At 50.5% G+C, this 142208-nt stretch overlaps 3 protein-coding genes across 3 annotated transcripts; 1 reads left to right on the forward strand and 2 right to left on the reverse strand.

Moving 5' to 3' along the window:
- The first annotated feature begins 4893 nt into the window (after positions 1-4893).
- Positions 4894-10979, forward strand: STK25 (serine/threonine kinase 25). Its single transcript, XM_079710294.1, has 10 exons — positions 4894-5153; positions 5795-5851; positions 6354-6462; positions 7103-7260; positions 7347-7532; positions 7985-8130; positions 8295-8409; positions 8597-8668; positions 10112-10248; positions 10461-10979. Exons 2-10 carry the CDS (start codon positions 5816-5818, stop codon positions 10498-10500), a joined length of 999 nt encoding a protein of 332 aa, XP_079566420.1. The 5' UTR covers positions 4894-5153; positions 5795-5815; the 3' UTR covers positions 10501-10979.
- Positions 10980-11114: 135 nt separating this feature from the next.
- Positions 11115-100514, reverse strand: FARP2 (FERM, ARH/RhoGEF and pleckstrin domain protein 2). The gene is made up of 27 exons (XM_079710007.1): positions 100449-100514; positions 90324-90540; positions 63756-63860; positions 62883-62925; positions 61652-61730; positions 59563-59660; positions 57932-58046; positions 52760-52907; positions 44762-44857; positions 42527-42690; positions 42116-42184; positions 41522-41579; positions 39090-39321; positions 28800-28960; positions 24783-24872; positions 24274-24407; positions 23807-23888; positions 22777-23026; positions 21812-21942; positions 18664-18732; positions 18003-18092; positions 14742-14824; positions 13778-13896; positions 13393-13553; positions 12289-12396; positions 11952-12103; positions 11115-11638 (listed from the first exon to the last, which is right to left on the reverse strand). The coding sequence occupies exons 2-27, from the start codon at positions 90510-90512 to the stop codon at positions 11569-11571; spliced, it is 3096 nt and encodes a 1031-aa protein (XP_079566133.1). The 5' UTR covers positions 90513-90540; positions 100449-100514; the 3' UTR covers positions 11115-11568.
- Positions 100515-104611: 4097 nt separating this feature from the next.
- SEPTIN2 (septin 2) lies at positions 104612-116871 on the reverse strand. The gene is made up of 8 exons (XM_079710483.1): positions 116839-116871; positions 116550-116667; positions 114362-114463; positions 113815-113960; positions 112359-112442; positions 111442-111499; positions 107180-107282; positions 104612-104705 (listed from the first exon to the last, which is right to left on the reverse strand). The coding sequence occupies exons 2-7, from the start codon at positions 116640-116642 to the stop codon at positions 107181-107183; spliced, it is 585 nt and encodes a 194-aa protein (XP_079566609.1). The 5' UTR covers positions 116643-116667; positions 116839-116871; the 3' UTR covers positions 104612-104705; position 107180.
- Positions 116872-142208: the final 25337 nt, after the last annotated feature.

Below are 142208 nucleotides of genomic sequence, written 5' to 3' on the forward strand. Positions count from 1 at the left end.
GAGTCCCAGCGAGCTCCGCGGCGCGCCTGCAGGCCGCGACACTGCTCCGCCGCGTGGCCTGCCGGGACTTGTAGTCCAGCGCCTGCGGGCGCCCCGGCGCAGGGCGAGAGAGGGACTCGGTGTCCCAGAGAGCCCCGCGCTGGGCCACGACGCCGCGCGCCCTCGCCGTTGCCGTCGCCGCCGCCGCCGGGCTTTCTCCGGCCGCCGCCGCCACTGCCGCTGCTTCGCGGACTGGAGGGCCCAGGCATCTCCGGGCGAGCGGAGGCTGCGGGTGGGAGCCTTCGTGGGCACTGCGGAGCGGGCCGGGGGAGGCCGGGATGGAGCCCCCCGGAGGTGGGCGCGCTGCCGGGCGGGCCCGCGCCTGGGGCGGTTGGGGAGGGGGCCGGGCGGCTGGGGGAGTGGGGCGGGGGGAGGGCTCCGGGGGCGGGGTCGGCAGTGGGGGTGGGGCGCGGAGAGGGCACTGGGGGAGGGGTTAGGGGCGGGGGTCCAGTCGGGGGTCCGGGGTCTGAAGGAAGGGCGGGGGCCGGGGGCGGAGGTGTGAGGGGCTTCGAGGAGTGCCCGGTGTTGGGTAGCTCCTCCGGGGAGGCATTGGGCTGGGCCGGGCGAAGAGGAGAGCGCGGCAGTGGGGATCCTTCGGAGGAATGGCCCTTCCTTCTGACTCCAGCCCGCCCCCAACCCCAGCTGGTCCCCAGATGGTTGGAGGAGGGGGCGGCCGCCGGGTCCCGGGGGAGCGGGGAGCCCCGTGTACCCGGAACAGGGCACCAAGCAGGCCTGCTCTCCCTGCAGTTGACTGAAGCGGGTGAGCCGGGTTCCAGAGCCTCCAGGCGGGATTTCGGGGCCTCCCGGCGGTGCAGCGGATGGTCTGAGGGCCGCGCAGACATGGCTCACCTCAGGGGATTTGCCAACCAGGTAAGGGGGGCGTCTGGACCGCGGGCGTGTGTGTCGTCGGTGCACGTGCGCCTGGCACAGAGCGCTGGCTGCAGGATCTGAGAAAGGGCGCTTCACCAAGGACTGTCTGTTGAAAGTCGTCCTGGTGTTTCCGAAGAGCAGCCTCTCCTAAGGCGTACGTGGGTTCGAAGGGAGGAGCTCGTGGGGAGTCCTGTGATGCACAGCCGTGGGCAAAGCGGGGAGCAGTCTTGCGGTGCTCAGTCTTGGTGGGCGCAGGGCCGACTCCGGTTGGCTGGCTTGCAGCGTCCTGCGGGGCAGGAGTCTCCAAGCCTGTCAGCGTAGAGCCACAGTGCAGGGTCAGCGGAGGGCATGCAGAGACGTATCTTGGGAACAGGGCCGGCCCGCAGGAACCTGGGTCTGCGCATCTGGAGGCACGTGGAAGGTCGGGGTCCACATGGAGCTTCGGCCTGGTCAGGGGCGCTGGCTGTGTCCGGCTGGGGCAGGGGCTTGGGGGGGGGACGAGAGGAGCTGGGAATGGGATTTAGCAGCTGTTAGGAGAGTCGGTGTGCAGGGAAAGCCGAGGACACGTGTGTGCGTGTTTTCTCGAGGGGTCTGGAAAGGGCTGCACCTGGGCTGGAGGTGCCTGCCTGGAAAGCGCCCACTTTCTTTTTTGGCTGATTGGTTCTCATAATTCCCGACACACAGCCACCTTGAGGCGTCTGGCTTTGCATGTTAACTGCCTGACTCCTGGGGACCCCCCACAGTGTGCCCTGAGGCTGTGTGGCTCTGGATAAGAGCGTCGGGGCAGCCAGCGTCGGGGCAGCCAGCGTCTGGGCTTCTGGGCCATACGTTTCCCCCTCTTTTGTTAGTTCAAATGAGTGTGACCCGAAGCTGGTGTGAGGTGAACCACCCTGGCAGTCGGGTGTTCCTGAGTCCTAGCTGTTGAGTCTTGTTTTCCTTATCTTGTCGGCTCCAGCGTGGTTTAGGCCGCTGTAACGTGTTGGGAGCTCCTCTTAAAGAGAACAGCGCTCAGGCTCACTTCCGTGGGCTGAGTCTGAGGATGGGTGCCCAGGAGGAACAGGAAGTGTGTGTCTGTGTGTGGGCGGCGGGGCTGGAGTCAGGGTCAGCTCCAGACCCAGCTGGGCTCCTTGGAGAAACCTGGAGCCCCTCGCACAGTTGCTGGGCAGGGCATCCTGGACCAGCTGTGGCTGCAGATGGGCCTCAGGGCTTGCTCACTGACGCTGACGTGAGCTGGTGGGTTTTCGTTCATCAGTGACATCTTGTGTCTTAAATTACATGACTAAGATGCTGGGAGGGAAGTCTGGCTCGAGTTTATTTTTATAAAGAGCTATAGGAGTGGCTCCCGTGGGTCCCAGAATAAGAAATTGGAGCTCTGAGCCACCCCTATACCTGTGTGCTGATGGCACTCGGAGTGTGGCCTGGGCCTCCAGATCAGATGCCCGGGGAAGGGAGCGCAGGCCCAGAGGAGCTGAGGAAGAGACCCCAAAGGAAGGAAGCCCCTTTTGTCCTTTTAGGGGTGGAGAGACTTGGTCTTTGTTGGTGGCAGGAAGCCTGACAGGACGTTGTTTTCTCTTGAGATGGTTGTCACTGTGGCCCTTTGAGGTGGCCCCTGCATGGGGCAGTGGGTGTGCTCCTCCATAGCCCATGGGGGAGCCCTGCATGTCAGGCCCCTGCCTAGCTGGTTCCTGCTCTGCCTACAGGCTCTGGATGGCTGCAGGGAGCACCGCGTGCACATTGGCTGCCACCCATCGTGGGGTGGATGGGGGCCGTTGGGCACCCCTCATCTTGGAGGGTGACGCTAATGGCAGACGTATCGCTAAATGGATGGACATACGGACACACTGCTAAGTGGTGGACATACAGACACACTGCCAAGTGGTGGCCGCAGACCTGGCAGCCCCAGGGCTGATTCAGAGAACCAGGGTCTGGGCCCAGAGAGCAGCCTGAGCAGTTGTCCGGACCACGCGTGTTGTCAGGAACGGCAGCCTGAGACGCAGGCCCCGGAGCGCTTGTCTCTCCTTCCCCTGGCAGGGCTGTGAGCAGGTTGTGTCTGTGATGTGCCTGTAGGGTTGGGATCACGGCCAGGAGCCTTCCTGTCACGCTGTCTGCTCAGGGGACTGGCCTGTAGCGGTGGGGACCCAAAGAGTGTCAGAGTTGGGGCCAGGGCTCCCCGCTTCCCTGCCGAGCCTGGAATCTGGTTAGGGGTCTGCCCTGTCTCCCACTTCAGGGCCGTGGAGGGCTGGGCGCCCTGCCTGGGGTATCCCTGGTCAGGCCGCTGCGGGGGACCAGACCCAGCCCTGCCCCGCGTGGAGAAGGGAGGGAGCGTGTGTCGCTGGCAGAGGCCCGAGAGCGGGAGGGGCAGCGGCGCCCATTAGTGCTGCCGGGCCTCGGCCCACCTCCCCTGGGTCTTCTGTGAGACCACCGCAGAAGGAGCACCGGCTGGACCGGAGGCGTCCCCGGGGCCGTGCCAGCACTGGCTCGGGCTGGGGCTGGGGCTGGCTTGCGGGTGAGTGGTTTGCTGGCCCAGCCCTCCCCGAGGCCCCATCACCTGCCGCCCTCTCCTGGGAAGGCAGTTTGCTGGCCACTTGGGGTTGACACGTCATCTCAGTCTGGAGCCAGCTGGGCCGCAAACGGAGCTCTGCCTGGGCGTGAACCCGAGGGGTGCACGTGGGCTCTGTGCTCCCCAGGGCTGTCTCCTCCGGACCTGGTGAGCGCAGCTGCCCTGGGATGGGCCCGCCCTCAGCACCAGCACGGACAGCGCTTAGCAGCCGAGCAAGTGGTGACCATGCCTTTTAACGCCACCGCTTTGGGTGGGCGCCCCCCGAGACGCCCTCTGGGTGATGGTGCTTGGGGTTTGGAGGGACGTGAGTCCTGGTGGATTTGAGGCCCGGTGGGGCTTGGAAAACCCTTTCCACCTCTGTCTGGACTAAACGCCAGGCTCCCTGCCAGCCTTTCCACGCGTCCCACCCAGGGCTGCTGACCCCCACGTGGGTCCTGGGGCTCCAGCGCCTGTGCGGCCGCTCCGGGCTCTAAGAACGTGGTCGGTGGCGGGAGTAACGTGATCTCAGGAGCCCAGGGAACCGCGGGGCGGGGGTGGGGGGGATGCCAGGGGTGCCCCACCCGCTCTCTGGTGCTGCTGCCTCCACGCAGCCCCACGTGGAGCTGTCTCAGCCTTGGATGCACTGAGGGTCAGGGTCAAAAGCAGGGTTGTCACCACGGATGCCCCTCTGCCACTGCGTCCAGGGTCTGGGACAAGGAGTGCCGAGCACCTCCTGCCCCAGCGGCTCAGCGCCTGTTAGGGCGGTTTTGTGCTTCTGCCTTGAGCACTGGGTGGGTCGGCGTTCCGTATATTTGAACCTCAAGCACCCAAGAAAGTGTCGGTTTTCAGCTCTGCGCTGGTGTGAGGACTGATCTGTGGGCTCGAATGGGACTCTCTCTAAGGGGTGTGGCTTCCAGGTGCGCAGGGAGAACTCTGTTAACGCGTGCTGGGTTTGTTTTTTGTTTTAATTAACGGGCTTTATTTTTTAGAGCAGTTTTAGGTTTACAGGAAGATCGGTGAGAGTTCCGTACATCCCTCGTCCCTTCCCCGGGGAGTCTGTTACGGTCACTGACCCAGCGTGGACAGGCTGTTTCTTGCGAAGCCGGCAGGGCGCGTGAGGCTGGCTCCTGGGTGGTTACAGCGTCGCCCAGGGTCGTCTCACCGGCCCCGCCTCCCTGTGCTCCACAGACTCGTCCCTCCTAACCCGTTACTGTGCCTCGCTGGGCCCTCCCCAGGCATGGGGTGTGGGCAGGTCGGGGTGACCTGCGTCGCCCCTCTGCCTGCCCACGGCCCTGGTTTCTTGGCGAGAGCCCAGGCCTCGCCATGCTCTCTGGGGCGTTTTCCCTTGTGTGGAGGGTAACTTTATCTTCTGAACGAAAAGGGATAAAGGAAGCGAGGAAAGCATCTGGGGGCGCTCCCTGGCTCTTCTCGGCTCTCGGGGTCACTGGCTGCCCGGCCCGCCCTCTGTCCCCAGCACTCTCGCGTGGACCCCGAGGAGCTCTTCACCAAGCTCGACCGCATCGGCAAGGGCTCGTTTGGGGAGGTGTACAAAGGCATCGACAACCGCACCAAGGAGGTGGTGGCCATCAAGATCATCGACCTGGAGGAGGCTGAGGACGAGATCGAGGACATCCAGCAGGAGATCACGGTGCTCAGCCAGTGCGACAGCCCCTACATCACGCGCTACTTCGGCTCCTACCTGAAGGTGCCTGCGGGCTGGGGGCTTGCTCTGCGCCCGTCGCGCCAGTGCCCGCCCCTCCGGGGAGCCGTCCAGGTTCCCTGTGGCCAGCACGGAGACGGCCCCGGCGGTCCCCGTGTCTGCTTGGGAGGCCGAGGCTGGGTGTGCCCCAACGTGGGCCTGGTTTGAAGGGCGGGGGTCCCGACAGGTGAACACAGACCCAGCTTCACAGTGGAGAGGGCCCCCAAGAAGCGACAGCCTCCAGGGCCAAGCGTGCGTGCAGAGAGGGGCCTGGCCTCGTCCTGAGGGGGAGCCCTTGGGATGGCAGGGCGTGAGCAGAGTCTCCGGGGTCGGCCGGCTCTGGAGTGGCCTGGCTGCGCCTGCTCCCTGGGCAAGGGTGCGTCTGCTGGGAGCGCTCTGGGCCCCCCGCAGCCTGAGCCTGGAGCCCTTCCCAGGAGGGCTTTGAGGGAGGGGGCTCGGCTGCCGACCAGGCACTTGGTCTGTCTGCAGAGTGTCTGCAGCGGGGGCGTGGTGGGAGGGGAGCCAGACTGGGCTGCCGCAGCCTGTCCCCGGTGGGCGTCCTGGCTGAGTCACCCCTGCTGGGGGCGTGTGTCGGGGTCCCATGCTTGTCGGCTGCCCCGTGCTGATGCGTGCTTCTCTGGTACCAGAGCACGAAGCTGTGGATCATCATGGAGTACCTGGGCGGCGGCTCCGCCTTGGACCTGGTGAGGTGTGGGCCGCGCGGTGGGTGGCCCGCAGGGCAGGGCCAGACTGAAGTTGTCTGGGGGTTGTCCTTGGGCCCTGGGTTCCCGTGACCTCCCTCCCTTTGCCGTCTTGGCGCATCGGATGTTCCTCGGGACCCAGCCGGTGCTGAGGGGTCCCGGGCCTCTGCGGGCCTCTGGGGGGTGGGGCGGTTAGCTCCCCCAGGCAGACAGCTCAGGGGTGTGGCTGGGACCCCGTCCTCAGCTGTTACGTTTACAGCGAAAGTGAAGGTAGCGTGTGTCTGTCCTCAGAAGAGGGCCTCCCCCACACCCACGTGACGTGGCATCTGGAACTTCTCTCTTGAGAGTGGGTAAAGAAGTAGGAAGCCCCCGCCATCTGGAGGGTCACCCCGCGCCCAGTAGAGAGGAGGTCGAGCTCAGGCCTTGGCGCTGGCTCTGGGTGGCAGGGAAGGGAGGGTGGGTCGGCGTTGCAGGGGAGGCCCGAGTGTCTCCTCCGTGTCTGCAGCTTAAGCCGGGCCCCCTGGAGGAGACCTACATCGCCACCATCCTGCGGGAGATCCTGAAGGGCCTGGATTATCTGCACTCGGAGCGCAAGATCCACCGAGACATCAAAGGTCCCTCGGGGCTGTGAGGTGGCAGGTGGCTCTGGGGCACGGGGCTGGTGGTGCTCAGTGCGCCCAGCCTGCGCTCCCCGTGGCCTCGGAAACCCAGCAGTTCCATCTTGCTCTGTCTTCCAGAAGACACTGCCAGTAACGGACAGAGCTTTCTGAGTACCGTGTCCCTGCGTGCTGGCAGAGCAACTCTGCACATAGCGTAGGAGGGACCCTATTTAGGCCAAAAACATGGAGCCTCGCTCAGGTCTTACATCTGAGAGTGAGGTGTAGTTAGGGCAACCGTGCTGGTGTACACGAGTGGCCAGGCCACCAGGGAGGGACCTGGCTGAGGGGCTGACGGGAGGTGACTGGCAGTGAGGGAACGGTCAGGGTCACCTCCGCCTGTTGCGTGATTTGGGAGGAAGGGCCGTCGCTGTCTGTGGGATTTTTCATAAGAGGTGACCACCAGGAGGGCCCTGGAGCCTGGCCTGGGGGGAGCACGTGGCTGGGCCCCTCGCGCGGGTGCCCACCGGCAGTGCCCTGGGGCCCTGGTCAGGTCGTAGGGCGGACGCGGGGAGGGAGGCGCTTCCTCGGGCAGCTGCGTGCGGGCGGGAGCCCTCGTGGCACTGAGGGTGATGCCCCGCTGTCGTGTGTCGAGCAGCTGCCAACGTGCTGCTCTCAGAGCAGGGTGACGTGAAGCTGGCAGACTTCGGGGTGGCGGGGCAGCTCACGGACACGCAGATCAAGAGGAACACGTTTGTGGGCACCCCCTTCTGGATGGCGCCCGAGGTCATCAAGCAGTCGGCCTATGACTTTAAGGTGGGCGCGGTGGGGGGGGGCGGGGGCGCGGGCGGGGGCGCTCAAGGTGCCCCGGCTGCAGTGGCCCCGTGTGGCTCTCTGTCCAGGCCGACATCTGGTCGCTGGGGATCACAGCCATCGAGCTGGCCAAGGGCGAGCCCCCCAACTCCGACCTCCACCCCATGCGCGTCCTGTTCCTGATCCCCAAGAACAGCCCACCCACGCTGGAGGGCCACCACAGCAAGCCCTTCAAGGAGTTTGTGGAGGCCTGCCTCAACAAGGACCCCCGATTCGTAAGCACCTCTGGGCCCCCTGCTCCAGGAGGTGCCGGCCTGCGTGGCTGGGGGGGTTCTGGCCACGCTGTAACCAGGCCCCAGGGGACAGCCGTGTGTGTGGGGGGGCGGGGGGGCCTGTGCTGGGAGCTGGGAGGTGATGGGGCCTGAGGCCCCTCCCCTGTGCCAGGTGCCATCTCGCCCCAGCCTCTTCTAGTCCAGGGTGGGCTCCGCTGCAACCCCCGGCCGGGTCTGGGGAAGCTCCAGAGGGCTTCCCCCTGGCAAGGACGGCGTGCAGCCCACCCCAGCCTCCCTGTTGCCTCCTCCCACCTGGAGGCCCCTCACTGAGACCCCGGGAGCAGCGAAGCTGAGGCCCAGGTCTCAGCCCAGGCTGCTTCGCCTCTGAGCCCCAGGAGCTCGAAGGGCGGAGCTTGGCCGCCGGGTGCCTGGTGACCCGTGTCCATCCCCGGCAGCGGCCCACCGCCAAGGAGCTCCTGAAGCACAAGTTCATCACGCGCTACACCAAGAAGACCTCCTTCCTCACCGAGCTCATCGACCGCTACAAGCGCTGGAAGTCAGAGGGCCATGGCGAGGAGTCCAGCTCTGAGGACTCCGACATGTAGGGGCCCTGCTCGTCCTGTGGGGCTTCGGTGGGCACAGGGGCGGGGTCCCTGCTCGGGGGTAGGGATTGGGTGCCTGTTGCTGGTGTCGCGGGCCCAGCGTTCAGGGCCGTGAGGCCAAGTGCACTTCGCGGCCCTCGTGACTCTTCCCCTCCCCCTTCAGCGACGGAGACCCTGAGGACGGAGAGCAGGGCCCCGTCTGGACGTTCCCCCCCACCATCCGGCCGAGCCCGCACGGCAAGCTGCACAAGGGGACGGCCCTGCATGGCCCCCAGAAGGTCTGGCTGGCCCTAGCCCTGCGCCTGTGCCAGGAGGGTGGAAGCCTGTTCAGAGCTGACTGAGGGGAGGGCCGTGGGGGGCACGCCTCCTGGGCACATGTGCTCCCCAGGGCGGGTTTCCAGGAGACTGGAAACGGGGCGCCTGAGTCCGCTGCCCTGCTCACCCCTCCGTGCTGTGCGTTTGCAGCCAGCGGAGCCTGTCAAGAGGCAGCCGAGGTCCCAGTGCCTGTCCACGCTGGTCCGGCCCGTCTTTGGAGAGGTGAGGGCCGGGCCGGGGGTCCTGGGGGGCAGGGGCTGTATTGCTGTTCTTTAGAGATGCTGCCCCCGCAGGGCCACAGCAAGGTGCGCTGGCCAGCCCGCCGGTGCGCAGGCTTTCTGTGTCCCGTAAAGCCCACAAGGGTGGACCCGTGGACCCGGCCTTCTGAGTGGAAGGGCCAGGGATGGCTGGGGCAAGCTGGCCTAAGGTGACCCTTAAGTTCCCAAGCCTGCCAGGGTTCTCTGGGGTCCCAGGGCAGCTTTGATCGTGAATTACTGTCTTAGGACCTTTTGTCTTGAACCAGAAACACAGGGTGACTCTCTTGTCTAGAGAGAGGCTGGGAGATTTAGATCTTGGTGTTGGGTGTCAGGCCCTGGGCAGGGAGCCCTTAAGGGCAACTCCCCAGTGGTCACGTGACCCAGTGTCTGTGTCACCTGCTCGTGGGCAGTCGGTAGCATCCCCAGGAGCATGAGCCAGCCGGCAGTGGGTTGTGGTCAGGTTCACACCCAGGGTGTCGCTGGCACCTGGAGCCCGGGGGCGGGGGATGGGATGTTGAGCGTGGCAGCAGCAGAGCCTTTCCACGGAGGGTGGGGTGCGGGCGTGGGGCAGGGGTGTCAGGATGCAGGCAGGTATGCTGCCACCTCCAGGGGCCTGGAATGTCTGGGCTGGGGGGAACAGGACGGGGGGGACTGCCCCTGGTTGTGCGGGCACCTGGGGCTGTGCGGCAGGAGCTCGTGGGGCTCAGCGTGGACAGCTGGATCAGAAGCCTGAGCACACGGGGCGGGGCCGGCAGCTCTGGGGCTGCGTGGTGTGTATGCGTGTGGGGCGTGTGGGGCGTGTGTGCACATCCCAGCTGCGAGGGGTGGGCCGTGGGCTGGTGTGTCTGGGTAGGGAGGTGGGTGGGGAGGTGTAGCCCCACCTAGGCTGGCTGGGGCCCCCTTAGGGTCCTGATGCTGTGGGCTGGACCTGAAGTCAGGCCGCTGGGTGGGTGTCCTGGAAGGTGTGCACCCGTGTCTGTAGTGTCGGGCATGGTGGGGATGCGCTGACCAGTCTCCAGCCCCTCCCTGCCAGGCCAGTTGCAGGGAGGGCATCTCTCTCCTTTGGGTCCTCACAGCCCGGCGGTGCTGGTGGCCGCCTAGTCCTGAAGGTCGGGCTGGCGGGGTCTGGCTGTGTCCTCTCACTTGGCAGACCTGAGCTGTGGGCTTCCAGGACCCTGGTCAGGAGGAAGCCACGTGATGAGAGAGCCAAGACCCGAGGACTCCCGTGGTGCAGGGGCAGGCGAGGGGGGCGGTGGCCACTGCCTCTCCTGGGAGCCCCTCCCGCAGGCGTTCCGGGGACCTGCTGTCCCAGCTCTGCGTGGAGGGACCCCGCTGCGAGTCACAGGCGAGGGTGTGGGGCAGGCCGCCAGCCTGAGCCTCTGACGAGGCGCACGGGGCCTCCCTGCAGCTCAAAGAGAAGCACAAGCAGAGCGGCGGGGGCCTGGGGGCGCTGGAGGAGCTGGAGAACGCCTTCAGCCTGGCTGAGGAGTCCTGCCCCGGCATCTCGGACAAGCTGATGGCTCAGCTGGTGGAGCGCGTGCAGAGGTGAGGGGGCTGGGGCTGGGGGGGGGTGCCCAGGACGCGCTTCGGGTGCTCGCTCGCTCTCGGGACAGGGCAGGCAGCGGGACAGGGCCGCACCGGCTTCGCTTAGTGTCCCGGAGCCCCCACCCCGGCCGGCACTCCCACCCCGGCCGGCACTCCCACCCCGGCCGGCACTCCCGGGCGGCGGCAGCAGTGACGGGGCCTCCGGTCTGCAGGTTTTCACACAGCAGAAACCACCTGACGTCAGCCCGCTGAAGCCGCTGCGGTTCGCACACAGGGGAGAGGGGTCTTCGTCTGGAGCTGCCTTGTCGAGGACCGCGCTGACTGGAAACCCCGTGTGCTGTCGGGGCCGCGGGCCTCCCTGCCGGGCCACGCCCCCAGCCCCGAGCAGAGGGCCGCCCCTTTGCCACGCCCCCTTGTGGCCAGGCCACCGCCACACTCGGCAGCAGAGCGGCGCTGGGCCCGTCCCCTCTGTGGGCTCCCGGGCAGCGCGGCCACCCAGACTGAGGGGCAGGTATGCCTCCTCCCCACCCGGCCCGATGGCCCTCGGAGGTCATAGATTTGCCTTGTGGTGTTGGATCAGGTACCGTGTCTTCTCATAAGTACTTGTGTCAGCCAGAATGTTGTTTTTTAAGAAAAACCGAACTTCCTTGCTTCCCTAAATAGCCTGAGGGTAAGGAGTTGGTTTTTCATAAAACGTTGAGAGGTTCCTGCCACTTTCAATAAAGACCTGACTTGGAGACATGCTGGTGCTGGCCGGGCGGGGTCCACAGCCTGCGCTCCAGGCTTCCAAGTCCTCATCACAGCACGCAGGGACCACGTGTGGCCCACTGGAAGGAGGGGGCAGCACACAGGCGATGCCCTTTATTTTTAACCACATGCACATTAGCACAGCACACTTCCTGGGGGCTGATAAATTACGGGGACTTTGCTTTCCACTTTGCAGAGGTATGTGGGGTGGGCGGCAGGGTGGGTTCTGCTGGACTTCCATGCAGCTGTGGCCCGGGGGCCCTGTCCCCACCCCCCGTTTCACCCAGCCTGAAGGGCAGGGTCCTGCTCTGGAGGCGGAGAGGGCAGGTGAGCACCAGCCTCGTCAGTGCATGGAGCCTGGCCCGTTTCCACGCACATGCGTGTCTGTCCTGCTGCCCCACGGGGCCGAGGGAGTGACTGGGTCTTGAGGGGGACTATGCCCCTCCCAGGTGTCCCTGGGAATGAGGCCCACCCACTACCAGTCTCGAGGGGGGACACGGGACAAGCAGTCGTGGGCACGTGCTGGCCCTGCTCTGCTTGCTCGACTCCGTCTTCAGCCGGGCAGGGTGGGCTTCACGCCTCCTCCTCGGGGGTCCCGGCCCTCCCTGGTGAGGTGCTGGCGCTCTCGATCACCTCCATCCACCTGAGAAGAGGTTTCGGAACGTCAGAACCGCCCTCCCCCTCCACCCCCCCACTCCCCGCCCGCCCCGCAGATGCTTGTTTGGGAAGCAGGGGGTGTGCTGTGGCCATGAGGCCAGTGGGCTTGTGCTCAACTGTCTTCCCAAGGGTGACCCCAAATAAGGAGGGAATAGGACTGAGCGTGGGCCAGTTAAAAGCCTGGAAGCAGTGCTCGGTCCTTCCTTTCCAGGACCCAGGAAACTCGCCTCGGGTGTCCTCAGTGGAAGCAGGAGAGCCAAGGAGATACGGGGGGCCCTGGCAGCCCCCCGCGAAATTACCTCCCTAATGTGTATTTGCTCTCAGCCCGGAAGAAGTAGACATGGGACTTGAACTGGAGCTTGAAGACGTGCTCCTTGTGGATGCCGTCGGCCTCGCCGGGGAGGCTCACGCTGTAGCCCAGCAGCGGGAGGCTGGCCAGGGGGCAGTTGTCCTGGGAGGCAGCAGGGCACGCGCTCGCCAGGCGCCCAGCCCCCCCGCCCTCTCCCCACACGGCAGCGGCGGCGGGGCCGGGCTCGTTCGGAACCGAGGGGGTTCCGTGAGGGTGCAGTGGGCGGGCATGGCGGTCCTGCAGTGCCAAGGGCGGAGCCCCCCTCGGGCTCGGTTAAGCACCCCTACCTGGTGAGTTTTGTAGAAGAACAAACAGAAATTGGTGAAGACCACCCAGAGCTTCTGCCAGCCATTACTGTTCTTGAACTTCCTCAGCAGGTATCCCGAGAGCTGGTTCTGAAAGGAAAAGAAAAGCCTGTGGGCGTGAGTGTCCAAGGACCGCCAGCCCCTAGACAGCCACTCTGCGGGCTCCGTCATCCCAGGGGCCTCCTGGGAGCAGGTGTCTCCCCAGGGTCACCCCCAACAGGCTTCCCTGGCTCCGCACTGACAGGAACGCAGTGCCCTTCCCCGTGCTCTGACGCTCTGCTCGTCGGCAGCTAACAATCTGAAGGGTGGTAAAAAGTCTGGAGAACGAAGTAGAATGGCGCTCAGTTTCTTTCCCGTCATCACAAATCCCCTGTAACAGACACGGAGCCCAGACGGGAAGGTTCTCAGACGGTGGGGGGCAGGGGTGCCCCGTAAACAGAGGCCCACGCAGCCAGTGGCCTGGCCCCGGCCCGCAGCGTGGCGCCCCTCTGGAAGGGCGGGGAGGAGCCGCCCTGCTCAGCCCCGAGGCCTGGTGCCGCTCTGCGCTGGCCCTTCTGCCCTCCAGCTGGCGCCACCACTTCCATCCTCGCACCTTGCTCTGGGGCGAGGCACACGGGGCCAAGTACACCCGCAGACGGTAGGGCCCTCCCCACGACGCAGGCCTCTGTCCCCGTCGGGGCTGCTGCTCACGAGTGCCCCGCGCCTCTGATACGTGAGGGGGCGGCACAGACGGTGGACGTGGTGTCCAGGGCCAGTCCGCCGTCTTGCAGGCCCCAGCAAGCTGGCCACGCTCCCCACTCCCCCCACCAACCGTTGTCAGGACCCACCTGCGCTCCTCGCCTGCTCTGCTGGTCCCTCCCCTGGCTTCAGCGGAAGCTCAGGACAAGTGAAGGCAGAGATGGCCCGGGCGCAGAGGCCGCTCCCAGTGAGGGAGGCAGCCATCCCGGGATCCCGGGGCGACAGGCCCTTCAGAGAGAGCTCCTGATGGAGCCCTCCCGGCCCCGCCCACCCGGGCTGCTCTCCCCTGCCACCGTGGACCCCGGGTGCCCCATCAGCCCACACAAGCAGGGTCTCCAGTGGCCGCACCTCGACGGCCGCGCTGCAGTCGGCCCTGGAGATGCTGGTGGTGCGGTCCCAGCACACGTGCATGGCGGTGCTGGCCCGGTGCTGGCCCGGCCGCCCTGAGGAGCAGCGGGCCCCATGGGTGTCGTCTTCCGACTCCTCCAGAGAGACCTCGTCGGAGGGCCCTGGGGGAGAAGTCAGCCCCTGCTCAGAGGAGATGGGACCCCCCTGGCCCCCGGCCAGCAGCAGGCAGGGAGCGAGACCACGCGATGCTCCTGCCAGAAGAGCTCCCGCCCACCTGAAATGTCCCTCGTGGATGGAGAGCACGTGGGCCCAGCGGGCTGCCCGTGACCAGGGTGACACCCACGGGAAAGTTTCCTTGTCTCCTGGGGGCCCGGCCAGCACTCACCACGGGGAAGGGGGCACAGTATGCTGCCTGGCGGTGCCAGGGCCGTGTCGGCGCTGCTCTTGGCTGCATCAATGGCAGTGTTCAGGTCCCTCATCCACTTTTCTTTCTCCAGCTGGGTGCTGCGGGGCAGGGCCGAAGCTCAGCCGCTGGGCAGGGCCCGCAGCCGGGGCTCCCCACCGCGCCCCCTCCCACTGGAGGGCAGAAGGTCAGGGTGCCTGCTTCCCCCTCCTGTGCCCTGTCCTTCGGGTCCAGAGGGCTTGTCAGGACGCTGCTGGAGGCCCACCCTGCATCTGTCACGCTGGCACGGGGGTGCTCTATGTGGTACTTTGTTCCTGGAACGGGTTTTTAAGTCTCTGGGGCTGTGAAACTGAAATATGAGATTGGGTCCTGGATCATAATTAAGCTGCCAGGGTTTCCTGGTGGGAGTACAGTGCCCTGTGCTCTGACATCAGCCAGGACCCCGCAGGACGGGAGCTGAGAGCCAGGCGCCGCCCGCCCGGACACAGGACGACACCTCCTTTGGAAGAAGCTGGGGACGCAGGCTCCCACAGGGGAGGGACCGGGCACAGCGTCCAGGCCGCCAGGAGCTCGGGTCGTCTTGCTGTTGACAGGGCGCGGGGAGTGGGGAAAGCGTCCGTCTGCTCCTGTGCTACGGGCCCAGTCAGCCTCCTGCTGCCCAGCTCCAGGGCGGGAGGCACGTGATGCTAGGCCTCGGTGTGGCTGCCTCGTCGGGCTCCCCCCGCTAGCCTGCCAGCCCTTCCCTTGCGCAGCCAGCAGTGTCACAGCCAGTCTCTGCGGATGGTCTCAACGGTCACAAGCTCCCACGGACAGTGAAGTTGCTCCTGTGGTCGCGTAGCTTTGAAGCAGCACTCAAGGGGCTGTGTGTCCCCGTGACTGCGACACTCTCACAACTCAGAGGGGACCAGGGCAGCTGGGATGCAGAACGTGGGCGGAAGGCCCTTACCTGGCTGCCACCACGACTGTCTTCTGAGCGGCGTAGATGGTGAAACAGTGCGGGACAGGCCACTCATTCTCACGTTCTTCCACCTGCGGGCGGGAGAGGAGGCGGAGTGTGACCAGGAGCGGGGCTGGCGGAACCCGAGCTTCCGGCAGGACACAGGTGCTGACCAAGCCCACGCCGACTCTACGAGGGGTTACAGGAGACACAAGGGATCCCCGCACCATGGCGCCTGCTGCCCGGGTGGGCAAGCTGAGGGCCATGGGCACCCAACTACTCACCGGTGGGTCCAGCACTATTAGCTGAAAATCAAGCATGGGAAAAAACGTTGAGCATTTTAGTTGAAAAGGGAGTTGGACAATTCATATCTATAAAGTGGTACCAAAAGCTAACAGAGTTAGGTTCAGGCTAATCTCAGTTATAAGAGATTAAGAGAAATAACTGCAGAACAAAGTATTCCTTAATCAGACCTAAAAGCCTAGAGGAGAAACTGTCCTCTGGCCAAGTGAGCTTGTTCTAGGAATGAGGAAGGTGACTGATGGAACCCACCCTGTCACAAAGGCTAAGGGAGAAGAGTGACCATCCCCCTCCACGTGCTGAAACACGTTTGCCCAAATCCCACAGGTTATTTCTGACCATATCTCTTATATACAAACAGAAGGAAACCGTGTCTTTCACAAGCCAAGAGTCACCATCCTTCCCTCCGCAGTCAGGAGCGAGGGCTGGCTGTCTGTCCCCAGGACCAGCCAGTTACAGGGAATCTGTCCAAATGACTCCAAAGTTTATTTAGAAGAATTAAATACTTGAGAAGAGCAAAGAACTGTTCAAAAAGAAGGACAAATAAAGGAAGGAACTTACCCACACAGTGACTAAGCCTTACACCACCACCAATTAGAAGAGTGTAGACTGATGTTGGGACAGACAGAAATGGAACAGAACCTTCAGAAAGAATCCAAGTGTAAAGACAAGAATTTTTTATATGATAAAGGCAGACTTTGGGATCAGTAAGAAAATGGAGGATGTAACAAATAATGGGAAAATTGACTATACACGAGGAGAAAATGTTACATCCCAATCTAAAAACATCAAAACCAACGAATTTTAGGCAGATTAGGTAAAAGAGAAAAAACTGTAAGCGTATCAGTAAAGAAAGTCCCACACCAACATAATCTTGGTGTGGGAAAGACTTTCTGAGCCCGTGCCAAGGAAAGAAACCGTAAATTAGGAAAAGATGGACAGACTGACTACAGAAAAACGTCTAAGTTCACCCCTTCCACACGTATCTGTCGGGCCTCTGTGCCCGTGGCCATTCCAGGAACAAGACAAACGCAATCCCCGTCTGGAGGGAGTTTATAAACTCAGAGGTGACACTGAACTGCAGGCAAAGTGACGGGAATTACGTACCTGGAAAGCACCCGAGACCTGGAAGGGTTTAGGAACGCTTCACAAACACTAGCAAGCCAGAGTGACAGACGCGCCTGGTGCCTCCTGGGGAAGAGCAGAGGGCGCAGGAAGCGGCCTTGCTGGCCATCCCCGGGGCGCGGAGGACGGGGTGGATGGCCAGGGCCGCCCAAGGCTGGGACGGCACAGGCGCAGACGGGCCTGGAGGGAAGGCCACCCAGTCAGCCGCTCCCACAGCCACTCAGCAGGAATAGGGAGCCTCAGGCTCACATACACGTGTGGCGGTTTATCTCAAGGCCATAACTAAGGACGCATAGGAAGATCCAATGGTGCTGTTTCCAATTCTGAAAAACTGGACGTAGCCAAAACGTCCAGTGCAGGAAGCTGGTTAAATAAACAGGGGCTCGGCGCACCAATCCACTACTCACGGCTCCTGAGCCGGTGGTAGAAGCAGAGGACACAAGAGGATGTTTGAGATGAGCTGCCGAGCAAAACCAGTGCGGGTTACAAAGCAGCTTGTGGAGGGTGTTCCCCAGGTGATGGCGAAATGCTGACAGCACTTACTACTGGGCAGTACAGTAATGAGTGCTTTTCACTGTACATCTTCAGTTTTTCTCTATACTGAAGGTATAACTTTTAAAAGTATACTTTAAAACAGATGGGGTCTACTTCCAGGGATGGCAGGTGAGGTCATTCAAACTGACCCCTTTTTGCCGAGTTAGAAAAGCTGAACAAATGTTACAGAGACACCTGCGGAGGCTCTGACGCTCTCTGGAAGGCGGTGCAGTGCCCAGGGTGAGGATGGCGGGGAGAAGGGCCAGACGCCACGAAGGAGAAAGGGGCGAGGACGGCGCTGACGCTTTGGGAACTGGACAGGGGTCGGACCCCACCTGTCCTACACCTGGATGGGGCCTGGCAGGGCTGCAGGGAGAGGTGCTCACTGCGTAAGGTGTTCTGGACAAACAGCACATCTTTATAGCAAAAACCTGAACTTGGCCTCCTATCTCTGCTGTTCCCAAAGATGGGTTCCAGGCTGAGTCTAGGTTTACACTCAAGGGGGAGTCTCTCCATGACCTTTAAGGCCACAGAAGGCACCACGGAGGAGAAGACAGACCGCATCACATTAAGACGAAGAGTTCCTGCTCATCAGAAACAACGTTAACGCGCCACGCGGCACTGAGACGGTGGGGATGCGGACACGCCCTGGCGGCATGTGGTGTGGCCAGAGCATGAGGTGCGGCCCAGGCCCTCCAGGGCTCTGAAGACAGAGCTTGTGCCTCTTCACGGGGTGGAGGTCAAGGGGCAAACGAGGCCACACAGCACGACTCAGTGGAGGTCACCGGGAGCTTCCCTGAGGCCAGTCCTGACCTGCAGCCCACCCTCTCTTTAGCGGTAGTGGTATCTGTTTTACCATTTTAAAGCTGTGTGTGTGTGTGAAATAACTAATTATGATGCCAAAAGAAACCAAAATCGTCAGCATAAAAGAGAGAAGTATAAAATCAAGGAAGTGAAAACTCTACAGTCTTAAGGATTAGGGGTCCAGCTTTCTCTTTTCAAAGCTGTGTCAGCACCCAACCCCTCCAGCAGCACGGTGGCCCCGGCGCCCGACCCGGGTTTTTCATGGAGCCTCCCACCAAAGGACAGGGCTCCCTGGGAGGACTAGGTGGGTTCCTGGCGGAGCTGGGCCTTGTCCTGCAGGGGCTGATGGCCTTGGTCAAGAGGCCCTGGAGGGGCTGCAGGTGGGGCTGTCTGAGCACCAAGAACAGTAGCCATAACAGGGTGAAAAGGCATGAACAGCCCAGCAGGTGCTGCTATGTGGCGCGGCCCCAACCATCGGTCCGGACCCGCCCGGCGCCGGGCACTCACCAGCATGCCGCGCAGCGGAAGGAGTCCCCGGATCCGGAAGTGGCTGGTCCCCGAGGCACCTCTGCTTGTGTACAGCAGCATGTCTGAGAACTGAAGGACCAGAAGCTTTAGATAAATGAATTCTAAAAACAGGCAACAAGGATTCAACATCTTATCAGACCAACTTCAACTCCAAGGGCCCTGTGTGCTTACGCAGTTTGCTGGAGGTTTCTGGCAGAAAAGGGATTTTTGTTCCATTCATACAGTCATTGTGACCAGGGGTGACCAGTAACCATATGGGCCAGCAGACCTCTTGGCCAGCGGGAGGCGGTGGGGGGCAGGTCCTGAGAGTCACCCCCACCCAGGAAGGCTGGGGTTTGAATCCACTAGCTGGGCGCGAGGAAGGGAGCTGACAAAAGGGGACCTGCTGGCAGCAGGAACTCGCTGGGAGAACCTCTGGGCTCATGAGTAAGGAAGGCCCTGCGAGCTGACGCTGGCACGAGCAGAGCGGTCCTGCAGCCGCAGGAGTGTGGATTTTTCTACCTTCTGGCTTTTGCTCATCCTGCAGATAGGTGCCCAGAACCCAGAATAAGGAAGGTGGCAGGCCCAGGAGTGTTTCTGCAACCCTCTCCTGGCTCCTGACAATGAGGCCGCCCGCCTGGACCGTGCCCATCGCACCTACCAGAAAGAACATCCTCTGCTGCAGGCCCTTCCTGGTGAGCTTGTGGAGGCAGCCCTCGCGGATAAACTCCTGCAAGACACCATCGGGGTCCCTGTGTGCTGGCCGAGGGCACCTCAGCAGATGGCACATCACCCTCCACGCTCCCCCGAGCCCCTCACAGGCCCCTTCGGGCCCTTCCGCGGTGCCCTCCTGCCCGGATAGATGCCTGAGGACCCGCTGTGCCGCTCCAGCCTCCCTCCCATCCGCTCCCCTCGGTCACCCGCACCCTGTTTGGTGTCTGTTAACTCGGTGCCCGGTCTCTGAGCTCCCACAGGCTGGCTGTGCTGAGAGCCGGCACACAAGGCAAAGGGCATTGTTGAGGGGCAGCTTCTGGAAGGTTCCACCATGGAGATGACGTGAGTTCAGCTTTGAGAAAAGCTGGGCGGGGCAGCTTGAGAACGGGAGGGAGGAGGACAGGACACCTGGTTCCCACGAAATGTCACAGGGGACTTGTCAGCGGCCGCCCTGGCGCTTGAGCAGAGGATTCCGAAGGCCAGGAAGGTGCTACGGCCCAGAGTGAGACCCTCCAGTGGGCTGAGGCTCAGTGGGAGCCCCCCGGGTCCCGGGCAGCCCTCTTCCGCCGGGACTCGGGGCTCCCCTCACTGCCGGGCCATGCCCCGCACCTGCCTCCGGGGCACAGATGTCCGACATCCCTAACCGCCTGCGCCCTGGCTGAAGCACCGTCCTGGGGGCCCCGAACAGTCCGCTTTGGACTATTTCTGGGGACTCTTCTACCGTCTGCTGTTCTATCAGACAAACAGCACGGCTGGTGCCCCGAGAACACCCCAGCCTTACAGCCCTCAGGTGACCTGAGCAAGGGCCCCGGGAGGAGAGCTCACCCAGTAACCCTCACGGACACAGCGAGATGAGGAACCAGCCCCAACCCAAGGGACAGCCCTGCAGGAGGAGGAGGGCGGCCCCCAGCCCTCTCTGGGCCGCAGCTGGCAGGCCTTCCTGCATCGCCGCAGGGCCAGCTCCGCCACTCCCCAGAGACCCCAGCCCTTGGGGGTGTGCTCCCCGAGGTCCCGCCTCCTCGATGCTTGGCAGTGCTCACCCTCGGGGCCTCGTCACCCACCTTCAGTTCACAGCCCTGTTCTTTGACCCTGCGCTCAGATAACTGGGGTGGGCTCGTCTCTGACTGATGCACGCATTTCACTCGGGGAGGCCAGGAACCCCGGGGGTTAAGGCAGGACTCGGAGACCCTGACTAATAGCAGCGGTGACGGCAGCGAGGCCGCCCCGGGTAGCCCGCCCCTGCCCCTGCTCTATGTGGCTGCTCTTGTTTATCTGCCCCTCTGGTGACAGCTTCCTGGGGCCACCATCTGTAAGTCACTGCGTGGGGCATTCAGAGAAACAACGACGTAACAAGAGCCCTCCCACCTCCCAGGAACTCCCAGCCAGCAGCACCCCTGGGAGCCGTCAAGGAGGGAGAGGAAACGGGGCTCTCCTGGCTCCCAGCCAAGGCCTTGCTCCAGGAGGGCAAAACCTTCCTGGCTGTTTTAGTCTTGTTTCTTTGAGCTCATGGTCCCAGTACCTTTCTTCTAACAAGGCTAACGCAAAACAGGATTTATACACCCACGCTCCAATACTCTTACGTTTGTGCTGAGACAGGAACATCCCTGTGCAACCCTTTTAGTTCCCTGACCAGGGATCGAACCTGCGCCCCCTGCATTGGAAGCACGGATTCTTAACCACTGGACCTGTGCAACCCTTAAAACAATTTTCTTTTGTTGACAGTACTGAGTCCAAAGCAAAAGGAATTAGTGACAGAAAGTAAGTAGCCCGGGAGACATACAGACCCATGGAATACAACTGAAGGTTCAAACATGAACTCACACTCCATGGCCCACTGATTTTTGACAAAGGAGTGAAGACAGTTCAGCAAAGGTGTTGGGACAAGTATATATCCACTTGGAAAAGAGCAAAGTTGGACCCATACCTCACACCATACACAAAACTCAAAACGATCAGCTCTAAATGTAAGAGCTAAAACATAAACAACTTTTAGATGAAAACACGGGTAAATCTTCATACCTTGGATTAGGCAATAGTTTCTTAGCTATGACACCTAAAGCACAAACAACCAAAGAAAAAACAGACAAATTAGACATCAGCTAAATTAAAAACTTTAATGTTGTAAATGATACCATCAAGAAAGTGAAAAGATAACCCACAAAATGGGAGAACATATTTGCAAGTCATATTCTGGTAAGGGTCTGGTATCCAGAGTAGATAAGGAATCTCGCAACAGTAAAAACACAAACAACCCAATTAAAAGGTGGGCAAAAGACTTGAATAGGCATTTCTCCAAAGAAGGCACAGAAATGGCCAATAAACATATGAAAAGATGCTTGATGTTAGTCACTAGGGAAATGCAAATCACAACCACGAAGAGATGCCACTATGTACCACCAGGGTGGCTAAAATCAAAGACAAGATATGGAGAAGTCGGAACCATTCTATACCCCTAGTGGGAACGTAAAGTGGTGCAGCCACCGTGGACAACTCTGGCGATTCCTCAAAATGTTAAACACAGAGTAGCCCCATGACCTGGCAATTCCACTCCTAGGTATGTACGTTTGTGCCCAGGAGAAATGAAAACACATGTTCACACAAGCACTCGTACATGACGTTCACAGAAGCACTATTCACAATGGCCGAAAAGTGGAAACAACCCAAGTGTTTATCAGCAGATGAACAGGCAACCAAAATATGGTGTCTCCAGAGAATGAACACTATTCAGGCACAAGAAGGAATGAAGCCCCAACATAACACACAACACAAATGAAGCTTGAAGACACTGTGCTGAGTGAAAGAAGTGAGACACAAAAGGCCACACACCGTGAGAGTCCATGTGTATGAAATGTCCGGAGAGAAGCCCAGAGACAGAAAGCCGAGCAGAAGCTGCCAGGGACCAGGGAGCGGGGCTGAGGGGGGCTTTTGAGAGGGATGGGGTTTCTTTTGGGGGAATGAAAATGTTCTGGAATTAGTGGTGACGGTTGCATAACCTCATGAATATACTGAGAGCCACCAAGTCACACATTTTGAATTATATCTCAATTAAAAACAGTGAAGTAACCAGTTCACAGAACTTTCTCAAAGTCACTCACCCTGCCGGGAGCAATGAGGTTCTCTATGCCGACCAAGTCCCGCTGCAGCTCCATCAGCTTCTGGAGGTTCTCCAGCCGGACGAGGCTGTGCTGGAGTGTGGAGGTCACCTCCGTGATGGCCTTGAGGGCTTCTGCGTGGAGAGGTCCCTCAGTACAGGTGCCCGGGCAGGTGAGCTGGGGGTGGCATGGATGAAACCCTCCCACCCACCAGTTTGTGACAGGAACTGACAATTTAAAGGTGGTTTTAATTCCAGGAACATTGTACTCAAACTCCTCACAGGACTGCTAGGGACAGCAAGTGTGGGTCCCTGGAGATGACCTGAAACTTGGACTCGTTCAGCCCAAACTGCTGACTAGCCAACACTCACGCTCGGTAAAGAGAAAGGGCAGTCTTCATAAACAACTATTTAACGTTACGGGCAAAGCAGCGTCGCCCGCCCTCATTTTACCTGTGCTCCCCCTTTTTCACATTTCCCTTAAAATGCATGGAAACATTTTGGGCAATTTTGTCCCCTCCTTTTTGGCAAACACAAAACACTTGCTTTTAGGATGCAGAGGAAGGGCGCTGTCCACATCATACGGTCCGTTTTGCTCCCTGTACGTCAGAAAGTATCTGATCTATTCTCAGGACACCGGGAGACCCGCTGGAAGGAAGGGCTACCTACTCCTTCAGCTTGAACGTTCAGAGACAGACAGTGGTGACCGGGCCTGAGAGGCAGTGACTTCCTGCTCTACGTTTCTGCTGCAACTGGAAGTCAGTCCTATCTGAGGTCACAAGGATCAGGGTTTATTCCTTCGTCCCTCTCACCAAAGTCAGGAATGACAACGCCCACGGACATAGAAGCTTCCCTCAGGCCACGTGGCCTCCCAGGGGTGCGGCTCAGCAGACCACCGCCCCCCTCCCCTGGGCGCCGCGGGCGGAGGACGGGGTGTCCGCGGGGGCGGGGTGTTGGGCGCGCACTCACCGCGGCGGTCGGCGCGGTCCTGGTCCCCGCGGTCGGGGTCCTGGCGGTCGGGGGCGCACAGGCGGTGCAGCAGCAGCCGGTAGTGGCGCAGGCGCTGCAGCGGCTTTAGCAGGAAGGCGTTGAGCGGCAGGTAGCAGACCTTCTGCAGCTCGAAGTCCCGGCGCAGCGCCTCCAGCCTCCGCAGGCGCCTGCTGGCCGCTTCCAGCTCCGTCAGGACCTCGTGGAGCCTCTGGAAGTGGCGGGTGAGCGTCTGCGGGGCGGGGGGCGGCTGAGCGGCGGCCCCCGGGCCCCGCCCGCACCTGTCTGGTCTCCCCCTACAGCGGTCTGCCTCGGTGGGCATCACAGCGGACCCGCCGGGCTGGAGGAACGCCGCCCCGCGGCCGCGCGTGCATGTGGGCCGTAAGTTCACGCCGCGCGCCTCCGCCTCCGGGACGCGGTCACCCACCACCCGCCCCCAAAACCGGGGGCCTGGAGGCACGGTGGGGCCTCGGGGGGCGGGGCCTCGGCGGGAAGCTTGGGGACGAGCTGGCGGCGCCCACCCCATCGGTCCCGGTCCCGCGAGAGCGCCGCCGCCCAGAGCGCTGAGGCCCCAGGAGAGGCCGGGAGCGGGAGGGAGCCCAGAAGCCCCCTCTCGGGGCGCGGGCTCAGCAGGAGCAGCTGCACCGGCCCGCGGCTCTGAGGGGAGCCTGGCCCGGCGGGACGCAGCCCTGGGGGAGCGCTCTTCATCCTGAGGAGAGCGTGTCGGGACGAGTGCCGGCCGGCGGCGGCGGCGGCGGCGCTGCGCGGAAGGCGGCTCCCAGAGGCCCTGCCCTGAGGGGGGCGTGTCCCGAGGAAGCGCTGCCCCCGTGGAAATAACGCTCGGAGGGGAGCGCGGGCTGACCTGTATGCCGTCCTCTCGGGACGCTGAGCTTCCTGAGGGGAAAGCTGCCCTGCCTTGTGCATCATTCTCGGGGAAACACTGTCCTGACCAGGAGGCTGGCGTCCACACGGCCAGCTGCTAGGTCGAGAGCCGTGCGCACACCCGCGCTACCTTTAACTGAAGCATGTTGCTGAGCAGGACGTCCCCGATTCGTCGGTGGTCGCCTGTGGCCTGGGCACTGGAAGACCCCTCCCTGGAGTGGAGACGGACAGACACGGTCAAAACCTCGCGACAGCGTGTGAGATACGCTTCGCTTGCTGCCAGTGCCATGGTGGGTCCCGGGCTCAGCAAGAATAGCACCGAGAGGCTCTGAGGGCGAGGCCACACTTGACAGAGGCAGTTGTCCCATCTCAGCCACCCTCGAACTGGTGCTGACCAGGCAAAAAGGGTCTCCTTTTAACCTGCATCTGTCCTCTCCTCTGGAATAGGGTGAACGCAAGTGATGTTACCTATGGACTAACGCTGTCTCGGTGAAACAGTGGCCCTTGCGAATTAGCTAGCAAGCTGGGGAGCCCCCGCGCACAGGGGTGGTAACGTGGGCGGGGCTGCCTGCGGGGCGCCGGGACGCAGGGCGTTACCAGAGCGCCAGCCTCTGCTCCACCTCGCGCAGGAAGCCCCTGTGGAACTCATAGATGGGGTCGATGTTGGAGAAGAGCAGGGTCGTCAGGTCCGCAGGCATGGCGTCCGCCTTGACCACAGCGCTCCGGAACCACTGCCGGGAGAGCTCAGGGTGACCAAGGGACCGGGCCCCTGACGACATACAGCACCGAGCCCGGAGCCCCCACGAGGACAGCTCAAATCAGTGCCACAGCTGACCAGCCAGTTTTCACAACAGAAGAAAGCAATTCTGGGTGAAAAGCTTCAAAGGATATATTCCCAGGTTCACAAAAAATCGGACCCAATATTCTGACCTGACGTAGACATGTTTTAAGGCAGATATATTTCACAGAACATGTACACATACACACACACGCAGGTCTCACGATGGCCAAGAGCGGTTTCTCGGGGTGGGGGGGATCCTGTGTCTCTGGCCCAGATTTAAGAAGTATTAAGAAAATCAAAGCAACAAAGGACTTAGGTTTCATACCACGGTAATAACTTCTAAATCCTTCAGGTATGTTCGCTCTGTAGCAAGAATCTCCTTTGCTATGAAATAGGCCTCGTCCGCGGGCGCACACTGCAAGAAGTGCAGACAGTGTGAGTGTGTGTCAGCCAGCCACGTCGCCGATGGTCCTAACGCTCCATCTCTTCTGCTTAAGTTAATGCTGTCACGTGATCTTCACGTGCACGTCCTGAGAGGGTCACTTCTAAGTAAAGATATAAGCCCCGCTGTATCTCCCCCAGATGTTTTTCTCATTTTATATTATTCTTTTTGAGAAAAGAATTGCTGTTTAAACAGCAACATATAGTGAAGCTAATTACTCGTTTTGTGATGAAATTACTGTTCAGATATCACTTACAGGACTGTAGCTGCTTAACACACAGATACAGGCACACCTCAGAGATATAGCGGGTTGGGTTCCAGACCACCACAATAAAGCAAATATTGCAACGAAGTGAGTCACATGAATTTTTTTGGTTTCCCAGTGCATACAAAATTACATTTCCCCCATACTGTAGTCTATTAAGGGTACAACGGCCTTGTGTCTTCCCCCCACCACCCTTTTTTTTTTTTTGGCCATGCTGCACAGCTTGCGGGATTTTAGTTCTCTGACCAGGGGTTGAACCTGGGGCCATGGCAGTGAAAGCACCAAGTCCTAACCACTGGACCGCCAGGGAACTCCCACATTATGTCTAAAAAAAACAATGTACTTACCTTAATTAAAAACTTCTTAATTGGGACTTCCCTGGTGGCGCAGTGGTTAAGAATCTGCCTGCCAATGCAGGCAACGCGGGTTCGAGCCCTGGTCCAGGAAGATCCCACATGCCACGGAGCAACAAAGCCCATGCGTCACAACTACTGAGCCTGAGCTCTAGAGCCCACGAGCCACAACTACTGAGCCTGCACTCTAGAGCCTGCGAGCCACGACTACTGAAGCCCGCGCGCCTAGAACCTGTGCTCCGCAACAAGAGAAGCCACTGCGATGAGAAGCCCACGCACCCAAACAAAGAGGAGCCCCTTCTCCCCACAACTAGAGAAAGCCCACGGGCAGCAACGAAGACTCAATGCAGCCAAGACAAAACAAACAAAAAAAACTAACTGCTAAAAATACTAACCATCATCTGAGCCCTCAGTGAGTGGCAGTAGTAACATCAAAGCTCACTGACCACAGATACCACAACAATCATAATAATAATGGAAAAGTTTGAGGTATTGTGAGAATTATCAAAATGTGACACAGAGACACAAAGTGAGCAAATACTACTGGAAAAAATGGTGCTGGCAGACTTGACACAGGGTCACCACAAACCTTCCATTTGTAGGAAAAAAAAAAAAAGGCAGTATCTGCAGAGCGCAATAATACGAGGTCTGCCCATGCATGAATGTATGTGATTATAAACAGTTAAGCCTAACTCACAGGAAAGTCATTAAAATTGCCAAGCGATGTACGTTTTATCTGTGCCTGCAGTTAGAGCCCGAGGCTGGCTGACGTGGCCCAGCCCCGGGGCTCTTAAACCTGCGACAGGGCCGCTGACCATCCGCAGGGGCCACAGGCAGGTCAGCGGTGGCAAGACCCTCAGGAGCGGGAAGGGCAGTGAAGCACAGGCCTCGTGCCCGCCTGGGCCGGGGGCTGTGTCGTATCCCCGCAGGCCCCACCCCACCCTGAGCACACCTCAGATAGCTGCCTCCGCCTCGGTCAAGGTCCCGGTGCATGGCCTCTCCTCCACTCTCTCCTACCTGGCGGACACCTGGTCCTGCTCCGTCCCCGCACGCTTGCCCCGCTGCTCTTCCCGGGTGGAGGATTTAGGGCCGACCCTCCCACGTCCACCGTGCCAACAGGCACCTGGGACGTGCCCAGGAACAGAGGTCCCTGCCCTCGAGCTGACGGCCTCCCAGGCAAGAAAGCAACAGGCAGGAAGCAACTCCAGCTCCCGGGGAAGTGACCCAGCCGGGCAGCAAAGCGCACAGAAGGACAAAGGGAGCAGGTGGGGTGGAGGCTGGCAGGACAGACGGCTGCCTCCTAGAGAGGGCGGGGCCGGGCAGCTGGGCGGTGGGGGCCAGTCCAGAGGTCAAGGATGGGGGGCTACAAGGTAGCCAAGTGGTCACCGGCAGGGTGGGAAGGCAGGGTGTTTGGGGCCTGTCTGAGCACATCGTGGTGCGCGGGGCCCAGGATGTGTCTGGGGGCCGGGGCTGGTCAGGAGGCGCAGGGAAGGGCGAGCCAGGCTGAGGGGTGGTGACCCTGACGGTCAGGGTCCGGGTGGGTGGAGGTGGCGAGTCGGCCGAGGGAAGGAGTGCGGCAGGGCGAGGGTCCGAGTCTGCAGGTGACCCGTTTGGGGAGGAAGGTGGGGCCGGGTTTGCACCGTGGGGTCTGAGACTTCTCCTCGGGGCCCTGGGGAGTTTAGGGAGGTCGCAGCAGCAGAGGCCACTCCTCCTGTGTGTCCCGGAGGCCACTGCTACAGCAGCCGCCCCCTCAGCCGTGGGGACACCAAGAGGTTCCACCTGACCCTTCACAGCCTGTCCTGCTGTCCTCCCTCTGGGACTTGTGTGTGGAGCGTCCGCGGGCTGCTTCTCACGCCAGCTTTTCCCACACCACTGGCCGCCACACGGTCCCGTGGCATGTCCTGGTGTCCCGCCCCGGACACCTGCAGGCCGCCTTTCCAAACTTCATGCTCGTCAATTCTTTCTTTCTGGGCTTTGTGCTATTAAAAAATGACTTCTTCAAATCCACTGAAAAATCACTGAGTTTGTGTGCTCAGTGAGCTCTCTGGGGTCAGAGCTGCCCCAAGAGGCCCACGGTCCTGGTCTGGGAGGCTTCGGCCCTCCCTGCCCTGATCTCCCTGTGGCCAAGCGTCCTGGCTCTGGTCCGGATTGTGGACACATTGCATGCATGCTGCCAGTGAGCGTTTCCTGCCTGGGTCCCCACTGAGGCCCGAGACCAGCTCCTCTTCCCGTGGCGGGTGAAGGTGCCCAGAGAGACGCTCGGAAACAACCATGGCAACATCACTGCTGAGGGCACAGCAGGGTGCCAAGGGGACGCCAGCAGCAGAGCGGGCAGCAGCAGCTCATGGGTGGCCAGCCTGGGTAGCCAGGGCCAACCCCTGATTTCCAGAGCAAAGAGCACCTCTTAGGAAACTCAGTGGAGAGAAAGCAAAACAGCTGCTGCTCTGCCAGCCATACCAGCAAGCAGACCTGTCCGCAGGCCCCAGGTCAGGGCAGAGGGAGAGGCCCTGCTTTGTCCCCACAGAGCCCCAAGCCTGGTGCCCACACACAGGCAGGGAAGCAACCCCACCTTCCCTTTCAGGCCTTCCCAATACTGTACATCCCCACCAATTTCTATTAAAAAGGAGAAACAGCACAGTAAGTGGGAGACACAGGAAGGAGGAGGGATTCCAAGAAGCAAGCTGGTGCACGGGCTCCGAGGGAGGGCTGGGCAGGGCAGCCCCCCACCAGGGCAGTCCCCCCGCCGCGCCCCACCAAGCTGGGCAGTCAGATGCCGACGCGGGAGTCCAAGGCCTGGCCAGCTGACGCCAAGGCTCCCAGGACCTGCCAGGGGAGTCATCAGGAAACCTGCAGGTCTCCCAGCGTGCATCTGGGGGGCCGGGGCCTCGCTGGCGATGCTTCAGGCTGTGGCCTCACCAGCGAGTGGGCACGTTTCTCTGCCTGGTCCGTGGCGCTCTGCCTACCGACCTCGCTCTTTCCCCGCAAGTCCACACGCCCAGCCCGTGGGACGCACCTCCAGAACGCCTCAGCCCCCAGCCCCACGGCCTCGCCTGACCCCCAGGCCTCCTCCCAGCAAAGCGGGAGGCTGAGGCCCCCAGGTCCCCGGGATCCAGCCCCGCACTTGGAACCTACGGGCGCCAGGAACGTGAAAGGAATGAGGAGGCCCGTCTTGGCACAGAGGGACCCCGAGCGCCCCGGAGGTGGTGGGAGGGTCTCAGGACTGGGGAACCCCCAGCCCCTGCTGCCCAGGCCCCCAGCAGCAAGCCCCCCAGGGGCGCCCACCTTGTGTCTCAGCTCCTCCTGGTCGTCCATCCTGGCTCCGCCAGCGTCGCTGAGGACGGGGCTCAGCAGGGGAGAGGAGCCCTGCTCGGCTGGGCCCAGTGGGCTCAGGCTCGGTGGGGTCTTCCGGGTGGAGGGAAGCTGAGGACTCTCCACGGAAAGGCCTGGAAGTGAACGGGCGATGGAGCGAGAGATGAAGAAGGGCAGACCCGAGGGACAGCACCTGCCACCAGGCCCTTCCGGGGACGTGCAGGCCTCAGTGTGACATAACGCAACGGTGAGCACAGGTGCCAAGTGAGAGCCCGCTTCCCCAGAGAACCTCCAGGGCAGCTTGGCCCAGGGCTCTGGGTTCCCGGGGAAGATGCGGCCACGAGAGAGCCAACGGGGAGGAGGGTGCACACGTAAGAGGCCAAACTGAAGCTGACTTATCTGGAAAAGAACGTGTATTCTGAGGCCAAACTCATTAACCATTCACTTAAATAACTGGATCACGCTCGTCATACTGTTTTCTACTTCCTTGAATTGTTTGTTAGCAAGGATTTTATTCTGATTTCTAGAATCATACGACAAAAGTAACTCATACTTAATTTTTTCCCCTTCCGAAAATAATGTTTGCTTTTGACCAGACTGAAGCCAAAATTCTGGCCTCGTTCTATTTCATCCAACGTTTTGTGATCAAGAAATTCTCTTTTCTATTTAAAAAAATCCTCAAAGGTTTATTTCTAATGTTTTTCTATGAGAGATTAGTAACTATTAAATGCCACATTTGAAAGTTACTTTAAAGCAGAGTTTTAGAGAAGACGTTTAACTGTTCAAAAGCAATTTAAGATAGAAATTTACCTTGAGTTTATAAATGTATAGCATTTTAACACCCAAACTACCATTATCTCTGAGTATGATTATTAAGTCGGTTTACAAAACGCTAGAAGTAACACAACGGGTTTCAAAACGAGATCCTTTCACACCGTGATTGGGGACCAAATGCAGTTGCCCACGGTGACCAGTTTATAGACTCAAAACTTGGTTTATTCAGCCTAAAGCATGAAGTGTGTAGGAGGCAGGCTGGTGCAGAGAGCTTCCTGCTGGCCGGGCTGCCACACACAAGCCCCTGCAGCCCTCCACCGTGGCCTGAGGGCGGGAGGGAGCCCTTATTTTCACATTGACAAGTTCAGAGCTCTGGGAAGCCGGGACCCCACCCAGGGCTTCTGGGGATGGGCTACCAATGCCGGATAGCAGAGCTCTCCTCTGGGATTCTCACAACCACACAGATTTAAGACACAGAGAAATGTTCACTGACATTAGAAAACCTGGACAACGTAAAAACGTGAAATTATCGGAACCAGTTTTATTAAAATCTGCTTTTATTACACATTTAAAATAAGCTAAGCCACCTTAAAATAGCGTGCCTTGCCTACGTCCCCTCCCCCGACAGGCCTGCACTGTCACTTCTGCGGGGACCAAACCGACCGACCGAGGGCTCTGGGCTGTGCCCGAGGCACGGCTCCTTTGACTGCAGTCCTTTGACTGCAGAAGAGGCTCGTTTCCAGGCTGAGCTGTTTAGGATCACACTCCAAGGTCCGCTGTGTCCTTAAGTAGCCCGGAATTGCGTAATGAGACACCTTTACACAGTGAAAATTCAGAAAAGATGTAGAAGCTACTAATAAGCTGTCTACTTATTCTTCCCAGGCATGTTGCTCAGGGTATGAGAACCAAGACGCTCACCCTCGCTGGTTCTGAGAACAGGTCCACAGGGTGACCCTCGCATCCTCCCGCCCGACAGAAAGCTACTAGTGCACAGTTTACCACAGAGTTCTTGCAAAACCTGACTTTATTTTTACATAGCAGAAGGTGACAGGTGAGGAGGTGGCGTTAGCTCTGAAGCCTCCTGTGACAAGGCTGCAGACAGGCCTAGCCAGGGTGGGCTCGGGGGCTGACAAATGGGCTGACGAACGGGAGACCAAAGCCCAGCAAGTGACCCCCTCGGGACAAACAGCTTGTCTGGAATAAACTGTTTTGGTTCTAGGGAGGTTAAAGGCCATCATTTGATATTATCATTGTAGACAAGGCTGCCCTCACATCTGCAGGTTCCACATTTGAAGACTCAATCAATGAGGACAGAATATATCGGGGGTGGGGGGAAACGTTCCAGAAAGGCCCCAAAAGCAATACTTGAATTTGCCGCTCTGGCAGCTATTTATACAGCATCTTACACTGTATTTACAACTATTCACAGAGCATTTACACTGGATTAGGTGTTGTACCTAATGCAGAGATGATTTAAAGTATCCGGGAGCATGTGGGTGGGTTGTATGCAAATACGACGCCATCTCACATAAGACTTTCCTGTCAGGGGTTCTGCTATCTGTGGGGTCCTGGAACCAATCCCCCGTGAATACCAAGGGACAACTGTACTTATTATTTCACAAAAATTGTCAACTCACAATTTAGTGACTTGATTAAAAAGCACCACAAACAGACATTAAACATTTGTTTTTATTAAATCTGTCAGCCGCATCAAAACATAATACATCATACCTACATCAAATTCTTTCCACACAGACGCTCCTAGATGAAGTGAATAAATCTGCGAGGAGCTGTTTTCAAGCAAGTGGCAGTAAACGAGGCTGCTGGAGTGTGCGGGCCGCTGCCTCTCTGTTGTGATGCCAGTGACGCGCGGGCCCTACGCCCAGAGCGCGCCCGTGGGGCCGTGGCTCTGCCGGCCACTTCCAGGAGCGGCTGGGGCGCGTGAAGGCTGCTCTGGACCATGTGGTGGCGTGACAGGCTCTGACCTTAGAAAGCCCTGTCCACGTGCACAACCTGTATTAAAATACACACCAACAGGCAGATCGCTGAAGCATTTTTAAGATGCTAAATGTCAAGTTTTAGGTGCCACAGAGTATGTGTAGCCTTAACTGACATGGTGAAGAATCTTAAATGTTTGTAAACCCAGACCTCTGCGTCCAGGGTCCTCTACTGTCACACAGCCAGGAGGAGTCCATGTTGCTCTGAGTCACAGGACCCGCTCACACGTGGGTGGTACTCTACTGCCCCACCATGGCACCGAGAACCACCGAATCCTTGCAGACGAGACAGGTTTGGAAACGCTTCCAAAAGGAAATGCTTTGGGATGCGTGGACAGCTCTCCGTTTCTGCCGTCTACCCAGAGTTCACAGGCAGCCTCTGCTCTCAAAGGTGAGAAGTTTGACCGTCTTCAAAAAAACACTGAAAAGGTAAAACTTTCGCTTCAGTCAGTCAGCAGTGAGCCACCCTGGGAGATGATTTTCTTTGTGGCATTCTTTATTTCCAAACATTTCTAAATATCCATCTTATAATTTTTGACATCGTTTTGAGAAGCACAGTACTGTGCTTTGTGTAACCTCCTTATCGTCTGACCAGGTGATGAAAGAGAAACATCACTTTTAGACAGGAAGCTCAGCTACTTTTATTTCATACCTTTAAATTCTCTTCTTCAAAACTCTGTAATAAAATAAACAATTTTGAAACTTTTTGCCTTATAGAGGAGCAAGAGTCAGCTCCAGTTTGGAAAATTCAAAGTCAAGTGTGAAGGTTAACATGATGGAGAGAGTGTAAGATCTAGAAGCTCCCTCTACGGCTGGAACAGTGATCACTAATCCCGTAAGAAAAGGGGAAAGCTGATTTTTCCAAAGAACCCAGGTAAGCGTGACCCTGATGAGTTGCAGGAAACCACATCTGGCTCCACTTCTGAACTAGGATGTCACGAGTCTCTCTTATAGGAAATATGGTTCATAAAAGTAGGAGGTAAAAAAGTGGCTACTCCGAGGGGTCCAAGGTCCAGCTCACCCCTTCTTCCTGCTGTGTGTTCGTCTGTCTCCCAGGGCTGTGACGGCTCAGTCTGGAAGTGGCTGTGGTCACCTGAGACTCAGGGGGTGACGTCTACATGCATGGCGCACCCAGGGGCATTTTCCCGAGTCTTCTCTTCTGTTTCCTTCTAAGCAAACAAGACTCCTTCCTTGTTGAGAGAAACGGGGGTGCCAACCTACAACTCATTCACACTCTGGATCATTTGTCCGGATGACGCCCGCCAGGTGTGGGGTCTCCTCTGCGTGACACGTGTAGGTGGTCCAGGGTGCGCATCCTTTTTCTAATAAATGACACATTTTGTCTAAAGTTTGAGAAGCTGAGACTTAAGGATCTTCTGAACTATTGGAGCGACGGAGGCAAGGGCCCCGAAACAAACTATTCAAGTAAACTAGGAAGTGTGGAGGTGACGTGCGTTAGGAAGGAGGTGCGACCTGAGTGAACATTCTGGAAAGTAAAGGCCACACAACTTTCACCCTCCTAACTGGTCACCCCGTGCATCCACTGGGTTCATCACGGAGGTGTCGCCACCTCATCCCCGCGGGGGTGACGGCAGTGGGGGGCGTCAGTGAGGGACGGGCCGGTGTGATGGGGGAAGAAATGGAGACCCCAGTGATCCACTGTCCTCTGCTCTAAGGGGGGGTCCCCCAGGGAGTTCATGCCAACAGGAGCCTTTCTAGACGCTGCCAGCCGCCTCCCGCCCCCATCACACTGGGCGCCGGGTGCCTCGAGACCCCAGAGGGAGCCTGGCCCCCGCCCCGAGGGGCCTGCGCTGCCCCGAGCACCCCGTCCTCAGCTGGCTTGCTGCAGCCGCTGCGCAGGAGTGGGGCAGCCCCGAGGCCTGAGAGGGGCTGAAGAGGCGGACAGCTCCGTGGACGCAGCAGAAGCTCGCGGCAGCCGAGGGGGTCCAGGGGGAAAGGCCAGTTCAGAATCTGAGCAGCTGCCACACTTCGGGCCAGGGATTGTATCAGGCGGGGTCTAGCTGACTGCGGGGAAAAGGCAATAAAACGGTCTCATCTTCAGAGTTAAGAAGCCAACAGCACGTGTTCTGGGCACTGTAAGCCCAAGGATCGTGCAGTCCAACCGAAAGCTACCAACAGTGTTGCTCTCAGCCGGCACCTTGGAGGCTTGTGCGGGCCCAGAGCCAGCAGACCACCGGCTCTCCTACATCCCCCTCTGCACACTGACCACAGGGGCCACGACAAGCCCGAGTGGGGCCGCTGAGAAAAGCAAGGCGCTTCCCCGACTGGCCTTCCATAGGGGCATCGCCACCCACAGCCGGCATGAGACAGTCTGTGGGTGTCATGGGGCCAACTGCCTATGAAGACAGATTTCGGTGGCGATATGAAAAGATACAGGGCTATTTCAGGGGTTCACCTGACACATGAGATAACCTTCCATGGGTATAAATCAAAACTGTACGCAAGTAGAGGGAAAGGAAGCTAAAAAAGCCATCAAAACCCATAGCAAATATTCCCTTATTTTATTGAGTAAACAAAGAGTTCTGAATTAGTACATATCTGCAAATTTATAAACGGCAATTTCAACGGGAAATAAACTTTCAAGAACCACAAACCAGCAACGTCAATGTGTCTTTAAAGAATGAATGAGTTCAGATTTACAGGGAAATGCCATCCCCTTTTCTCCTCATTCCCGGGGACATAGATACGTTCACGTAAAAGACAGCATTCAGGGTCACGGCGGGCAGGGCGCCACATGGAGAGACAGTCCCACAGCGGCCCCTGCGCTCCGGCCAGCTGTGACAAGCTCTGTCGCTTCAGGACAGGGGCCGGGGCGCAATCCCACGAGTGAATCCGTGGCCTTGAGAACAGACACTGAAATGCCCAACTTTAAGTGCCTGAGAGAACGTTAACATTTTCATCTACGAAGTAACTGTTCTAAGAATGGATTTCTTTCTGGTGCTCCCTGAACCGGGAGGGAACAGCATACCCTGAAGACGCACAACTGGCATCCCTTGTCACACACACATAGGGTCGTGGCCCGTGTGCGCCACAGGACCGGAAGCACAGCACACCTGGTGCTCAGCCACTCCTCCAGGGTAGCAGGTGAGAAGGTGCCTGCGGTGAAAACCACAACACACACGGCACCGGAGCAATTAAAGGACTTTGCAAAGTGACGATCTTGGGGATGGTGAAAGTTCTCCGTGTTCAACTTTTTTGTGCGGTTTTTATTGCCCATCCCTCCATCATCACTACCATTTTAAAAACGTGTGTTAACTGGAAAAAGGAATCCTACTCTAACCCCGCGCTGAGAGAATTCCTGTGTGATGTGAAAAGGCCCACACAGGACGCGCCGTTACCTGCTTTAGTGCCGTCAACCTGACTAACGTGAGGCTGTGCTGTTGTTAGACTCTGGAAACGGAAAGACGATCACAGACTTGACAGCTAGTAAACATAAACAGTCCACGTAAGCGGAATGCGTCACTCCAGGGGACTCGGCGGGGACGGTGGGCACCACCTCTGGGCTGCGGTGACGGTGCCGGGCCCCCCCGCGGGCTGAGCAAAGCGCATTGCGGCCGCGCGCTCTCAGCGGCTGGCGCCGGCATGAGAAGGGCTGCTCCCAAGCCTGTGGGTCCCACGCCAGTCTGCACGTTCCTCCTGTAATCCTGGTCTACGGGGCCACCCTTCCAAGGTGGGGCCACCGCATAACATGTTTTCCAAAGAAAAGGCAATCACGATGAACAGCCTTCAGCAAACCCAGCAAAGGCCCGCTGCTGGCCTCACTCAGAACCATTCTGGATATTTTAATGCTTCCTGTAAACCAGCTCTTACTAGACAGAACACGACAGTGCCACTGCTTGAGCTACAAGCAGAAAGACCGGACCTGTAGGATCTATCCTTCAGGCTCACTTTCCCGGTTGCTGAAGGGTCCCCTCCGGGAGGGGGCTCCTGCCACTCGAGTGAAGGGGAAGGAGGGCTGTGGGCAGAGTCCGAAGAAGCCACAACTGATATTAAAGAAACGGTTTCGATGTAAAAGGAAAGCTGTAGAATTAAACATATCGTGAGCACTCTGGAAAAGGAAAGTCGTTCAAAATTTCTCCAAATCTGACCAAAGAGCTAACCCTGAATCTGAAAATAACACCTTCACCAGCAGTGTCCACAGAGCGTCTGGGATGCTGGGCTCGTTCTAGAGCTACGCTGCCCATGCGTGGAACAGGGGGTCAGGGGTCGGGGTCAGCCGTCAGCACAGCTGCAGGTCCAGCCTCCAGGGCTGCAGGGCCTGAGGGGCAGACTGACCACAGCCCAGGCCGCTCGGCTTCCCTGCAAGTCACCGGCACAAATGGGAAAGAGGAAGAGGAGACAGATGGGCCATCTCGGCCTTGAGCAGCACGCGGACCGGGTCTGGATCCCGATTTGAGCAAACCAGACGTCGGCCAGCACTTTGTCCACCTTGTGGGGTGACATCTGCGTGGGGCCAGTGAGGAGGCGCCTTATGTTTCAGAGACACATGAGCGCTGAGGAAGGTGGTCAGCGCGTCAGGCCCGCTTTATAGGAGGGGGGCAACACCCGGGGGGACATGGTTGGCGGGGCACAGGACGGCCCCGCCCAACAGGCTTGGGCTTCACTGATACACTTCCTTCCGCTTCTGCATATCCTGAAAACTGTCTAAACAAAAGCTAGAAAATTATCCCCAGAAAAAGAAGTTTCTCTGAAGAAACAAGACAAAACCTTTCACAGGAAGGCCCAGTAAAAGACGTCTGAGAACGGGACCTGTTCAGATCCTTCGACATGGGACGACGACCACCCCCCGTGCCCCCCGCCGCCCCGCATCCTGCAGCCCCGGCTGCTCCGCTGGCTCAGACCTTCTGCCCAGACAGCAGGACAGGCTGCTTTAAAGACAAAAGGACACCCTGTTAGTTCGGAGCGTCGGCGGGCACAGTCAGGAGACAACAACCAACCAAGGACAGAGGCAGCCGTTGTGTCAACTAAGATTCAGGAAAAGCGTTGGATGGACAGCATCTGTATCGGCTCCTTGCCACACACACCCACGGTGCATCTTTTCAGTGACACAAAATGTCCCAGACGTGCCATCCTCACCAGTCACGTCGGTCACGGTCACACAGTCTCTCCACAGACGCCGGCCAGTCAGCACCAGTGCAGACAGACCCATGACCTGGGAGGTGCGGGGGCGGTGGGTGTGAACGTCCCAGGACCGGAGCCACGAGGGACCTGGCGCGGCGGTAAGGCAGCTGCGAGGATGGAAAGTACCGGCCCATTAGGCTGAAGCCCCTGCTGGTACCTGACTGACACCATCAACACCATCGACACCATCTATGGACGGCGACCGAGCCTGCAGGGAAGCCCCGGCATCTCCACGCGGCCGCCGGGAATGGGGTCCACACACACGGCGAGGATGGGACTTTCAGGAAGAAAACTAACCTTTAAACATGGCGCTGCTCCACCAGGTGAGACCGGGAAGGAAGCACAAGACCCAGTCCATGGACTCGGTGACAAATTCAGCCCTCAAGGGGGCCGGCCATGCAGCCTGTGCTGAGCGCTGGCCCCACGTCTGTGGGGTGTGGAGCGCAGTGCCCCCAGGGGCACAGCCACCTTGGCCTGTCCGCACACATGACCTTGCCCATGGCCTCTGGACGGATGCGTGCGGATGGGGTCTATCAGAATCAGCCAGCAGCTGTGTCGGGTGCACACCTGACCGGAGGAGACACTATTGCTACAAAAGGCTAAGCCCCCTGCAGCTTGGGGAGGCCCCGGGTGCCCAGTCCCCACAGGGAACAAGCCCCCGTCGGCCCCAAGGAAACAGCTGGCCGGCTCGAGCTAACGCCATGCCTCTTGGGCCGGTTGGTGTGTCTGGTTCTGCCTTCCCTGCAACCGAGTACGTGGCGTCCCCCAAGGAAGGTGGAAAGGACACAGTCCCGCTTACACCGCAGGTTAAACCAACGCCTCTCCAAGCACGGTCCCTGGATCCTAAGTCATGGACGCAACCAAGCCTCGGGCACTGAGCTGCCCTGGGCAGTCCCAGACCACGGCACAAGGAGGCCGCAGCCCCCGCTGCCCTCCCCAGGATTTGCGTCCTGTGGGGCCTACTCAAGATTTCGTGCAGTCAAAGCAGACAAAACCTCCATCATAATTAATCATGGGCCACACACCTCACCTTAAAAAGCAGCAACAGGCATAAGGCATACATTCCATTAAAGGTCAACATGAATCAGAACTGTGTAACATTCAAAACACATAGCACCACTTCAGCTGAATCAAAGCAAATGCCAGAAGAATAAAGCTGCAAAGGCTAAATGACCAGCCCCAAAGGATGGGCTGGAGATACTCATCCATTTTAAACCTGCTGCACAGCTTTTAACACCGCTCCAAGCTCAAGTTTTAATTTTTTGGCATTCCAAACAGAACAATCAATCAGAGAATTAGAGGGAAAAAAGAATATCTAGCCATGACCACAAATCACTTTCTGTATCGAAAGCCGACAATCTGAGCCCTCACCCCCCGAGCAGGTGAGGGTCACCCAGGAGGGAAGCCGGGAACGGTCAGGACAGGTTTTCATCGACCTGCTCTCCAGGAGTCAAATTCTTTATGTTACTCTGCAGATCGAAAAGGACTCTCTCTCCCCTTGTCTGAGCAAAGGGGTTACCAAAGAAGAGGCTCACATCTAGGGGGGCCTCAGCCTCGGAGCCCCACGAGTCTGTGTCGGAGCCGCTCGGGTCCTCAGCTGTCATGGGCGGACAGCTGAGCTGCTCTAACTGGTCGACGATGTCCGAGAAATGGAAGGCCGAGCTGGCCTCGGAGCGGACCGAGCAGGCGGGGAAGTTGGCCATGGAGCTGGCCTCGGACTGGGCGGCAGAGCCGGGCGTGTGCGCGGACAGGCTGCCGGGCAGCGGCGCATTGCTGAGGGAGCTGGTCTCGGACCGGTGGAGCCGGAGCGAGCTGGCGGCGGACGGGCTGAGCAGGCGCTGCATCAGGCTGGCCTGCGCCTTCACCTCCAGCAGCTCCGAGGTGTTGGCGGGGTGCGCGTCGCCAAGGCTGCCCTCCTCCTCGGACTCAAAGCCGCGCGCCCCACTCCCACAGGCCGGCTCCGGGGAGGACCCCTCCGGGCTGGACGGAGCAGACCCCAGGCGGCCACACAGCAGGGCCTGCGGGCACAGTCTGCCAAAGGGGAAAGGAAAGGCCTCAGAGCCTTCGGCAAAGAAGGAGATGTCTGCCAGGCCGCCATCTCTGAACTCCTCGAACGCCGGCAGCTGGGCGCTTGTCAATGTGAAAACAGGGCCCCCCTGGAGGCTCTGCCGGCCACACGGGGGCCCCCCCCTGGAAGGGGAGGGGCCCACAGTCAAGGCACCCTCACCATGGCCACTGTGACCCGCACGCTCCCTGCTGGCCCCCCCTGCCTCTAGGCCTAGGGCAGCGCGACTCAGCCCCTCAGTACTGCTGGGGCCACAGCTCCACACGCCCCGACCCAACCCAACACCTTGGCAAGGCTGGAATGCAGGCGGCCCGGGGGGCGGGGCCACGGCCACGCCGCTCCTCTCTGCAGCTGGCCACCTGGCGCTGGGAGCCCGGGGCCCCGTCGGGGAGCCGCTGCTGTCCTTGGAACCGAGCAGGCCCACGGGAGCTGGAGGGGAGGCGGGGCCCGAACAGAAGGAGGCACTTGTTGAAGACGGGGACGCGGGAGTCCTCGTGCCCTCGGTGAACAAGACGCTCTGGGGATCAAATCAGGAGAAGAGAAAAAGGAACACGTGAAATGAGCAATTACTGCTGGGAAGTCGCAAAGCTAACTGGGCCCAGATGAGCACAGCCGCACCCACACATTTCTGTCACAGCTTCTACAAAGGAGGGCAGCAGGTCAGACCTTTCCTGTTAGAACTGAAGATCTGTAAATGCAGACAGGATTTCAAACGGACCCAGGATCTAGTTAGGTCCCTTGTAAGTCCACTTTTTTCTCTGCGTTAGGCATGACCTGTCTACAAGAAAGGCCATTTCCACCACTGAAGGCTCTGAGTCTCCCTGGCACCCGGGTCACCCTGAAGTTGCCTGGGGCTGTCTTTGGGCATCATTGTTCCCCTGGGGCTGGGCGGCTGGAGGAGGGGTGAGCTGCCCCACTCGGCTACCCAGGCGCCCTCCCCCGCCCTGCCAGGGGTCACTGGGGGACAAAAGGCATCGGTGCATCCACACACCGCCCGGGCAGCAAGGGCCAGGTCCGCACACGGAGCTCCTCACCGACGCCGTGCACAGGAGCCCCGGGCATCTCGGAGGTGCAGGAGTGGCCCTGCGTATGAGCAGGAAGAGGCTCACAAGGGGGGCGCGGGGTGCTGGGAGGGGCAGTGGCCCCACCGTGCTGCTCGCCACACCGGGCGCCTGCGCTGTGTCCTTGCTCACGGTCCCACACGCAGGAACATGGAGCAGCCCTTCCCACTCACATGTCACCGAGACACAGCTGTGTCACACCAGCACTCACAACATCACAAGGGGGCGGTCAGACCAAAGCAGAAGAAACAGCAGCAGCACAGCGACCACCCCTTCAGAGACAAAGCGGCAGCTCTCGATCCGTAAGATTAATCTCTTTTTGTGTGTCTACCACATGGCTTTTTCCTAATCATCGACCATATTCCATATTCTCTGTGACTTTTAAAAGACAGCATCAGAGAACTGAAAGCTTAAATGTAACTTTTAGACTACTCACAAATTTGAACTTTGTTAAAGAAACAAAAATAAGTTCTTTTAATTTCAGTTGATTTAACAAGGAATTCCAAAATAGAAAACGTACCTAGAAGAGTTAAAGAATGTTGTTATTTAAAAGACCCGATTAAAAAGAAATTTAGGACACACGAGCTTTAATATATGAGGTTCAAGTGTAGCTTCTAGAAATACTATAACAGTATAAATGACAAAACTGTCAACGCAAATCAACTTTGTGCAGCAATTAAAATGTATAAATATGAAACTATACAGCTGCACACAGAAAGTTATGAAATAACAGTACATGAAAAGAGCAAGATTCTCTGTAAAAATATACTTGCATGTGGCAGTCAACACGCAAATGTGAACACAGGGAGAGATAGTGGAGAAGCAGACCTGAAACACAGAGTCACCGACGTCCCGGTCTCACAACACAGAACTGTCACGTCTGGGACACTGTGGCCAAACGTCTCCTGTGAGTGTTTGTGTGCACCTGTGTGTACCTGTTTTAATATAGCTGTGATCATGTCAAACACACAGGCATACACATTTGTTTCCTGCTTTTCACCCTTAAGACAATAGTAAAAGATCCACTCAGTGAACACAGCTTCACCAAGCAAATCACCTCCCTAAGCTGGCATTTAACCTCACTTTGCACTTTTATAGAAGTAGTATTTCTCAGTTGTTTTCCTGACAACAAAAAGCACTGTGTCCACTGCACAAAGAGAAGAAAAAATACAGAGAGAAGCACAAAGAGAAGATAAAAACTGCCTGGATCCAATCGCTCAGAGATCATGTTTGACGCTGTGCATACACTTCTCTTTTTAAATCAAAATGAGGACATGACCCAGGCTGCTTTGCACCCTGCTACTTTCACGTACTGATATTTTCTGGGCGCATCCTGCTCATGCACTATTCTCCCGAAACGAGATTTTTAAAGGTTCGAGTAGCGCCTCATGTGGACACGCCCAGAACTGCCAGTGACTCACCCGGCACAGACGGTGGTCGCTAGGATTTCTCGAATGACAAACAACACTGTCACACATCTCAATGCACAGAGCTTTCTCTTCACTCAGGACTCCTTTCTGCAAACAGGGTCCCAGGATTGGAATTTCCACACAAATGACAAAGCTAATTTTAGGACTCTTGTTACAACATTGCCAGATTATTTCCCCAAAGAGGACAGGTGATTATACCGTGTACGTTTTACGCAGAAGGACTGACCTGCCTTGGCAAGTTGGCATTTAGGGCGCGGAGAGACATCCGGGTCTTGCTGTGCTTTCTGCAAACAGAGAACAGGCTGTGAGCCCCCAGCCCTCCTTGCCTGACCCCTGTTTCTAAAGCAGCACATGCTGTGCCGCGAGAAGGACTCGCATAAAAATGTGGCCAAGCCTCTGTTAACATGCCATGAGGCACCTAACTAGAAATGGCAGGATAAGAGAAAACAAGCATTCAAACAAAAAATACACGTTCAGAAGAGGTGAAATTATCCCCTTCACACTGAAGGAAAAGTTCCACGTGCAAAGAAACAACATGAATTTTCAGATTCAAAGTTTACCATGCTATGTAAAAACATTACATCTAAGCTAAGCGATACAGACTAGAACCAACAAGCATTATCTGTATCTGTACACAATAACTGTAAATAACTGTAAAATACAAACCTATTACCATTAAAATAAATAAAAGAAACAGAACTCAAGTGCCAAAATACACGTTTACATATTTGAAGTGATTTTTATTCAAATACAGGTTAAAGTATTTAAAACGTTAATTTTAAAAGCCCACACTTTTCATCACGAAGATGAGAAAATTTACCTTTCATATGGAATCCTCTTCATCCCACCATCTTTGACATAATCCACTAGTTGCTTCTGAGTTCTTCCACTGTGAAAAAAAATCAGATTTTAAAGAAAAGAATAAACAGTAATTCACAGCATTAATTTTTCACGAAAGCAAAGGAAAAGTAAGACTTGCCCATCCTCTCTCATAAGTTTACACATACATTTAAAAATTATACTTTGCAACAAGCATAACCAGTTTTCTAAACAGTTTTTATGAAGCCTATTTTTCCCACTATTTTATTTGATATGCTTTCCCCAGTTTTACAATAGCTGCAGTCTGTGTGTAGTTCTCTGGAACATTCACACCACCTTCTTCTTGACTGAGGCTGTTCGGGTTCTCAGTCCCACAGACAAGGCCAAGACCCGCCTGGCACTGCTGCCCCACCTGTATCTGAAGGAGGAACCTCTGCTGAAGAGGATGGCTCTAGCTCTGGGCTTCGGCTGATCAGAAAGTCTGAAAAAGGTGTGATACTCTACACACGTCTTCCAGAAGTTCTTACACGCGTCCCTACTCCCCAGCACGAATTCCAGGGTGTCCTGGTAAGGCCCCTGGGAACAAAAGACAAAGGTTCGAGTTACTATATCAAGAATAAAATTTAGGAAGGCAAAAGCCTACTCCAAAGTTAAAGATTAGGACGTTTTCTTCCTCAAAGTTGTATACAAAGACTTCTGGTTCCATTTACATTTAAGAGAAGAAAAACACAAGGTATATATTCATTGTAGAAGCATCAGGAAAATGTGGTCATCTACAATTACACGACTGCTAACATTCTGAAGTTTATCTCTGTAACCTTTTCCCACTTAGGAAACTAAGGCATCTTTCCAGGCTGGCTGACGCATTTATCTATTATCACCCAATCATTCTCCTGGGGGTTTTTCTGGGATGTTTCAGATGCCCAGGACACACAAGGTTTTCAGGCTCACAAACATCACCATGAAGAAACTACTGCATTGTCTCTCATGGCTATTCCTTAGGATAAATTCCTAGAAATGGTATATTGAGCTCAGAAACAATGCACATTTTTGAACCTTATGATATATTATTACCAAATTACTTTCCAGAAAGAGTATAATACTTTGACTCCTATGTTTAATCTTAAAAATCTAAGGCTTAGGGATATAAAACATAACCTTGCCAGGTGCAGAGATAGAGACACAGTCCGGAACTTTGAAATATCATGCTATTCCAAAGAAGAGTTGCTTTGGAATATAAAGCAGTAATTCTCTTCTTTCCCTGTCCTTTCAGAATAACTGCCAGAAACTTTTTTTTTTTTTAACTTACAGAGAAAAAAAAAAGCAGCCTTTTACTTGTATTTTGTACATGTTTTTGGCATTCCTTATACTTCTCTCTCATTCGCAGAAGAAATATCTGAGTAAAAAACAATTAAGCTATCTGTTCATACTTTCTACCAAACACACTTACACGTCGCACATGACCCCGGGGTTTGACAAAAGCTAATCAAGTGCCTTTGAAAAGCTTAGGTGAAGCCTCTCCTCCAGATTGGCCCAGAGCTCTGATCTCCTGGAGTGTGTCTAAGCTGACAGCCTCCTAAGCTTCAACCCCACAGTGGCTCAGCTAACCTACTTTTTATTTCCTAACTTCCTTTGTACAGTAGACATGTAACAACGTGGACATCTTTGAATAGTCTGACGTACTGGATTTTTCCAACTATCAGACTGTACAGACATTTACTTTTTCCCCTTTTTACTAATTTCAGTAAATTTATATTTAATTATTACCTTACTGACTCACAATCTCAAAAGAAAGGAACATTTATTTTCTGAAAATCAAGTCTACTTCAATTAGAGCTATTAAAGGGTCAATTTCTGAATCAAAGACACATGAGAACATTGGAAACGCCCCTCTCTTCATTCTGGACAGAAGCTCCAACACTGATTTGCTGTGGAGCTTCTTCAGATCACAGCTAAACACTCTGTATTTCAGCTTTATTACCCAAAGAAGGACTGGCTGTTAATAGAGCAACAGTTCTCAGCAGCCCTGGGAGTTTGTCGCATGTGCACTCTCTCAGGCCAACCCCACAGCTGAGTCTCCGGGTGGGGCCGCCCCCGGGGATGCCGATATGCCTCCTAGGTGAGAAGTGCTGGGCAGGTCACCCCTAAGCCCATCCCCAGTCCTGAATCCTGTCCTTAAATTCTTATGTGAGTTATGCTGAAACGATATATAAAGTAATTAAAGGGACTTCCCTGGTGGTGCAGTGGTTAAGAATCCTCCTGCCAGTGCAGGGGACACGGGTTCGAGCCCTGGTCTGGGAAGATCCCACGTGCTGCAGAGCAACGAAGCCCGTGCACCACAACTACTGAGCCTGCGCTCTAGAGCCTGCGAGCCACAACTACTGAGCCTGCGTGTCACAACTACTGCAGCCCACGTGCCCTAGAGCCCATGCTCTGCAACAAGAGAAGCCACCTCAATGAGAAGCCCATGCACCGCAACTTAGAGTAGCCCCTGCTCGCCACAACTAGAGAAAGCCCACGTGCAGCAACAAAGACCCAACGCAGCCAAAATTAAATAAATAAATTTTAAAAAGAAGTAATTAAAAACTCACTATTCTAGCAGAGTAAATTCTCTCATAATTTAAAAAGTTCTCAAAATAATACTTACATGGACCTCTGGGTGGAGTTTGATAAGAAACCTTTTCCTCTTGAAGCTGAGCTTTCGGAGCCTGGACCAGTTGAAAGTGTTGATCTTGGTGCTGCTCTGAAATTCAGGAGACAGACGTTCGTTGAGGAACACATCTGTAACCTAGACGCACGCACATGATTTCTCATGAAACAGAGAAGGTTTAAGTCACATCCTTGCCAGAAAGCACAGCAAGCCCCTGATATTTTATGTTCGGAATGACTCTGAATTAAAATGTCAATACTAAACACACTAATCTCTGTTTTAGGAAGAAAACTTTATTTCTTTGATAAAGCTTTATTACAACCTCTTTTTTTCAGTGTTAACAGTGAACATTTCTGAAGCCCCCCTACTGCGAGGACGGCGGCTGGGAGGGGCCTGGTGGTGGTGGGGCGGGGCTGGAGCGGAGCTGGGTTTCTCACTGAAGGAAGAGGGAAGGATGGAGGGATCCCAGGGGTGCCGGATGGGACCCGGACCCAAGGCTGAACCCCCGACTCTCCAGAGTGGGCACACTGGGCAAGGACCTCAGCTTCTAAACAATTTTGTCCACTAAGGAGACCAGGGCCCTTTGCTCTTCCAGGGTGGAGCAGGCAAAGAACAAAGGAACCTGTACCATCTTACTGTGTAAGAAAGTAAACAAGTGCTCAAAAAATGACGGGGAAATGTCAAAAGGACACAGGAGGGACTTCCTTCCCTGGTGGTCCAGTGGTTAGGACTGCACATTCTAATGCAGGGGGTGTGGGTTCGATCTCTGGTTGGGGAGCTAAGATCCCACATGCCTCGCAGCCAAAAGACCAAAGCATAAAACAGAAGCAATATTGTAACAAATTCAATAAGGACTTTAAAAATGGTCTACATAAAAAAAATCTAACAAAAAAGAAAAGGGCACAGGAGCCACCTGAAGGGACCCCCTGATGTGGGCCAATTTAAAGATCAAAACAAATAATGACAACAGATCAAGTATCAGATTATAACCCGAATTATAACTTGAGTGATAGTATGATTATAATACAAACCCATGAGTCCACAGTGACGTAAAGAGGAGAAAACCCTTCTAGGATCATGAAGAATGGAATTTAAAAAGTTGCCTTTTGGCAACCATCAGGGAAGTTTACAGTCTTCAAGTATCTCTCCACAAAATGCTTACGAATTACAAAGGATAAAAAGTCACTTTGCAGCAAAGCAGCCTGTCAAACGCCTTCCAACCAAGTGATGGATACTGGCACCACCGGCAATGGGACAGACAGGCACCGGGGGCCACCTCACGGCTGGACCAGGCACACTCTCGCTTCTGGGATTCACCCCCCCAAGAACCTTAACTAGGGTCTGATCGTCAGCAGGTGCTGGGAGGCCCATGTTACAAAATGACTGGCCTCAAAACTTCCAAAGCATCAAGGTCAGGAGAATCAAGGAGAGAAGGAAGAGAGTTCCAGACTGAAGAGGCCAGAGTGGGATCCTGACTGGGCAGAGCGCTTGACCTTAGAAGGGATCTTCTGAAGCCAACGAGACTGGGGCAACTGGTGGAAGCTGGATGCCGTCTCTGGGGAAGGAGCACCTTCTACTGTTCTCATATCCTTTCTATAACCTTGAAACGTTTCCAAAATTAAAATGTTAAATGTACTGAAACACTTTTCTGGCATTTTCTTTTCTATTCTTTTTGTTTGTTTTTTTGCAGTATGTGGGCCTCTCACTGCTGTGGCCTCTCCCGTTGCAGAGCACAGGCTCCGGACGCGCAGGCTCAGCGGCCATGGTTCACGGGCCCAGCCGCTCCGCAGCACGTGGGATCCTCCCGGACCGGGGCACGAACCCGTGTCCCCTGCATCGGCAGGAGGACTCTCAACCACTGCGCCACCAGGGAAGCCCTTCTTTTCTATTCTTGACTCTCATGACCATTTACTCTTTTCTACAAATTCAAGATGGGGGGTGGCAAGGTGAAGAATGTTTTCCCTTCAGAGATACTAAAACAAACAAACAAACAACAACAAAAAAACCCCACAACAACTTAAGCAATTAAAGAGGAAGGAGGCACTGAAACATGCACGACACGGACAAACTCTGAGACAGGGGAAAGCTGTCAGGCACAAAGGCCATTTACAGGAATGTCCAGAACAAGAAATCAGCAGAGACAGAAAGCAGATTAGTGGTTGTCAGGGGCGGGCAGTGACTGCTACAGTGTACGGGGTGAGGCTGGGATTTAAGCGTTCTGGAGTTAGTGGTGACGGTGACACAATTCTGTGAATATACTAAAAACAACTGAATTATACTATTAAATGGTGAACTTTACATTATGTGTGAATTATATCGTTTTTAAAATTCCTGAGTTAAGAAGTGTCCTCGAGGCCAAGACACAAATGACAGGGTCTAGATGAGACCCAAGTATTCCAGCTCCCAACACCGTCCAGACACGAAGTCACTTCAACTGCTACTCAAAGTAAAATATTCGAGGGTTTTCAACTGCGTTCTCAAAAAAGCAAACAAAACAACCAAAGGATAAAACATCAACAAAAGAAAAGAAAATGCCCACCGCCAGCTCTCGCTTCTAGAGGGTAGGTGCCTAGGGTAAAGGCTTAGGAAAGCAGGTGGGCACAGGAGGGGCAGGGAAGGGCCTGTCCTCCCCAGGAAGACACAGAGAAGAGCAACAGACACACTGTTCCCGGCTGCAAGCTTGCCTTCCCATTTTCCCTTTGGGTCAAAATAAAAAATCACCATATCCCAGGGCTTTAACCGAGTCATAAATCAAAAGTGGAAACAAAGAATCCACGGATGCCCTCACTCTGCCCTGGGCAAGCCTGACCCTCACCGAGCAGTGCAACACTCAGAGCCACTGCTCTCATTTTGGATTTTATCAAAAAACTCCATGGCTCAGCTGTAAATGCCAAATAAGACCTGAAACAGAACCCAGAGACTCAGGGCTCTCCGGGCCACCCTCAGGCCTGCTCCCCCGGACAGAACCGCCTTCCGGACCTGCATCCGCATGTCCACACAGCTCGTTCAAGGCTGCTACTGTACCCTGCTCCGAGATCTCATCTCCTGGACCTCCACACCCACCATGACCTCACGTCCACCCCTCCCCACACTCCCTCCATTTTTGGTAAATTTAAAATTCGGTATTTATATTACTGATCACTTAAGTATTGCTTGCAAGTTGAGCCAACCTGAATTATAACTATACTTTGCTCCTTTGCTTTTTAAAATTAAATAACTAATTTTGGCTGCTTTGGGTCTTTGTTGCTGCACGCGGGCTTTCTCTAGTTGTGGCGAGCAGGGGCTACCCTTCATTGCGGTTGCATGGGCTTCGCATTGCGGTGGCTTCTTTTGTTGTGGAGCACGGGCTCGAGGTGCACGGGCTTCAGCAGTTGTGGCACGTGGGCTCAGTAGTTGTGGCTCGCGGGCTCTAGAGCGCAAGCTCAGTAGTTGCGGTGCACGGGCTTAGCTGCTCCGCGGCATGTGGGATGTTCCCGGACCAGGGCTCGAACCCGTGTCTCCTGCATTGGCAGGTGGATTCTTAACCCCTGCGCCACCAGGGAAGTCTGCTCCTTTGCTTTTGTTTTTCCTTGAGTCACTAACCGCCTCTTTTCATTTGCTTAATTTCTAGGTACCCAGCGCTAATTCAGCCCCAAACCTTCCCCGCAGACCTTTAAAACTCCTCGATATGGTCTAAGCCATGAAGCCATGGCTCAGTTCTTCTCCCTGCCCCTTCACAGGCCACACCTCCCGGCTTGCGGGATCTCAGTTCCCCAACCAGGGACTGGACCCCGGGCCCTGGCAGCAAAAGCACCGAGTCCTAACCACCGGACGCTGGGGAGCTCCCCTGATCAGCCCTTTCTTGGAGGGCGCCCCCGTGCTTATGCTGACGAACGTTCTCCCCATCTGAGCACAGCCCGCCCCTCTGCCTTCTCCAACCTGAGTCACCCTGTTTCCTCAACTCCCATCCGAGTTTCTCTCTCCTCCAGTGTCGGCCTTCAAAAGGCTGTGCAGGAACTGAATTTCTGAAAACCTGCATATCTGAAAACGCTTTCATTTTCTCTTTGCACAGGAGTCACATTGCACAGGGAAAAGAACTCCAGGCTGGAAATGGTCTTCTTTCACGTGTAGAACCTCCCCGTCTCCAGCTTCCAGTCCTGCTGCTACCAGCCCGGCAGCACTCCAACTGCCCCCACCTCTGGCAGCTCATGCTGACGAGTCCTGCTGCCATCACACTGGAAACCTGCAGGCACCTTCAACCTGGAACTTTGTGCCTTGAGTTCTGGAAGCTTTTTCTCATGTAATTTCTTTAACAATGCCTCCACTGCTTTTTGGTTCCTGCCTCTAGAATTCTGGGATGCTGGACCTCCTGGATGGTGTTGGAATTTTCTTTACTTTTCTCTCCCAACTTTCACCTTTTATCGTTTTTTTTTTTTTTTTGTGGTATGCGGGCCTCTCACTGTTGTGGCCTCTCCCGTTGCAGAGCACAGGCTCTGGACGCGCAGGCTCAGCGGCCATGGCTCATGGGCCCAGCCACTCCGCGGCATGTGGGATCTTCCCGGACCGGGGCACGAACCCGTGTCCCCTACATTGGCAGGCAGGTTCCCAACCACTGCGCCACCAGGGAAGCCCACCCTTTATCTTTTATTCTGTTCTGTGGATATTTCCTCAACTGCATCTTCCAAACATTCTCGTTCCGCCAACGTGCGTCACTCTTGTTGTCCGTAACTGCCCTGCTCTCGTTTCAGAGATGCAAGCTTTTCCCTTACTTCTGTGAGGCTTTTTTAGAAAACGTAATTCACACAAATTGAAGGTCTGTGGCAACCCTGCACTGAGCAAGTCTATGGGCGTTGTTTTTCCAATAGCATTTGCTCACTTCATGTCTCTGTGTCACATTTTGGTAACTCTCACAATATTTCCAACTTTTTCATTATTATATGTGTTATGATATCTGTGATCAATGATCTTTGATGTTACTGTTGAAAAAAGATTATGACTGTCTGAAGGCTCAGATGATGGTTAACACTGTTAGCAATTAAAGGATTTTTAAATTAACAAAAAGAAAGAAAACATAACACAGTAACATACTAACAAGGTTCAAATTCTTAAGGTACCAAAACTGAGTCCAGAATGAACAGGCCCCTCTCCCCACTTCTAACAGCCTGCAGGCTATAGTAACCATCCTAGGGGCAGCCAACCCCAGTTTATTTTGTAGGGAATAAATAGAGTGTGTGTGTGTATAAGTTCCCCTCTTTCCCCCATAAGCGGTAGCAAATTCCACACACAGTTTTGAACATCTTCTCCATTTAACAATACATCTCAAAGAATGTTTCACATATCAGGACACCGCGCATGCAACCTTGGGACAGTTGCCCAATTATCCCATAATATGGATGCACCACCATTTATTTAACCAGCCTCCTAATAATTAATTACCAATATTTTACTATTACAAACAAGGCCAGAATAAAAAATCACAAGAGAAAAAGTTTACACTCGTGCTAAAGCTGTGTTCCTGTTCCTCACGAACGTGATGCAGGGTAAAGCGATTTTCCTGTTCTGCCGATCTGACAGATGAACAACAGTATATCCTCTCTGAGGAGCCGTGCTTTCCATTTCTTCCACCCCCGGCACAGCTTCTGTTTCTTCTGAGTCTCTTCTTCCCACAAATTTGGCCCCTGTCCCTCAAATACCGTCTTCCTTTGAAGAAAGGCTTTCCTCAAACTTCTGGCGACCCTTGGTCACTGTCTGTGCTTAACAGCGAGGCTCTGGGTGTGCCTGAGTTAGTGACCATCCTGGTAAACACTGGCCAGGGAGCATCACCAGGGAATGCTAGTCTAAGGGACATCTGACAAGGGACAGAACATCTGTGTCTTAAAGCGCCTCTCCATGGACCGCTTATTAGTTGAAAGAGGAAAACCAGTAACTATGCAGTAGAAGAGCCAGAAAACACAGGGATCAAGGTTCGCATCGCCAGGGAGGCCAGGTGGCATCTCGGGTGTGACCCCCGAGGGGGACACGTGTCACCTGGGCAGTGGTCCAGCTGGGAACACGTCACCTGAATCTAATCACAGGAAAACAGCCGACAAACGCAGACGAGGAACTTTCTATTACAAAGGGGCTGTATTCTTCAACACCATCTTCACAAAAGATAAAGAAAAAAGAATGTTCCAGATTAAAGGTGACTGCAGCGTGACGGCCTGGTTCTAGATGGGGTCCTGTCCTGCAGGGAGACCACTGGCCAGCTGACAGGATTGGGGATGGACCCGTGTGCCAGGTGTTAAGAGCCCACGGCCTCAGCAGTGACTGACTGTGGTCACGACAGGGAATATACTCTGCTCTTGGGAAACACACACCGAGGTTCTCGGGGCAAAGGCCCCGACATGTGCAGCTTACTCCCCAAGGCTTCAGAAAAAACTGTGTGCGTCTGGGCATGCGTCTGTGCGGCAGGGATGAGAACACATGCCAGCGGGAGGTGCAAATGGTGACAGCTGAACCTGGGGGACAGGTGCGTGGGGTCTCTGCGTGCTATTCTCATTCTCACAGCTTTTTGGGACGTTTGAAAGTGTTTCCAGATCAAAGTCTTTACAAAAGGAGGCTCTGAAACGCTGGCTGGCAGCTCCCAGGGCTGCAGCGGGGCCCCCGACGTTAGAACCCTGCTCATGAGGCACCTCATCTCCACCTTCCGAGGGGAGGGAGGCGCCTCGTCCTGGTGGGGCGGGGCGTGCTGTAGCTGTCTGCCCCGGCCCCGCCCGGCCTCCCCGCCCCCCTGGGGATCCCAGGCTCCTCGCTAGGCCGTCAGGGGCTGCTTCCCTATTTCCCAGACTCTGCTGATAGTCCTCGCTTTCTGTGGTTTCCTTTTCCATTCTTTGTTCTTACTGATGTAAAGTTAAAAAAAAAATTCCTTCACTGTCATGCCGGTGGGGATTTTGAGGGAGTGGAGATGAATTCAATCTGCCGCCTTCCATTTCAAGTCTCTAACCTCATGCTTTTACAGTTTCTTCTGGTCATAAACTATTTGTCCTTTTCTGGAGAAATGACAACAGCTTGACTCTGAGGGACGTGATTTCCCCCTCTGTGCCAGGTAGGAACCGCCATCAAAGGGAGCAGGTGTGGGAGACCCTGGACACCACTCAAAAGGCCTGGATTTTAGGTGGAATGTAACAGAACTGACATTCTAAACGCAAAATTAAATTTTTTTCCGATGGGAAATTGAAATTTGCTCGCTAAGTTGAGAAAGAGAAAGGAAAAGCAGAAGAAACAAAGTGTCCTTGATCAGGGAGGCCTGGATCAGACCAGCCGTTTCAGGCGCCGGCAGCGAAGACGGGTCACAGAGGGAAGAGCCGCAAAGCCAGCCGGGCGCCAAGAGCGCCACCGCCAACCCCGGGCATCACGTTCCATCAGAGGCGCCCGACTTCACGGGCCGGGAGCAGGCAGCTCCTGGAGGGGAGGCGGGAGCATCTGGCGAGGCGAGGGCTCCCGAGCTGCAGGCCGGCGCCCTGGCAGCTGTTTCCAGGCACGTCACACCCCACGGCCCGGCACATGGACATTCACCACAAACACAACTCAGTGGCCCTTTATGTAACACTCACCCATCCGAAAGCCGCTACCGCACACATCCCCGGGAACCCGAGCACTGGCCTCGGAGGGTCCCCAGGCTGTTCTGTCTTGTGCTTTAAACGGTGACTGGGACCCGCGGCGGAGACCCCACAGGGCAGCAGCCTCCCCGCGGGGGTGGACGCCGCCCCACAGGGCAGCCAGAGCCCGGGCTTGAGGTTCCACGGGGGCGACCTTCTGTCAACGTTAGAAGGACAGTGGGACGTGACTGAGTGCCCTGGGGGCCGTGGTCCCCGTGACAGTGAGTCCAGGACAAGAAGACAACTTCTCTAACGGGTGAGAGGTCGGATCAGAGGGTCCGCAAAGCTCTTCCTCCAAGTCTAAGACGGATTCAGCAACAGAGACTTCCCAGCAAACGTAAAACAATCCCATGAAGCCACAGCATAGCCGCCCTCCTACCTGGAAGACGAGGACGCCCATGTGGGAAACGGCCAGGTTGATCTTGGCCCCCTCCCTGTCAGAGGCCGTGTGAAACCTGATGCCGTACATTTCCAGCTTCCGGGCAATTTCCAGCACCTGGAAATCCGACTCGGCAGGCGTCTGGCCCCTGTAATAAAAGACAGCATGATCACAGCACTCCTGAAAGAGCTGAAACACAGGACAGAAGCGACCAGGAAAAGAGACCACAGAAACAAACCAACAAAGGAGGCTCTGTTCTTCAGAGGGTCGGTCACTCACTGTATGTTTATATACGCACATCAAACAAAACACTGCACACAGGCCACGGAAACTGTCTGCTTGCTTCTATTCTGTAATCCATTTCCTAGTGGGTCGAATGTTTTCTTTGCACTCATTAGATGTTCAGCCTTATAATTTTATCTTAATACAAAGTAACGTGCAAACATTACGCGCAGAGACAAATAGTAAATAAAGGAAATACCACAGATAACTCTAGTATCTCATTAAACCCATTTCAAAACTTTAAAAAACTATTTTCAAAAAGTACAATTCTAGGGCTTCCCTGGTGGCGCAGTGGTTGAGAGTCCGCCTGCCGATGCAGGGGACACGGGTTCGTGCCCTGATCCGGGAGGATCCCACATGCCACGGAGTGGGTGGGCCCGTGAGCCATGGCCGCTGAGCCTGCACGTCCGGAGCCTGTGCTCCACAACGGGAGAGGCCACAGCAGTGAGAGGCCCACGTACTGCAAAAAAAAAAAAAGAAAAAAAGAAAAAAAAATTATCAAAATGAATAAAAATATAATCACCAAAAAATTGGTTTTATTGACGCCTCGCACGCAGCCCACATGGCGCCGAGCAGCTCCAAGGCATGATGCTCAGGTAAGTCCCAAACACTCCATGTGGGATTTTCCATTAACAACTCTTTTTTCTTCTTACTTCTGAATGCCTGAGTTTTTGGATCTTTAAGGAATAACACACTGTTTGCGTTATGCCATTCTTGTGATTTCCATTCTTTGACTAAAATGTCTGTTCTCTGAAGTTGATATAGACATCTATTAACTTGCATTTTAATAAATCATCTTCAACAAGATGATGATTCCATTGTATATCCACCACATCTTCTTTACCCATTCATTTATTGATGGGCACTGCTTCTGCATCTAGGCTATTGTAAATTATGCTGCTATGAACACGGGGGTGCATATATCTTTTCGAGTTAGTGTTTCTCTTTTCTTTGGGAAAATACCCAGGAGTGGAATTGCTGGATCATATGGTAGCTTTATTTTTAATTTTTATTTATTTATTGAAAAAATTTTTTTAATTGGAGTTGATTTACAATGTTGTGTTAGTTTCAGGTGTACAGCAAAGTGAATCTAATATATCCACTCTTTTTTCGATTCTTTTCCCATATAGGCCATTACAGAGTATTGCATCTATTTTTAATTTGGGGGGAACCTCCATACTTTTTTCCATAGTGGCTGCAGCAATTTTCATTCCCACCAACAGTGCACGAGGGTTCCCTTTTCTCCACATCCTTGCCAACACTTATTTCTTGTCTTTTTTTTTTAAATATTTATTTATTTATTTACTTATTATTTATTTATTTTGGCTGCTCTGGGTCTTAGTTGCAGCAACGCAGGATCTTTGCTGCAGCATGCGGGCTCTTAGTTGTGGCATGTGGATCTAGTTCCCCGACCAGGGATTGAACCTGGGCCCCCTGCATTGGGAGCACAGACCTCTGGACCACTAGGGAAGTCCCCTCTTGTCTTTGTTTTCTATTGAAGTACAGTTGATGTACAATGTTATATAAGCTATAGGTGTGCAATATAATGATTCACAATTTTTAAAGGTTATATACTCCATTTATAGTTATTATAAAATATTGGCTATATTCCCTATGTGTATAGTACATCCTTGTAGCTTACCTACTTAGTAGTCTGTACCTCTTAATCCCCTACCCCTATCTCACCCCTCCCGGCTTCCCTCTCCCCATGAGTAACCAGTAGTTTGTTCTCTATATCTGAGCTTGTTTCTTTTTTGTTATGTTCACTAGTTTGCTGTATTTTTAGATTCCACACATAAGTGAAATCATACAGTATTTCTCATTCTCTGTCTGACTTATTTCACTTAGCACAATGCCCTCCATCCAGGTCCATAGAGGCTGCTGCAAATGGCAAAGTTTCCGTCTTTTTTATGGCTGAGTAGTGTTCTATTGTACAATACATGCCACGTCTTCTTTACCCATTCGTCTGCTGACTTATTGCTTGTCTTTTTGATGACAGCCATGCTGACAGGTGTGAGGTAGTGTCTCATGGTGGTTTTGATGTGCACTTCCCTGATGATTAGTGAGTTTGAGCATGTTTTCATGTGTCTGTTGGCCATCTGTCTGTCTTCTTTAGAAACATGTCTCTTCAGGTCCTATGCCCAGTTTTTAATCAAGTTGTTTGCCTTTTTCATGTTGAGTTGTATGAGTTCTTTGTATATTTTTGCAGACATATAATTTGCAAATATCTTCTATTCAGTAGGAGGTCATTTGTTGTGTGGATGGTCTCCTTTGCTGTGCAAAAGTTTTTGGTTTTATTAGGTCCCATTTGTTTATTTTTGCTTTTGTTTCTCTTGCCTAAGGAGACAGATCCAAACAAAAATATAGTTGACCCTGAACAACTCGGGGGTTAGGGGCACCGACCCTCTGCACATAAGTTACAGCCAGCCCTCTGTATCCGAGGTTCTACATCTGAGAATTCAACCCGCCTAAGACCATGTAGTATGTAGCATCTACTACGGAAAACAGTCCGTGTATAAGGGGACTCACCCAGTTCACGCGTATGTTGTTCAACGGTCAACTGTATTGCTAAGACCCACGTCAAAGAATATACTGCCTGTTTTCTTCTAGGATTTTTATGGTTTCAGGTCTTACATGTAAGTCATCTTTTAAAAATATTTATTTATTATATTAGTTATTTGGTTGCACTGGGTCTTAGTTGTGGCAGCCAGGCCCCTTAGTTGCAGCTCGCGAACTCTTAGTTGTGGCACGCATGTGGGATCTAGTTCCCTGACCAGGGATCGAACCTGGGCCCCCTGCATTGGGAGCGTGGAATCTTACCCACTGTGCCACAAGGGAAGTCCCCTTACGTGTAAGTCTTTAATCCATTTTCAGTTTATTTTTTGTATATGGTGTGAAAAAGGGATCCAGTTTGATTCTTTTGTGTGTGGCTGTCCAGTTTCCCAACGCTGTTTATTCAAGAGGTTGTCTTTTCCACTGTATAGTCTTGCCTCTTATCACACACCCACAAGTGTGTGGGTTCACTTCGGGGCTCTCTGTCCTGTTCCACTGATCTGTGTGTCTGTTTTTATGCCACTTCCTTCCCGTTTTGATGGCTGTAGCTGTGTAGTTGTTTGAAATCAGGGAGTGATACCTCCAGCTTTGTTCTTCTTTCTCAAGATTATTTTGGTTATTTGGGGTCTTTCGTGTTTCCATACAAACTTTAGAGGTATCTGCAACACTTACAAACACGTGCACATGTGCATACGAACACACGACGAGCAGACGCGGAGCCACCTCTCAGGTCTGGTGCTTTACATCCCTCAAGGCAGGTTCTTGGTGTAACTGAGCATAGACTGGTCACCGTCCCACCGGCCTCCCCATGCATGGAGGCGGTCATGTCATGAACCCCCACCCACCGGGCCTGGCGGTGAGCCTCTCCCACAGGGCTGTGGACCCCATCCTGAAGCACTCTTCCCTGGGGTCCGCGGCCCCAGGCTGTCTTCCTTCCTCTGGCTGCTCGCCGCCCTGTCCTGACGGCCTCCTTCTCACGGCCTCTGGGGCCTCTCCCCACCAGCATCCTCCAGGGGCACGTCCTGGCCCCGTTCTGCCTCACCCCTTCCCCACCCCATCTCACCCTGCACAGTGCGCTTTGGTTCCACCCCTGCCCCGGGCGCTGCTGCCCAGGTGGGACGCTTCACACCGCGGCCACCCCACCCTCCACGGGCACCTGGCTCCGGCCCTGTGTGTCCTGGCAGGAAGGGGACCCTACCCCCAACTCTAGGAGCAAATCCCACACAGGTGACCGTCCCCTTTGGGACAGACATGGGACTCACTCAGGCTGGCACGGGGAGGGGGCCCTCTGCTCGGCTGGTCCTCGGGGTCTGGGTGTGACACGGGGCGCGGTGCATTCCCCCGCCACCAGCCAGAACCAAGGCAGCCTCAAAAGAGGCCATGACGAGGGGCTCTAGGAAGCTGGGCAGAGCCCTAAGGGCCAGGTGTGCGCTGAGGCCGCGGCTGGGAAAGGGTGGCCCTGTGTGCACAGCTTGGATGCCCGGCGATGCCCCAAACCACCACACCCAAGACGGAGCTCAGGCCTTGGCTCCGTTTCACCACGTGACGAAGGGGGGCCCACAGCCCAGGGCACGCGTGGCACCGCGGGTTCACGTGCAGCCTCCCGCCAGCAGCTGGGGCCGTTACTGGCTCCTAGAACCTCGGGTGCCGTGCCCCCCACCCCCAGGCTGTTGCCTCCACCGGCACCCTCACGGTCCTGCACCTCATCCTCCCTGCAGAGCAGGCTCTGTCTGGCCCTCCAGCCCACGTGCCACAAGTGACACATCTGTACAGACAGTGCCACCCCGAGCCAGGCACACAAAGGCCCGCTGGTAGCTCCGAGCGGTAAAGGCATAGAAAAGCGCACGGCCTCACAGGGAAGAGCATCCTCGAGGGTTGGAGCCTGGGTCTGCGTTGCCCAACCCCCGCCCTGCACGCGACGTCGTGCGCTTACCTCTCAACAGGCTCCCCCACAAGGGGGGACCAATCCTCCGGGACCCCTCCCCATCGAGCTCTCCCTTTGGTGAACTCAAGCTCACAACCCCTGGGCCCGGGGCCACCAGCCCTTCTCATGGCCTCCCCATCTCTCTTCCCCTCCTCCTCTGGGTCGCCCTCACCTCGTCCCAGCGTCAAGCCTTAGGGAAGCCAGGCAGCAGGGCTGCAGTAGGAACCATCCCGCCCCCGACACCTGAGGACTGGGCGCGGCCAGTGCGGGACCCCGTCCACCGCCCCCCACTTAAGGAGGGACGTCAGCACTGCCCGGGGCCCGGGCACCCTCCCAGCCTGTCCCGAAGCGGCCTGTGGACGGAGTCCCGCCCGGCCAGCCAACTGCCCCGACGTCTGGCGGCGCTGACTCACGCATGCCCCCGATGGAGTTCCAGGATCCGCTCCAGGGCCCGCTCCTGGCCCGGCAGGTACTCGTGGGCCCGCAGGTGCTCCCGGTCCAGCGCCTCTTCATAATCTCCTATTTCCGCTGAGACGAGAAAGTAACAAGCGGTCTTTCTCACGTTTACATGAAGAAAAATACAAGCGTTTGTGCATGCAAGTGCGTAAATTAAAAGCAGAAGAAAATGATCCTAAATCTGTAGCAAAAAAATATATCCCTTAAATAAACAAAATTTTGTATTTTATTTTCCCAAATATTTTATGCCGTTAAAGGCAAACATAAAGGCAGGCGAAGAGAATTTTTTCTGAGTCTTGAAGAGGAAAGACGCTGGTGAGAGGCTCCAGGGAGGGAAACTCTGAGCTTTACCCTGTTTGCTACGTTTTAAACGTTTTCTCTGTAAGTTGTCTCAAGACTACTGTGACCAGGATAAGGTCCTTTATTTTGTTTCAAGATAATGTATTTTAAATTGTTTCTCCCTTCAGGCCCTCTCAAATTCTTGAGGAACAATGCATGTTGCTTTCTAATTTCATGTATTTTAAGGCCACACATATTTTCAAAATAGTAGTTAAAGCCCAATAACTTTAAGCAACATACTTTGTTTTGAGACAGTCTCAAATCACAGAAAAGCTGCATGCACAGGATCACACCTTGGTGTGTGTTTTCTACAAAACAGGACATTCTCATGCATAACCCCGGCACCACCACCCAGGTAAGGACAAGACCACCGTCTGCTGCTGCATCCGAGCCTCAGAACCCGTTCACGTTTCAGCAGCCACCTAACTTTAAAGCAAAAGACCCGGTCAGAATCCTACACGGAATCTGGTTGTCGTGGCTCTTTACCATCCTTCAATCTAAGCAGCACACTTCCAAGGTGGAACTTACAGGCAGACGAGTTATTCTAAGATAACTCAGCTGCGCACAGAGCCCTCAGCAAGAGGCACTACCGAAGGCCGTCTGCACTGAAAAGCCACCTGCCGCCTGAGAGGACCTCAGGACAAATCACAGATAACTAAGCCACTTCGACACTTGTGCTTATGGGCGTGAACGGGTCCCATTGTGCAGGACGGCAAACCTCTGGTAAAATCTGCTATTTGGAGAAGGTGTGTCAAGGGAAGGACCAAGTAAACTGCACATTAACCCATTAACTTAGAAGTCCCTAAAATTCTGGAATCTCTCTATATCATACTTCCTGAGTTCAAATTTCAGAAGTATTCGTTCTATGCCAGGAAGATGTGGTCCAGCCTCTAGTCCAGAAGCCAGGCAGGGATTTCCTTCTGTGGCGCTCAAACCACCTCCCGCTCTAAGATCCTGAAGGGCTTCCTTTGTCCTTCGGGGACTGACGCCTGACTTGTCACGGGGGCTGTGACGCTCTCCCCAGAGTCAGGGTGCTGCCCAGCCCCCCCACTGGAGGTCTGAGGGCCACGTGAGACCGCGGAGAGGACGCGTGGCCCGTCTCCCCTCCCAGGTGGGAAGTTAACCCTCAGCTCCTCAGAAAAACCTGCAAACTGAACCGCCCGTCCTTTGCTGGTGCCCAGCCTGGGGCAGGTGAGTCAGCCACAGGCGCAGCCATCCCGTGTGAGTGCGGGGCCAGCGGGACACTCACCCTGTAGGAGGTGGGACGCCAGGAGGGCAGCCGTGGTGTCTGTGCAGGTCAGACGCTCCTCCAGAAGGTCTCTCTTAAGTTGCAGGGCAAACAAGTATCTAGGAGGGAGTTCCAAGCATAGAGATCAGCTCCAAAGCTTCTGAACACACTTCCCACGTCTGTCTCAGGAGGACACACAGCCCCAGGTCACACCAGAGCAGACAGCGAGCAAGGGCGGTCACAGGAGGCCCAGCACCACAGAGCTCACAAATTCATGCCACTTCTGTTACACACACAAAACTGCACTCGCGATTTTGTGTGAAGTAACAGAAATAGCCAATGAAGACAAAGCTTCAAGTGTGGCTATGAAGCTTTAAGGAAAATTGATAATGTCTGGTTTTGGCTAGAATCTGAGAAACAGGTAGTCTTGAATTAACTGGTGAGAATGTAACAGAGAGGGTGATTGAAACTATTTGTGTATTCATTCATCCCATGAGCAAATAATCCCCGAGCACATATATGCTCCAGATGCTGTTCTGGGAGCTGGAAATACGATGGGGAGCAAGACAGACTCCCCGCCCTTGTTGGGGGTCCCACCCCAGTGTGAGCCGTCAGCGTTTACTGTGCTCTCTTAAACTTGAAATGTACACACCCTTGGCCTTAAGCAATACCAACCTTATGAATTTTCTACAGAAACACTTCCAGAGTTCACAAAGATATGTGGACAAGGATGTTTATTTGCAGCATTATAGCAGAGAAAAACTAGAAACAATCTAAATTTGCACTAACATGAGACTGGCTAAATAAATTAGGTTACAGCCATACATACTAATACGGAAAGACATCCATGGTGTGCCATGGATATGTGGGGGAAGAAGAAACTCAACCTGCAGTTCTCTATGTAGAGTTTGATACTGTTTTGTAAAATAATGACTTAAAGCCCCACGTCCACTGGCATACTGCTGTGAATTCATCTGGAAGACTCACGTCCAAGTGTTAATACTTCTGGGAAGGGTGGGTGGGCAGGGAGTGAAGAGGAACGCTGACTTTTTACTCTACATAACTTTAAAGTTTTTTCTTCTTTTACCACAAACATGCAGTTTTTTTATAAATAAAAAAATGACCTTCTGCATAAACCCGGCTCGGACCCAGGACACGGAATTAGGTTAACACTTCCTGTTACTCACCATTGTCTAGGAATATATATTTAAAAGTGATTCTCTCAAAAGGGACTTCCTGGTAAATGTGAGGTGTTTAATACACAATTAAGACAAGCTCTGTGCTGACTCATAAGGCGCCTCCTGCCGTCCTGGGGTTCAGCTTCTCACCCGTAAAGATGAGAGACTAGAGCCTCGTGGTCTCTACGTGTCCTCGCAGCTGAGTCTATGACTTTGTGATACAGAAGCGGTTGGAAAGACCTTCTAAGCAAAGGTTCTAAGACGCTGAGGACCCAAGTATGAATCCACGTTTGGTCAGGAAGCTATTCTGTTACTACTGCATCATCATCATAGCCCTCTCTTATCTGACTTCTGACTCCGGGTTTTGAGTTGATTTTTAGGTTTTTGCTTTATTCCTCATGATAAAATCAGTACATAAAACACAAGGAAAAAAACCACTTCCATCATCTTATTGCCCAGATGAAACAACTGCAAACATTTTCTTTCAAAGAATCAATCGTGAATTTAAAAGAGTAGCACAAAAGAAATCACCTAAAGTATTTCTGCTCCATATATTCATAAGGACACTCCCAAGTAAGTGCATTTTGTTGATTAAAAAAGTAAAGGAATGGGTGAAATTCCTACCGACTTCATGCACAAGCATAGATCTATGCTTGTTTGGAGAATATCTGTTCACCAGTACCCTCAAACGCCATTTTTAATTCTCAAATTTGTGCCACAACCTTTCTTCCAAACCCTATTTGCATTTGTGTCTGTGCAAGAGTGAAAATGCAAAACTATGACACCTTGGTTACAGCTTTGACACAGACACTAGGCTCATTCTTTGAATAAACAACCCTGACCAGGTGCTTAAGTAAAGCACAGGTGCCGTCAGGGACACAGGTGAAGGAGGACCCTGCCCACGGCAGCTCTGGGTCAGTCAAGCTCTTTACCGTGTATATTCTTCTTGCAACTGACCCGGATCAGGTGGGAAAAATTTCACTGCTAGGCGAAGCACTGTATTCTTTGGCCCTATAAAAAGAAAAATTTTTAAGTCCACAAATAAGGTCACACTCTGTATTTGCCATCTTTCTGCATATTCTGATGTGACTGAGCTAGTGCTTTCAAATGGACTGTTAAAGCAAATCTTTTCAAGTAAGAGGATGTTAAGAAATTTCCTCTGCATGAAATTGTTAGTCCTAAGTACCAGTCACATATAGCAAAGAAAAAACTGAAAACTTTTGCTTTAAGTAGCGATTACTAAAAGAAACCCTAAAAACAAGCAGGAAACTGCACATTAAAATCTTAAAATGTATTCTTCTTTATATTTTAGGAGTAAAAAAGTGATTAAAAAATTAGGGTGTTTATACTATTAGTCATAGTAATAATTTAAAAAGCCTGGGAGTTCCCTGGTGGCCTAATGGTTAGGACTCCGGGCTTTCACTGCCAGGGCCTGGGTATGATCCCTGGTCGGGGAAATGAGATCCTGTAAGCCATGCGGCAAGGCCAAAAAAAAATTAATAATAATAAAAGGGCCATTATTTTTGAAATCCTTATATACTTTAGTGAAAGAAAAATGTTATCATTCACTATACTGAACTAGAACAACCTGATTACTGTAAAGAAAAAGTGTAGGATATTAGCTTATCTGAGTATTTTAGCTTTACTGAAATTTTATAACACCACAGCCATGTGATTTCCACCACAAGAAAAGAGGAACTGTTTTGCTAAAGTGCTACGGCAACCGAAATGGCCTTCGCTTATCAGTGAACAAAAGTTCCTTCCATACAACCTCTTCTCCTCAATTTAGTCCTAAAAAACTTACAGGTGAATTCAGATGACTAGGGATTTCACCCCGTATGTCTTTTCATAACTTAGAAACTGCACACTTATTTTTGCGTATTGGCCAAAAATGAAGGCAATATCGAGCAGCATATCCTATTTCTTCCAAATTTGAGGTAAGTAACTGAGAACTATCTGAGTTAAACGATGCCCCACCCTCCACGTCTTACAGTTTAAAGCTAAACAGCAAAGTGATCACCAAGTTCACCTGCTGCTGGTGTCACTCTGCTGCTGCCCAGAGTGGTGACGACCATGATCGTCTGAACGTGCCTTGAATTTGAACAGTCAAGGACAAAGCATCTTAAATGAGCAGAGTTTTAAAGAGTTAAGAAAAGGACTTACTTCGTACTTGTCTAACGATGGGTTTCATAGGTTCAAGCCAGATCTAAAGAGGATTTAAGAAAAGATATCAAATCCATTAAATTATTTCTCTATTTAATAAGAATGTTACAAAACACAAATATTTATAATTAAGGGAGATATTTAAGGCAGGAGTATTTTGGCCCTGCTGCTCATAGACACACGTCGAATCCTGATCTAACAGAGTACAGCAGGGCCCGCTGTGGGAGGAGGAGAAGGACAGGATGCGGCTAACCACCCCAAGTCACAGAGGCTGCTGTCGTCGTGCACAGGATGGGCACCCGGAACTCTGTGTGTGCGTGCTGGGGCTGGTATCTGTTAAGACCAAACAAATATCGGGCACCCGCTGCCTCTGTAAACAGCGAGCTGATGAGTGGGTTACTGTGTGACAGGGGTAGGAGGGGCTCTACGATGCCGACCTGCCGTTTGAACTAATGGGCTCATTTGGTCTCTTTAAACCAGTTCCACCTGTACATATTAAAGCTCCACACTTTTATGGTTCACCTATTAAGTAAAATGAGGCATAACCAGTTTAGTAAAGCAGTTTGCTCAAAATCCACTCTTGAAATGATTATCACACACGATATACTCTAGCTGCTTTTAGAACTTATGAAGAAAGGATTTCCTTGGCACATGTGCTAGTAGATTGAAAAAAATTAGGGGGGATGCCAATTCAGGCTTAGGTAGAAGGCAAATATATTCCCTACAGCTGTAAATAAAATGCTTTGATAATAACAATGTGCCCTGCTTGTATCATTCCAGGAGGTCCTCAGAGGTCTCTGGCCCGGATGCAGCATCACAAGCACCTGCAGCCCACCTACAGCCTATCTCCAAAAGCAGATGAGAAGCACATACCCAGCAGGACTGGACGTTTTGAAACTCCAAGCCGAAGTAGTCACATTCGATCAGATTCAAGCGCTTCCACACCTGGGTCAGTAACACCTGGCCATCGCATTTAGGCTGTGGTGAGACAGACGAGAAGAAACACGAGGAAGGTTACACAACTTCAGACAACAAAGATTTACGAACACTGCGGCATAAGGTCCCTTCCCACACGCACAACTTTATTATATTTAACTTCTTGGTTTGCTTTCCCTTCTGAGGAGGCTCGCAAACTGTCACCGAGCGAACAGATGAACCTGAGGCTCTGTGCTCAGAAACTGACGCATCAATAAAGCTAAAAACTCCTCAATTTTACATTCTCAGAGTGTGTGGAGTCACATTTCTTTGTAACTTTAAGGTTGTAGGAACCATTTTTAGCCTCAGTAAACATTTTATCAAACAATTCTGATATTTACTAAAAAGGTGAGTCTCATAGTCCATGTTTGCATGAGATCCCATGGATAACGTAGTGTCTGGCAGCCTTTCCCATAGGGAGAAGAACATGAACCAGGCAACAAACCAGGTGGGGAGTCGGCCCTCCACTCTGTTCACAAAGATAAATTCCAGTGGACTAAAGGCAGAGGAGAATGTTTGCATAATCTCGGGCTGAGTACAGTCTCCTAAGCGGAGCACAAAGGAAAGACTGATAGATCCGATTAAGTAGAAATGAAAAATTTCTGAATAGAAAGACACTGAACAAAGTTACAAACTAGAATCATGCTGAAAAAATTATAACTTATGTCTCATGCTGCTCTTATGAAGAATTATAACTTATGTCTCATGCTGCTCTTATGAAGAAATACAAATGGCTTTAGGAATACAAAAAGGTACTCAAGGGACTTCCCTGGTGGTCCAGTGGGTAAGACTCCATGCTCCCAATGCAGAGGGCCCCGGGTTTGACTCCTGGTTGGGGAACTACATCCCGCATGCATGCCGCAACTAAGAGCTCACAGGCCACAATTAAGAGTCTGCATACTGGGGCTTCCCTCGTGGCGCAGTGGTTGAGAGTCCGCCTGCCGATGCGGAGGATGCGGGTTCGTGCCCCGGTCCGGGAGGATCCCAAGTGCCGTGGAGCGGCTGGGCCTGTGAGCCGTGGCCGCTGAGCCTGCGCGTCCGGAGCCTGTGCTCCGCAGCGGGAGAGGCCACAACAGTGAGAGGCCCGCGTACCGCAAAAAAAAAAAAAAAAAAAAGTTTTCCAAGTCAATTACTAGCCTATGTTCAGGTAACAAAAAGAATTTTGTATTCTCCGTGTGTCCTGAAATACATAATTAATTCCCACAAAACCCATCAGAAACAGGTGTCTTCACAAACCATGAAGGCACAGACATTTCCAAAGTTATTTAAATTAATACAAGGTGACACAGATGGTGGGGCGGGGGGGGAGGGAATTCCTTAAATCTGTTTTATGGAAAAGAACCCCCAAACTCCAAACAAATCCACATATACACACACATCCCCTCAAGAGAAAGATTCCTACTTATGGATATCAATGAAAATATCCCAAGTAAAATATCAGCAAACATAATCTGGCAAAAACAGAAAGAGTGACACATCATAACCAAGTAAAATTATTCAAAAGAGAGAGGATAATTCAATATACTATTAGGACATTTAACATTACATCTTTTCAACAGACCTGCAGAAAAATATCCTATGGTTGCCAAAAAATATCCTATGGTTATTCCCAGAATCTGAGATTCTGAGAAGGCATCTGATAAAATTCAATTCTTAATAAAACAGGAAGAGAGGCATGATTCCCTAACATCTAACAAGACGGGGTGGCTGCCCCCAACCGCACATTCCATCACTAACTCTAAATGCCAGCACCAAAACAGGAAGAAACGGGAGGCAAAAAAAATTGGAAAAGAGGAAGCAAGGTGTCATTACTTGCAGGTATGATACTTCACTTTGAAAATCCAAGAACATCAACTAGAAAACTATTATAAAAAAGATGAAATTCAGTTAGGTGATGGGGGAAAATTATGATACGGATATCACCAGGCCTTTCAGGATAGAGAGGAAGAAACAACCACATTTGTAACAGCAATGAAAAAACTGAAATATCTTGGAATAAACTTACAATAAAAGAAAGCCTTACGGGGAAAATTTTAAAAACACTGTCAGGAGACTGAACAAGGGGCAGAAGTGGATGGCGCCACCTTCTTGGAGAGAAACACCCGCGGAGACGTCAAGCTTCCTTCCGTTAATCCACAGACTCCATGCAGCCCTAGTAAAAGTACCAAGAGGATTCTTTAAGGAACCTGAGAGGCTGATTCTACAGTTGATGTATTTTTTAAAATGCAAGAATGGTCAGGAAAATTCTGAAAAAGAAAATTAAGAGAGGATGAGCCTTAGCAGATAGTCAAACTGTTGAAAAACTATAGTAATTAAAACATTTGGTACTGGTGCATGTCCACACAGACAAATCAATGAAACAGAGTAGGAGGTGAAGAAATATACCCAAATACATAAAATAGTGGAGTGTCTGGCAACAGTGACATTTCAAATCAATCAGTGAGAGGAAAACAGATTATTCAATAAATATTATTAGGTATCCATCTGGAAAAAACTAGGCTGTACCCTTATCTGGCATAAAAATTTCAAGATGAATAAAATATCTAAACACAAAAACATCTACCCATCAAAGTACTGCAGTGAGATAAATCTGTTTTGTACTCCACATGGGGAGAGGCTGTTTTCAGTTCACTCCAGCAGCTAAAAGCCATCACAGGAGGCTTGAGAGACTGAACACAAAAATAAAAACCTCTGCACAGAAAGAAACACTGTAAAGTCAAAAGACTTCTTCAAAGACAAACAGGGGAAAAACTTTGATAGCTCATATCACAGACAAAGGGTTAATTTCTTTAAAACATGCCAAACTGCAACTGAATAGAAAAATGGGCAAAAGGACAGGCTGTTCACAAAAACAGAAACCTAAATGACATTTAAACACATAGAGCTATGCAAATCAAAACTACACTGAGATCCCATTTTTCGTCTATCAGCTGGGCAGAACTCAGAGCGTCTGAAAGCGCCATGTCAGGGAGCCGAGCAAACAGGCACCCCCTGTGGGACCATGCGAGCAAACGGGGGCCACCTCTGTGGAGCTCACGATGGAGCTACCTACCAAACTTTAAATGTCCACACCATGCTTTTAAAAACCCCACTGCTAGACAGTATTTCAGGGGATTCCTTGGCGGTCCAGTGGTTAGAACGCTGCGCTCTCACTGCCGAGGGCCAGGTTCAATCCCTGGTGGGGGAACTAAGATCCTGGAAGCCACGTGGCACGGCCAAAAAAAAAAAAAAGTATTTCACAGGTGCAAAGCTATGCGTATAGAACATTTGTCGCGATAATGCTTCTAATAGCAGACAATTAACCATACCCTAAATCTGCAGCACAGGACAGGCTGCTAAACTGCAGCAAATCCAGTGACACTCGAGGCGGGTAGACTAAGGCCGTTCTCTCTGCACTAAAGTGAAAAGACGCCAACATAAACTGTTAGGGTAAAAAATCTGGGTGCTGAACAACACACACACCACCACTGCATGGGGGGATATAAATATAGACATAAATCTATACAGACGCATGTATGTACTGTAGGTAAACGCACAGACTCTCTCTGAAGGGGCGGTTAACTAGGAACAGTTGTTGGTTCCAGAGAATTGAACCATGTGACACAAAAGGGACTTAACCACAAAAGAGTGTCTGATAAATGGACCACCTGAAAATGAGAAACTTCTGTACATCAGAAGACACTGTTAGGACAGGAAAACGGCAAGTCACAAACTAGAAAATATGTGCAATACAAAAGTCCAACAAAGGTCATGAAGCCAACACATATTTAAAGATCTACAAATCATAAGGAAAAGGTAGACAGTCCAGTTAAACAGAAGTGGGCAGAAACACCTGAACAGGCACTTTCAAAAGAGTGTTATCTAAATGGCCAATAAACAGTAGGAAAAGCTGTACAATATGACGTCAGGGAAACACATGCTCAACCAGACGCCCTCCAGGATGCTAAAAATAAGAGGACTGGCAATACTGACACTGGCGAGAACGTGGGGAACCGCATGGAGGTCGTGTCCAGGCTGATGTGGGTGCAGTCCTGCAGGTCTCCTGGGGAAAGCGGTGGCCAGACCTGCCCTACGGCCACGCAGTCCCAGTCCCGGGGTACGCTGAACAGAAGTGTCTGCTTACGTACAGCAAAACACACGTTTGAGAATGTTCACAGCAGCTTCACTTATAGGCAAAACCTGACAAGAGCTGAAATGTCAAACTGGATGGATAAACGATATACGGTTTGTTGACACGATGGAATATGACCCAGTGATGGAAAAAAGAGACCACTGCTTTATGCAGCAATACTGGTTACTGATAAATGTCAGCACACACACCATATGATTGTCTCTGTACCAAACTGAGTATCTGGCAAAACCATTTTATAGTCCTAAAGATCAAAACAGCAGCTATTTGGGGGCTGTAAGCGGCTGGCGGGGGCACAAAGGAGCCTGTGGTCCATCTCCACCGGGGGTGGGGGGCAAGTGCACACACGTCAGCTCACCAAGCTGCACACGAAGGGCTGCACACCTCACTGTGCAAGTGACACCCTGGTACGAAAGTCACCACAAGGAAAACAAGAGGTCAAACAGCCTTGGGAGTTCCTGAAAGCTGACCTTTCACCTGTTACATTAATCCTTCTAGAGTTGCTCTGAGGCGTCAGGACGCACAGGGCACGAGGCACCTGGTTCCACCACTGGACGGCCCTGACTGGAAAGAGTTCCCAGCCTTTGGCCAAAATGCCTTTGCTTAAATCCTCCCCTGATCAATCCCCTGCAGACACGGTCCAGTTTGTCAAGGGCCCTTTCAGAAACGTCACCCAGAACAGAACACACCGGAAAAGCCCAAGTCCAGTGCGGCGCTCCACGCGGAACAGACTCACTGGAGCCCATGACCTGTGCAAACGTAGGGACGAGGGGTCAGAATGTGGGTCTCCGTGAGAGCATGACGCTCACGCACATGCCAGCCCATTCCAGTCTATGAACCATCGTTTCTCAAAGTGCTCGACGTGAGAGACAGAGACTTTTTTAGGCCACAGGTTTTGGGGGAGCAGAAACCGTATCTTGAATTTTGTTCAATAATTAGCAACTCACCGCACGTGTAGAGACTTTCAATAGAATGAGTCCTCCTTGGGGACAAAATGCTAGGTGGTTTTTGATACTTAAATTATAAAAGAGCGTCAGGAGGTTCTTTGGCGCGCAGAGTAATTTACATGACAGGCACTCAGATGTCTGTGAATGAATCAGTCACATAATAACTGGGACAACCCCTTCCATTATGACCATAGATACTGAAGTCCAATCCAACGTCATTTATTAAAAGATGGGGCAATCCATCCTGAACAAAAGGATCAGGAGTGGGTGAGGTACCACGCAGGCCGCACGTGAATCGGGAAAGCGAAGCAGGAGGGCAGAGCTGCGGGTCTCCGGACGCTCCCGGCTGCCCTTGGGTCCTCTGTCCCTGCAGTGACACAAGACGCACAGTTCCCGGGCGTGTGAAGAACTTTAGGGAGACGCTGAGCGGTTATTTTTCAAACCCAAAGAGGACAAAGCTAGAAGAAACAGTTTAATTGACATTTTAGATTTCAGCTAAAAATATAGAGAGGCATCGACGGTCAAGAGGATGAAATGTAAAAGGATCGGCGTGCTGCCCGATCAGCACCAAGACGGCAGAGACAGTGACCTGACCAAGCTTGGTCACCTCTGCCTGATGTGGACGAGAAACCAAGGATTTTCTTGAGATACCTTCCGGCTCCTTGGTTTCATCGTAAGGAACAAGCTGCGTCACGCGGCCGCAGGAACTCAGACCTGGAGCTGGAATCCCGGCTTTCCGCTTCGTGGCTATGCTGGGCCTGGGTTCTCCTCATTTGAAAAACAAATAATTCTTACCCTGAAAGGGTTTTCTGGGGATGTCACGAAACCACGTGTGAACACTGCCCCACGGGACGCCTGACAAGCTGGGAGCGCTGTCTGCACATGCACGACAGTGTTGGCACGGCACAAAACATCTCCCAACCGTGCACGGAGAGAGCTCCCAGCCCCGAGGACGTCCGTCCAGGTCTTGTGTTTGTTCATCAAGTGTGCACAGTCTCCTCCTGACATGTGACTGGAAAGAGGCACTCGTTTCACCTGCCCGGAGCAGAATAGGAAGCAGACGGGGCAGTGAGCCCCTGGACTCTGCACGGGGAGCGTGCTGCTCACGGGCAGCCAGGGGTTTCTCCCTCCTGTCAACACCTATGCAAACACATGGACACGGACTATCTTTTCTACAGTGTAGTTTAAGAGTATTTCAACATTACTTGCCAAGAAAATTTTCTACAGGTTCATTCCTCTCAATTTTTACAGGAGCATCACAACTAGGACTTGGCTAGTGAAATACGGCAGCTCTGTTCTGTGTCCCTTGTATCTGTCACATGTCCATCTCTGCCTTCTCATGTCTTCCATACTCAGAGTTGACCTTCTGTTCCTAAAAATACAGACACTGACCATCAGTCGGACTGCAGTCCGCACGGTCTGTGCCCACAGGGGCGGATGGTCAGAGGGAACGAGGCTGCCTGACCACCATGGAGGGCGTCTGAGCACCGGCATCCCCAACAGACACGATGGAGAGACTGACTTCACAGCCCAAACCAGGGCGGGGCTTCAAACACCAGGCCGGAGGAGACACGGCATTAATAACATAACCAAAGTACAAAACACAGGTTACACACGTTTTGTTCAGTGTTTCCATTTTTCCAGTTGGTCACAACGGCACAGCCCTTCTCCAAGCTTAGACATAAAGCATATTGTTAAAAATCTACATAGACAAAAGTACCATTAAAGATTTTGTCTGGATGGAAATGGGTTACAGAAGCTTAGCTAACAAAGTACTTCTTTATTCTTTGTCTTAGCAGTGTGGGAAAATCCTTCTTGAAAAAGCTTGACTTTGTCCTTCAACTTGTTTGTTCCATGTGCCCATTTACAGCTCATTTGTCAAACGACAGCTTCTCCGTCTCTGCTCCTGTACCGAAACTCACATCTCCACTGCTAGCTTCAGGACTTAAGATTTTTCTTGTCTCATAATTAGATCAACCCCAAGCTTCCTTTTATAATATTATACTGTGCAATGAAGACAATCTTGCGAGCTCAGAGGAGACTGCAGCCACATTCATTCTAGACACTCTGAAAGGTCACCCGTGTTGCCGACGGGCATTGCCCTCTCACTCTGGCTCACGCTCAAGTCTGAGATTCTCGCATATTCCTCAAATGCTGTATAACCAGAGATCCAGTCCCTCCTGCGCTAAAGGCCACGGGAGTTGTGTGAAGGTGGAGGACATGAAGACATCACTGCTACATCTGCTTATCAGGGAGGGGACTCAGTGTCCTCAGACAGAGATCACCTTGACCACGGGAGGTGGGCACCACATGAGCTCACACATCGTGGATCTGCCAGCTCCCCAGCTTCTCTTACAATAGCTTCTCCGAAACTACTTGAGGAAACAGGACCGCTTAAATCCCCAAGTAAGAACCTGTTAGTGCGGGTGAGCTACGTATCTCTTTATTGCCCCTCTGCTTCAAGTCCACCCTTCTTTGTGGCTTTGTGACCCTGGGACAGGACCTGCAGACATCTCTCTCTGACCAGCTGGAGACAGCACAGGAAGAGAGGGCTTCTCTCCCTGCTTCTGGGCTCCGGGCTCACAGCTGCTGGCCTGTGCAGGAGGCCCAGCAGCGACTCTCCCTCAAGCTCCGGTCCCGCCGCTGGGCAGCTCCTGCCCGCAGCCTGCTCCTGGGGCCCTTGGTCTGAGCCTTGAGCTTGGGGGCGGCGGCAGCTGACTGCACTCCCTGCTCCGCATCCTGCGGGGCTCCCCTCCCCGCTTCGTAGTTACTGTCTGTTACCAGTTAACAATTGTTGCATTTCCCGGTTCACAGGGCAGGTGTATTCTGTCTCCTGACCCAGACCCTGAATAACTGGGCACACAGACCCAGGACGACGCCCGTGGCGTGCACAGCCTAGGCGGGAGAGAGCTCCAGAACTGGGGGAAAAGCCAAATCCACAGCAAGCCTCCTGCAGCTTGTCCAAACGCACACAGGTAGCACAACAGCCGCGACGTGACAGCGGCAGAAGCTCGTGACCAGATGAGGCTTAAACGCAGAACAGTGAGCATTAAACAGAGGGTCACATAGACGTCTGTCCTGCGGGGTGCTCTCACAAGCGGGGGGGAGGGGGCGACAGCAGAGAAGCAGAATCCGTGATGAGCACCCTAACAAGACCCTGTGGAGTGGGGAGGGGCTGAGGTGTGAGCACAGGAGAGAGACGGGAACCCCCCTCCCAGCTCCGGGAAGGACCATCCCATCTCCTCCCACCAGAGCGAGGGCGCTGGTGACCCGGGTGACCCAGGTAAACGAGGCCGCATGTCCCCACCACATCCTTACGTAGTTTATGTCCCATGGCGGTAGCCAAGGAGGCAACCTGATACTTCTGACGAGTTTTAGTAGTTGGGCGATCAACCCACTATTTTTTTTATTCCTTGTCCTTAACTTAGCATCAGGGAAAAATAAAACAGAGGGTGTATCTTAGCGGTGAATCTCCTAGAGCAGCCAGTCTCTCAGGTGATTCCTTTCTTTCTTCCTCGTCAACAGAAGGGTCTGGTTGGCTTGCCTGCCCTGGCGTGTGTGCCCCTGTGGAGACTGCCTGCTCCCCAGCCAGGGCCCTGCAGAGGGGACCTGCCTACAAAATCAAACTGTGCCTTTAAAAAGGTCACTGGAACCAATACCAAGCAGCCTGAACCTTCATTTGCAAAAATACACGGACAACCAGGAATGAGCAGATGCTTAACACCAAACTCCTGAAACAGAGGTGTCGACCTGGAAAGCAGATAGATGAATTCCCGATGAACGGAGAGGATGTGGTAACCCAAACCAAAACAACGTCATTAAAAAAAAAAACGAAGATCCTCAGAAAGGCCAATGGAACAGGTCAATGTACTCATAAAATGAGAAGATTTCGAAGAAAGAAAAAGAGCAACTAAAGAATAAAAGGAGGAAATAAAAAGATAACTCCAGAAATTAAAGGTCAACAGGAGGCCTGAACTGAACGGGTAAGACGTGCACCTGCATGGGTGTGGACAATAATTATGGAGGCATTCCTCTCGAGATGGAGTAATGAAAGAAGCGTTCAGACTCAGGAACGTGAATCGAGAACCACAAACGTGTCTAAGAGGAATCCCAGGAGGGGTGACACAGGAGGGGAGGGGTTGGGGGAAGGGGTGCTCAGTGACTCTTCTGAGGACAGCAGTGTAGACTGTCACTTCCTCAATCTCTTGCTGGCATCACTGAAGATCAAGAAAGAAAATAAGAAACAAAAATGTAAAGTCCATTTTCAGCAAAACTAGGAAACTGCTAAACCCTGAATCACAGCTTGGTGGAAGGAGTGCCAGCAGCAGAGCCAGCCCGAGGGCGTGGCAGGGTGTGGGACGACGCCGACAAGACGCCAGGGCACAGGTTTCAGCAGAAAGCCTCACAGAGCACTGAGTCACGCGACGGGCACAGCTTGGGGGGTGAAACCTACACCCGTTTGCAAAAAGGAGGGGAAGAGGCGGCAGTGGCAGAACCCAAACCCGGCCCGTCTGGCTTGGAGAGGCACAGGAGGCGGAGCCACACGAGGCACACGCAGGCCAGGGTGAAAGACCGCCTGCAAAGACCCAGGCCAGCTGCTGCTTTCGGCTGACTGAAAATGAGGGGTGAACTGAGTCTCCCCCAAGCCTTAGGTCTTACATAAATGCCAAATGTCCACAACTCTACAACCAGTCACTCATACAAGACCCCCTCAGTATAGCTAATCCATGAACAGCTGAACTGCTTCAAAGATGGGTGACCAAAATAGAACAATCCTGCAAATATTCAGACACTCAAGATAAAAGGAGGGAAAAAAAAAACAGAAAAAAAAAAGTCAGATGAACACTTAGCAGAAGAATGCTGCCTCTTAGCAGATGAAACTGCGGCCGAAATTTCATCATGAAGTTAGAAAACAGTTAATGAAGCAACTGCCTCTGTAATATAGGAGCACAAAGCAGAGAAACAGGAGCTCTGGAAAGAGAAGAGAAGAGAACAGCTATTCAAGGAAAAGGGACCATCTGGGAGTGAGTTCCCGGGTGCCTGCTTTCTGGCCATGTGACCCTGGGCAACAGTGTAAACTGGGTTACTTGTCTTTTATTATTGAGTTGTGAGAGTTGTTTTAAAAAATATATTCTAGGGACTTCCCTGGTGGCACAGTGGTTAAGAATCCGCCTGCCAATGCAGGGGACATGGGTTCGAGCCCTGGTCCGGGAAGATCCCACATGCTGCAGAGCAACGAAGCCCATGCGCCACAACTACTGAGCCTGCGCTCTAGGACCCGTGAGCCACAACTACTGAAGCCTGCACGCCTAGAGCCCGTGCTCCACAACAAGAGAAGCCACTGCAATGAGAAGCCCGCACACCGCAACGAAGAGTAGCCCCTGCTCGCCGCAACTAGAGAAAGCCTGCGTGCAGCAACAAAGACCCAACACAGCCAAATAAATTTATATATAAAAAAATATATATTTTTTCTAGATAAAGTCCTTATCAGATGTATAATTGTAATTTTTCTCTCATTCCTTTAACTTTCTCGATAGTATTATTTCTAGCACAAATTTTTTTAAAAAAATGAAATCCAATTTATTTTTTTTTGTCACGTGTGATTTTGGTGTCATATCTAAGAAACTACTGTCTAACCTGAGGGCATGAAAATTTACTCCTAGGTTTTTCTCCTAGAGTTTTACAGTTTTTAACTCTGACATTTAGGTCATTGATCCATTTTGAGTTACTTTTTGTGTACGGTTTGAGGGGTCCGACTTCACATACGGATTTATTTCTGGACTCTCAATTCTATTCCACTGACCTATACCGTCGCCTCTCGGTATCCAGGGGCACTGCCACAGACAGCCAGATCCGCAGATGCTCAAGTCCCCTAGTGGTGCTCCATGTCTGCAGGTTATGTGTGCGTGGATTTATCCGTGGCTGGTTGAATGTGTGATGTGGAGCCTGCAGGCACGGAGGGTGGTCTGTACCTCTGTCCTCCTGCTGGCACCACACCACCTGAATCTCTGTTGCATTCTAGTCATCCTTGGAACGGGAAAGTGTGACTCTTCCAACTTTCTTCTTTTTCAAGATTGTTTTTGGCTATTCTAGGTCCCTTGAATTCCCAGATACATTTTAAGATCACCTTGTCAATTTCTGTAAAACAGCCAGCTGGGATTTGACAGGGATCACAATAGATCTGTAGGTCAGTCGTGGAGCACTGCCATCTTAATAATAGCAAGTCTGCTGATCCACAAAGATGGAATATCTTTCCACTGATTTATTTAGATCTTCCTTCTCTTCTTTCAGTAGTTTTACAGTTTTCAGTGCACAAGGTTTTTTTGTTTGTTTGTTTGTTTTAAAGTTACAGTTTCACTGGGGCTCATAATATGTGCTTGGAATTGAGTTGAGCTGTCTCTGGTGATGGTTAGGTCTGGGCCATCCCAAGCAGGGGTGGAAAGTGGAGGGATGAAATGCCAAGCAAAACTCCTGGGCTTCCACAGCTGAGCTCGATGTTTCCTTTCACTGCCTTTTGCTAGAAGCACAAGGAACAGTTGCAAATAAGCAGTTATGACATTTTGGTAAACACCATCCTAAAATGCCAGTGAAAAATATATGTTCTCTAAACCAAATCTCTTCTTTTAATCTTTAGCTATTCATTGAAGGTAAAAAAAAAAAAAATCTGTTTCTCCTGACAGTTGATTCTGGCATTTAAAATTCATCTTTAAAGATCATGTTTTGGGCTTCCCTGGTGGCGCAGTGGTTGAGAGTCCGCCTGCCGATGCAGGGGACGCAGGTTCGTGCCCCGGTCCAGGAGGATCCCACATGCCGCGGAGCGGCTGGGCCTGTGAGCCATGGCTGCTGAGCCTGCGCGTCCGGAGCCTGTGCTCCGCAACGGGAGAGGCCACAACAGTGAGAAGCCCGCGTACCGCAAAAAAAAAAAAAAAAAAAAAAAGATCATGTTTTTCAGAAACACAGAGATTTATTGAATTTGTTTTTAGTAGCATGTAGGCATTCCCCCCCCCCCAATTAATGGAGCTTTTCAGAGAACATAAAATCTGGTTCTATCACAAATCAGTACTTCTAGTAGACAAATGTAAGAGATTCAATTATTTTAGGACTTTACATATATTATTGTGTTTAGTTTTTAGGAAAAAATGCAATGTAAAAAATAGTATTTTTGTAGCTGGATTCAACGTAAATACAACTGTGGTTTAAGTTTTAAAACATAGGAAAATGAAAATAAATAAATAAATAAATAAATAAAACATAGGAAAATGGATGGACAATACAAAAGGGAGGATAATTTGACCATATAAATTAAAAAATCAGTGAACTGCAATTTAATTAGAACTTTATTGTGCTTGAAAATTTGCAATTATTTTTATAATTATACTGCAAAGGAGAAAAGAAAAGACCTTTCTAGACTATTCCCTTTGGAATTTTTTTCCCAAAAGTAAAAAGTTTCATTCAAAATCTACAGGTGACTAACTGGCTTTTCAAAACTCTCTTTTTATGGGTTAGAACTACAGATTTCCCCTTCAAGAAATTAGTAGTTGACTACCAGGGAGCATATAAATTTTGAGGTTCTTTTGTTAAATTTGTTCCCAAGTATTTTATTCTTTTTTGATGCCACTGTAAATGGAATTATTTTCTTAATTTTCTTTTGGGATTGTACATTGCTAGTGTATTGAAATACAAATTGATATTTGTATATTGATGTTGTATCCTGTGGCTTTGTTGAATTTGTTTAATAGTTCCAATAGTGTTTTTTTTTTTTTTTTTGTAGATTCCTTAGGATTTTCCATATACATCATAATGTCATCTGTAAATAAGAGATAGTTTCACTTCTTCCTTTCCAATATGGATTCCTTTTATTTCATTTTTTCTTACTCTTTCCCTTTTTTTCCTAATTGTCCTGGCTGGAACTTCCAGTACTGGGTAAGTTTTAAAAATTCCCTGTATCTCAGTTTTCTCAATTATAAAACAAAACTAATAATAATGCTGCTAATGGTTAAGGAGGAAATTAAATAATACATGCAAAGTGCTTTTGAACAGCACTCAGAATGTGGTAAACACTCAGTGTTGGCCATTAGGTTGTACACAAGAAACACAGCTGAAGCAAATGATACAGAAAGGTTGAAAATAAAAGAATGACATGGTTGAATCAAGAATATGGCAAACAACAACAACAAAAAGTAAGGGAACATGAACTTTATAGAATACATGGTTGAATTTAGGCCAAAAAGGCAACTGAGACCAAAAATAAGTACATATTTTATAAGAGGAAAACAGTGCTATGCCCATCAGCATATTACAACGAATATCTTGGTACCAATTCACATGGTGTCAAGATTCATAACACAGAAACTACAGGAGGTAAAAAGAGAAACAGGTAAACACGTGAACGTTGGGAACTGCTTACGTGATCAAGTGGACGGTGTGTGACGTGGACTGTGAGCCTGCACCCCACGTGCACACACATGGCTGACCGTCTGGAAGATTAAACGGGTAACATGACCAAAATGTCAAAGACATTATTCCTGGGTGTAGGAGAATAATACATTTAACTTTTTTCCTCTGTATTGACTGACTGAATTTTTTACTGTGAGCATGTATTAATCTTATCATTTGAAAAAAATACATAAAAAGTTTTCTACAGTGAAAAAGCAAAAAAAAAAAAATCAACACGAAATACTACAACTTTATAAAGTCAGTTGACCTGAATAATTAAAAATAACAGCATCAGTTTCTAAACTGTAGAAAATTTGCAGCAATAAAAACTTTTGGGGACCTCCGTGGTGGTGCAGTGGTTGGGAATTCGCCTGCCAATGCAGGGGACACGGGTTCGAGCCCTGATCCGAAGATCCCACATGCCGTGGAGCAACTAAGCCCACGCACCACAGCTGCTGGGCCTGCGCTCTAGAGCCCACGTGCCACAACTACTGAGGCCCGCGTGCCTAGAGCCCATGCTCTGCAACAAGGGAAGCCACTGCAATGAGAAGCCCGTGCACCACAACAAAGAGTAGGCCCCGCTCACTGCAACTAGAGAAGGCCCGCGCGCGTCAACGAAGATCCAGCACAGCCAAAAATAAAAAATAAAATAAATAAAAATTAAAAACAAACTAACTTTGGTTTTCCAGAACTTAGAGTAACAATTTTCCAAAACAAGTTTGCCCTCCTCTAGTGCTCTTAGGTGTCTCCTAATCTGATTCCACTAAATAAGGAAAAATTGAAGACCCTTTGTAGAAGCCTGTGCTCTCAGCAAGAGTGTATCAAAGTCTCTCAAGATGTCTTTTTTTATTCTTTATGTTAATATGCTAACAAGTTAAATTTTATCTCAGTACTTATATAAAATTTATAGTTTCATTTCATAATACAATTTGGATTCCTCACTATATTTAGGATATGTTTCTACCATTTTATACGGTTTTAAAAGACATAGGATTGATGTAAATCAGAGCCAGAAGCAAACAGCTATAAAGCTGACTATCCTTGATTTAGTATATCTGATTTAAAAGAGTCCATGTACCAACATAATTTCCAGAAGGAAAGCAACATCTAGAGCCTTAAAGTCATTCTGAGTTGTCTTAACTGAAAATTACTTTAATAGGGAAAAAAAAGGCTTTTCTTCAGCTACAAAAATCTAACTTTATCAGATTCAAATATCAAAACATGCGGGCTTCGCTGGTGGCCCAGTGGTTGAGAGTCCGCCTGCCGATGCAGGGGATGCGGGTTCGTGCCCCGGTCCAGGAAGATCCCACGTGCCGCTGAGCGGCTGGGCCCATGAGCCATGGCCGCTGAGCCTGCACGTCCGGAGCCTGTGCTCTGCAACGGGAGAGGCCACAGCAGTGAGAGGCCCGCGTACCGAAAAAAAAAAAAAAAAAAAATCAAAACATGCAAAAAAGCATAAGGCCACATATTACTGGATTAAACAAATGCAAAAAATATAATTATGAGGAAACATTATAAATATCTAAAAATAGAACGGTAAGAAAGAATGTATCTTTCATAATCAGTAATGTTAAATTTATTTTAGAAAAAGATATTTTAGGCTTGACAGTGAAGCTATGACAGAAGTCTACACGCGAACTTCTGAAGAAGGCTCAGTCCCAGGCAGGGGTTTGAGACCAAGAGCCGAGCAGGAAAACGTTTCTTTCTGATTTTCACTGTCACCAGAAAAAGCGCTCAAGTAAGGGCTGGGATCCTCTCTGCCATGGTGGCAAGTTACATAAACTACAAAATTACACACACAAAAGCATAACACATGTGCAAAGGACATTCCAAAGCATTCCAGTAACAACAGTTGGGAAGCACCTACAGATGTTTTTCATGTTTCTCTTTAAAGACTAGTCAAAATCTCGCTGAAAATAAAAGCCCATAATTACTGTGACCCAGGAGTCGAGGATAGGAGAGTTTAAAGCGGCCTCCTTGGCCGACAGCTGACATGGCTGGCACGTGCGTCTTGCTGCGAGGGGCCGAGCGCAGGAGGGCCAGGGCCTCCCCGGGGACCCACCCCCTGCGTCCCCCCTCCTCCCACCCACATGCCCAGCTCTGGGTCCTCAGCCTCCAGGCCCCTGCACCCCCTGCATGTGCCGGTCCATCTCCACCCCTTCCTGTCTAAGGGTGCACCCACACTCCACCCCTGCCTGCTTTGTTTCTCTCCTGAGCACTAAGGGCTCTGCTTTCCCTGGTTTATCCTCGAGCTTCTACTGCAGCATAAGCAGCAAGAAGGCTGGGCTCACCTGGCATCCCGGCCCGGCTTCCATAGTGGTGCCCAGAGCATCCCAGGTGCTGGACACACCTGCCCCCGAGAGCCATGGGGTCACGGAGTGCGGCACAAACGCACACCGACGGCCTGTCCAGGTGTCCAATCCCTGACTGTGCTTGACATAAACTTTCTGTCCTTTTCTTCACTGTAAGTTGTCACTTTCTGTGAGGTATCCAGCATCCCCTGGCTTTTTCTCCTCACTTCAAATACCATATACTTACTCTCAACTTCCCATTTTTTTTTAACTTCTAATACGATGTAGAAAAATTTGCAAATTGCATATTTGATAAGGGGCTAAGATCCAGGATACATAGAGAACTTTTAAAACTTAACAAAAAAACCAAACAACTCAATTCAAAAATGGGCAAAGGACCTGGATAGATATTTCTCCAAAGAAGATATATATACAAAAATAAACCCATGAAAAGATGCTCAACATCACTGACCATCAGGAAAATGCAAATCAAAACCACAGTGAGATACCACCCCACACCCATCAGGATAGCTGCTGTCAAAAAAAAAAGAAAGGGGGCTTCCCTGGTGGCGCAGTGGTTGAGAGTCCGCCTGCCGATGCAGGGGACGCGGGTTCGTGCCCCGGTCTGGGAGGATCCCACATGCCGCGGAGCGGCTGGGCCCGTGAGCCGTGGCCGCTGAGCCTGTGCTCCGGAGCCTGTGCTCCGCAAGGGGAGAGGCCACAACAGTGAGAGGCCCGCCTACCGCAAAAAAAAAAAAAAAAAAAAAAAAAAAAAAAAAGAAAGAAAGAAAGAAAAAGAAAAGAAAAGAACGAGTGTTGGCTAGGATGTGGAGAAATTAGAAACCTCATGCACTGTTGGTGAGAATGCAAAATGGTACAGTCACTGTGGAAAACAGTATGGAACTTCCTCAAAAAATTAAAATAGAACGACCACGTGATTAAGCAGTCCCACTACTGGGTATACACCCAAACGAAAAAAAAGGAGAGTCTTGAGGAGATGTCTGTACACCCATGTTCACAGAAGCACTGCTCACAAGGGCTAAAACGTGGAAGCAACCCATCTGCCCCTCAGCATTTGAAGGGCTAAGCAAAATGTGGGCCATCCATACAGTGGGACATCATTCACCTTGAAAAGGAAGTTCTGACACAGGCTGCAACACGAGAGAACCTCGACACCACGGTGCTGAGTGAAATAAGCCACTCGCTCAAGAACAAATACTGTGTGATTCCACTTATTTTGAGGTACTCAGAGGAGAAGAATCACAGAGACAGTAGCATGGTGGGTGCCAGGGGCTGGGGGTGGGTCAGTGTTTCACAGGGACAGAGCTTCAATTTTACAAGATGAAGAGTGACAGGGGTGGACGGTGGTGACGGCTGCACACGACGAGACTGGACTTAGTGCCACTGAGCTGCGCGCTGAAAAGTGGTTAACGTGGTAAATCTCTCCTACATCTATTTTACTGAAAAAAAAAAAAAAAGTAGAGCAAACACACACACACAAAACCCCTCAAAACAAAACCCATATAGTTAAGTCTGATAAAACTGTCTCTAAAAAACATAACTTTTGCCTATTAAACTGGAGATTTCATTAAAAACCATAATAGGTGCTGCTGGGGGGTGTAAAGTGCTTCTGCCCTTTGTGGGGCCCCCCGAGGGCCATACAACACCCGCTGACGCAGAACCTACAGCTCCAGATATTTATCTAAAGGGAAGAATCCAGAATGTGTATAAAGATTTACTACAAAGAAACTGAAAACTAGAAAACTACGTAGTCATTAAAAATTTAAGGAGAAAGTACACAGAAACATGTTCAACAGTATGCTAAGTTTAAAAACAGATTACAAATGTATGTGGTTTGATTCTAGGTGTGTTTAATGAATATATGTGAACAGATAAAAGGCTGGGAGGATATTCAGAACACTGTGCTTGGCTGTTTCCTGGGTGGTGATTCTTGGCTGTAGGCCTTCCCCATCTTCCATTTTCTTACAAGGGACACGTGTGATTTGTAACAATCAGCTGAATTCCCTCCCAAACAGGCGGCATCAAGAAACCCGCGTGCCATCTGGCTGGTCTCCGAGGTGCCGGCTGCGCGAGAGCCTCGCCAGGGGCATAGCGTTGCCAGGGAGCGGATGCGGCGCCGGTGCAAGTGCTAATCCTGGTGGACACGCTATTCATGAAACAGTAAGATAAACTTTGGAAAAAAACGTGTATTAAACACAGTACAAGTGAAAACACAGAATGCTCTCCTTGAAAGAAGAGAGAATTGTAATCCTCCAGCCAGCTTTCTGGAGAATCTTGGTTACTTTCTTTAACTGAAAGTGATCGGTAACACAGAATTAGGTTCTTAGGACAGAAAATGAATTGTGGGGCTGCTACAACCTAGCAAAGCTCCACTGAGAAGCGGAGCTTGGAGGAAGTCTTGCGGAACACCATACCTTCTGGGGGGGAGAGGAGGGAAGGGGAGGGGGAGGGCAGGGGGAGGGTGTGTTTGTTTTGTTCAGGGATTGAGTGAATGGACGGAGGGGAGAAATGGGTCAGCAGAGGGTGCCCAGGGTGGGGGAGGGCACACATTCCAGAACCCATAAGCTCTTCTCTAAACCCCGGCCGCCCATCCTGCCCAGAATCACCTGAGGATTCCTCAGCAGCATGGCATGTTTTAAAGGTGGCCTTGGCGACCCGAATGTGCAATAGGTGTGAAAGGCTCACTGGAGGCTGCGGGGTGTGGGGTGGAGACCAGGAGGATGGCAGCGCTCTCGGATGACCTGGCTGGGGACAGGCTGATCAGGACGGGACACAGATGGCCCCGGTGCCAGGCCCACCAGCGGCCCGCACTGGGCAGCAGCCCCCGTGGACGGAAGCAGCAGGAGAAAGGCCACAGGACCAGAGAATGGCTGGCAGTGGTCCTGTGTGGACGAGGGGCCTGTGAGACGGTCTAACGGGTTTCCAGAGCAATCCATGTACCTGGGCAGGGCGAAAACGGGCACATCCTACAACCACAAAGTCCACGCTGGGGACACACCCTAGAGAAACCCATGCACGCGGCAACACACACGAGAACATCCGCAGCAGCATTGCTCCTAACATCCAGACACTGTTCACCACCGAACAGAGCAGATTCTAGTAAGTTCAGGAAGCCCTGGAGTGTGCCAGGCTAAATGGCTCAATATGGGGGGCAGGACATGGAGTGTGTGTCGGGCAGCCGAGCGAAGGCCTACAGAGGAGGACTCTGGGCCTTTCTGGCCTCCCCGCCCACGTGGCCCCCGCAGGAGCAGACAGGCACGGACATCACCCCGCCCCGTCTGGACGGGGCCCCTGAGCAAAGCCATTCCCAGACTTGGAGGAAGGCCCTTCCTCACGCCATCGGGTGGTGAGGGGCTGAGATTTAAAACCTGGTCCTAACGTGCCCCACGCGGCTGCAGGGAGAGGGATGAGCATGAGAGCCCAGGAGGCCTCGGTGGTCAGGCAGCACCACTCTCAGGCGGGCCACCTCCTTGTGGGGAGTTGGGCCAAGAGTGCGGGCATCGGGAACTTGTGGGAAGGGGTGGAAGCTGAACGGGAACAGCGATTCAAGGGCCCAATCAGTGAAACAAGTACAAGGTCAGCTCTTCTAGCCTCCTATGAACACAGGACAACAGAACCAAATTCTTTCTGATCAGTAAATGAGAGCATCACGTGGGTAAGAGCAAGGGCTCTGGAGACAGCCGGGGGGGGTGGGGTGGGGTGGGGTCACAGGTCAGCTGCGTCACCCGGAGGCTCACTCTGCCTCTGCCTCCTGCTGAGGTTGCCAACGACATAAGCCTGTCACGTGTCTTAAGGGCTCAGGAAACAGCTTGCAAGTCAAGACAACCCAATGGGCAAGTTTCCTTTCTATGACCCTCTGCTGGGTCCCTGAGACAAGTCTGCTGTCTTCCATTACACAACCGTGGGGATGGGTCTTCACTTGGCCATTTCCCAATTCTTTTCCATTTGTCATCTGTCATCATCGTGGGGTCATCCAACATAGACTGTACATGCCAACCCGCAGGCATGTGCGTGTGCAGGCGTGTGCGTGCATGTGTATTGGAGCTTCGATACCACAACTGGGTAAATGTCCACATCTCTGCCTTGTCCCACCCTGCCACATTCCTGGGCTTCAGGGTCAAAACACAGATCAATTTTCCAAGACAAAATAATAGGTTTCAAAACCTAGGGCAGAATCACATAATTGCTGCATATACTAGGGACACACAGAGCTCTTATATAAAGCCTATATTATCGCCAAACTTCAGATGCTGAATTACTAACTTCTTCTTCTGAGATCAGACCAAAATAAGCTCTAAGGCGGTTTCTTTGCCATATTTAGGGTGCTCATGTAGGAGCAGTGACAAACATCTGGCTACGATACTTTCTGGAATTCTGGCTATTTTTTTCCTGGCCAGAAAGAAAACATTAAGTTTTTACTGGAATAGCAACTTCAAGTCCTCCAGCATGGGACTTCATGGCTGAGAGTCTGTCCTCCTACTTGCCACATATTTAAGCTAAAGCTTTTGCAATTCTAAAAAAAAAGAAAGAAAGAAAGCCCACTCTGAAACTTTTGAGGATGTTAAGGGGGAACGTGAGCAACCTTCATGTTCATTAGAACTCCACCACACCTGCCAGCAAAGGCATGACATTCACTCCCGTGGGTGAGGTCTCCCTCACCCAAACCACATCCCAGACTGTTCTTTCAATCACTAAATATCACTCTTTCCACAATACAGACTCCAGATAACAGAAAAGCTATAGGTGACGCCCATTCCTAAACCCGCCATGAATGGTCGGGGACGCAGGTACGTGCCCTGTTCCCAATGCCGTGCCCTCTGCAGTCGAGGGGAGGCCTCTCCAGGGAGGACAGGACCGCCAGCTCGGCCCCTCTGCTGCTCCCAGGGCAGCATGGACACCGCTCACACGTACAGGGCACAGAGCTGGGCGCTTTCTACTCCCTGACTTTGCACACAGGACAATCGAGCTGACACACGGCCTCCAGATGGTTTCTCTTACAGCTGAGAAAAAAACTTTCCAGAGCTGAGGTCAGATTTCTAATTTCAAAACCACAGAATTCATTTAATTAACTGAAAACAAATCATGATTTTACTAGATTAAAAAATTGGTCATTGACTGACCGTCGGGGAGTTAAAAATCCCATCAGTAAACGTTAAACATCACTGAAAATAAGACAGAGTTGAAGTTCCACCCTGAATCCATCAGACAGATTTCTCCCCTTTCTTTGCGCCCTTCCAGACACAACAGAAGTATTTTAATTTAACTAGTAATCAATATAAAGAACCACAAAGTACATCTTGCTTCATTATCATACATAATCATAATAAACATAAGTTTGTTAAAACAAATGATCTACATGGATGAGAGTAAATCGTAGACATTGGCAGCTAGTACTTATAAATGAGATAAATATTGATTTAAAAATACAATTGTCAGGGGACTTCCCTGGTGGTCCAGTGGGTAAGACTCCGCGCTCCCAATGCAGGGGGCCTGGGTTCGATCCCTGGTCGGGGAACTAGATCCTGCATGCCGCAACTAAGAGTCTGCATGCCGCAACTAAGACCCAGCACAGACCAAATAAATAAATAAACAAACAAACAAATACATCTTTTAAAAATAAATAAAAATAAATATAGTGTCAGTAAAAGTCTAAATGAAACTTTAAAATGTTTTAAAAAATTTGACACAGCAGCTCCCACTCCTCTACCAGCTTCAGTTCCCAGGGCCTCCAGGGCCTGCCCTCAGCCTGCTTTCTCTGTGGTCCTCACAACTCTGGGATGTAGAAATGTTCATTCCACGTGTGGTAACTGGGCCACAGCTAGACGGTTAATTCCACAAGTACTCATAATCCATCCAAGGAACCACCCCCAAAGATAAATTTTTTTTTTTTTTTTTGCGGTACGTGGGCCTGTCACTGTTGTGGCCTCTCCCATTGCGGAGCACAGGCTCTGGACGTGCAAGCTCAGTGGCCATGGCTCACGGGCCCAGCCGCTCCGCAGCATGTGGGATCTTCCCGGACCGGGGCACGAGCCCGTGTTCCCTGCATCAGCAGGCGGACTCTCAACCACTGCGCCACCAGGCAAGCCCCAAAGGTAAATTTTTTTTTTTTTTTTTTTGCTGTACGCAGGCCTCTCACTGTTGTGGCCTCTCCCGTTGCGGAGCACAGGCTCTGGACGCGCAGGCTCAGCGGCCATGGCTCACGGGCTCAGCCGCTCCGCAGCATGTGGGATCTTCCCGGACCGGGGCACGAACCCGTGTCCCCTGCATCGGCAGGCGGACTCTCAACCACTGTGCCACCAGGAAAGCCCAGCCAAAGGTAAATTTTTAATGGTACAATTCTCATATTTTTGTCCTGAAAACCTTCCTTTCTTTAGCCATTAAAAATTTTTTAAATTTCACCTCAAACCACAACGAGATACCACTTGCAACCCACTAGGATGGTTAGAATCAAAAACTCAAAGAATAGTAAGTAGTTGAGAACGTGGGGAAACTGGAAGCCTCATAAAGTTGCTGGTGGATATAAATGGTGCGGCCGCTTTGCAAAGCAGTCTGCCAGTTCCCCCAGACGATCACACACAGTCACTGTATGACTCAGCAGTCCCACCCCCAGGTGTCTGTCCGAGACAAGTGGAAACGCATGTCCCCACAAAACCTGTACCTGAATGTTTACGGCAGCGACGTTCGCAACAGCCCAAAGGTGGGACGTCCACCATCTGACGAGTGGGGAACAAAAAGGAAAATATGCTGAGACGTCAAACAATGTGGATGACCCCCTAAAACACCACGCGAAGTGACAAGCCAGTCACAGAAGGCCACGTACAACTCTACTCCGATGAAAGGGGTCTGTGGAAACAGGACCCAGGTCACGATTTGCTTAGAGCTGGGGTGGGGTGGGCATGGAGGATGCTGGGGCTGCGAGGGCGACAGCTAAAGGGTGTGGGGTTTCCAACTGGGAGGGATGGTTCTAAAACTGACCGGCGTGATGGCTCTGCGTTTCTGTGAATACGTTAAAAACCACTGAATTGTGCGCTTTACATGGGTGATTGTACGGTTATGTGAGTTGTATCTCAATAAAGCTGCTATAAAGTTTCAGCTTATCCAATGCTGCTCAGGAAAAAGCAGACAGACCCCAGCTTCCAGCTTCCAGCCACCTTGACTTTGGGCCAGCAGGACTGCAGACCGAGAGAGAAAGCCAGAGGAAGAGAAGGCTCCCGTGTGGCCAGCGGTTCTGGCTCTCAGAGCGCTGGCCGGTATCGTGGGGCCTGAGCTGGCGGAAGCAAAGCTCACGTCACCGCCCTAGTGGGTGGGAGAGACTGAGCCGGGCGCTCGCGGATGGTGCTCACCCCTCGGAAGGAAGGGAATGAGGGCAGGGGGGAGGGCAGCCTCAGCTGCTGAAGCAGCAGGAGATGATGAGCCACAGACTCTGCCTGTGAAGAGCCACAGGCACCAGCAGAAGACGCCGTTTCAAAAATAACTTAAACGTCAACTTCTTCCCCTAAGAATAAAGCTTCAGTAACAACCAGGGGGGTCCACACAGGCCACACTAGGCCAGGTGTCACCGGCTGCACCAGAAGGGAACATCAGCACATCAACCCTGCAAGTCTGCAGATAATACTGCAGAAAACTTAGTAAAAATAAACCAAATCAGCACACCGTAAGATAGGTGTGGACGGCCAAAAAACCCCAGACACACAAACACGACACCCGAATCCCTAACGTCAGAAGACGTTGCCATAGAGGGAAAAACTAAAAACTCTCCTAACGAAAGCATGTTACCCAAGCTCACCCTCGCTTCCGTTCGGTCGACCGCACTTACCGGCACTGGTCCAAACACGGAAGCAGCCTCGCCGCCCAGGACCTGCCTTCCAGGAGGAGAGCCTGGCCAGCTCTGGGGCGGGGGCGTCTTCCCCAAGACCTGCCTTTTGTGTCACCAACAGAGGCCATCCGCCCCGGGACCTCACTGCCCGGCACCTCAAGTCTATACCACCCACAGACCCACAGCGAAAGTCACCCAACCACAGTGTGTCTCTCAGTCCAACTGTACAGGGCGGGCGGGGGAACGACAGACAAGATCAGTGATGAGGGATGGTGGGGCAGGGGCGGCAGGCCCAGGGAGACCCAGCCTGGGCTCTGCATCTCGGATCTTGGCAACGGCGGCCTACAGGAGACACTGGGGAGGAGGGGGCAGGGCAGATGCACCTCCTCCAGCAGCCCTCCCCGGAGGAGGCCCCACAAAGTGCTTCATCTGGCAAACCTGCCCAGCCCGCTGACACCAGATACTAGAGTTTCGGAGACTGTTTCTTTCCAGGGACTGTGCACCTGATCCCCGGCAACAGCTGTGTGAGAGCCTGCAGAAAATGGCCACAGACTCCTGGGTACTTCTCCAACCTGGGCTTGCCTGGCAGCCTGCTTGATCAGTAAAACCCGGCAGAAGGTACACATGTGAATTACAAGCCTAGACCTCAGGGACCTCACAGCTGCCACCCCCGAGCGCATTCCCATCACCATGTGAACAAGGTCACGCCAGCTCGCTGGACAGTGAGGTCCCACACGGAGAGAGGTTCCAGTTGGGGCCCCAGACATGTGAGCGAGGCCATCCTAGACCACTCAACACCCAGACCAGAAGAACCTCCAAGCCAACACTCAGACACGCAGAAGATATTAAATATTTGCTCTTTTAAGTTATCAGGTTTGGGGGTGACGTGTTACTCAGCAAAGCTAACTGATACAGTTGTAGATGACTAGGGTACTTAGAAATAGAATACAACTAACTTACAAAAAAATACATTGAGTTTTAACTTCTCCTGAAAGGTATGCATCAGTGGGTAGCACAATTTAAAAAGTACCCTATCCAACTCAGGATATACAACAGCAATTTGATTCTTTAATTTCTGGTAACTCTGCCAGGTATATCAAAATACCAGACATGATGGTTCTATTTGGTTAAAAGAAACGACAATCTCAACTTATTAAAACTTTGACACGCTCTCTATATTCTGAACCTTTATAAAATGCTATCTCTGATTTAAAAGCGAATTTCTCAGAGCAGGATTACATCTTATTTATGACTCAACAATAAATGTGTGCTTTTTTCCTTTTCTGGTCCTAGGTTTAGTTGATAAAGACCCTTAAGCAGGCCAGAAAAAGATGCTCTAAGAGTAAACCCTAACTAATGCAATTCTTTTCTTTTCTCTTCTTCCTTCCTTTCTTTCAAAAAATCTGAACCTCTTTTAAGCCTAGACCATAGCAAATGTGTTTATCATAGGATGGCTACATGGTGGAAATTCTTCCAAACATTTGGCTGGAAGAGACCTGGGAGCCCAGCTAATTCCCAGACCTTTAATCTGTTTCTCCAGGTGACTCATCCGAGTATGGTAAGATGGGGACCGAGAGCCAGCCCCCCCTCTTCAGGGCTCAAAGGTGGCCTGTTCCCAACTCCCTGCCCTGCAAAGGCTGCCTCTTGCAACACAGGAGTGACTTGGGAAGGTGGACAGACAGGCCCTACCAGTTCCAGTTACCACTGCCCTGATGAAATGACATCTGGTTTCTTCCTCAAATAAGACCTAAAAGAAGCATTCAGGGTTCCCTGAGTTCAGACACTAGGAATCTAGGCACTAGCCACCTGCCATGGGACACTCAAGGTGTGCCCTGGGCTCCAAGCAGGAGGGCACCTCTACTCCTCAAGCCCCCCAGCTGGCCTCTCCCCTTCGCTCCCCCCACCGACCGTGCTCACCTCCTTCCTCACCTCCGCCTTCTCACGCAAGGCATCCTGCAATCAGGCCCCGCGGGAGCCTCTAGGCCTCTTCACAGCAGGCCCACAGCTCCTCAATCATCTATTTTCTGTGTAGCATCTGGACCTCTCCCCAAGCATAAATAAACCTCCTGCTAAAGTTTAAGTTCATTCTCTCGTCTTTACTTTGTGCCATTAAGAGCAGGGGACGCTTCCAAAGGTACTACTTTAAACCAATATAAAGATATTAGAAAGAAGAATGTATTCCTGCATTACTTATGAACATAAGTAATTTTTAAAAAGAACATTCAATCTATTGCCATTTAGAAAATCAGAAAAGGTGTTTTCAAACATTTGCTATATTCAATTGTCTTTGCCAACATTATCAGTGCAATCTATGATTAGAGAATTTTCACAATAAAAATGTTACTATTGCTGACCTAGAAAGACAAGCCCTGTGCAAGCGCTGTGCCAGGCTCTTCGTGTGCGGAGTGCTCCGCCCTCACCCCAGCCACCCTGGGAAGCGGGGACTTGAGTCACCCTCACATTCAGACGAGGACACACTGTGAGGCTAAGGGGCATCCCTCACCCAGCGGCTCGGCCACCAGGACCTGGGTGGAGACAAGCTGGTTCCAGTCTGCACTGCATGGCTCTCAGCCAGCCTCTCCAAAGAGAAACGTCAAGACCACATTACATCAGAATTTTAAGGCAGGAGAATACCACTCCCCAGACTAAAAGGGGAAACACAGACGGAGTTCCCAAGGATTTTATTACCAGCCCAGCCACTCATGGGCGACTTGATAAACAGGCAAAGTCTCACCAGCAAAATGGAGTTTGGTACATAATATACCAAATAATACCCGACTTCTAGAAAACGCGAGGGACTAGGCCTCCAGGAATCACGCTTCTTACCTCAACGTCAAACACCTCGACGGAGCTGTCCAGCAGCTGCACTCGGATGGGCGTCCTGGCCGCTGGCCACGCCGCTGTTGCCGAGGGGCCCTGCCCAGGCTCGAGGGTGCTGACGCCCGCGGGGGTCGGGGCACCTAGGCGTGTCCCTGGGGTCTGCAGGACGCGGTAGGTTCCTTCCAGCTCCCCCATTCTTCACCAGCTAAGAGTGAGGAATGCACTAAAACACACAAAACCCCCCAAATTATCCCCCGTTATTTCGATATTAAAACAACGTAAGAAAATTATTCTCTGCACTGTTTTTGCACTTCTACGAGTCTTAACGTACATCAAAATTAAGAGTTTAGAAAGATCTTCTCCTCATCCCTCGACTGCTGTGCACACACAGCAACAAGCCCCAGCACCACTACCGCCAGGGTGCGCGCGCAAGCAGGCGGCGCGTGAGCTCATTTGACCCCCAGACCCTCTGAAGGAGCCGCAGCACCTCTGCTCACCGGCAGGGGGAGGGGAGGCCCACAGCCGCCTGCCGCTCTTTCCCCAGACCACCCGGAGGCCCTGTCCCCCCTCCCTCCACCAGCCCAGACATTCACGTGCTGACCACACGCTGTGTGTGCCGGACAGCGCTCTTCAGCAAAGGGAAAGGGGTACACACAGCACGCTGCCAGCATGGGCCCCGGGTCCCACCTCTGCGGACACGGGGGGCGGGGAAATGCCAGGGAAGGTGGATGAAGACAGCCTGGCTGGTCTGCCCGCTTTGCACACCCTGGTTTTTCTAAGCTGTGTCACCAGGCTGGAGCGGGGACCACCAGTGGTTCAGGAGGTAACTTCAGACTTGGCGCTGGGTGACAGCCTGGCACACGTCACGGGGAGCACACGCGGGCCACCCTTCCCAGCACCTGCCCTGCCCCGTCCTCACAATACCCTTGTGGTCACCACCACCCACGCCCTCCTCACCCATGACGACACCGAGGGTCTGCAAGGGTCAGAGAGCTGCCCCAGGAGGCGCTCGTGCCCTTTCAACCCTCCTCAACGTGCCGGGGGAAGGGTTTCCGGTTCTTAGCTGTTAAGTTGAACAGACCCGATCACGCCGTTGTTTTTAACAACCAAAGGACAGGCTCAGCGCCCGCTAGAATCTGGTCACGCTGCCTTGCTTTAGTCGTCCTGATTAACATCGTTACTTTCTGTTTATGGCCAATTCCCTTCTTAAACACTTGTATTTATGTATGAGAGTCAACTTAAAGAAACATACCTAATGGTTAAACACAGTATGGCAAACACAAATGTCAGATGTTGAATCAAGAAAGAATGCAGATGCTGTGAAAATCATTTTATTTTGCTTAATCATCTTCAAAAAGTCTTCTACTAATTTGCAGTAAATATTTTAGAGAATTAATCTCACTAAACTCCTAGTCCGTGCCCTTTCATGCCAACTTAATTGCCGAGTCCTCTGGCCTTTTCCTCTTTTTCGAGCTTATTTTGTTATCAAGATAAACCAACTCATGAACTTATTATCTCTTCAATTAAGATGGAAAAGCTTCTCAGTGACCCACTGCCAAGCAACTCCTACTTAAACCCTACTCAGACCTTCCCAACAATCTGCGTGAGAATTTCCGTGCACATCTGGTTTATCAAACAAGCAAACAGAAAATGAGAAAGCTAAAACCCCCGGGAAAGGTGAAATGTGCGTAGCATGAGCAAAGTGATGAGGCAACGTGTCATTCTGCGAAATACAGCTCCCGACCCACCTCATGCACAAACGAACGGGCTGACCCCCTGTTCGGACTGGCACGTAGATCCTCTGCGCCACACGTGTGGTTCAGGTTGGCAGTTACCCACTGTCCTCAGAATTCTCTTTCCAGGCTGCATGCCCCCAGGAGCGGTCACTAATTCTGTAAATATCTGCTAAGTATTTACTTAATTAACATCGCAGGCATCAAAGAACAGGCACCGCATAGACCGCAGTCAGGAACCACACTTCAGAAAAGCCCTGTTTTCATGCCACTGACTGATACTCAGCGTGAGGTATATGAAGTTCTGAGAGCCATAAATGTGAGCGTTTTCACGCCAGTCTCACAAACTTGAGTAGTTACTGCAGAAGAGAGGGGTGTTAAGGAAGTCAAGCCCACCTCTCAGGTGTCCCAGGTGCGTACACAGGTGAGAGTAAAGCGTGGTTAGCTCACAGCACTCGCCCAACACCCACCACCAAGAGGAGGTTCTCCTGAAACAAGCTACGGGATGTTTTACTTTGGGCACCAAAGTGATCCTTTCCCTTTTAAGTAAAGCTACAATTCTGAAAACATATATACAACCAAGATGTACTTTTAGGAGTCACTTCTGTTGTGTATTCCATTGTAAAATTCTCATTTATATTTCTTCATAATAATTTTAGATGGAAAAAAATTTCTTCAGGTTCTTTCTCTTTTACTTATTATAAGAAAGTCATGTCTAAACGCCTACTTTAAAAAAAAAACAAAAAAACCAAGCAAGACTAACCTGTCTTGAGGGGCACATCCGGGTGAGAAAACTGCAAGAACACGCAAGGAGGTTATTCCTAGAACAGTCAGGGCAGTGGTCCCCTTGGTGGGAGGGGCCCGTCCCGGGGGCAGGGCACAGGGGAGGGGTCCCAGGTGTGGCCGGCACAGTTCCATCGCTTCACTGGACAGTGTCCACTTCATTCATTAATCTGTACATTTGATTAAGGCAGTTTTTCTGTATCTGTGTTTATTTTATAATAAAAATATATTTAAATCGGCATACTTTTAATTTACCATTGTTTCATCTCTCATAAGAACAAAAGATATGTTAGACAGATGAAAAAAACAATTTTCTTGGCTCAAGGAATTCTAAAACATGGCCCTTGAGAGGAAGCCTTTGCAGGTCTGCACACCTGAGCAGCACGCTTACATCCTAGTTATTTGCACCTGGTCAAAGTTAGACTCCCACACAGCTTGGGCTGAGACTCCGGACCACGAGACGGCCTGATCCTGGAGGTTCATCCGAGGCAGACAAGTTCTCTTAAGAGGAAGTGACCCCATGAGGCACCCCCCTGCTGATACTCTAAAGAAAGCTCTGTTCGCTATTATACAACGGCAATGTGGCATTAAACCACCCATTTAATAATTACTCAGCTTTAAGTTTAAGAAAGTTTAGAAAGGAAGACACTTAATGGAAAATTGAATGTAACTGCCGTGCTGTGAATGTTAGTTAATCATGGTGTCATTTTAGAACAAGCAGCAGAAGGGACCCCTCCCTGCAGGAGCGTGAAGCTGCTCATTCAACAGTCTTGCTACATACAGCCTGATTGCTTCCTGTAGTCTGACAATGGGAAAAAATGAAAGGGAAAGATGTATGCACTGAATTTGCTTTACATAAATTATAAACTAACAGAAATTACTTTGTTTTTCTCTGTGTGCTTATAAATAAACATTAAAAAGGCAAGAATATGCAAACCGGACTAGACACACAGAGCGCGTCCCGCAGTCCTGCAGGCTCTAAACGTCAGGCATTAGCCCCTGCTCACTCCCCTGCTGCTGCCAGAGACCCTCTCCAGAAATCTGGAGGGAATCAGCGGTGGCAAGAGTTAGGCACCTACGAGGGACTCCAGTTCCCTGCTCCCTCCCAGGTGAACAAAATGATTTGCAGTCTTCGTTCCTAAAAATATTTCTGGGGACTTCATACAAATTTCTGCCACTGATATTTAGTGTTACCTACTACAAACTCGGCTCCTATATATTCTCATTTAATAAAAAATTTAAAAACCAACTCGTGACATATAATTTCCATCTTGAAGTTGGAAAAATTCGGCTCAAAAGTCTGCCAAGGCTTTGGGTGATGACGTGTCAATGCAGGTTTGTAACAAAGGTACCACTGCGGGGGCACGGGGGGAGACTGTGCACGTCTGGGGGCGGGGGGCAGATGAGAAATCTGTAAAACTTCCACTCAATTTTGCTGTGAACTTAAAATTGCTCTAAAAAGCAGGTCTATTAAAAAGAAAAAGAAGCTCTGCCACAGAACACATAATTCAGAAGTGACAAAGCCAGGACATGAGCCCAGCCCAGATTTGGCCCTCAAGTCGCCTCCCCCTCGGCTGGGAAATCAGCCTGTGGCTCCCCAGACAAGCGCAGTCCACTGTCCACAGCAGTGGAAGTTGTTAAATTTCTGTCACGCATGGAAAAGATCTCTACATGCTTCTTTGATGAAAAGGTGAATAAAAGCAAGGTACAAAGCAGGCGCATGGCGCACCAACTGGTTAAAAGAGGAAGATCGTAAACACATGCATTTTTCAAACCACCACCCTGGAGGGTAAACCAAAACCTAAAGGAAAGAACTGCCTCTGGGGGCAGGGGGAGGGGGAGGCGCTGGGAGGGCAGCGCTGGGCTCTGCTTCCTGAGTCTATGTGTTCAGTCATGTCGCATAGGGAACCTCGTCGATGTGCTTTTGCTACGTAACATAACCTGTTCCCACAAGTAACACCAGGGGGTGACGGCCATGGGGGCCAAAATTCTGCCCACCGCAAGGTCTTTGTTGGGTAATTCCGATGTCTGCATCATCTCAGCTGTAGCCTGTCTTTTCTCTTGTGAGCTGGTATTTCCCTGGTTCTGTGTAGGCCAGGTAATTTTGGATTATATCCTGGACACTTTAAACATTGTGTTATGAGCCTCTGGCCTTGTTTAAATCCCACAGAGAATGTGGCACTTCTCTTTCAGCAGCACTGGCCTGGCCGGGTTCAGGCCGCAGCCGTGGTCTCAGCATCAGCTCCACCTCCAGAGGCTCCATCCTCCCTGTGCACCATCACCCAGCTGCCAGCCTGGCTCCCGGGCTGTGGTCGACCCCTTAGTTGAGTTCCCACAGCCTCTGGCAAGTGGCGCAGGGTTGGCCCCATGCGTGTACAGCTCGGTGTCGAGCCCACAAGTTCATCGGCAACTCTGAGGGGTCGCCTCCTGAGCACCACCCTCCACGGGGGTCACCTCCTGAGCTCCCCCGCTCTACAGCTCCCTGGCTTCCTTCTCAGTCCTCCAGCCAGAGGACTGTGGCTTGTTCCCCTGCTCTGCCGTGCACGTCCTGGAACTGCACCCTTGCTGGGACCAGGCTGCAGGAAAGAGAGTAAAAAGCCCTTGGAGTTTTAGGTGTCTCAGGCCTGGCTGGAGAACATGGAGAGAGAGAAGAAGAAATGATGGCTTTCTCCCACTCTCTCTAGAGCCCAAACTGGGTGGCTCCCCCCGCAGCCCTCCCTATCTGCCCCTGGAGCCCACCTCCGGGTTTCGGACACCCTGAAGCCGGCTGGGGACCGGGGGTGCTGGAGGGAGAACAGGAAGCTCAGTGCTCCTGCGGCAGGCACTTCAGGCCCTGGCCTTTGTCTGCCCGCCACCACTTCCTTGCCAGGGTCCTCAGGGCTGCTCATGCTGCTGTCCAGCTTTGTAGCCACAGTCAGCGGGAGAGACAGGGTGGAGGAGGATTATTCCTTCTTCCCACAAACGGAACTTGACATCCATGCATTTAAAGCATGTTTGCAGAGGTCATCTTTGAGAGAGGGAAGAGGGTTGATTTTTATTTCCTTCCTTCCTGGCGCCTGTATCTCTTGAATTGCCTACCGTGATGAACGTGCGCTACTTCTGAAATCAGATGGCTTCCGGGCAGACGACGGCAGGGGTCACCTACAGCCAGCCCGCTCGCCTTCAAAGAGAGAGCCGGGGTAACCACCCACGTCTCCTCTAGGTGTTGCGCTTGTTCCATAAAAACTAACATTTTAAAACACTCTCTTTAAATCAATTTAAAAAATTGATTTCTTGTTCCGATACTGAGACTTGTTCCCCCCAACATTCACCTTGTGTTAACTATTACCAAGGCAACCAGGATCTGAACGATGTAGGAGATAAAGTTAATAATGGCCAGTCACTTAAACGACTGTAAAACAGCCAGCGCTGCTTCCTGCTTCCAGACACATCCCGCCAGCTGCAGGAAGAGGCGCCGTGCACCCTCACCCACATGCCTCCACGGTGCCATGTGGCACCAAGCAACGGACCACAAGCTGCCCCTATGCTGGCAGTGTGACTCTAAAGCCATTCTGCCTCGTTTCTGGGCCCCTCACTGGCACCGGCCCTGCCAAGGTCCTAAGAAAGGCCCTCAGTGAAGTGTGGCCATGATCACAGCCTTCTGGAAAATTCAAAAACATATTCAAATTGCAATCGACTAACACTGCTGCCCCTTCCACCCCAAGTCTGTCTCTGTCTCTCCTCCCCTCCATGTCAGGAGGCTCAGGAGAGGACCCAGCTACCAGCACAAGGAGCTGGGGACACCCTTAGTTTGGGCTGAAGCGGAGACGTTTCAGGTGTTCACACTGAGGTGACCACCAGCCTCGCAATGCAGCTATGGTTCCCGGAACACCACTGCCAGTCCTGTGCTCGCGCGCCAGAGGGTTACGGAACAAAGGTGCAGGGCCCGGGCCCTGCAGCAACACGAACAGACCCGATGGCACCTGGTGCTGGAAGCGTGTGGGCCCTGGGAAAGGAGCAAGGTTTGAAACTCGGGGAGCCAGACGCACATTTGTGGGAAAATCATCACCAGACTCATCAAAATGCAAGCAGAGTTCGGTACTCAGTAGTCAAAACTGCACTTCTCGCCTGTCAGAAAAAAAAATTTATAATGTAGCAGTATAACTATAAATACACCATTGATTTTTTAACGTTGTTGAATGGAATTGTGCAAAACAGAATTTATCAGAACTCCTGCTTTTCCAAGACACAATCTGTAGCTGTGCTAGAAACAGCAAGTGTGAAACCATGTTTTATATATCCTAACAATCAATAATAAGATTTCTGATCAGCCATGCTAGAGGAATCACTGAATTCTTTCTATTCTCTGTCATATGAAGAGGCAACTAAAAAGTACATAGCCAAAGCGTGTCAGATAATTAACAAATATGCTATCTTTCTGGATTTAGTGATGCCTGTATCAACGGTCAGCTTTTTCAAATCTGTATCTTATTTACTTTTTCTCATTCTAAATAAATATCTGCAAATTAATTTTCAAATTGATTTTTATTTGTAACACTGTATTTTCTTAAAGAGGCCTCCTCCCCCAAATTGGATAAGTCTCAGGCCCCATAAAAGTTGGCATCTGCCCTTGCCCCAGATGAAATTCGATTAGTTCAAACATTTATTGAGCACCTTGCCTCGGTATCAAGCAAGTCTAAGTCCTTAAAGACACGGGAGCCTGTAAGAGGGAGGAAGTCCTTCCCATTACCGCGGGAGAAGACAAAGAAGACCGTCTGTTAAAGGGTGGAGAGAGCCGTGTGGAAGTGAAGTGAGGAAGCCTCCAGGAATCTGGTAGGTGGAGAGGGAGGGAGGAGGCCTCAGCAAAAAGGGGGTGTCTGTGCATCTGGTCCTCACAACCCCCATCACACACGTGCTGTCTCGTCTCCGGTTTAAGGGACCCCACGTGGCGAGTACACAATGATCTAGAAGGGGAGACCACTGTGGATGTGGCCCTGACCACTGCCTGCTGCAGCAGCGGAAGGCAGGAAGCACGAGGTAACACCAAGGAAGGCAGCGCGGCTAGCCTGGCTGGGACGGCTCTCCAGGATGAAGCGGGAGCTGGGCCCTGCAGGGCGACAGGAGACCAGCTAGACAAGGGCAGCCTGCGTGCAGGCAGGGTCTGCTGGGCAAGGCTGAGAGTGGCAGGGGCCCTGAGGATGCCCACGGTGGGCCGGGCTGTGGGGGTCTCGAGGGCCCACCTAAGAGGTCTGGGTGGAATCTCATACCTCCTTCTGTGCTGCAGCTTGGAGAGAGGGGATGAAGAAAGATTCGTCACTGCATCCAACAACGTCAGAGGGCCTTTCTGCTTTTGAATTTTAAAATGACTATAAACCAGAACACCAGCTTAGCGAGAAAACAGTCCTGGGACCCTAAAACAAAACTACTTACATCACCCCACCTTCCCTTCTGATCCTTGTCCACGTCCTCGCATATTTTTACATCAGTATAATTGCTGTGTACAAACTACTTCGCCTTTTTGGTTAAGACGTGTTTTTGAACATATTTCCATGGATCAAAATGGTTCAAATTTTGCTGGGAAGGAAGGATGGGAAGGAGATTGCCAGAGCATGTCTGCTGGCTGAGGAGTACTCATGCAGAGTTTATGTACCAAAGTTTGTTTTCAAAACTGGGATTCCAAAATCAACATCTTTATCACATGCGGCTAGCTGCTCTCCAAAAAGATTAGACCAATTTACAGAATCACCAGAAACCTACCAAACACTGGCCTCTATCATATTAAGCTTTGTGGAACCCTCTCACCTTTTTGGCACCCTGTTGCCAAGGTAAAACCTGGAGGTGACAAATACGCTACTGTGCAGTCATGCTCTACACACGGGATCTCAGAGAGCACCACCAGAGTGACCTCGGCTCAACATCCAGCTTTACAGGGGGGTTTCCCTGCACCTAACGCCAAGCCGTGTGCAGGAAGCTCACGACCCACTGAGCAAATGGGGAGGTGGCAGGCTTATACGAAAGCGGGTGAAGAAAAAACAGGAACAAACCTGAAAGGGCAAGCAGCAGTAACAAACACCTGTTACCGTCTCAGGATAGAGGAGGTGCTGGTGTGACTAGAGGCAGGAGTGTTTAGAAAGGAGTGGAACAGAATTCCTTGGGCCCAGGGGATTTAAAAGAGCTTGCATGGACTTACCCATGCATCCACCTTTGCTTTGTCAATCCAGTGCATATCCTTCCCTCCAAGCAGGATAATTCTGCTTAAATACTGCGCACTTCTCTCTCTACTGTCGACTCAGATAATGCTTCCACCTGGTAATATAATGGCTGACACTTATTAAGCACTTACTGTGTGCCAGGCATCTAGCTAACAGCGTTTCCACTGATGCTTAATCCTCACAACAAGTCTATGAGGCAGGTAAACTGTAACCTCATTTGCTGATAGGGAACCTGAGGCAGAGATAAATGAATGTATCATATAAACTTCCCTTTTGGGAAAGGATGCCCATGCATGTAAATGAGCCAGCAAACTTCTGCAGCTCCTGTCAGCGTCTGGTCCAAACAGCTCAGTGTGAACTGCTCACGGAGAACCTGCAACAAAGCAGGAGCCCCGGGGAAGCAGGGCCAGGGTGTGACCCTAAACCGGTCACCCCGCTCCCTGCTTCCAGACGGGGCCTGGGCACGTCTCCTCTGCAGATTTTGAGAGAACCAAATAAAATAATGGGCGAGAAGCGCTTCACAACCCTACCCAAAGAGCTACGTCCGTAGTGTACAGGAACTCATAAAAACCTTTCAAAAAACAGCAGATACAGACAATGAACATTAGATGTGGCCTACCAGCAAAGGTCACTCCATGCCTGCTGACCTCAAATGTCCTCTCCCATCTCTGTGGCAGGAGAAAACTGCACACTGTCCACACACAAGCAGCCCGCTGGTCCAACGCTCCTGACACCCATCGAGCACCTCCGCGGTCCTCCGCCGGAAGCGCCCTCACAGACGTGAGCAAAGGTACAGAGAACAGCCCCCCTGACATGTAAACCTTCCCATCCTTTCACTGCGGACTGACATTATTTCCTTCAATGCACCTTGTGTGAATTTGTTTTTCACGGCAATTACTGACCAGCACACGAAAGGCCACCAGAGGCTGCAGCCACCATAGTAAACGGAAACGGGGGCATATTCCAGCCCCAGCTTTCACCGTCTGCCTTTAGAAGGCTCCCCACTGCCTGAGGAGCCGTTCTACACTTCATGGAGTAGAAACATTAACACCTAATACCGATTCCCGGCGTTAAGATACAATCTAAGGAAAGGCCAAAAAGGGCGTGGTCTCAGGCGGCGCGAGCTTCCACCTGTGGCTCTGCCGGGGCCTCCACGCGGGACCCTCCCCGCCCACCCCGGCGCCTCCACGCGGGACCCTCCCGCCAACCCCGGGCCTCCAGTGGGCAGGCTCCCCACACACGGCCCTCCCCGCACGGGGCCTGCCGCCCTAAGGCCTTCTGAGCCCGGGCGTGGACTCCTCTGGCCGCCCGCCGTCCGGAGGCGCCCGCCCTGCCCTGGGCTTCGGCCCACGGCCTCCGCCGCCCACCCCCGAGGCGCAGCCCAGCCCCTGCCTGACCGGGACCCCGCTGCCCCGCACGCTCACCAGACGCCAGGCCCGAGCTGTCGCCTGCAGCGCCCTTCAGATACCTCGTCTGCTCCGCCCGCTTACGACGGCCCGTAGGCCGCCCCCGCGCCGCGCGCCCAGACCCTACCCCCCGCCCAGGGCCCCGCCCCCACCCCCGCGGACGCGCCGCCGATTGGCCTGCGGACTCTGGGGCGGGGCCTCCGCGGCCGCGGCCTAGAAGTCCGGCACAGAATTCTGATTGGTGAATGGACCGGAGGAGGCAGGGCGAGAGGGCAAGCGCGGAGTCCAATGCAATTCAGCAGATATTCGGCTCGCAGGGCGGTGCTGGGTCCTGGGCGGGGCGCGGTTCCGGCTCGGGGAGGGGCGGGGCGCCGGCTCTGGGGGGCGGGGCGTCGGCTCTGAGAGCAGGGTCCGGCTCGGAGGGCGGACCGCGGTCCCGGCGCGGCCTTCTGCTGGCTCACTCCGCCATCTCCCCTGGCTGCCAGCCTTCCCGTTACCCGCTCCTCCCACCAATTGCGACACTCCTGGGGCTACTGGTGTCGTGGCCTACGGGCACCGAGAGCCCCGTGAGGATGTGCTGAGGAGGAAACGGGCCCGCGGCCCTTCCAGGCTTCACAGTCCTCCTCTAGCCTCGTGGCCCCCACCCGGAAATGGAAACGTGACACCACGTCCGGAGCCCTCAGGCCCGCGACTCGCAGCAGCACACGCCTCTTCTTCGAAGAGGTTCAGTGAACTTCTACGCATCCTTCAAGACCCGGTTCAATTTGCCCTGGTCCTGGACCCCGCCGCAGTCCCCGCGCCTCCCGGGGCAGGCCAGGAGCGCGCCCGCGCGCCCCCGCGCGTCTGTATAGGGAGTAAACCGGGGATGGACCCGGACCCATCTAGGAGGGGACTGCTAGGGTTCTGGCCACCAGATCAAGACCCCAACCCCGTACGTTTCCCAAAGGAAGCAGGAACAGCCGCTCCCCGCGGGGCAGCTTCGGATTCGAGACTCAGGAGGGCACTCCTGCCCCCCGTCGCTCCCCCCAGCGACACCACCGGCAGCCCCGATGTCAGAACCCAGGCGCTGTTCTCGCTGCTCCCAGGGTGGCACACACCCCTCGGCACGGAACCCCGACAGGTGAGCAGTGCCAGTGGGGACCCCGCAGGGGGAAAGCCTGGTCAGAGGCTGCGGGGTGTATGCTGGAGGGAGGCCCTGAGGCAGAGGTGCAGGACCTGGGGGAGGGAGGGACCTGGAAAGAAGGAACCAGAGACAGGGCTCTAGGCAGACACTGAGAAGGAAGTAAAGGGGCCATGGGGTGGTCAGTGGAGTGGGCAGAGGGCCGGCCAGCCACCCAGATCAGGCTTACAGTCCAGGTTTTCAATATTTCTTCTAAGTTAGTAGTTGTTACTACAGTGAATGAGATCCTTCCCCACATTTTCTATTTAGTGGGCAGACATCACTGAACTCTCACTAGTGGTAATTTTTATCATTCACTTTAAGGAGATGATCCGATTCCCCTGTAAATATTTCCTTTCCAATCTTTATGGCTTGCTCTTTTGGGCTGGGATCGCCAATACAGAGTTGTTGGGTACAGATGTTGGTGCAAATAATTCCTCCCGTTTTTTTTTTTTTTTTTGCGGTACGCGGGCCTCTCACTGTTGTGGCCTCTTCCGTTGCGGAGCACAGGCTCCGGACGCGCAGGCTCAGCGTCCATGGCTCACAGGCCCAGCTACTTCGCGGCATGTGGGATCCTCCCAGACCAGGGCACGAACCTGCGCCCCCCGCATCAGCAGGCGGACTCTCAACCACTGCGCCACCAGGGAAACCCTCCTCCTGATTTTATTAAAAATTTTTATTTTATTTACTTATTTTTGGCTGCATTGGGTCTTTGTTGCTGTGCGTGGGCTTTCTCCAGTTGCGGCGAGTGGGGGCTACTCTTCGTTGCGGTGCTGCGGGCTTCTCACTGCGGTGGCTTCTCTCGTTGCGGAGCACAGGCTCTAGGACACGTGGGCTTCAGTAGTTGTGGCTTGTGGGCTCTATAGTACAGGCTCAGGAGTTGTGGTGCACGGGATTAGTTGCTCTGCGGCGTGTGGGATCTTCCTGGACCAGGGCTCGAACCTGTGTCCCCTGCATTGGCAGGAGGACTCTTAACTACTGTGCCACCAGGGAAGCCCCTCCGGATTTTTATACACAGAAAACGCAGGGCTTTCTCTGAATCTTTCCCAGAAAACCTTACACCTTTACCTCATCAAGAGCCAATAATGAGAACTACTCACTTAATATCTAAACAATAGTGCTTTATTGGTAAAAGGTTAGTTTCAATGGATACAAAATTGCTGTGTAAAATAAGTTTTCAAAATACATTTTTATAGGTAAAGCTTATCTCTTAGTAAAAGAGCAATTATCTATTAGCGAAAGTATTTAGATTCGGGCAACAAAACAAAAGGGAATTTAAGTCTTACAGTGTAGGTCCACCCACACCCCCATAACCATTAGGTGGCAGCTAGCACTAAGTAGTAGTTTTACTTTATAGAGCTTACACCTACCACTTTCAAGTGCTGCCACACCCCACCCCTTTTTAAAACAGCTTTTACTAGCATAGTTAGCAAATGACAAAATAACCCAAATAACTAGCCTTGCATGGAGGGGCCCTAAGGTCATGGAACATTTTTTCTTGGTAAAAACTGCACAATGTGCCTAAACCTATAGTTCTTGACCATTTGCAATTACCCAACAGTGAAAGGGCAAAGTCAGGAGAACACCCAGTGATTTTCTGTAGTACACCTTTGTAACTAATATATTTCAACCATCTCATTTTCTTTTCTGTCTGTTGAATACAAAACCCCCTCCTCGTCCTTGGAGTAATAAGCATTGTCTCCATTTTAACCCCTCTTGTTCTAGCAAAATGAAAACACTGAACCAGCACCTGCTCCCTCCAGATCTTCTGTCATCTGTCACTTTTGGGGGGACCAATTTCCCCACGTCAGTAGAAATGCTGGAAAAAAAGGCAACCCCAAGAGCATCAGCGCCCCTTTGAGTGCACGACAGGGAGACCAGCTACAAGGACAGGGAAGGGCCAAGGCCACAGAGCACAGGAAACCAACCAGGTGCGGCTTCAACTGGCGGCACCCGTCAGCCAGCCCCCCGTGCAGACCTGAAACAGCCTTCATTCTCACACGGTACATGGAAGGAAAGGACAGTGGCTGAAGAAGGACTAGACAGCCTGCACACACAAAAAGATTACCGCTATTTGCCTGAAAACCATTCAGGAAAGCATCAGTTAAAGGGACGCCAAATCAGGAAAACCTGGCAGGCATTTTGGGCTCCACGGGGCTGAGGCCTCGGGGCCACCCACCCGAGGACCCTTATTTTCGCTGCTGAGGCACGTCTCCTATACCTGCAGTTAGAGAAAACACATTAAAGTGCAGTATAAAAATACAAAAAGGCTGGTTTCTGCACAGATCAATTGTTAATTTTCCTTAAAAAGTTATTTTTTTAATTTAGCTGAATAAAAATAGTTTATTGACTCTCATTGTGTAGGTAAGAATCTTAGTTGCAACATGAAAACTGCAGCTCATGGATACTTTGATTTTTCATGGCAAACTCTACAGAAAGTGGCTTGTGGCGAGTTCTGTGCATAGACCCAAGAATCCAAAGACTTGTTAAAAACAAGGTCACCGCTAAAAGCCTGTTTTAAAAAAAGCTATTTAAGTATAAACATGTATTTCACTGGGTAATTCTGTTTCGTTTGGTAAACAGATAAATGTGCAGATGGATTAACAGTATTGAGTTATAGCAGCAAAACTGGTTTTAGGTGTTGTGCTCAAACAAAGCAAGACAGCTAACCAGGTGCCATGACTTGGTGAGAAATGGCCTTGCACCAGGGCAGCTCTCATCTTTCTGTGTCACTAGGTCCATGTCTCTGCTACTCAGGAACATTCTGGGAAATCTGAATGTTCTAGAAATAAATCATGATTAGTCAGTTAGGCCAGCCAAATCAAATTCAACTATTAACTATACATGCTGACTGGTCCCTGGGGAATCAATTCTAACATTAGTTGTCAGTTAAGGTGGACAAAAAATGGAAATGGAAAGTTAACCTCACAAAATATAAAGTATAACATAATGAAATATAAATGTTAAGGTACTTCATACAAAATAACACATCAGAAGTTTTTAAAAAATTAAATTCTCAGGCACAGGTACTGTAAAATGTGGACAGGCACCCCTCCAACAGTCTTGAAAACACGCAGCTGTGTTACTTGTCAGAATGTTATCTTGCAAAGTGTTTTCTGGAAAAAAGAAAACAACACATTTAAATGGGAGTGATGCAATGCCTGCTGCTTGGACCACTGGTAGCGTTATTTTCCTGTGTAACAACAAACGGCACAAACTGAGCAGAAGGTGGGGTCTGAGGACCACAGAGTTCACTAAAATCAAAACGTCACTTATGAAGCTCTTGGAAATCAGAACTGCAAAACTGCAAAGTATACAGAAATGTAGATGAATTTTAGGTACCAAAAGTAGAATTCTCGTAATTCCATAAAGTTTTAAAAAGAGAAGCAGCAAGATCAGACAGAGTGAGCTAACATCTATTTCTCCCTCCTGCCTCAAACGGGCCCCACCCCTCAGGAGTCCGTTTCTCTGCCATCATTTCCCATCAGGCAGCAAACCTGCCCAGGCAGGACTGCCCTGTGCGGCCAGGAGATCCATCAGTTGACAAGTGATGTGACCACAGGCAAGTAATTTTAAACCCTTGCACAGCATCCGTGTCCTCACTGGGCAAGTGCGAACTCAGCACGTGCCCTCAGGACCTTTCTAAGGTTTCAACGTGATGACGAAAGAAAAGCAACCAACTCTGACCCAGGTGGGGTTCTGGGGATGCTCCCTTTAAAAGCAACTGGTTACACTGTACATGTGTATCTGTGTCTTTCTGTGCTTGTATTTCACAACTAAAACCTTTCCCAATAAGCTGCAAAGGGGCAGGGGCTTTGTTTTGGTGACCAATGCGCCCAGCCTGCCCGCCCCGCCCCGCCCCACATCCTTCATCACCTGTCCATGTTGTGGAAGACTTCTGATAGGTGCCCGACCTCCGGGCCCCTTACCTCCTGTCTCATTGGTCCTGCAATGTGTCAGCTCAGCCTGCAGTCACTCAGGCCATCACATCGCCTCCTGAGGGACTGCGGCGACGCTCACATGCCCTACAATCAGGTCCATATCCCAGCTCTGTGCCAGCTCGAACTCTGACTGGCCCCAGTCCGCTCTTCCCACGGAGCAGGCTTGCCTCCGCCCCTACCCATGTAACTCTTCATCCTCTAGTCCTCATTTGACTTTACCTCTCCCTCGTTCCTCTTGGAGGTATGGAAGCAGCCACCTGGACAGCTCTCAATGTCCCCCTGTCCACAGGGTACAGGGGAGCGGACATGTGCATTCTCCTAGTCTCCCTTCCAGCGGGGAGGCCAGCATACACCCGGCCAGCCAGCCACACGAGCCACTGATTCCCATCGGCTGGAGCAGAGCTGTGCCGAGGAGCAAGGTCAGCGTCTGCGTCAAGGTAACCCTGACCTACCTGGCATCCTTCTCCCTTGACCCCATCTCGACTTTCAGTTGGCCTAAGCTGTTCCAGTAACACTTTGAAGAGATGTTTTCAGCTTTAATAAATTTCAGATTGTACGACTAATAAAAGCTACTTTAATACACAGTTTTCTTCTACTGCTGTGAGACAATAAAAATAGATCCTGGTCTCTGCCCCCAGCCCTGGCACACAGCCCCTAAAACCCTTTCATTTCCTAAGTGGTCAGAGCACCAGGTGCACCTCTTGTCCTGATACTTGGTCCTTGACCTCTGTTACTAACACAGGGCTCCTGAAACCCATGTACCTTCCCCGATTTTGTGCTAATAAGGGAACTCTGTGGGTTGGTCACCAGTAAAACCAAGCCATGATGAGAAGCTTGTCATTTCCAGCCCTGTCCCCCATCCTCCAGAAAGGGGAGAGAAGCAGGAAATGGAGATAATGACTGATCATACCTACTTGAGGTAGCCTCCTTTAAAATCCCCAAAGCAGGGGTTTGGAGAGCTTCTGGGTTGGTGAATCCATCCAAGCCGGGAGGGTGATATACCCAAACTCCTCAGGGACAGAAGCTCCTGCACTAGGGACTCTCAGACCTCACTCGCCCTGTGGGTTTCTTCATCTGGCTATTCACCTCTGTTCTTTATTATATCCTTTAATGTGACCTAGTAAGCAAAACGTTTCTTTGAGTTCTGTGAGCCGCTCTAGCAAATTACTGAACCCACGGTGGGGTGGGCACCTCTAATCTCTAGGCGGTCAGTCAGAAGCACCAGTGACAACCTGGATTTTGGACTGGCATCTGAAGTGGGGGGGCAGACTTGTGGGACTGAGCCCTCAACCTGTGGGGGGTGACAGCATCTCCAGGTAGATGGTGTCAGAACTGAGCCTGCAGGACCCCAGCTGGTGGTGTGGAGAACTGCTCGGTGCAGGGGAAGCCTCCACACATCTGGCAACCAGGAGCGAGGGCACTCTGCGAGGATGGAGACATACAGGAGAGGAGCACACAGTAGGGAAGAACGGTGTTTTTCCCTACGTAGGAAGGGGAAATGGTTTTTCCATTACAATTGTTACTCACACTTAAAAGCTTAGAAAACACGAAAACCCTTTACTAAACAGGAAGCGTGGAAGAGCTTCCGTTTTGAGGAGCAACCTTTATCCTTTCGGGACACGCGCCTGCTCTCCAGGCTTGGCCGTTACCTCACACATGGTGCCCGTGGACTGCGCCGTCGCCATCCCCACCCTGCATCTGCATCTGCATCTGCGCCTGCATCCGGGCGATCATCTCCTGCATGCGGCGGAGCTGCGGACACGAGATGGACACACCGTTGGTTCTCGGGCTCTGCTGTCCCCAAGCAGGCTTTACGGGGGTCCTGTGATTGCTAGTACTTCAACGTCTGTGCTCTCTCAAAACATGACCATGAGTTAACATACAAAAAACGCTTACAAACCAGTACAAGGACCAATGGCTCAACAGAAAACCGAGCAAACGATAAGAATAGGCAATTCAAATAAAAAATAAAAATTATCAAGAAACGGAAGAAATAAGAAAGACAACATGAGACAGTTTTTGACCTAAAAAGGTAGGAAGGAGTTGCCACTACCCAGTGGGGAATGTGCACTAAAGGGGAGTGACGGGCCCAGCTTCTTTGGGTGATTCAAATGGTGAATCTTCACCCTCCTGCATCCCCATCACTTTTTAAAAAAAATTTGTTTCATTTATTCTATTTTTTCTTGCTATTTGTTTTTTAAACAACTTTATTGGAGTGTAATTGCTTTACAATGGTATGTTAGTTTCTGCTTTACAACAAAGTGAATCAGCTATACATATACATATATCCCCATATCCCCTCCCTCTTGCGTCTCCCTCCCACCCTCCCTATCCCACCCCCCTAGGTGGTTACAAAGCACCGAGCTGATCTCCCTGTGCTATGTGTCTGCTTCCCACTAGCTATCGGTTTTACATTTGTTAAGGCATATATGTCCATGCCACTCTTACACTTTGTCCCAGCTTACCTTTCCCCCTCCCCATGTCCTCAAGTCCATTCTCTAGTAGGTCTGCGTCTTTATTCCCGTCCTGCCCCTAGGTTCTTCATGACCATTTTTTTTTTTAGATTCCATATATATGTGTTGGCATATGGTATTTGTTTTTCTCTTTCTGACTTACTTCACTCTGTATGACAGACATCTAGGTCCATCGACCTCACTACAAATAACTCCATTTCGTTTTTTTATGGCTGAGTAATATTCCATTGTATGTACGTGCCACATCTTCTTTATCCATTCATCTGTCGACGGACACTTAGGTTGCTTCCATGTCCTGGCTATTGTAAATAGATGAGAATTGCTACTCCAGCTTTCTTTTGATTTCCATTTGCGTGGAATATCTTTTTCCATCCCTTCACTTTCAGTCTGTATGTGTCCCTAGGTCTGAAGTGGGTCTCTTGTAGACAGCGTATATATGGATCTTGTTTTTGTATCCATTCAGCCAGTCTATGTCTTCTGGTGGGAGCATTTCATCCACTGACATTTAAGGTAATTATCGATATGTATGTTCCTACTACCATTTTCTTAATTGTTTTGGGTTTGTTATTGTAGGTCTTTTCCTTCTCTTGTGTTTCCTGCCTAGAGAAGTTCCTTTAGCATTTGTTGTAAAGCTGGTTTGGTGGTGAATTCTCTTAGCTTTTGCTTGTCAGTAAAGGGTTTAATTTCTCCGTCGAATCTGAATGAGATCCTTGCTGGGTAATCTTGGTTTTAGGTTTTCCCCTTTCATCACTATCAATATGTCTTGACACTCCCTTCTGGCTTGCAGAGTTTCTGCTGAAAGATCCACTGTTAGCCTTATGGGGATTCCCTTGTATGTTATTTGTTGTTTCTCCCTTGTTGCTTTTAACATTTTTTCTTTGTATTTAATTTTTGATAGTTTGACTAATATGTGTCTTGGCATGTTTCTCCTTGGATTTATCCTGTATGGGACTCTCTGTGCTTCCTGGACTTGACTGACTATTTTCTTTCCCATATTAGAGAAGTTTTTCAATATCTCTTCAAATATTTTCTCAGTCCCTTTCTTTTTCTCTTCTTCTTCTGGGACCCGTGTAATTCAAATGTTGGTGCGATTAATGTCCCAGAGGTCTCTGAGACTGTCCTCAATTCTTTTCATTTTTTCTTTACTCTGCTCTGCAGCAGTTATTTCCACTATTTTATCTTCCAGGTCACTTATCCATTCTTCTGCCTCAGTTATTCTGCTACTGATTCCTTGTAGAGAATTTTTAATTTCATTTATTGTGTTGTCCATCATTGTTTGTTTGCTCTTTAGTTTTTCTAGGTCCTTGTTAAACGTTTCTTGTATTTTCTCCATTCTACTTCCAAGATTTTGGATCATCTTTACCATCATTACTCTGAATTCTTTTTCAGGTAGACTGCCTATTTCCTCTTCATTTGTTTGGTATGGTGGGGTTTTTACCTTGCTTCTTCATCTGCTGTGTGTTTCTCTGTCTTCCCATTTTGCTTAACTTACTGTGTTTGGGGTCTCTGTTTCGCAGGCTGCAGGTTCGCAGTTCCCGTTGTTTTTGGTGTCTGCCCCCAGCGGGTAAGGCTGGTTCAGTGGGTTGTGTAGGCTTCCTGTTGGAGGGGACTAGCGCCTGTGTTCTGGTGGATGAGGCTGGATCTTGTCTTTCTGGTGGGCAGGACTGCGTCCGGTGGTGTGTTTTGGGGTATCTGTGACGTTATGATGATTTTAGGCAGACTCTCTGCTAATGGGTGGGGTTGTGTTCCTGTCTTGCTAGTTGTTTGGCGTGGGGCGTCCAGCACTGCAGCTTGCTGGTCGTTGAGTGGAGCTGGGTCTTAGTGTTGAGGTGGAGATCTCTGGGAGAGCTCTCGCTGTCTGATATTATGTGGAGCCGGGAGGTCTCTGGTGGACCAACGTCCTGAACTCAGCTCTTCCACCTCAGAGGCACAGGCCTGACACCGGGCCAGAGCACAAAGACCCTGTCAGCCACACGGCTTTTGAGAGGTCTGAGGTCTTCTGCCAGCGTTCAATAGGTGTTCTGTAGGAGTTGTTCCACATGTAGATGTATTTCTGATGTATTTGTGGGGAGGAAGGTGACCTCCACGTCTTACTCCTCTGCCATCTTGAAGGTCTCACCCCATCACTTTTTATCACTATGGTTTCTCTCTGTTTAGAAAGGCCTCTAGGCAAGTGTTGTAAACGATTTACCTCAATTTTCTTCAAGTAACTTTTGTGATTATGTTTTTAACATTTAAATATTTGATCCATAGTGAATTAATTTGGCCAAAGAAGTGTTTTATTTTTGTTTCCAAAAGGGTGGCCTGTTTTCTTTTTACTCAACATGCCTGAATTCCACCACTTTAACAGGTCTCAGCACCTTTACCTCAGAGCACATTTCCATACTTCTAATCTATTTCCAGACCCGCATTAATTAATTAATTAATTAATTAATTAACGATTTTTTTAAAAAATATTTATTTATTTATTTTTGGCTGCGTCGGGTGGGGGGCGGTCTTCGTTGCGGTGCTCAGGCTTCTCACTGCGGTGGCTTCTCTTGTTGTGGAGCACGGGCTCTAGGCGCATGGGCTTCAGAAGTTGTGGCTTGCAAGCTCTGGAGCACAGGCTCGGTAGATGTGGCGCACGGGCTTAGTTGCTCCGTGGCATGTGGGATCCTCCCAGACCAGGGCTCAAACCTGTGTCCCCTGCACTGGCAGGCGGATTCTCAACCACTGCGCCACCAGGGAAACCCCGACCTGCATTTAATCAGCCTAACCCGCCTGTACCAAACTCTGGACGACCACCTTTTGACGTTTCCGTAACCAATAAAGCACGCCTCTTTTCGTTAGTCTGCTTTTTATAGAGCTTCCTGTGTTTCCCAATGCTTAGCCTTCAGGACAAATGGAATTACTTCAAGTTCTCGCTAAAACGAAGAACTTAGCAAACACACAGAATTCTGTGGGAATTGCGTTAGAGAGCTGTGGTCCTCACACTGAGCATCCTACCTACAAAGCTTTGTGTCTATTCAAATTTTGAAAGCAGTTTTCAGTAGAGCTTTTTCTAGTTTCTTCCCCTATATAAGCCCTACGTATTTCTTACGTTTTTATTAATGATGGTGAATGAGCTTCTTTCATTATATTTTCATTGTCTGTGTATGGGAAAACTGCTGATTTTTAAACATCTTACAAAAACCAGTCATGTTACTGAATTCTCAGTATTTCCAACTTTTCCCACTAAATTGCTGTTGGGTATTAAATAATATATGTAAACCAATGTACATTCTTATGTATATATATGCATATTATCATGTGCAGATATATATATAAAACAGATTAGTTATATATAGTATGTTCCTTTTCAAAAAAACAAGAAAAAAAACTATATGAACTACAAATAATATTTTTAGGTATACACTAAACAGTAGACTCAGAAACAGAAAAAGTACTTTTCTACTTACCTCAGCTTCCTTTTCCAGCAAGATCTGGTCTTTATTCATGTCCTCATTTTCCACTTTTCTAAGAGGTGAAAAAAACTACAATTATAATATTACGGCAAATATAGTTGGTCATTTCTCACAACAGATGCTCAAAGTAAAATTTCATTTTATATTTCTGAGAAATATATCTACTGAAAATTGCATAAATTTATCATTTTTCTGATTAACGACATGAATAAGAAAATGATGAAAAATGCAATACGAAATGGAAAATTCAAGACCTCTTTCTTACTCTAAGCTGGGGTGTGGCACTTTCGACTTTACCCAAAAAGCAGTAGGTATTATCTGAAGAATACTCTTCTAAGATAAGTTATGAACAAAGACTACAACAATCGTACTTAAAAAAGGAACAGGATGTGAGTGTCCAAGCGGAGAAGCCGGCGCAGGAGGCCCTCTGAGCCCTCGAAGACATGGCTCCACGTGGGCCCACTCCCTTGGTACCACAACCTGGCTGTATTCCTCAGACTGGGAATGTTCTTGCTGCCTCTAAATCCTTTCTTCACATCTGGTCCCCAAATTAGTAACACCATAAAGCAGACTCTAAAGTGTACCTCATACGTATGTACGAAGGACCTTGTGTTGAAACAGGATCCAACACAAGTCTTTGGCCTTTCCATCTAGAGCTGTTCTTGATATGCAACAGTTAAAGATACCTTTTAACAGGCATAACAAAAAAACCCCACCCAAAACAAAAACAAACCCCAACCCCACGATGTGATTAAATTAGCAACAAGTATCTCCCAATAGCTTCTGAGTAGGAAACCAAGTGGTGAGGCTTAGTGGTCAAGGCTGAGCCAGACACACAGAGGAGAGGGGGACAGCATGACTCGAGGTGACCAAATATGGACCGAGGGGACAGCATGACTTGGGGCAACAACCTGCCGCCTCTTTTGAGCCTCTCGGATCGGAAGTTTTCATAGTGAAGGTCCTGGGTCACCTCTTGGAGATCTTGCATGTGAGTGCTGAAAGAGAAAAGGATGTACCAGGGCTATGCCATTCACATGGAAAAAACACCCAATCAAGCACACAGAACACACACACCAGGAACTAAGACCCCAGATTACTTGGTAAACAGTACACAAAGTTGCTGGAATTTCGGGATAAGGGAATGAGGCTGTGGAAACATCTACAGAGGCGCATCTGTTTGCTACCATGATAAACAACGCACAGACACACCCAGCTGGGCCACAGGGTCTCGGCCACAAGCACCACGCTTTGCATGAGATCACCACAGTGGACAGAAGGAGAGGCACAGAGGCTTTAGGAGATTGTTTAGGTAAACAATGTCTGAAACAGAGCACACTTTTCTAGAAGAACTTACGAAAAACAAGCAATTCAAACATTTGTGACTCCTTAAGCTTAACGTGTATGTCACAAAGAGCCTATTAGTGTCACCTGTGGAGAAGACCATAAATCAAAGTACTAATCTTCTGGACGAGATAGAAACAGCACTTTGCATCTTCTAATCGTCTTGGAAAACATTCATAGCTTCGGCCCAGCTTTTCCAGATACTTAAGCACTCAGCTCTGAGACAGGATCATGACAGTCAAGGGCCTGTCCCTGGAGGGCCTGGGTGCACTTTCACACCTGACATGGTGACTGAATTACATCTGACGTAACTTGAATGCCAACTTTAATGGTATTTTTAGTGATTTTAATTCACCAAAAATTCCTAAACCAAATGAGACCTACGTGGCCTGTAGAGCAATTTTTAGTTCTTCAAAATTTATCTGGACCAGCCGTTCTTTGATCTCAAAATTCTGATGAAAGAGGGTTAGATTTTAGCAACACTCTTTCTTTTAGCCTCTTTATTCAAGGGCAACAGCAATGCATGTTTGTTACTAAATGTACAATTTATTTTTAGAGGAAAAAAGTCTGCTTTTGTAGCCAGGTCTGTTCTAGCTGCTAAGAACCGACTGGAGAACCTCAAGGCTAACCGGGGCCACCTCGTCTGGGAGCCTGAGGCTGATGGGCACGCTGCATTTCAGAGGTGGCTGGAGAAGGCTCTCAGGGCCCCAGGCAGCAAAGCTGTCCAATTCCTCGCCAGAGCAAGAGGTGTCCTGTACGTGGTGCAGCCACACCACAGGTGAGGTCTAGTCTGCTTTTAGCATCAAAAAGGTCTTTGAGATTAGGAAGGAGAGTGTATTAAGCTACAGGCCCCAGGTGGAAGAGGCTAGTCTGCTACAGTTCCAGAGAGGGGAGGGCCTTCCGCACCAAGCTGGGATAGCCCCGCTGCAGGAGCACAACGGAGCCGGTGTGGCTCGCAGGCCCCACGCACACCCACCCCTCGAAAGCTCTGCTCTCCAAGCCAGTGGGAACGCATGCGCGCCTTACATGAGCATCGTCCTCAGTTTCAGGAAGTCGTTGTGCTCTGGGTTCTCCACCTCCACGACGCCCCACGGGTAGAGGCGGCCTCTGACCTTCTTGCCTTTGGCTTCAATCAGCTGATTGGATCCAACCACAGAGAATGGGATACTGGCCTAGAAACAGACACACGGGGTAGACTGGCTCCACACAGGGAACCCCAACTTTCACTGCAAACACAGGAACGTGAGCACAGAATGAACACACTGCTGCCAACTACAAGGCTCACTTGGAAAGCCAATGGTACACATATTTTACTTGCAAGTGGCAGTTCTTTTCCACATGGGACAAACTGTATGAAATCAAACTAAACCTGCAGTAAGATTTCTAAGCCTCAGGTGACAGCTATGCCAGAATATCTTTAGAGCAAAACTATTACTGTGACCAAATCTACCTGGCAACCTCAGAGGCCAAGCCTTCTAAGACTGTGTGCTTTGCCAGCTCTTTCCATTTTAAATGCACTGGCTACAGGAAAAAGGAGTTAGTTACACCGTGTACTTGGAGACAAAGCTCCTACCTTGAGAAGTCTAGTCTGCTCTTTAAAATCTTCATCTTCATCTGACTCTGCATCAGGTAAGTGATAGATTTTGATGTTATGTTCTTCAATTTCATCCAGAATCTGAGAGAAAGACCAAATCAGGAGCAACTGTAGCAAACTGCATACTATTTCAGTCAAGTCTAACGCATCATATTAGAAGTATGTCAGAATTATCCAAATGTCAATAATCATATTGATTAAAATCATTTTCAAATGATTTTACAAACTGCTAAAAAGGTATTCATGCTTGCACTGAGGGACCCTCTGTCCAGAATAACAACAACAACGTATCACCACCTTCACTGCACAAAGCAGCAGACTAACAACAGTCCCGGTACAGCAGGTAAAAGGAGACCACACCACAACCAGCCTCTGGAAGGAGTCCTGCAGGTAGAGAAGGGAGGTGCGCCCAGAGGGAACATCTCCTCAAAGGCATGGAGGGGAGGACGCAAGCAAGGGCTGTGTCTTGGGAATCACAAGAAATCCAGGATGGCTGGAAGGTTAAGACATCCAGTTGGACAGGACAAAGAAATAACTGAGGTGGACAGTTCCCTGAATGCCACTAGGTGAAGGATCTAAGGGTCTGGATTTTATTCAATAGGAAAAAAGTTGTCAGCAGTGTAACCTCAAAGTCTGAACCATCAACCAAGTAGTAGAGTAGCCTAGAGGGAAAGAGAAACTGGGCTGGAGTTGAAGTAAGCAGGCATTCACCAGCCAGTCTACTAAGCAGCCAGCCCCCAAGCCCCCAATGTTGGTGCTCCATCAGATGCGAGGTTGGGGCTCTGCTTTTACTCTCACGCCAGAGTCTGGACCGCCAAGGGAAGGGAGAACACAAGCCAAGTCAGCAGAAAGCACCCCTACTTCAAACCTGCTCCCCAGTTTTTTCCTCCTTAACGTGACCTAAGGGCCCTGCGTGGTCAAAGATCTTGGACGAACCCACTGTCCGCACTAAGCTGGGATTTAAGAGAAGGCCCTCCTCCCCGCACCCTCTCCCCCATGCAAGCTGGCCTTAGTCTGTTCCTAACTGCTTGTTCCCCAACGAGATGGAGAAGCTGAGTGGTGAGCGTGACCCTGCCCTGCCTGCTCCCCACTCTGCAGCAAGAAAGTGATGGGTCAAAAATAATCACACCTCCTCACTGTGGGCGACTGCCAAGAGCTACGGGACCATTCTCAGAGCCAGGGAGGTGGGCAGACGCTCTTAGACCGGGAAGGAGGAGCACAGCCACAGGTACAGGGAAGAAACCAGATAAAGAGAGGGACTGCAAAGGCCCACGATTTCATTCATTTCAGCCTTTGAAGTTGAGCCCGAAGAATTGTGGACACAGGATCAGAGGTGGGTATAAAGCCTCCTAACCCTGACAGCTGCCCCTCCTCCCTGTCCGAAATTCACTGTAACACCCCATAAAAGGTGAAGTTCCCTTAAGTGTAAATTGCCGAAACACTTACTGTCAAGCATAAAAATGCCTAAGCTTTCAGGGACTCTTCCAAGGGCCTGAATATTTCCTAAAAAACTGGCAGACACTTGAGACAATAAAGGAAAAAGGCTGACAAACATGAGTCCATATAATTTTAAAACTCCGCTTATGGCAGAAGACATCAAGAGAAACATGAAATAACACAGAAGTCTAACTAGGTGAAATAATCTGCAACGTGACAGTCAATGTCTAAAAATATACGAATATCTGTAAGTCAATAAAAATGCAATAAAGAGCAGCAAGGCTCTAAAACCCCAGAGAACACAGCAACGGGCTTCAAGCACCATGACAGATACTCGCACCAGCAACCAGGCAAACGCAAATTGCAACGAGGTGCCGTTTCCCATCTCTCAGAAGGGACCCTACAAACGCCGGGAGCACATCCAGAGCTGCTTCAGGGCCACAGAGGAGCAAGCTCACACTCTGCTTTGGGGGCCGCAAACGGCTACAAACTTGTTTTGAGGGAAACGCAGCCCTCTTTCAAAAACATAAACGCACATCAGTTCCTTTCTAAGAATTCGTCTGACTTACGCAGTTGTGAGACGACAGAGGCGCACCGACGCTGACAGCACGGACGTCAGTGAGGCCGGCTCTGTGCCAGCCAGGGACTGTCCCAACCCACCGCCGGACTCCCCGCCCCGCCCCCACCTGCCCCCGCTCTGGCTCGGCCGCCCGGTGAGCCCAGCACGCACCCTCTTCTTCAGGCGCTCCCGCTCCTTCAGCGTGAGCGTGTCGGCTTTCGCGATGACAGGCACGATGTTCACCTTGTTGTGTATCGCCTTCATAAACGCCACATCCAAGGGCTTAAGTCTAAAAGTTATGTTTAAGGGAAGAATAAGGAGATCACACTGAACTTTTTTCTCTCAAAACTACCCCAATTCTTATAATAAAATATGCAGCTTGGAGGAAAGTTGGAAACCCACAGAGTAAACACGAAATCTTAATCTACACACCAGGTTTCCATGGTAAATGCTTACTTACCCATGTCCGAAGGGGGAAATAAAGTAAAAGCAACAGTGCACCCTGTTATCGACGATGTGCCGTCTGTTCAGACCACTCTCATCGTGCAGGTACCGTTCAAACTGCTCATCGATGTAGGAGATGATTGTCTTAAAGCTGAGAGAAACACAAATACGAGTAATCACGGGATGCAAGAGGCGGCTGTCCCAAACTTCAAAGGCAAAACGAGCTGTTCTACCCCCTGCCTCTCCAGCAGGTGTGATTTAATAATTCAACTGTAAGATGGGAACAGAAAACCGACTCCTAGGTTTGGCAAGATGGAGGCTTTCGGAAACTGTGCTAAGAATCATTTCCTTAAGTGTTGAAGGTCAAAAGCCTGGATGGGATAGGTTACAAAGAGGCTGAACTGACTGACTGAAGACAGTCAGTCGGGGCAGAGTGGGAGCGGAACACGGGTCAAGAACAGGGGAGCTAAGGGGTGCCTGCGGAAGGAAGGGAGAAACCCCCGGTGAAAGACAAAGACGCAAGAAAGCCTTCTCCTCCCTCCTTCCCTCTTCTCATTAGTGCTGCAAAGTTGGTGCTTTATGTTTACGGGGATTAGAACCAGGAGAGTTTGTACAATGAAGGCGTATTCTCTGCAAGGTACAGGGGACAGACTGCTCTTACTTTCTACTTCTGGATTTCTTTACTTGTGCAAATGGTGCCAACAAGCAGCCAGTCACAGACACTAGCTCTTGAGCAAGTCTCTTAAGAGATTTCATCTTCTTGAATATGGAAAAGAGAAAGGCTGTACTACCATATCTTGTCCACTGGCCATGGTCCAAATCAAGGTGCTTTATTTATTCTAGCATTTGCTGTATGGTTGGCTTTGTGATATCAGATCTCACTAGAATGCTCTTACAGAAAAAAATACTCATTCCCTGTGAAATTCCTCATTTAAAATGCCATAATTAAAATGATTTAAATTGTCTCATTGTTTTATTATACACAGCTACCCCAAACCCAGCAACCAGTCATCAACATTACAGACTGAAATATGTGGAAACAAACGTAAGCAGGCACATGGCCTCGTCACCGGCGGGGCTCTGGGGCACGTACCAATCCCTGCAGTTGATGGCGTCCCCGTAGCCTGGTGTGTCCACCACGGTCAGCCGCAGCTTGACCCCTCGCTCTTCAATCTCAACAGTTGAAGCCTCAATTTGGACAGTTCTTTCAATTTTCTCTAAAAAAAAGAAGAAGCAAACTTAATAAGAGAACGTACCTTAAAATAGAGCCAGTTTGCAAAAATGAGAAATTACCTGTTACTTTCTTATTATTAAACAAATGACTCAGAAGTTCACTATCTCTCTTTAAGGACAGTTCTCAGAAGGTAACATGAGGACTGTGTAAAAATGACCCAGGGTCAGCAAGGGAAACATCGCAGCTAGGATTAAAGGGCTGCTTGGGAGTTGAAAACTGTAATTTCTGATTCCTGGGACAAAAAGAACAATTAATGAATTCATTTAAAAACTGTCCAAGGGCTGCAATCGTGTTGTGGTGGCCCAAGTCCCAGACTGATGTATGCACAGTTCATTCACTCAACAAGCCTCACGAAGCCCAGTGTCCAGTGCTGGACGCTAACACCTAGGGGAAGAGGTCAGATGACACCTATGCCCACAGAAATCTTCTGTGTATGCCGGTTTTTTCATGAGAACACTGATCCTCCCATCAAACATACAACAAAGGCAGGAATTATTACACTTTGTAGACAAAAAAAAAACAAGCTTGGAGAAGATGGACCATGGTACATGGTCTGAGTGTGTATAATCGAGATCCAAGGACGTCAGGTGCAGCACACCTTTCCCTACCTGACTGATGTTCTCCTTGTGTCTAGAGCCAAACAAAAACAAACAAAACACAAAGCTAAGGCACAAAATACTAATTATGCACTCTGTAGCAGCTTTCACGTAGTGCAGCGTGGAAACTTCTGTACCTGCGGCTCCAGGTATGACTCTTTCTGGGTAGAGGTCAGTCAGGAAGAGGCTGTTTATGAGAGTTGATTTTCCGAGACCTGATTCACCTTGAAACAAAAAGGAAATTGATGTCGTGACGTTTTATGTGTGACACAGTCAAATCTGCGGAGTGTTTACATGAGGCCTGGACCTGGACTAAGTGCCTCACAAACATCCGTCTCTGCATCCCATGTGACGACTGTGAAAATGGCACAACCCTTCCGGTCCCACTGATGGGGGAATAGAGGCTCCAAGGTCAGTAGCCTGTGTGCTCAGAGTGCTGTCCAGAGCAAGGCCTCAACTGGAATCCAGGTCTGTGAGGCTCCAGAATCCGTTAAGATCATAAACACATTGTGACCTCTTCCCAAGTATGTGGAATGGGCTTGAGGTGGGTTTTTATTTTTTGAGAAAAGGAATGCACAGTAGGTTTTCAGGTATGGGCTCCACTAACCCTTAAACTCATCATGTTTCAGAGAACTGAACACACACACACGTCAACAACACCCAGCTTCCCAAGCTGTGGCATCAGGGCACGGAGGACGGATGGACAGCTAACCCTTGCGCACAACCGGTCTGCCATCTCCCCTGTGACAACAAGGCAGGAGCAGGCCCCCTGCCCTCTTCCTGTTTCACTCACAGCCCCACATCCCACCGCTGGCAACCATCGTATACGTCAGGCAACTTCCTGCTCACTTTGCTGAGTATAACGCGACCAATTCGGGCAGCGCATAGCCACTCAAGCATTTAACGAGTTAAAAATGCCATTTAAACCACTGTGTATCACGTATTATGAATATTTGAAGTTTAACTTCAAAGAAGATGCAAAATACCAAAAATTAAAATTTCTATTCCAAGGAAGCATGAACAGATTCCAACACTTTACTGGAGGTCATCATCTAAGGCTTAAGTTTGCATGTATTGGTCCGACTGTCCCCTGGGCACCTCGGTGCGACCCCCTTTCTGCTAAGTGCCTGCACAGCCTGTGGAAGGAGCATACATCTGATTTAAAAATTACCTCTGGGAAAATCAAGAAGACTGAATCTGAAATTTGTAGACATACACAATTAGGACTGCACTTCAACTAGACTGCAATTTTCATAGATGAAAAGGAACATTAAAAGGACAAAAACAGAATTACATTTTGAATATGTCCAAATATAAGAGAGTAAGAATATGACTAAATACACACTATCCCAGCAAGTTGTCCTTCTAATAAAGTGTCCGGCAACGCCCTTTTACACGTTCACTACACTTGCAGGGGACTTCACCAGGATGTGCCAAGTCCTCTCCCCGAGTGTCAGGCACAGGTGTGGGTGCGGGGACACAGCGGACAACAGGATGGGTGAGTCCCTGCTCCCATGGAGTCTGGCAGTCCAGCAGGGGAAGATGACAGGCAAAGCCACTCTGTCACCGACTGAATGGTGAGAGCTGTGACTAATACAGCTGAAAAGTGACCAAGGCCAGAAGACAGCTGAGCAAAGGTGTCTGAGTGGAGATGGCTGATTCTAAATTATGAATCTTAATTTTAAGGGTATAAGTGATTATTTCACTTGGAATAGCTTTTGGGTAACATCTACAAATGATTTGCTTATTAACTCAGAACATGTTGCCACCCTTGGGCTGAATCTCTGAGCACACCTAGCTTTGCTCTGTTCTAATACTTTCACTAGTATCTCTATCCCAGCTGGGAGTGTCCCAAATAGGTGCCTTTAGATGGGGGAAACAAGACGCGAATGAAGGTGTGGACGTGTAAATCCATCACCATCCAAAAATATTAACGCAAAACAAACAGCACACCCTCTCCGCTGTGTCTGGCAGCTTTGGCTCAGCATACAATTAATTAGCCTCTGAGGTTGGTCGGGGCTGCTGCCCCTACCGATAGCCTGTTTCTCTGCACTGCCAAGCAACGTCCTGTCGTGTGGATACAACACAACCTGCTGCTGGACAGACACCTGAGCTATGTCCAGAAAACTTGGCTTCGAGCATTCACACACAGTCTGTGACGTGCTATCACTTCTCTTGGGTAAACACCTAGGAGGGGACCGCTGAGTCACAGGGTGCGTGTGTAACTGTGAGGAAAGGGCACACTTTGCCTTCTCACCAGCTGCTCCACTGCTAACACTTGCACTGCCTGCCTGTAGCACTTGAGCCAGTCTGGCGGGTATGCGGGGCTACCCCATGGTGGTTTTCATGTGTGTTTCCCTGATGACTGAAGAGGACGTCATCGTGTGTTTACCACCCATCTGTTTACCTCCCGTGAAATGTCTCTTCAAATCTTTTGACCCTTTTTGTAATTGGGTCATTTGTGTCTTACTAAGCCTGTGAAAGCTTTTATATTCTAGATGTAAGTCCTGTGTCACATATACTATGATATGAATACTTTCTCAGTTTATGGCCTATCTTCTTACTGGTGCCTTTTGAAGAAGGCAAATCTTGAGTGAAGCACAACGTATTATTTTATTTTGTGACTAGTGCTCTTCGTGTCCTAAGCAATCTGCGTGCTCCAAAGTCATAAACGTTTTTAAAGCAATTTTCTCCTAGACTTTTTATAGCTTTCCAACTAGGTCAACAATCCATCCTGAGTTTATTGTTGATGCTCAGTGTGAAGGAGGGGCTAGAGTTTACTTTTTTCCCAAACAATCAAGCAATTGCTATAGCACTATTTGTAAAAAGACTAACCTTTTCCCATGCTGAATTACCTTGGCACTTTAGTCAAAAATCTGCTGACCATATACGTGTGGTCTGGGCTGTTATTTTATGCAGTTGATCTCTATGCCTACCTTACACACTGCTGTGGATTTTGTTGGAAATCAGATTGTTCTGTCATATTCTAGGCCCTCTGCATTTACATTTGCACTTTAGAATCAGATCATTAATTCCTGTTTTTCAAAAGACTACTGTGGGGGCTTCCCTGGTGGCGCAGTGGTTGAGAGTCCGCCTGCCGATGCAGTGGACACGGGTTCGTGCCCCGGTCTGGGAAGATCCCACATGCCACGGAGCGGCTGGGCCCATGAGCCATGGCCGCTGAGCCTGCGCGTCCGGAGCCCGTGCTCCGCAACGGGAGAGGCCACAACAGTGAGAGGCCCGCATACTGCAAAAAAAAAAAAAAAAAAAAAAAAAAGATTGCTGTGATTTTGATAGGGATTTAATTGACTCCATGGATCAACTTGGGGAGGCAGGACACCTGAAGAGCCCCACTCCACGAGCAGGTGAGGTCTCGCAACTCAGTCAGCTTTCCTTTGGTTTTTTCAGCTGTGTTTTGAAGTTTTCAGTGTTGGTCTTACATTTTGTTAAAAAAATTTTTTTACGTTTAATACTTTAAAAAAATATATATTTTTTATTTTTATTTTTGGCTGCGCCGGGTCTTAGTTGTGGCATGTGGGATCTTTTTGTTGCGGTTCGAGTGCTCGGTAGTTGCAGTGCGCGGGGCTTAGCTGCCCCACAGCATGTGGGATCTTAGTTCCCCGACCAGGGATTGAACCCGCGTCCCTTGCATTGGAAGGCAGATTCTTAACCACTGGACTGCCAGGCAAGTCCCCACATTTTGTTATATTATCCCTAAGCAGTATGTACCTTTTATATTACTAAAAATGGTCCTGTCTTTTAAAAAGATTTTATCATTGTAATTGTTTTTGATATTGTATTTCTAAGTTCATTTTTAAATTACTTGCTGGTAATTATAGAAATAAAGTTGATTTTTGTATACTGACCGGAACCTGCAATCTTACTAAACTTTACCTATTAGATCTAGCAGCTTTGTAGTTTTCTTACGATTTTAACATACACAAATCATGTTATTTGCCATTAAAGAGATTTTACTTCTTTCTCTAAGTTTTTCATGAGTAAGAGTAATGCTAACTATAGGTATTTCCCCTTTAGAACCAAAGTGATTGATCTCCAGTGTTAAACCACACATTCCTGCGATCAACCCCATTCATTTAGGATGCACAGTCAGTCCTGCCATGACACTCGCTTTGAAAGCGACAATTTGTTCCAACACAACTGATATATTATGTAACAATTTCAGCATAATACAAACGTTGCATTTACTTATGTGTGATTTCACTGGTGAGAAACTAGGTCTACCCAGCAGAATCAAGCCACAAAGGGAACACTCCTCCCAAGGCATACACCACAGCTACCAGCTGACATATTACAAGCCACAGCCACTCACCTCCAGTGTCCCAACTGTCCCCCCATCCTCGGATGCCCTCCTTCCACAGCCTCACAGTAACAAACAGGCTGCAACCGTCCTGATGTCCACTTTCACAAACTTCAGTTCAGTGGCTTATCTGGTGGAGTAATTTTCATTTAACCATTTAACGTGTGAAACTGAGATCATTTTTACTATGTTCCTAACATGTCACTGAGGAAGGTTTTGAGTACTGTGTCCCTATTTTCCCTGCATGGTGCTTTTTAGGAACACACATGTATTGTGTTACAGTAGAACTGACTGTATTCAGGACTTGCTACAATTTTAGTAAGGTGTCTGTGTCTAGGCTCATGAGGAATTAAGTCTACTTTTCTCATCGTTTGCAATAGGGCAGTGCTTGGCCTAATACTCTCATAATGCAGCGCTTGTCTGGTGAATGTTCCACGTGCCTTAAAAGAACGGGTATCCGGCAGCTGTTCAGCACGGTGCTCTGCATGTCAGCTGGGCTGTATTGTTTGATAGCGTAACTTAAATATCCTACAACATTACTGACTTTCTATCTGCTTCATACGCTACTGCGAGGAGTGTTAAAAACTCCTCTCCTCACAGATTTGTCTTTCTCCCATCAGACTCTGCGTCATGCACATTTTAGATGATGTTGTTTTGAACAGATCCCTTTCTCGTTATGATGTAAAGTTCTTCCTCTCTGGGAATATTCAGGTAGTAGACCTAAAGTCTGCTTTGTCTGATAGTAATTCAGCCACTTCAGCTTTATGACTGGGGCTTGCACCACAATGTCCCATTCTTTGTTTTTTTTAAATCTATTTATCTATTTATTTATTTATTTATATTTTTTTGCTTTACGCGGGCTTCTCACTGCTGTGGCCTCTCCCGTTGCGGAGCACAGGCTCCGGACACGCAGGCTCAGCGGCCATGGCTCACGGGCCCAGCAGCTCTGCGGCATGTGGGATCTTCCTAGACCGGGGCACGAACCCGTGTCCCCTGCATCGGCAGGCGGACTCTCAACCACTGCGCCACCAGGGAAGCCCCTGAATACTTTTTTGTATTCTATTTTATCAAAGCTATTGGCTTTTAGCCAAATCTTTATTTTTCTAGTGGATGCTCTTAAGTTCACAATGTGAACCATTAACCCAGCATCTTCCTTTCAATAATGTTCTCTCACCTCACACGTAACGTAAGAAGTTCATAGCCGCACGCTTCTACTCACCCTCTGTCCTCTATGCTATCCTTGTTCATTTTATTCCTACATGTTACACACTATCAATTATCTTTGAAAGAAATTAAGAAGAAGTCTTATTTTTACCAACACATTTGCCATTTCCAGTGCTCTCCCTTCTGCACCAACTTGAAAACCTCATTTAATCTTCCTTACGGTATACGTCTGATACTGATAAATTCTTTCCGCTTATTTATCTGAAGATGTCTTTACTTTATCTTCTTTCTAAACTTCATTTTTAAAGGTTATTTTTGACAAACACAGAATCCTAGGCTGATAGTTTTGTAATTTCAGTACTGTAAACTGTCATTCCACATGGCTTACATTATTCCTGATGGGCAGTCAGTGGTCCTTCTTACCTCTGACCCTATGTAATGTTTTTCTTTTTTTCTGGCTTCTTGTAAGATTTTTCCATTTATCAGTGGTTTTCACCATCTGATTACATGCCCTGGTGTGCTTTTCTTTATATTTATTCTGCTTGGTGTTTTAGTTTGGATGCTATTGCCCCCGTTCTTCTGCAGTATACAATTTGCTGTTAGGCCCATCAAAAAATTTTTCATCTCAGACGTTGTATACACTTTTTAATCTCTAAAAGTTCCATTTTGTTCTTTTCTGGATCTGTTTCTACTGCTTGATTTCTGTCCTGGTTATGGGCCATTTTTTTCCCCTTCTTTGCATATCCAGGAACTTTTTACTGGATGCTCAGTATTGTGAAGAGTATACTGTAAGTGTCTAGATTTTAATGTCCTTCTTTGATGAGTGATGCGTTTTTGTCCTGGCAAGTAGGTAATTCATTTGTGAAGAAGCTTGATCCTTTCAAGGTTTGTTTATAAGCTTTGTTAGGGTTTAGAACAGCCTTTATGTGAGTTCAGCCCTACTCCTAAGCAAGGACTTTCCTGAATGTCATGGGCGTTCAGTAAGATTTCCCCCCGGTTGGCTGGAATTCCAATGTCTCCTTGACCCCTTTCCAGCTCTCCAACTCCATCCATGCAGTCTCCTTCCTGGTGGTTCTATTTTGCCTGGCTTCATGGAGGCTTCCCCTACCCATATACAAGTTACTGTTCAGCCATGGTGCCAAAGGAACCCCAGTGCAGATGTGTGAAGTCGTTCTCTTCTGTGGAACTCTGCCTGCCACCTCAGCTTCCCCGAACTGTGGTCTCATTCTTCAGCCGAGACTAACTGTGTTAGGTTTACTCCTCCCTGGCAAAAGGGAAGGTGAATGGCAGAAAGCTGGAGTAACTTTATAGTTCATAGGATTTTTTTTCCTTCTCTCAAGGACCAAAGTCCTGCATTGCCTGTTCAATGTCTTAAAAGGGCTGTTTCATATATCTTGCCGAGCCTTCTGGTTATTTAGGTCAAGAGGACTAGTCTGGCACAGCTTTTTCAGGGTTTGGCAAACTGCAGCTCTCCTGCAAATCTAGCCCTCTACCACATGAACAAAACAGAGCTCACTGGGACAGCTGTGCCTGTTTGTTCATGGGTCGTCTATGGCTGGTTCCCACGACGATAGTGGAGCTAACAGCTGCACCAAAAGCTGTAAGGCTCACAAAGCCTTAAATATTTACTATCTGACCCTTTACAGAAAGAGCTTGTCAACCCCTGAGTTATTCTATCAGGGCCAGAAGTAACTGTCTGGTTTTAAAGCTCTAACTTAAGTAACCATGTGACAGACTGCACTGCATTTCTCTTTTCTACCAGGAACCGGAATTTGCATTATTAACATCATCATGGGGCTTCCCTGGTGGCGCAGTGGTTGAGAGTCCGCCTGCCAATGCAGGGGACATGGGTTTGTGCCCCGGTCCGGGAAGATCCCACATGCCGCAGAGCGGCTGGGCCCGTGAGCCATGGCCACTGAGCCTGCGTGTCCGGAGCCTGTGCTCCGCAACGGGAGAGGCCACAACACTGAGAGGCCCGCGTACCGCAAAAAAAAAAAAAAAAAAAAAAAAAAATCGTCATGTAATTGTGCTCCTAAAACATGTCTCCATTCACTTCTCTGGGCCTAGGGTCCCACAGTTTTTTCATCTCAGATTTGTGAACTGTTTATCCCAGGAAACAATCGTTTGTCCCACTCATGCATGACCACCCATCAAGCTTTTCCAGTGGCTACCTCAGCATTTGGGGAGAATTTTGCGATGATCAGGAATGAAATAAAATGTGATATGGTAAGCAGAATTAATAGTTCATCAAGTTAAGTTTGTTATGGACACACTGAAACAGAATATATATGCTATAATCCATGATAAAATATATCCGATATAATAGAAATTTCAGGTAACCACTCAATTTCAAACGATTTTAAGTAGTTATTTTAAAATACGTGTGTGTGGTAAGGGTTGTTCCTTGTTTAAAATATACCCACCAGAAAAAGTTGAACAGTTCTTTTTATGAGTATTAAATAAACATGCTTCTGGTTAATTTTAAGTATTTGTTATCTTTCAAGTGTAACAAATTACTGTAAAATTCAGAGGCCTAATCCAACAACAAACATTTATCATCTCATGGACTCATTGGGTCAGGAGTTCGGGAGTGTCTAAGGTGGGCAGTTATGGCTTGAGGGTCTCTCTGTGGTGACAGTGATGTTGGCCAGGATGGCGGTCACCAGCAGGCTTAACTGGGGCTGGAGGACATTTCTGAGACGGTCACTGACACGGTTACTGGCAGGCCTCAGTGCCTTGCCTTGCAGGACTTCTCTATGAGGTGTCCCGACAGTGACTGATTCAAGAGAAGGCAAGGCACAGGCCACAGTGTCTATGACCCGGTCTCCATGGCACACACCTTCATCTCCACAACGTCCTACTGGCTACACGAGTGAGCCCTGCTCAGTGGGGAAGGGGCTAGAAAGCGTCATCGACACCAGGCAGCAAGGACTTGGGGGGCGGTGGGGGGCGGCTTCAGAGGCCAGCTGTCATGATGAGCAAACACTTTCACTACACGCAAGCAAGAAAATGACAGAAAAATTATAATTCTGCACTTCAGCAAAATTTTCTAAAGAAGTTTTTTTTTCAAAATCCCAAGTTATTTGACTCCGTCAACAAAGGAATCTTCCCTGTGACTTTTAGGTCATGTTATTATACTCCACAGGTTGGGAAAAGGAGATACACACATATTTAATAACTTGGGAGTACAAGTTAATTTCTTACCAACCACCATTAGCGTGAATTCAAAACCTTTTTTCACTGATTTTCGATGAACTTGATTGGGAAGATTTGCAAATCCAACATAGCCAGGAGTTTCTGGATTTATAAACTGAGTTGGTTGTTGCTAAAAAAAAGAACAAATAAACACCTTATTAGTTGCTTTTAAGGCATTATTAAACCTGTGACAAACACACATATCCTTAGTTCTCACAAATCAAAAAAGTATACACATAAATCGACACTTCCAAAAAGTCACTGCTATCAGAAAACTGATGGTATTCATTTGAAAATATTTAAAAAAGAACCAAAACCCAATCAGTATCATTTCATGCCTACATGCTGACCTAAAATAACATTTCTGTTAAGCAATTAAGCAATGCATAAAAGATACATGCTTAGTTCATCTTAGTACTATTTCAAATCTCAACTTAAAAAATTGTCTATAAAGTTGAAGGAAGATCTGTCAGACGTACAAAGTAAGGCCCCACTTACAGTGGTCTCTTTCAACAAACTTCGCTAAAGAACAGCTTCCAAAGTAAAGACTTCGTGTATCAGGAGTGGTGCATTTGTGAAAAGTAGCCAGGAAACAGTCATGTCTCTTGCTGCATTCCTAGCTCAATGGAACCGAGCCCCACCAAGGGTGAGGCAGCCCACTTAGAGGTGGGATGCTGAGAATCTAGCATCACACACCAAGAGAAAGAAGACTGAGAGTGAGAAAGGGGTCACGGCAGAAGCCGCCGAAGTGTCAGTATTCCTTGATAGATGGATACCTGACACGAAGAGATTCAAAAAAGCAAGTATAGTAAAACAGTGAAATCTAGGCTGTGATATACTAAAAATGGGAAAAAATAAAAAAAGATACAGCAATTGATTATTAAATGTACAAGGCAGGATTTAGAATAGTATTTCCTTTAAGGTTACCTTTTGTTAATATATAGTCACACATGCAAAAAGAATATTCACAAAACGTTACAAGCAGTTATTCTGAATAATGGAATTATGGCTAATTTTTATTTTCTTTTTCACTTATCAAAGTTCCACACTGATAGTTGTATAAAAAATGAAAATCGGGGGCTTCCCTGGTGGCACAGTGGTTGAGAGTCCGCCTGCCGATGCAGGGGATACGGGTTCGTGCCCCGGTCCGGGAAGATCCCACATGCTGCGGAGCGGCTGGGCCCGTGAGCCATGGCCACTGAGCCTGCACGTCCGGAGCCTGTGCTCCGCAACGGGAGAGGCCACAACAGTGAGAGGCCCGTGTACCGAAAAAAAAAAAAAAGAAAGAAAATCACTATGACTGAGCATCACAGTAAGAAACACCCAAAGACTTAAAAATAAAAGTAAAGAGAAATAATAATCTTGCAATTTTAACTACAAGTTCTGCTTTTCTCAGCATGTCTTTTAGAACCAATTCCTTTCCAGGCTCTGGGCTAATTTTCAAGAGCTGACGTAAGCCAATTTATCAAGTCTGAGAGCCCCATAAATTTCATCATGATGAATTATTACAATTTTAAAATTATTATTTGAATGGTCTGCTGGGAATGATCTAGGGAGGCTAAATGGATTGTCATGAATGTCTTTAGAAACAAATTGAAAATCTGAAAAAAGAAAGCTCACAGTTTTAGGATGATTGTTAAATTAGAACTCTGGCTTAAAGAATCAAATATCAGTTATATTAAAAATAATGAATCATAAAAATCTTGATTATAAAAGGTTTCAAAACATAAAGCAGTTTTTCCTTATACTGTAGATACATGAAGTGTGATCTCTTACCTTAGACATCTTTAGTGAAGTTTTGTCAATCTGTCTAAAGAAGAGAAAAATACATGTACATCCATACACATATACATACATATTTAATTTAACATGAAGTGATATGTAAAAAGGCTTACGTGAGGCATCAACAGCTTCTGTCTCACTCAGCTTCTCATTATGTCAAATACTTCCCCAGAAATGATGAGATTATCACCTCATTATATAAATTAGATATAAAAAATTAAGCTAATGAAAGCGACCATCTATACACATGTATACATACATACGTTCCATGTCTTCAACAATACCTTTTTCAGTACTGATTACACGTTAGGCACTAGGGGGCAACTGGAGAAGAAGACAAATTCCCATAACCTCTGGAATTACGTAATTTCCTTTCTCTCTTTGAAACCTTTGTACAAGGAAGGGGTGCCTGTCGGAGCCCATCTGTCTGCTGTCTGCTGGAGACTTCCTGAACTCCTGAGAACTGGACCTTGACACTGGGGCACACAGAGCAACACAACTACACTTACAAGTAAAAGAAAAAGGACTGAAGGCACCTGAGTGCTCGAGAAGTGTGACGATAGTTCGGAAGCCTCGGGAGATGCCGGGTCTGCTGGCTAACCTTTGGTGACAAAGTCAAGAGATGTGAATGCAGTCAAATTTGATTCCTTCTGGTGCTTAGAAACTCATGAGAAAACTTTTTTCACTTTCTTGCCTCCCTATTTCCCCCAGACTGAAACATTCCTGAATACTGCACGCCCCCAAGTTTCCTTTTTGAATGTAAATGTTCCCAAACCACCTCTGAAAAAATGGTTAACCAAGGTCAAGACAGCAGTAGCATTCGTAACTCTAACCCTGTGGTACGACGTCATAGAAGATAAGGATACAGCCTTGGTTCTCCCTCTCGTCCGTCTGGCAGGAACGAGAAGGGAAGAGGGAGAGGAGTCTGTAAACTGCTTCTTACTATGACAGATCATCACTAAAGGCAGGGAAGGAGTACTGGGTGCAGCCTAGTGTGCAAAGGAAGGACCACTTCTGACCAAGGAGACAGGTAAAGCTCCATCTAGGTTGTCCAAAATGCTTCAACCTAGGCAGCAGAATCAAGGCAAGCTTCCAGGACAGCAGAAACGCTAGGCAGCAAGAGAAGCAGAAGATGGAGGGCTCCTCAGAAGGAAGAACCAGAAAGGAACGAAAAGAATACAGTGAACCCTGGAAGAGCCTGGGAACAGAGACCTTGGGTGTGAGGCCTCGAGCAGTGACAGGCCCATGTGAGTGTGCCCTCGTCCCCCTGCCTCCAAGATGAGCTCAACAGCCAAGCTGTAAGAGGAGGAAAACAACACCTGGAACCAAGAAACAGTATCGCTATGATGAAGATGCAAGCACAGTAATTCAACACAACTTTCTGGACCTAAAATCCACGATTTTCAAACCCAAACTGCTGTAGCTGAACTAAATGAAAGGTCACAGTAGAGACTCGGAATGTGACATGGAAGACCAAATATAAGAAATCTTAGTGCACAAGGCAAACAGCAGGGAGAGAAATCATGGGTAAAAGACAGCCTCAGAGACAAAATCTAGGAAATCTACCTGTTAACAGTAAGAGTTCCCATAAGTAAAAGGGGAAGATGGAAGAAAAGAAAACAGTAATAACAAAAGAAAAATTTCCCAGGAAGAGCAATCCCAGAGTTTACCTGGGACTGTGTACTACACGAGTGACTTAAGATCTCTTGAATAGAAGGAACATCCTAGGGGAACACTAGTCATAGTCCAGAATTTAAAATATTAAACTTCCTCAGCAAAACCTACGAGTTGGGGGCAGGAGTGACAGCAGAGGTAAAACTTCCAAGAGGGAGAAGGCAGCAGTCAGTTGGAAAATGGATAGATGGTCCTGGCAGAAGAAGCGGCGGACACGTTGTTCTAAATAATAAAGAGATAAGTGTCTGATAACGAAAAAAAAGGGGAAGGTAGCCATTAAAAAAAACTTACTTCCAAATTAAGAGAAAAATATGGAACAGCAACTTGATCAAACCAGTAAAAATATGGAAAAGAAACAGAAAAATTCAAGAGTATCAGTCACCAGTCTAAATGTGAAAGAAGCAAATTTTCTCCTTAAAAGAGGAGACAGGTTGGGGGGGGGCCCGGGGTGGAGGGAGAACAGCACAAAACCAAGGTATGTTACATGGAAGAAATATGCTTAAATCAAAGTAGCTAAAAAAAATGTTGAAAACAAAGGGACAGGCTAAGAGATACCAAGCTAGTGCAAACAGAAAAGAACAGGGAGAGACACTGTTAATATCAACCCGGTTGGGATTTAAGGAAAGTGTGGTCATGATAAAAGGAACAATTTATAAAGATAAACCATTCATAAACCCGTATCTATGAATACTTACAGCAGATAAATACATAGAGCAAAGACTAGAAAAAATACTACGTAAACTTGACAAAAATACAATTCAAGTGGGAGGCTTTAATAGTTTCTCTCGGAATTGGACAGACTCTGTACACACAGTATGAGCAAGGGCAGAGGTCTGAGACCACTGACACATCTGAATTAACTGGTATAGAGAACGTTGAGTCAATAGACAAAGAAAGGCGACTAAAGGATAACACTTTATCATGTAACTGCTGTGAAGAAAATTTATGCAAAGTTATTTTTACAGTCAGTGTTCTCAGATCATGATCTGTTAAAACAAAGATAAAAAGGAACTCCTAGTTATTCAGAACATTCCTGGATAACCCTTGGATCAAGGGGGGATAATAAAAGCAAAGCCATGGGGTGGGATGGGGAGGATGGGAGGGAGGGAGATGCATGAGGGAAGGGATGTGGGAACAGATATATATGTATGACTGATTTACTTTGTTATAAAGCAGAAACTAATAAAAAAAAAATTAAAAAAAAAATAATTAAAAAAAAAAAAAAGCAAAGCCATAAGTTATCTAGAAAGCAATGGAAAGAAGATAAAAGCAAAATCAGTGGGGCACAGTGAAGTTTCATAGACTCAGATGAAAATTTGGGTTTTACATATTTTCACTACTAAAGAACACTGAAAATAACTCAATAGAAGGATAAATAAAACCAAAAGCTGGTTCTCTAAAACAAATTCCTCACCAGTTCCTTTGAGGAAAAACAAGAAGATATAATCACTGGCACAGGAGACCACATGTATAAAGATGGCTACAAACTAGAAAAATCTGGAAGAAATGGATGATTTCCTAGACACTGTAAGTTACCAAAATTTAAGCAAGAACTGAAAACCTGACTATAACAAATCCCACTGAACAGGTGAAGAAAGAGTTACCAATGAGGACTTCCCTGGCGGTCCCGTGGTTAAGACTCTGTGCTGCCAATGCAGGGGGTGCGGGTTCGACCCCTGGTCAGGGAACTAAGATCCCACATGCTGCATGTCGCGGGCAAAAAAAAAGAATTGGAGAAAAAAAAGAAAGGGACCAGGACCGGACAGAACTAGATCTGAAGTCCATCCAAAACTGAACAGATAACGCCATCATCACTTAAGCCACTACAGAAAAAGGGAAAGCACTCCAAGTTATTTTATGAAGACAGCCCAACTCCAACAACAAACCCAGACGGAGAAGAAAGAGCGAGCAAGCTGGCTGGCTGCAGGTCAGTCTCACTTACGAATAGAAATGCAAAATTTCTCAATGAAATACTTGCTAGCAATTATATCCCAGAAATGTACCAAAAGCATCTATCAATACAAGCTGTTACAACAAATTAAAGGAGAAAACCATATGTGAATAGATGCTGAGCACGCGTGTGATAAAATCCAACAACCAACTCTAATAAAAACACTAAGTGAGGAAACGGCTTAAATATATTTCCGGAAACCAATGGCAAACGTTATCCTCTAAACAACAGATGCTAAATTATTTAAATTACCATCACTAATTAGGAAAGGATGCCCATTACCACCACAGTTATCTTAAAACACTTATGAAAAACTCCAAACATATTCAAAAGTAAAACAAAAGCCACAAGGACCACCCCATCCTCCAGATTCAACAGTTATCAACTCAGATATTCCCTCAACCACTGTCCCGGACCCCTGATTATGAGTACTAGATATTTCTAAAAATAAGGACTGAAAAGCGACAAGCCATTATCATAAGGAAGATGAGCAATAGTCCTTTAATATAACAAAATATCCAGGGTTCATATTTTTCTAATTGTCTCTTTTTTTTTTGTCGTTGTTCATTTGAAGCAGGATCCAGACCCTGATGTTGCAGTCTCACCGGGATTATTTACTGCTACTCTGGCAGGTTTAGTGAAAATGATTTTTCTGATATGACTGAATACACACCAAAAACCCCACAAACACTTTGGTTAAAAAAGATTCCAGAATATGGTAATTTACTTAAGGTGGCTGCATACAAGACAGGTGTAACTCAAAAGTTCTATTTTGCACTAGCAATGAGTACCAAGAAATGGAAATGGAGGGAAAAGGCCATTTATAAGAGAGCAAAAACAAAACAAATGTAGGAACAAATTTAGAAAGAAAACAGGCCTTGCATGAACCAAATCATTTTTATTTCTTAAATTAGTAGATAAGTGTGGTCCAATCTCAGCTGGACTCCCTAATGATGAGTTTTTTTTTTTCTTAAAGGACTAGACAAAATGACTTTCAAGTTCACCTGGAGCATAAATGCCTGAGAGCAGGCTCTCGCCTTACTAGCTATCACACGCCTTACTAGCTATCACACTATCTGAGTTCACACCAACCTGGTGGGGCAGAGGACCCTCATCAAAGTGGCTCTGGAGCTTCCACACACCCGCTCCGCACTCAGCTCTGGGCCCCTTGCCTGTACTCCCGACCAACTTCACGTGAGCACCCTGACAGTACTGCACCCTGAGCCCACGCGAGTGCAGGCCCTTATTCTGCTCAGCAGGCGAGAAGGGGACCATCACTCCTATCGGTTTCCTCCTACTTAAAACCTATCTTGATGCACACATATGGGGAAGTGGAGAATACTATTGTAATATTATTGGAACAGGATGTTAATTCTCAAAGAAACACTTATTTCAACTTTGCTTTAATTTTACCAAGTTTCTCTTACCACAACCTATTTCTTTCATACTCAGGTTTTTTTTTTTTTTTCTGAAACGTAATTTGGATCCACTACAGTTTTCCAACAGTTTAAGTTATTAACTGACTAATGTAAAATGAAAGTTGAAAGAGAAATGTTGAACTTCTGAAGTGCCTGGTTTTCAGGGAGAAAGCCTTCATCCAGCAACACAAAATGCAAAGCACTGTGATTAGTTTAAACCTTGGATGCAGATCAATCAGATCCCCCAAACCTCAGAAATTAGGTCAAGTGAAAAATTTATGCACTCATTCTAGATACTAGAAACTATTTAAAACTTTTTTTCTCTTTGACCCATGGCTTCCTTCTTCCACAGAGCAATACTTCCACCCCAATCCACAAAGAAGAAATCAACTTTTCTAAAACAAAAGGGGACAAAGAACAGATGGCTAAAACTGGATTCTTGGCAACAGAAACTTGCTTTGCTACTGGCATTTACGTGTATCAGTGGGCTGCCCAAAACCACCATTCACTGACATGTCACCCTTGTATTTACATTCATTATCCCCATCCACAAACGACCCTGCAAAGTAGGACCCGAAGGTCCATAGTCCCTTATCCAGAGCCCTTGGAACATCTGGCATTCAGAGCCTTTGGATTTGAGGTCCATGTACAGTATACCACACTCTTAACAGCATGAGGGCAGCACCCCACGATCAAATGAGTTTTCTCTAGTGACAAGTATGACGATGAGCACAAAATGAGGTAAGACTATACAAGTGGCTTCACCCCAATTCTGCGGCCAAATGAGCTTTGGTGTCCCCTTCTCTCTGGAGAAAAAACAAAGCCAACTTTTCCTTTTCCAGCAGTTTCTGTCTTTCAAGTTGAGTATAAAAAGGACCTGAATCCCATTTATTAAAGTCCACAGAGGGAGGTTCCCGCCCATCCCATCCCCATTTCCCTAGGTCACCCTGCTAGTTCAAGAGCAGTCAGAATGCAAATCTGATTTGACTGAAAAGCCCTTGTTCTTTACCCTGGGCTGCAGTGCTCGCTGAGAGATCAAGACGAAAAACGGGGAAGAAAAAAAAATCAGGGTAACTTTATGGCCGAAGAGACCACTGCCGTAATTCATTGCGAGTTAGGAGGCTGGGCGGTGCAAAGAAAGCCTAAGTGGGAGCTACCAAAACCGAAAATAACGAACCTTAAATTACAAACACCAGGAAAGCAGCCTGCACGACCCCTACACCATCATACACCTCTCCTTACGATGGCAAGGTTGCTTTGGGCATTAAGCTTGTCTTGAGGTATTATAATGATCTGAGTCGTTCAAAAGATACCTGAAAACCTGTTTCGTGCTGATCACCGTCCTAGACAACAAGTAAGGCTGGGCAGGTCCACACACCACTGCCCCTCACAGGACAACCACCGCACGGAACAGCAGAGGCTGACAACAGGCGGACACCTACTTCAGGGGGAAGAAGTCTAACCCTGGCGCAGTCCTGAATAAGAGAGCAGGAACGAGGCAAGCAAACGGTGGAGGTAAGCGGGCTCCAGGCAAAAGGCAGGATCTGAACCAAGGCCAAAGGTGAGAAAGACCACAGCAGTCGGAACTGTAAGTCAGCGCGGTTGGGTCACGCGTCCACGTGTTGGGGACACAGACAAGGCAGCGAGGCACCGACGAAAACTGAGGTCGTAAAGGTAACAGGCGGTCCTGCGGGCCTTACTGAGCCACGGCAGCCACAGATCAGCCCCATCTCGGGCCTTCAGGGGAACGAGCCCTCCCCGGCGGTGCCGCCCGTCCCTCCGGATTCGGCCCTGCGCGGGGCCTCCCCTGGGCCTCCCCTCCCCTCCCCTCCTCTCCCCTCCCCTCCTCCTTCTCCTCCCGCTCTGTGTGCAGCCAGGCGGGGCCTGCTGAGTGGAGCGGGCGGCCAGCGCCCCGCGAGCTTCCTCTCGGCCGGGAGCCGGCGAAGCGGAAGCGCCCGTTAGCGCGACCCGCACCGTCCCTCCCAGACCACGACCGCCACCGCACGCTCCAACGTCCCAGGCCCATCATTGACCACGTCCCACGTAACTCCCACCGGGTGAGAAGGGCCACTCGGGTTCGCCCGGGACACACCCCGCCGCCTCCGCCAGGGCCCGGGGGGCGGGGGCCGGGACCCTGTAGGGCCCAGAAGGGCGGGGGAGGGGCCGAGAGAGCGGGAAGAGCGCCGGGGGGATGGGGGGAGATCTGGGGAGGGCCCAGGATGCCGGGCCGGCCGCCCCTCCCCCACACCGTGCGAGTGGCCCCGCCCGCGTCCCCCCCGGAGCGGACAGACCACCGCCCCGAGCCGGCCACCGCCCCTCTGCGTCGGCCCACAGCTCGCGCCCCGACGGCGGCCGAGACCCACGGCGAGATACTCACCGCGGACGCACCGAAGAACAAGCGCCGACCGACCGCGCCGCGGATCCGCCCAGGACCGACCGCAGACTCGCGCCCCGCCCCGCGCGTGGGCGGATTGCGTCAACGCGTCGGTCCGCCCCCTTGCCAACGCTTTCCTCCCCGCCCCCATCCGCCAGCTTCCGAGTGCGCAGGCGCAGGCTCGTCCGCGGTTTCCGCCTCTGCGCAGGCGCCGTGCCCCTCCCACGGCGGTTGGCCATATAGAGGCCGGGGGTGGGGAAGAGGTCAAGCGTAGCCTCTTCTCCTTTACCAAGATGGCGGCTCGTCCCTGTTTCGCCACAGTTCCTACCTTATGAGCTTCGTTTCCTTACGCTGATAAGAGTGGAACAGGTAATGTAATTCATTGCTTTGTGAATAACTAGAATGGGGGGAAGAGCGTTTCTTTAGATGGAGCTAAATGACCGGTGAGAAGAGAGGTGGACAGGGGGGCATGTGGCGGTTAAGAGTTCGGAACGACCACGGGGAGGGGACCTTTCGCCTCTGGTCCTCTCCTCCAGGAAGATGGCGGCAGCACCGAGCAGGGAGTACCGGAGCGGGACCGGGGAGGGACGGCGAGCGGCCGGCGGGGCTGCTCTAGCCCCGAGCCGCCGTCGTCTCGGTGGTCCGGGCCTCGCCTCGATTGGCTGCTGTGGGTCACGTGGGGGTCGGCGACTGGTGCGCGGACCATAGAGTTGGGCGCCTGTCCCCGGGGACGTGGCCTTCGTGCGCCCGAGGCTGGAGCCCGCGCCCGACGGGGAGGGGGGAGGGCGGGTGGCCCCTCGCTTTCGCTAGGTGAGGCCTGGGGGCGCCTCAAAGTCCACTGCGGCGGCGCGGCTCGGGGGCGGGAGGGCGACGTGCCCGGCGGGGGCGTGACCGGCCCGGGGCGTCCTTCCCCCCTCCCGCGGCCTGCAGGCCCAGCAGCTGGCCGATGCTTGCTGGTAGGCTGGGCGCAAACGCCCTCGTACAGGAAGCCTTTCTGGGTTACCCACGACTGGCAGTAAACACGGCTCTGGAGTCTCTCCTGGGCGGCCGCGTAGCGCGGAGCGCCTGAAGCTCTTTGTGACCGTAGGGCATCCTGACAGGGTGTCTTTGGAAAGTGGCGAAGTGCTCAGGGCCGGGCGTCCTCTCCCCGCCAACTCAGGAGGTGGGGAAGTCGGCCTGTGGGTGGTGTCCGGGCACCACGTAAAACCAAAGGAAAACTGACCTCTGTGTTTTATTAAGCAACGCTATGGTCAGATGAAACGTCCAAAGGAGTGTAGATAAGTCTTAGAGGAATCTTCAGGAGCAGGATGGTTTACCCTTGAGCTGCGGGGTTTCTTTGTCCTCAGCTGCAGAGCTGCCGAAAACCCTCAGGCGTTGCTTTCACCTGCGTTTGGGTGTCTGCCGCAGAACTAAGGACGGACAGGCACTCTCTTGGCAGGTAGCTTTCTTGAGGCCCTGTTAACACGGGGTGCGTCACAATTAGGATTTTGTCTGAGGCAACTGGTAGTGCTGTTCTACAAAATAAGCTCAGTGTTCTTTTATGGGAGCGAACCCGGGCTAATGAGACATTGGATGAAGCCTAGTGCTCAGGTATCAACCGATCACTTTGAACACTCTGAGCAACCCCAGCTACCCTTGTGAAGTACGCTTAATATTAGGATGTTTGGACGCAGTGCTAAAGTGGTTGAGAAGGTGTTTGGTTCAGAGTGGCTCCCGTCATTTGAACTCCCAGTTCTCTGGATCTGAGACATCAACCACCCACCTGTCATGAGAGCTTTAGGTTTGGAGAAAACTGAACAAACCCCCTCAAGCCTTGAAGGACAAAATTTGAAAGCCATTGAAAACAGTGAAGATTAAACTTCCCTGTAACTACAGTTAATTCTGCTGTGTGTCACGTCCCAATTGGGGCTTACCTCCTCTTCTCTAATCAGGCTGAGGTCCCCTGAGTAAAGGAGCAGTGCGTGTAAGGAGAGCGCTCCTAAGATGCCGTTGGCCCACATTCCTGGGGGACCCGCTGGAACCCGGTCACAGTGCCCCCTCCAGGGGGCCAGGCTGACTTCTCAGCGTCCTGATGGGAGAATTTCTTCTTGAATCATCAAGTATTTTTTTTCCTTTGGATTTGTTGTTTGGGGTTTCTGGCGGTCTGATTTTGACCTCATGGCTTTATTTCTTCCACAGTAGAAAATATTTCAAAAAAATTTTTTTTGGAAATGGCTGTGTGCCAGACATTGTTAAGGGTTCTGGGGATGCAGAGATAAAGAGGACACAGACTTTTTTTCTTTTCCTCAAGCCGTTTATGGTCTGGTAGGGGAGATACACTTGTAAAGGAAGAGATTATGGTGTTCTGAGTGCAGTAATGGAAGTATGTACAAGGAGTGGAGGTAGGACAGAGGGGGCAGTGATTACCCGTTGGAAAGTCTTCACAAAGAATGTGGTTCTGAAACGGGTTTAGAAGATGAATAAGAGTTTTTCCAGGTGGAGTTGGCAGGATGGGCTATTCTAGACAAGAAGACTAGCTTATGCAAAGGGAACAAGTGACAGCTCTCCACTTAGGGGGTGGCATATATGGGCAAGAGGTTGAGAATTTGGTACACTGCTGGCATCTCAAATGGTGAAGGACTTAATGCCCTAAGACACTGACTTGGACAGCATTTCAAATGATTACACTGTCCACCAAGATGACTTTGTGATCTTTAGTCACAAGTGGATCAGATAGACTCGCCATTAATGCTTGGCAGCTGAAACTTATTTACCTAAAGGGCTTGAGCAGAGAACACTTTTTAAAGTACAGAGTGATACTTATATTTGGTATGGCCCATTCAGCACACATGCATCTCACAGGGCTAGTGATCATAGGAAGGCATTTCCCTTTTCTATTAAGAAATAACCAAGCTCCTGGAAGCCTGGAAGAAACATAGCACACAGCTGAACTCTCAGTTGCTGACTTTTGGTGGCAAAAAGTCCAAGGAGCATGTTGTCAAACTTTTTGACCAAGTATAGAAAGACAGCCAAAGAACCTTAATGTGTCAGAATGCCTTTTCTCCTGAATTATGAAGGCACCACAACATTGAACATTTGAAAGCCAAGAAAAGAACTAAACTTTCTTCAGTGTGTAACATTTAAAAACTTGATTACACAAGTTACTTTGTGGTAAAGCAGGATTTTCATTTATTTTTTTCCTTTTTGTATTTCTAATATCAGAGACATTTTAGAGGTGATATTCCTAGTCGGCCGCTGTTTTACCCGGTGAGGTAAAGTTCCTCAACTATCATTTAAGACAAGCCAAACTTGTCTCGGTATCCTGTCATGTTAGTCATCTTGTTGATGCTTGCTGTTAATTTGATAACAGTGCATTGGCCGTGCATGCTCTCCCTTAATACTGTTTATTGGCGCTCACTTGGATTTTAACATTAAAACTTAATTTTACTTCAAATCAAGGTTATATCTTCATATACTTTTTTAAAGATCAAGTAAATCTGGAAAAGCTTGTAAGGAAGAAAAACTGTCAGTTTCCTTTCTCCCATCATGTCTCCTCCCCTGCAGAACACCCACGTTGGTCTCCTAGCTGGTGGCTTTGGTCTTTGCCTCCGTCTCTCACATCCATGCCTGACTTGCTCACTTCCTGCCCTTCCCTCCCCTGTCCCACACATTGTCTCTCCACTCGACCCTGAGAGCAGATGTGACGTCTCTCACTTTCTTTCACCCCTCTGCCTTCGCCCTGCAGACAAATGCATGGCTGCCCAAAGCAGGTGCACCTTTAATTTGCTTGTCAGGTATTTAGTGTTTATATTCTGACTACTGGTACCATTCACAGTTGGGCCAAATGGTGTGATGGGATTACTTTTCCTTTCCTGGAGAAGTTTTTGTTTTTCCTGAAGTTCTTATCGGTGGTTTTTGTTGTTTTCTTAGTTTTATATGCATTTGCCACTAAAAGTCAACCCCAAATTCACTAGTTGTCTAAATCTCCTTTCAAGAAATTCAGTTCCTTTTATCTGAGCAAGTTCAGTCGGTGCAGACCTCCAACCTGCTGGAATCTCACTTCAGATCTCACTGCCCTCAGTTCCCTGGAACCCATGTCTTTTTCTTGATTTTTTTTTCTTTTTTCTTTTTTTTTTTTTACTCTCTCATTTTGATGGAGCACTTCCTCAAGGAGTTGCCTGGGAGATAAAATTTTGAGAGCCTGGATGTCTGGAGTGTGTTGTTATTCTGCCCTTATACCTGTGTTGAGAGGTTGGACATCAGTTTGCCCCTCTGTCTTCCATCCCTCAGTGTTAGCCTTGAAGTGTTAGAGCTTTCTGATTCTTGAGCCTTTATATGTGACTGTGTTTTCTTTTTTGAAGCTTGAGGGATTTTCTGTGAAATTCAGAGCACCCAGTGCAGTGATGTCCCTTGGAGTCTGTTTTCATCTAGTGTCTTGCCTGCCCTTTGGGCCCCTTTATTTTGGAAACTTCTGTTCTTCAGTGCTGGGCATTTTTCTTGATTTATTAGCTTCATATCTTTCCATTCATTTTCCTTCTCTTTCTAGAATTCAACTATTGGACCTTCTGGATTGACAGTCTGATTTTCTTAGGTGTCCCATTTCTTTCTGGAAGACGTTCTCAACTTTATCTTTTAGCCCTTCTATTGAGTTTTTCTCTCTTTATTCCTAGGAGATTTCTCTTATTCTTTCTGTTCCTATGTTATAACCTCCTGTTTTTGTTCCATGGATATAGAATCTCCTCTTATCTCTCTGAGGACATTGGTGAGTTTCAAAGTTTTCTTTTCCCCAAAGTCGCTGCTTGCTTCTGGCTGCTTTTTGTGTTGCGGTTTTGGCTTTCATATCAGAGCCTTTTCTGGGCTATCCGGTGATGTTTGCTTGCCCGCTTACATGTCAGAGGGACTCGGAGTTTGTGGTTGGTTGGGCTTGCCAACTGTGACCTTCGCTGTAGAGGCATCTGGCTGGGCCATTTTCTTACAGCACCCTGTCAGCTTCTTCAAGTCTCTTTGGGTTCTCCAGAGAAATACCTCCCAGCCTCTTGCCTGGGGGCCAGGTGAGGGGAGAAGGCCACAATCTTAGCAATAACTATGGAAGATGTTACTTCCCCTGTCTTCAGAATGGTTTGCCATCACTCCACTGTAACTGATGTCCCCGGTCCAAAGATTCTAGTTCCCTTTCCAGAGGGGAAAAAAACCACACCCTTTGGCTACAAGGCATGAGAGGCAAAAAAAAAAAAAAAAAAGAACAAAACACAGAAAACTGTCCTTTTTGACAATATTTTCTTACTACTTTTGCTTGGCTGCCCTTTAGCAATGTTATTTTTAGCTTACAACTTGAGTTGCACTTAAATTCATTGTTCTTCTGTTATTTACTACACCTTTTATAGCCCAGCTGTGGGTTTTACATTGTCTTAAATGTGTGCTGAAGGCCCTGGTAGGAAAGTGGACGGAGGTTGTGAATAGGCCGGTCTTCACAGTCAAGAAGTTCAGTTCACATGGCCAGTATGCAGAGCAAGATTTTTAGTTTTCACTGATGATCAAAGACTTGACGTTAAAATCATATTTCTCCTACAGACTGGGGAAAATAAGCGTGACCATTTTAGTTACCGAAGGTGAGGGGGACAGGTATACCCCAATGTCATGGAGTGTAAATAGTTTAATTCATTGGGAGGGTAAAGTTTGCAGTGCCATCCACGCATCTCCT

Source organism: Hyperoodon ampullatus (assembly GCF_949752795.1).
Source record: "Hyperoodon ampullatus genome assembly, chromosome: 8".
NCBI classification, from domain to species: domain Eukaryota; kingdom Metazoa; phylum Chordata; class Mammalia; order Artiodactyla; family Ziphiidae; genus Hyperoodon; species Hyperoodon ampullatus.

Bases quoted from the DNA above. Each gene is read 5' to 3' on its own strand.
- SEPTIN2 (XM_079710483.1), bottom strand. From the start codon at position 116,642: ATGAAGGCGATACACAACAAGGTGAACATCGTGCCTGTCATCGCGAAA. The intron at 114,464-116,549 runs GTGCGTGCTGGG...TCTTTCTCTCAG, and splicing joins GGGAGCGCCTGAAGAAGAGG to ATTCTGGATGAAATTGAAGA. The intron at 107,283-111,441 runs GTAAGTAGAAAA...TCGTGTCCGCAG, and splicing joins TGCTGGAAAAGGAAGCTGAG to CTCCGCCGCATGCAGGAGAT.
- FARP2 (XM_079710007.1), bottom strand. From the start codon at position 90,512: ATGGGGGAGCTGGAAGGAACCTACCGCGTCCTGCAGACCCCAGGGACA. The intron at 63,861-90,323 runs GTAAGAAGCGTG...GTCTCACCACAG, and splicing joins TCGAGGTGTTTGACGTTGAG to CCTAAATGCGATGGCCAGGT. The intron at 24,873-28,799 runs GTGGGCGCCCCT...CACTTCTTGCAG, and splicing joins AGGAGGAGCTGAGACACAAG to TGTGCGCCCGCGGACGAGGC.
- STK25 (XM_079710294.1), top strand. From the start codon at position 5,816: ATGGAGTACCTGGGCGGCGGCTCCGCCTTGGACCTG. The intron at 6,463-7,102 runs GTCCCTCGGGGC...TGTGTCGAGCAG, and splicing joins GATCCACCGAGACATCAAAG to CTGCCAACGTGCTGCTCTCA. The intron at 8,410-8,596 runs GTCTGGCTGGCC...GTGCGTTTGCAG, and splicing joins CCCTGCATGGCCCCCAGAAG to CCAGCGGAGCCTGTCAAGAG.